The following is a 140457-nucleotide window of genomic DNA, read 5'->3' as shown; positions in this document are numbered from 1 at the left end:
AATAGACCTTACATGTGCTTATTAGAGCATCTCCAGTAGAGTCTCTAAATAGGGACAACCACCGTATAAAATGGGTATAAAACAAATATAGGAACAAAATGAATCTCCAATGAATTGGAAAGTAAGTCCCTAAAATATAGGACTCACCAGATACATAGTGTATATACTCACATATAGGGACTGTATAGGGACAACCTTGAATGAAAAACGGGGTCTACAATCTTAATCAAGGTTCTAAATGACGCTAAGCACTAGTTGGGCGGTGAGCTGGGGCCTAGCGCCTAGGCGGTTTGGCGGGGGCATAGGCGAGCTAGGAATTTGAGTAAATTATTATATATCATATAAATAATGTCTATTTTTACTTAGAAACAAAACCTATACTAGTATTGGATGACATTACATATATATATTTCTTTTATTTATTTATTAAAGTTACTATAAAACATATGCATAATTACATTCTTGTACTTGAAATTTTCAAATATTAAAAACTTAATGTAGGTCTACTAAGTCTAATAAAAAACTAGAAACGAAAAAGCCCATTAACTTTCGTTTGCGCTCACATGTTAGTGATGACGAGTACTACTCAAATACAACAAGGGAAACAAAATATGAATTGAGCTTAAACATCCACGTAGGATTTCACTTAGCTCAACATGAGCATTTTGTCATTTTACAACTTCGGGGAAAGAAATTACAACAAAATTAGGGATTGTTGGAACCAAATTTGAGCACCGCTGTATTTGAACCCAACTTACTTTTTATACCCACATTGTATTTGATTTATTTATCATTATCTCTTTACACCCAACGTTATTCCCGAAACCGTCCTTACTTATCAAAACTAACTCAATCAAACTTCTTTTTACACCTAACTCAATCTACTTAAAAAAATAAAATAAAATAAAGCCTAACCAATCCATCATCTCCATGGAGCAAATCCCCTTCTCTATCTCTTTAAAAACTCCTTTCATCTCCCATGGTTGTCATTTTGCACCCCCATCTACTCCTCTGTAGTCATCCAAACCTCTTCCTCTTCCTTTTCTTCATCATTTGACATCTCTAAATTTCTAGAGCACTAATTAGCTTAATAGTTGGTATGTGTTCAATCGATTGGTTCAATTTTTATGTATTGATTCCTTTTTCTTTTCAATTAAGTGAGCTTCTGGTTAGAGTGTTTAATGAGTTTGGTATGTTTCAATTAAATGAGAATCTTCCAGACTCTATATTCCTACATGTGGTAGAAAAATCGGTACGTCCATGATAACTTTTGGTAGATCAATGAATATTTTTAATCCTTTTTTGGAGTGCTAATAACAATTTTCTATATTTATATACATTTTATTTTAGTTTGGAAGTCGATTTCCTTTTTTTTTTCTTTCTTTATCAAGTTGGAGTATCACTGATTATGACCCTGTGCAAATAGTTGTTGATTCGTTCGAATAATCAACATTATTTCTTACAATGTCTTGGCCATATGAATTACAAAAAGAAAACTGTCATGATACAAGCTAAATAAGAGTAGTACTAATTAGTAAACAACTTGTGCATGATGTTTGCTTATAACCAAGTGGCATGAAGGGACAAATGCATATGTTTTGGTAAAGTCACACAGGCCAATCAACTTGTTGGCAAGTGGCCATTTACCACAGTGGTGAAAAAGTGTTGTGCTCTTGCATGACGGCATGGGTTCGAATTCTGTCGGTGACTAATCTAACATCTAAGTTACTAATGCTATCACTCGACTCAAAAAAAAAAAAAAAAAAAAAATCGAAATGTATGTAGTGGATAAACAGAATCTCAGAATTTACTTAAACTCACATAACAACGATAAATAAAGGCATTATCGCAACTTAGGGCTGGTGAGCAATCCCATTAAAATAGAACTTAATATATACATATTAAAAACAAAAACAAATTGATGCAAAATCTCCCAACGACTAATACTAATCCAAGTCATACATGAAACATACACATTTGTCCCTTCATGCCACTTGGTTATACGCAAACATCATGCATTTGCTAATGTTATTCCAAGTCATGCATGAAACCTACACATTTGTCCCTTCATGCCACTTAATATGCAAACATCATGCACAAGTTATTTACAAATTAGTATTACTACTATTAGCTTGTATCATGACCGTTTTCTTTCTGTTATTTATATGCCAAGACATTGTAAGAAATAATGTTGATTATTCAAAATGAAGCAACAACTAGTTGTACATGGTCATAGTCAGTGATACTCCCAACATGATAAACGAAAAAATAAAGGAAGTTGACTTCCAAACTAAAATAAAATGTATATAAATATAGAAAATTATTATTAACACTCCAAAAATCTCATTTGGCACTAAAAACTTTCTATAATTAGAAAGAGAAATACACTTGTGGGAGTGTAGAATGAGATTTTTGAAATACTAATAACAATTCTCTAAATATGTCTTAACAAATATTGTACGTGGCGTTCACTTAGATTTTTGTGAATAGACTTATAATTTCTGGTATCAAAATACACGGCTATATTTCAAGTCCGAAAACACCAAAATCTATGTAATCAGAATACGAACCAAGCTGCTACATACGGCTCAAATCTTTGGCATTATTGCTACATTGCTCAAGAAATAATCAAATCAATAAAATAATACTTCATTAGAGCACAAATCAAGAAAATTACCTTAAACCACCGCTTTCGGAGCTCAGTATCAGCCAGCACGAATCTCATACGGGGACGAACCATTCTTCACCACAAACTTGTCAAGCCAACCGGCATCGAAACTGAATGAAGAAACGTTTGGGCAATCAACCAAAACCCTCCGATTGTCAAACCCATCGATTTGTTTGATATATATAATCGACTATAACTGTTAGTTCGATTTATGTTGAGATCGTATTGGTTATTTGACCTTGCATGATTCTTTTTATTTAATTTAGGGAAAAATTGCACAAATACTACCCGAATTATTAACTGTGTTTGCAAATACTACAAAAACATAAAATCATGCTCATGTTTTAGTGTGAATGTATTATCTCAATTAATTTTTTGTTAAAATTTTAATTAAATATTTCATCTGCGATTCCGCAACACATGTGAGCCATTTTTCAAGGGATTGATCTTGTCACAAAAAAACATATCTAAGGGTGAAAATTCAGTTTACAAAGGTAATGAAACATGTCTTCTACTATTTTGAAGACAAGTTGTAGGGAACAAAATTCTTATAGTTTGGGCAGTGAAGGCTATTGCTCTAAATATACAGCATTAATACATTTCTATATTGGACTGCAACGGCACAATCACTTTTTCTTGCAGCTCAAGACTTGGACTTGGAGCATTGCATTGCGATAGCCGTACGTATGTACGTCCCTTCTTTGCCAATTAATTCGATGTAAATCCATTGGTTCATGCTATCAAGCAATCATCCATGTAATCTGTACTTACATGGCCATGGTGTTTCGATCCAAGACTTTCATTCCAGTTTCCACCTTCAGTCACTGTAGACATCGAAATTTCAGTAAAAACAAATGTTCACCAATGCATTAAAGTTTTGACGTGTCAAGGCATACATGGCATACGCCACGTGTTGTACAAATTGTACACATGGCGTGTGACTCAACAAAATAGGAAGAAATACCCTTGAAGGATTAAACAAGTTTTTCTTCTCATTTTGGGCAATGACAAGGCAAGTACATTTCAATCCATTGAGGATCAAAACAAGTTTTTCTTCTCATGTTGGGCAATGACAAGGCAAGCACACTTCAATCCATTACGGATCAAAGCAAGTTTTTCTCATTTGGGCAATGACAAAGCATACACATTTCAAGTTTAAAATGGTGTTAAGTGGGAAATTAGGCCATAAGTTAGACCACTTCAAGTTTAAAATGGTATTAAGTGGGAAATTAGGCCATAAGTTAGACTACTTCAAGTGTAAAATGGTATTAAGTGGGAAATTAGGCCATAAGTTACACCACTTCAATTTCAATATTGCATTAAGTGGGAAAATTAGGCAATGGTGCTTGGAAAGGAAAAAAATATTTTGTGGTGGTGATTCATTCTCAAAGTCTATAAATAGGCTTCTCCATCAAGGTATCAAGCATCAAGGAATTCACAAATACATTTCTCTACTCCCAAATTGGAAGAGAATTCCCCAAATCCTTGAAGCTTTGAAACTCCAAAGCTTCCAACCATCCAAATTCCCAAGAATTCCGAAGAATCAAGAAAGCTCTCTTCGTTCTTCGTTAAATCATTCTTCAAGATCAAGCCCCGACGGCCCTTGAAGAAAGTGTTCATCGTTCATCCTAAGATCAAGCCCCAACGGCCCCTTGGATCAACAGCACAAACAAATCCACACATCCGATCGTTCTTCAAGACTAAGCCCAAAAGCCCTTGAAGATCTGCTCATCCATCAACCTTCAAGATCAAGCCCAAAAGCCCTTGAAGAAATCCATACACCCATTCTTCAAGATTAAGCCCCGACGGCCCTTGAAGAAAGTGTTCAACTATTCATCCTTAGATCAAGCCCCGACGGCCCTTTGGATCAACAACTCATCCACAAACCTGCACCCTACGAAGATAGAATCAGAGGACCAAATTTGAGAGAGATCGTAACCCCAAAATCATAAACACAAAAATATTATTTTGTACACGTTATTCTTGTTTCTTGTTTCAAGGAATCTTTCGTGTTCACAAATTTGGCACGCCCAGTGGGACATCTCTACCTCTCATCTCTATCCTCAAATCATCGAAAAACGCAAATGGCATCAAGAAAGGATCAAGCTGTTCTTGCAATCAAAGCAAAGAACAAGAACATCATCGCCGCAAGTGGTGATATGTCGGGCATCATAACCCGAAGTAAGGCAAGAGCTCTTTTTGCCGCGGCTTCCGCCCCTGCATTAACTCTGTCAAAGGAACAAGAGCACCTGAGGTACGAGCCTGTGATCACCCTAGCCTCGCTAAGGGCATCAATGGGAGAAAGCCCGAGGAAATACTCAGAGTCCCTACTCTCCGACGCTGATTCAAGCGGCAGTACAACCATGCAAGTCATGACCACTGGAGCAACTTCAATCGAGGAGCAGCTAGCTCAGATGAATGAAGCAATCGCAAAGCTCACACGGACTGTGGAAGAGAAGGACTTGCAGATTGCCGCACTTGTCAACCAATTAGATGCGCTGCCCGACGTGAAAGTCGACCCAAATGTTGGCCTATTAAAGAAAGAAGTCGACGAAGAAGAGGAGCCATCAGCGGAGAAAGTTGAAGAGAAGCCGAAGCTAGACCAAGCAACGACATTCATGGGATCTCTCTCTATCCGGCAGCTACAGGAGATGATCGCAAGCACTATCAAGACACAGTACGAAGGAAGCTCGCATGACTCCGTACTGTACTCAAAGCCTTACTCCAAGAAGATTGATGCTTTGAAGATGCCAAGGGGTTATCAGCCCCTAAAGTTCATGCAGTTTGATGGAAAAGGCAACCCGAAGCAACATGTCGCCCATTTCATTGAAACTTGCAACAATGCTGGGACAAAGGGAGACTACCTCGTCAAACAGTTCGTGCGTTCGCTGAAAAGTAACGCTTTTGACTGGTACACTGACCTCGAACCTGAGTCTATCAACAGTTGGGACCAGCTAGAAAGGGAATTCCTCAACCGTTTCTACAGCACTCGTCGTACTGTAAGCATGCTAGAGCTGACCAGTACGAAACAGTGGATAGATGAACCTGTCGTCGACTACATAAATAGATGGCGCTCCTTAAGTCTGGATTGCAAAGATCGGCTTTCTGAAACCTCTGCCATTGAGATGTGCGTTCAAGGCATGCACTGGGGGTTACATTACATCCTCCAAGGCATAAAACCAAGAACATTCGAAGAGCTAGCAACTCGTTCCCACGACATGGAGCTGAGTATCGCTAATCACGGGAAAAAGGAGCCGATTACTAACTTCAATAAGGATAAAGTATTCGCCCCAAATGTAGACAAGACCGGGAAGAAGCCCGCTAAGGAAGCTTTCACCGTCAACATTACCCCCATCAAGACCTCCTCAGCACCCATCAAGACCTCCTCAGCGCTCATCAAGATCTCCTCCAAGAAGAAAGTGAAGGAGATGAAGACAAGTGAGCCTTCTCGCACCCAAGACAGATACAAGAGCACTTTGAGAGAGTTGGAACAGAAAACGTACCCTTTTCCTGACTCTGACATGGCTGCCATGTTAGATGACTTGCTGGAAAAAAAGGTGATTGAGCTACCCGAATGCAAGCGTCCTGAAGAAATGAATCGCACAAACGATCCTAGGTACTGCAAGTACCATCGTATCGTGAGCCATCCTGTTAGCAAGTGCTTCGTTCTTAAAGAACTCATCATGAAGCTAGCACAACAAGGGCAAATTGAGCTTGACCTTTAGGACACGGCCGCAACGCATACCACTACAATTGCGTTTGGATCGTTTAATCCTGTGCCTCTCCAAACGACACTTGACCGTTCCCGTGAATGCTCAAGATGCACGGCACCTCCTACACAACCATCACTGGAGAGAAGCGACCAAGATGCACATGCTAATGATGAAGAAGGATGAATATTGGTAACCTACAAAAAGACAAGGAAACCAAGACCACGAGTCATACAGCCAAAGGTGGAACAAAGAAGAAATCACCACGGCCGCAACAATGCGAAGCCTAAAAGAAACATAAAGCATAATAAGACAACATATGCTGGGGAACCTACGGAGCAGGAGCCACACATTCCCGTTTCCTTGCGTGAATACTTCCCGAATGACTTTTTCCAACAGTGCACTACTGTGGCCTGTCACATGGTTGAAGTAGAAATAGAAAAGCCCTCAAAAGGCAAAGCTATCGTCACTGAGGTAGAAAAGACCCTCACACCCGAAGAAGGTCTACCAACACACTTTAGCATCGAGGAAGCGCTACCATTGCCAAAAAAGATACGAAGAGCACTAGCAGCAGTCCTGGCAGGTCCCGGCGACCACGAAGTGCGAGGAAGTAACGACGAAGGCTCGAAGCTTCAGCCACATGAATGTGCCACATGTTGTGCCACCCATGACGCAATTAACTTCACTGACGAAGACCTACTGCTGGGATCAAAGCCTCACAACCGTCCTCTCTTCGTCTCAGGGTACGTAAGGGAATACAAAGTCAACCGCATGCTTGTGGATGGTGGGTCGGCCATAAACATCATGCCAAAATCAACAATGACCATAATCGGCATCAAGGTGAATGAACTATCCCTGAGTCGTCTGCTGATCCAGGGTTTTAACCAAGGAGGACAAAGGGCGATGGGCATGATCCGAGTAGAGATGACCATTGGTGAGCACAAATCAAGCACGATATTCCACATGATTGATGCAAGAACTTCCTACAGCTTGCTCTTAGGAAGACCTTGGATCCACGCAAATGGGGTAGTGCCATCCACCCTTCACCAATGCCTAAAATTTTACCGAGAAGGAGTGAAGGTGATTCAAGGTGACACCAAGCCATTCACCGAAGCCGAATCACACTTTGCAGATGCCAAGTTCTACATGGATGAAGAGATGGTACTCGAAACCCTTCCGGAAAAGATCAAATCCACGGGCAGAGCAGCACCTAAAAAGCAGGAGTGGCAAGCCATGCCTAAAAAGCAAAAAGAGCAGGCCGTGCCATCTTCAAGCAAAGACGATGACGAGTTTGCTAAACCTGCAACAACCAAAGGGAGTAGGATGCCGTCAGAAGGACCAAACGCACCCATATTCCGGTATATCCCGATGTCAAGAAGAAAGAATGGTCAATCTCCATTCGAAACTGGAACAAGAAAAGCCGACACACAGTGGCACACGGATAATGTAAAGTTGCTCAAGACGAATGCAGTTTTGCCTCTGACACAGCTAGGGGGTGCTAAGGCCACAAGACTACCACAAGGCTTCATAAAAGCTCTACCAAAGAATGTGGAATCAAGCTTTCTTTCAACCAAGAGAACCGAGGAAGGTTTCGACCCAAACGCCTACAAACTCATGTCAAAGGCCGGGTACGACTTCGCTTCTTCTGAGGCGGCTGGAAAGAAGGTTTCAAACACTGTCAATGACAAAGAACGTAACCTCACCGAAACTCAAAAGAAGTTGAAGGAGCATGGTTACGGAGTTGACAACAACAAAGCCGGACTTGGCTTCACACCAAATGCACCCGTGAAGATTTAAAGCAAAGTGAAGAAAGCTAGTGCTCAACACATCAGCGTGAGCATTGAACAAGACCAAAAAGAGCCTAAACCCGCCCCTCGGACGTCGGTCTTCGATAGGATGAGCCATTCAAGCTCCAGAATTTCAGTGCTTAATCGCATTGGTAATCAAGGCCGAACCTCTGTCTTCAAGAGGCTTAACGCGCCAACATCCCAAAGCTCTGTTTTTGAAAGGTTGTTAAAGCCTAAGAAACAAAGCAACACAACAATCTCTCCTCTGCGACGATCAGCTTCGGAAAGATTTGAAGATAATGAGAAGCCTTTTGGAAAGAGGAAGACAACACAAAAGGAAGAAAAGTTCGATGGGTTAGCAGAAAAAGGCGACGTTCGAAGCTTGATTCCTTCAAGGATGAAGCGCCAAGCAATCCTAGAGGTCGACACAAAAGGACCACTGAAGGTAAGGAGGTGCATCATCGTCCACACTGGCAAATCTTCATGCCAACAAACCCAAGAGAATGGCACTGAAGATGAAATCCCTAAGAAAGATGTCACTTCTGGCTCTTTCGATTCAAAGTCTTCACCTCGACTGTTGGGGGCATGCTCCAAGTCAAGTGAAATTGAAGGATGGACTCATGTCACTCCGAAGAAACTGCACGAGAAACATATGTCTTCTCCACAAGTGCACCAATCGGAAAGGGGTCAAAGCAGCTACCGTCAACCTTTAAAGCTACACGAAAATATTGAGGATGATGAAATTACAACACAAAGATCGTTCATGCGGGATCTTTTCTTCCTCGAAGACGTCTTCAATTACTCGATCAAGGCTCCTTGCTATGAAGATTGTAAGGAATGCAGTTCGAAGATCGCTTCGAAGAAATTGGACAAGCAGCAACCATCTTGCCCACAAGTTTATCAGTCAGAAAGGGGGCAAAACAGCTCTTGTCAACCTCCAGAACAATGTGAAAGTGTTGGAGATAAGGAAATTTCGACACAAAGATCGTCCATCCCCATCACAATGTGCGACCTCTTCCCAGAAGACTTCTTCAATTACTCGGTCAAGGCTCATTCCTATGAAGATTGCGAGGAACGCCTCTCCCAGAACACCAGACAATCCTTATGCCGACAAGCTCGAGAAGACAGCACTGAGGAGGAGATCCAAGATGTTTTCCACATCATGGTACAAGAAGGTAAAGAAGACGAAATCCCCGAGGAAGATGTCACTGCTGCACCACCACAGCTCGAAGATGGGGGGCAAGCCAAGGTCGATGATCTCAAGGAACTCAACTTAGGTACAGGCAAGGAACCAAAGCCTATCTTCGTAAGTGCATTATTAAGTACAGATGAGATAGAGGAGTATTATCAGCTGTTGTCAGAGTACAAAGACGTCTTTGCCTGGACCTACAAAGAAATGCCCGGCCTGGACCCTATCATCGCTGTTCATCATCATGCGGTCAGGCCTGGAACACGACCGATAAAGCAAACTCAAAGACGCTATCGATCTGAGCTTATCCCACAAATCGAGGTCGAGATCGACAAGCTAATCGAAGCAGGCTTTATTCGAGAAGTGCAATACCCCAAATGGATCTCCAACATCGTCATTGTCCTTAAGAAATCAGGAAAATACGTGTTTGCGTAGACTTCCGGGACCTCAACGATGTTTGCCCACAGGACGACTTCCCCTTGCCAATCATTGAAATCATGGTGGATGCAACCACTGGCCATGAGGCATTATCATTCATGGATGGCTCTTCTGGGTACAATCAAATTCGCATGGCCCTCGGAGACGAGGAACTAACAGCCTTTCGTACTCCAAAAGGTATCTACTGCTACAAGGTGATGCCCTTTGGTCTAAAGAACGCTGGAGCTACGTATCAACGCGCAATGCAGAAAATCTTCAATGACATGCTACACAAAAACGTAGAATGTTACGTAGATGATGTGGTGGTTAAGACGAAGAAAAGATCAGACCACTTGAAGGATCTACGAATAGTGTTCGAAAGGTTGCGAAAATACAACCTCAAGATGAACCCGTTAAAGTGTGCGTTTGGCGTCACCTCTGGAAAATTCCTCGGCTTCATCGTCAAGCACCGTGGTATTGAAGTAGACCAATCAAAGATCAAGGCCATTCAAAGCATGCCCGAGCCAAGAAACCTGCACGAGCTGAAAAGTCTACAAGGACGGCTAGCCTTCATCAGACGCTTCATCTCCAACCTCGCAGGGCGTTGTCAACCGTTTAGTCGCCTTATGAAGAAAGATGTTCCATTCGTATGGGACAAAGCATGCCATAATGCTTTTGAAAGCATAAAGAAATATTTGTCAAGTCCACTTGTCTTGGGGGCACCTGTGCCCGGAAAACCACTCATATTGTATATTGCTGCTCAGGAAAGTTCAATCGGAGCACTCTTGGCCCAAGAGAATGAATCCCAAAAAGAAGGAGCACTTTACTACCTCAGTCGAACTCTCACCGGCGCTGAGTTGAACTATTCCCCAATAGAAAAGATGTGCCTCGCTTTGGTGTTTGCCATTCAGAAACTCAGACATTACATGCATGCTTACACCATCCACTTGGTTGCTAAAGCCGACCCTGTCAAATACGTTATGACTAAGCCAGTCTTGACAGGGCGACTCGCTAAATGGGCTTTGCTTCTTAATCAATATGAGATCATCTACGTCCCAGCTAAAGCCGTCAAAGGACAAGCGCTAGCAGACTTCCTTGCCGATCATCCAATCCCGGCTGATTGGAAAATCTCAGACGACTTGCCTGACGAGGAGGTGTTCTACATCGACATCTTCCCAATATGGACGATGTTCTTCGACGGATCCGCACGAGCAGACGGAGCGGGGGCAGGAATAGTATTCATGTCGCCACAAAGGCAAATACTACCTTACTCCTTCCAACTGAATGAGCTATGCTCCAACAATGTTGCTGAGTACCAAGCATTAATCATCGGGCTCCAAATGGCGATCAACATGGAAATCACAGCTCTTGAGGTATATGGCGATTCCAAGCTCATAATCAATCAACTCTTAACTGAATATGAGGTGAGGAAAGATGATCTCGTCCCATACTTCCGGCTAGCGACCCAACTGCTACACAAGTTCGAAGCTGTGACACTAGAACATGTGCCGAGAAAGGAAAATCAAATGGCAGACGCTCTCGCCAATCTAGCTTCGAGTATGACACTAGGAAAAGATGAAGTTGCAGACGTGCCAGTTTGCCAAAGGTGGGTGATTCCCCTCGTTAATGAAATGTCACTAGATGATACAAATGTCATCTCAGTACTTCCAGTCGATGCTGAAGAGTGGAGACAGCCACTGATCGACTACTTAGAGCACGGAAAGCTTCCAGATGATCTCAGACACCGTTCCGAAATACGTCGACGAGCACCTCGCTTCCTTTACTACAAAGGAACACTCTATCGACGCTCTTTTGAAGGAGTGCTCCTGAGATGCCTAGGTGAGGAAGAAGTTAATCTAGCCATGGAAGAAGCACATTCAGGTGTGTGTGGGGCACATCAGTCTGGACCAAAGCTACATTTCCGGCTTAAAAGAATGGGTTACTACTGGCCGAGCATGGTGAAGGACTGCCTGGAACACGCCAAAATGTGCCAAGCCTGCCAATTCCACGCTAACTTCATACATCAACCCCCTGAACCATTACACCCTACAGTTGCTTCATGGCCGTTCGACGCATGGGGATTGGACGTTGTAGGACCAATTACGCCAAAGTCATCTGCAGGGGAAGCTTACATCCTAGCTGCAACAGATTACTTCTCCAAGTGGGCTGAAGCCATCCCTTTAAGGGAAGTAAAAAAGGAAACTGTTGTTCGTTTCATCAAGGAGCATATCATCCACCGATATGGGGTGCCTCGCTACATTATCACTGACAACGGAAAGCAGTTCTCCAACCGACTCGTGGACGAGCTTTGCGACAAATACAAGTTCAAGCAGCACAAGTCTTCCATGTATCATGCTCCGGCCAACGGCCTCGCGGAAGCATTCAACAAGACGCTGTGCAACCTCTTGAAAAAGGTAATCGGCCGAACAAAGAGAGATTGGCATGAAAGAATAAGTGAAGCACTTTGGGCATATAGGACTACACATAGGACTCCTACCCAAGCTACACCTTATTCTCTCGTATATTGCATAGAAGCTGTTCTACCGCTCGAAAGTCAAATTCCCTCACTAATGATGGCTATACAAGAAGGCTTGACTGATGAAGAAAATGCAAAGTTGCGCCTTCAGGAGTTGGAAGCGCTGGATGAGAGAAGGCTCGAAGCTCAACAACACTTGGAATGCTACCAAGCACGGTTATCCAAGGCATTCAACAAAAAAGTCCGCCCAAGGTCTTTCCAAGCTGGAGATCTCGTGCTGGCATTGCGTAGGCCTATCATTACAACTCATAAGACAAAAAGCAAGTTCACATCAAAGTGGGATGGACCCTACGTAATACAAGAGATCTACACCAATGGCGCCTACTTAATCATGGCAGAAGACGGGTTGAAGATCGGCCCCATCAACGGCAGATTTTTGAAGCGCTACTACCCCTAAAACAAACGCACCAAGCTCCTGGCCCGCAAGAGCATAAACTGTGTACGGCAAAATCATCAAAAAAAAAAAAACCATCACTCATTTGAACTGCGTCATGACTTGATCCCTCCTTAACCAAGGGTACGTAGGCAACTTGAAACTTCAAAACTTCAAGTACAGTCACATCATCAAAAAAAAAAAAAAAATAAAAAAATAAAAAAAAGGGAAATAACACATCTTGGTGATGTATATGTTTTATCTGTATTTAGCACAATACACTAAATAAAATAAAGCATGTTCATTGATCTCCGAGAAATTACAAGTGCGTACAAAAAAAAAAAAAAAAAAAAAAAAAAAAAAAAGAGATGGAGCTTTCATAAAGGTTGTTCACGTGAAGCCCCACTACTTGGGAAAACTACAGAAGCGGGAGGCATCAAAGAAGAGGCCTCAATACTTGGTGGAACGCTAGATGAGCTAGGAAAAAGGTGCCTCTGGAAGAAAGCAGCAAGCCTTTGACGGTCACTTTGAATTCGACCACTGGATTCTTGCAGCTCATCAAGCTTCCTCTTCATGCCCGTCGAATAGTTATTTGCAAGCACATGCAAACTTCTATTCTCGTGCTTAAGCTGTTTGATATCTTGCTTAAGAGTTTCCACCTCCGCCATCAATGATTCCACTTGGCGGGATCGAGCAAGTAGGCGTTGGCCCATGTTGGACACAGAGCCTGCGCACTGAACACTGAGAGTTAGGGACTCTTGAACGGCCAACTCATCGGACCGTTCTGAAAGCAACCTACTATCTTTTGGAGTGAGGAAGTTCCTAGCTACTATCGTAGCTGTTGTTGCGTCCTTCATCACAGAATCTTCACCTGTCAAAGGGCCATTAGAAGATAAGAAAGAAGGGCACCATACATTTACCTGACGCGGCGCACTCGGATCAATGCTGAGACTCAAATCTAAGCAAATGTTAGACGGGTTAGCCATTGTCAAAAGGTTAAAAGAGAAAGGTGGATGGAGTAAAATCAGAAAGGGCCGAAGACGATTTTCACAAACGGGCGATCTTCAAAGTGTGCATGTTGGAGGTGATCGATACCTCTATAAAAAGCCAAGGCGACACGACCACCGATTAAAAAGGGTACGTTTTCTGTTCCAACTCTCTCAAGGTGCTCTTGTATCTGTCTTGGGTGCGAGAAGGCTCACTTGTCTTTATCTCTTTCGCTTTCTTCTTGGAGGAGATCTTGATGGGCGCTGAGGAGGTCTTGATGGGCGCTGAGGAGGTCTTAATGGGCGCTGAGGAGGCCTTGATGGGGGTAGTGTTGACGGTGAAAGCTTCCTTAGCGGGTTTCTTCCCGGTCTTGTCTACATTTGGGGCGAATACTTTATCCTTATTGAAGTTAGTAATCGGCTCATTTTTCCCGTGATTAGCGATACTCAGCTCCATGTCGTGGGAACGAGTTGCTAGCTCTTCGAATGTTCTTGGTTTTATGCCTTGGAGGATGTAATGTAACCCCCAGTGCATGCCTTGAACGCACATCTCAATGGCAGAGGTTTCAGAAAGCCGATCTTTGCAATCCAGACTTAAGGAGCGCCATCTATTTATGTAGTTGACGACAGGTTCATCTCTCCACTGTTTCGTACTGGTCAGCTCTAGCATGCTTACAGTACGACGAGTGCTGTAGAAACGGTTGAGGAATTCCCTTTCTAGCTGGTCCCAACTGTTGATAGACTCAGGTTCGAGGTCAGTGTACCAGTCAAAAGCGTTACTTTTCAGCGAACGCACGAACTGTTTGACGAGGTAGTCTCCCTCTGTCCCAGCATTGTTGCAAGTTTCAATGAAATGGGCGACATGTTGCTTCGGGTTGCCTTTTCCATCGAACTGCATGAATTTTGGGGGCTGATAACCCCTTGGCATCTTCAAAGCATCAATCTTCTTGGAGTAAGGCTTTGAGTACAGTACGGAGTCATGCGAGCTTCCTTCGTACTGTGTCTTGACAGTGCTTGCGATCATCTCCTGTAGCTGCTGGATAAAGAGAGATCCCATGAATGCCGTTGCTTGGTCTAGCTTCGGCTTCTCTTCAACTTTCTCCGCTGGTGGCTCCTCTTCTTCGTCGTCTTCTTTCTTTAATAGGCCAATATTTGGGTCGACTTTCACGTCGGGCAGCGCATCTAGTTGGTTGACAAGTGCGGCAATCTGCAAGTCCTTCTCTTCCACAGTCCATGTGAGCTTTGCGATTGCTTCATTCATCTGAGCTAGCTGCTCCTCGATTGAAGTTGCTCCAGTGGTCATGACTTGCATGGTTGTATTGCCGCTCGAATCAGCGTCGGAGAGTAGGGACTCTGAGTATTTCCTCGGGCTTTCCCCCCTTGATGCCTTTAGCGAGGCCAGGGTGATCACAGGCTCGTACTTCAGGTGCTCTTGTTCCTTTGACAGAGTTAATGCAGGGGCGGAAGCCGCAGCAAAAAGAGCTCTTGCCTTACTTCGGGTTATGATGCCCGAAATATCACCACTTGCGGCGATGATGTTCTTGTTCTTTGCTTTGATTGCAGGAACAACTTGATTCTTTCTTGATGCCATTTGCGTTTTTCGATGATTGGAGGATAGAGATGAGAGGTAGAGAATGTCCCACTGGGCGTGCCAAATCTGTAAACACGGAAAATTCCTGAAACAAGAAACAAGAATACGTGTACAAAATATATTTTTTTGTGTTTAATGACTTTGGGGTTACAATCTCTTTGTAATTTGATCCTCTGATTCTATCTTCGTAGGGTGTAGGTTTGTGGATGAGCTGTTGATCCAAAGGGCCGTCGGGGCTTGATCTAGGGATGAACAGTTGATGAACGGATCTTCGAGGGCTTTTGGGCTTGATCTTGAAGACTGGGTGTATGGATTTCTTCAAGGGCTTTTGGGCTTGATCTTGAAGGTTGATGGATGAGCGGATCTTCAAGGGCTTTTGGGCTTAATCTTGAAGAACGATTGGATGTGTGGATTTGTTGAGGTTGTTGATCCAAAGGGCCGTTGGGGCTTGATCTTAGGACGAACGGATGATGAACGCTTTCTTCAAGGGGCCGTCGGGGCTTGATCTTAAGTTGGCGGAAGTTCTTCAAGGGCCGTTGGGGCTTGACCTTGAAGGAGGGTTTGACGAAGAACGAAGAGTGTTTTCTTGATCCTTCGGGATTTGCTTGAGAGCTTTAGAGTTTCAAGGCTTCAAGGTTTTGGTGTGATGTAAATTCCCTTCTTTTTTTCTCTTCTTCCTTCAAATGAATACCTTGGCTTCCTATTTATAGAATTCCAAAACTTGATTTTTGGATTTAAATAATCAGATGAAATAAATCATTTCTGCCAGGTATTGACACGTGTCCTATTTGATGACTTTTCCAATTTATTTCGATTTTTCGTTGAGTCACACGCTACATGTAAAATTTATGTGACACGTGAGCATTGAAATTTTAACTATTGGTCAACATTCATTTCACCGAAATTTCGATGTCTACAAATGCCCCCACTTCAAGGCGCGTCGTTGACATGTGCTTGTCACGTGTAGAAGATGCGTTTTGAAGTCCCTTAATGTAGATGTCAACCCAAGGGCCGTCGGGGCTTGATCTTGAATTGGGCTGGAAATTTCTTCAAGGGCCATCGAGGCTTGATCTTGAGTTCGACTGGAAGATTTTCTGGTTTCCCCCAATCGTTGATTTTCCACAGGCTTAATCTTGAACTGGGCTGGAGATTCTTCAAGGGCCATTGAGGCTTGATCTTGAGTTCGACTAGAGGATTTTCTGGTTTCCTCCAATCGTTGATTTTCCTTTGTGCTACTCTTGAACTGGGCAGCAGGATTCTTTTGGTCTGCCCCGAAGGTCTGAGCTTACTCCTTTTTTTCTGTTTCTTTGTTCAATCTCTCCAATTCATATTGAAGAGGGTTAGAGGATAGCTCAGCATATGCAGTTGTTGCTTGTCTCCACATGCCTCAATGTATCATTTTCACTTGCCTTACTTGCTCCCCTTTGCAGAAGTGGTCCCTTCTCTGGAAGTGTATCAACCGTTGAAGATGACTACTCGAGAGCAACGCTAGGTAAGCCACCAGGGAATAGATTCCAGGCAATCGGTTCCAGATCGGAAGACTGACTCCAAGTGCCGGCTGATTGCTTCTTTCACTTTGCCATGCGAGTAAGAACAAGGACAAAGGAAAAGACAGGGAAAAAGCATGATATGAGATACCTTTGCTTTCAAAGAAGCAGCGAATGAATCAGCACATATATTTGTTGTGCTTGTCTCCACATGCTTCGATGTATCATTTTCACTTGCCTTACTTGCTCCCTTTGCAGAAGTGGTATTTCCTTATGCAGGTTTGGCATCTTCTCTTGTAGTATTTGTCCTCTGATGCAGGAGTTGAATGCAAACCTTGCATTTGAATGGACCATCACTTCTTGGTGGCAGCGCAAGTTTGAGTGAAGGTTCCGACATATTGCTTTCTTTATCCTTATCCTGGCAGGTGAGAACAAGGGCAAAGGAAAAGACAGGGAAAAAGCATGATATGAGATACCTTTGCTTTCGCCCTTGATGATATGAGATACCTTTGTTTTGGAAGAAGCGGCGAATGAATCAGCACATGTATTTGTTGTGCTTGTTTCCACATGCTTCGATCTACCGTTTCCTCCTGGCTCATCTGTACTCCAGGTATCTGGTATCATCTTTGGGGAAGAAGAAAAAATTGAGTATTTCGAAAGACTTTGCTGGGAGTGCGCCATCAGAGGTGAGGAAGAGTTGGGCATTTTCTTCAGGTCTGCCTTGCCATAAGAGACGAAGGTCGACATATATAGGGATTTCTTAATAGCAAGTGTTGGTCTTGTTCTTTTACCCTTGTCGACAAACGTCTCTTCGATATCTGAACGACGCCTCTTCGATTTTTGAACGACGCCTCTTCGATTTCTGAACGAGCACCACTTTTGACAAAGTTGCATGCGTTTTCTGAAAAGCAGAGAAAGCGTTGCCGAACTTTGCGCTTGTAGGCTAAAGACGTGTAGTTGCGATGATGGCCTCCACGTGTTTTCGACTTTGTCAGATATCTTTTGACAAAGTTGAACGCGTTTTCTGAAAAGCCGCGAACGCGTCGCCGAACTTCACGCAGGAAAATCCGGATTTTTTAATCGGTGGTCGTGTCGCTTGGCTTTTTATAGAGGTATCGATCACCCCAACATACACACTCTGAAGATTGCCCATTCTTGAAAATCGTCTCCAGCTTTTTGAGAATTAACTTCATCCACCCCTTCTCTTTGAACACCTTTGAAAAATGACTAACTCATCGAACCTTTGCTTAGATTTGAGTCTCAGCAGTGATCCGGTTGCACCCCTTCAAGGTAATGTATGGCGCCCTTCTTTTTTATCTTCTAACGGTCCTCTTTCAGGTGAAGACTCCATGATGACGGATGCAACAACAGCTACGATAGTAGCTAGAAACCTTCTCACTCCTAAGGATAGTAGGCTGCTTTCAGGACGGTCCGATGAGTTGGCCGTTCAAGAGTCCCTCGCTCTCAGCGTTCAGTGTGCAGGCTCTGTATCCAACATGGGCCAACGCCTACTTGCTCGCTCCCGTCAGGTTGAATCGTTGATGGCAGAGGTGGAAAGTCTCAAGCAAGAGATCAAGCAGCTGAAGTATGAGAATAGAAGTTTGCACGTGCTTGCAAACAACTATTCGACGGGCATGAAGAGGAAGCTTGATGAGCTGCAAGAGTCTGAAGGTCGGATTCAAAGTGACCGTCAAAGGTTTTCGTCTTTCCTCCAGAGGCACCTTTTTCCTGGGTCTTCCAGCGTTTGGCCAAGTATTGAGGCCTCGAATGCTCTATCTTCGATGCCTCCCGCTCCTGGAGTTTTGCCACATAGTAGGGCTTCACGTGAACAACCTTTGTGAAAGCTCCATCTTTTTTTTTTTTTTTTTTTTTTTTTTTTGTACACACTTGTAATTTCTCGGAGATCAATGGACATGCTTTATTTTATTCAGTGTATTATGCTAAATACAAATAAAACATATATATCACCAAGATGTGTTATTTCCCTCTTTATTTTGAGATCCACTTTTGCAAGTGGTGCCGTGCACCACCTTCTCCTTATTTTCTTCTTTGCAATAATTATGTCACCCTCCTTTTTTTTTTTTTTTTTTAAATGATGCCGTGCACCATCCCATAACCCTTTTTTTTTTTTTTTTCACCTTCATCATTACTTCCCAACATCATCATTGCTTCCCTTTTGTTTTGTTTTTTTTTTATTTTTTATTTTTTTTATATTTTTATATGATGCCGTGCACCATCCCATAACCTCTTTTTTTTTTTTTTTTTTTTTTTTTTTTCCACCTTCATCATTACTTCCCAACATCATCATTGCTTCCCTTTTGTTTTTTTTTTTTTTTTTTTTATATATATTTTTATATGATGCCGTGCACCATCCCATAATTTTTTTTTTTTTTTTACCTTCATCATTACTTCCCAACATCATCATTGCTTCCCTTTTGTTTTTTTGTTTTTATTTATTATTTATTATTTATTATTTTTTTATTTTTTTTATTATTTTCTTTTCTTTACTTTCGGTGGTGCTGAGCCACCAAGATTCCACCCTTTCTTCTTCTTTCTAGACTGGCGTGTCCCCTTTTTTTTTTTAATAATAATATTTTTTTTATATATATATTCCCCACATGGTGCAGGGAGGAAATGCAGAGGAGCTTGGAGTAGTAGGAGGTAAGAGACGGAGAGTTTGAAGATGGGAAGGAGAGGAAGTAATTACTTAGCAAGTTTCTTTGCACAGCCTTTGCTCTGTAAGGTTTAATCCAGCTGAAGACGATTTTGATATGTACATATATATATATATATATATATATATTGATTTTGACATGCACTTATATATATATATATATATAGGTGATTGTCTCATAGTTGTGCGTATAAAATATGTAACGTGTGCACCCCATTGATGATTTCCTTGTTGTGATGATATGATTTCCTTGTTGTGATGATTTTTTTTTTTTCTTTTTTTTTGGGAAGACAAAGCAGGATGCTAGGGCCCTCATGAAGTTTCCAAATGTGTGGTAGCTGGTGGCAGAGCGGGCAGGACTGCGGGTGTACATATGCTTTGTTGATTTTGGTGTGCTGCTTTTGTTGGTGTGCTGCTCAAGTTTTGTGGCTGATTTTGCTTTGTTGCGGTCATGGTATTTTTCAAATGTTTTAAGAGCAACACCATCACCATTCTCGCGAAGGAAAGTGATTCGCAAGATAGGGGAACAACGCTGAAGATTTACGCCCCACTGACTGGCCTTAAGGCGCTTGCTTTTCCTACAAAAGACAACTCCATGCATATTAAGTCATGGTCTTCTGAAGTATCTTGGAAGGTGGCAGACTTTGTTCGATCAAATACGGAGAAGAAGGCGTGCACACTGGGGATTCTTATCTTGAACCCTTCGCACCATGCTCGTGACAATCATCCGGCTTCGTTTAAGCTTCTTAGAGATCACATCCGCAGCGGAGCTATGGCTTGGAATGATGTCTTGTCGACTACCGGAGAAGCTGTTTTTGCTGAGTCTTATTGGGAGTGGCTTGAAGATGTCTTGGGCCGATCTAAACATGTGTTTACTAGCATGGGCCTTTACCATGCCGTGTATGCATCTTTGTTTAGTTATGATCTCCATCATTCTGTCCTTCAGGCGTTCTTCGAGCATTGGTGTTCAGCGACTAACACGCTTCATACAGCTCAAGGAGAGATGTTAATTTCACTTTGGGATCTCCACAAGATAGGGGGATTGCCAATCCAAGGTAAGTTTTATGACGAGGTCGTTCCTAGTGCAGAGGAACTTTCTCTCTGCAATAACCAAGGATTGCCTGCGAGTTGTCGCTGCTTATTTTGGGCATATCACAAACTTTCCCAAGATGCTCGAGGTAAATCAGGCGTGAAGATTTCTTCCTGGATCCGCTTCTGGTATTGGGAGGACACAAGGTACAAGAAGTCCTCGAAGAGAAGAAGTTGCAACAAAACCACTAAACCAAAGGGAGACCCATATCCGTCTGGTGCCATTGGTTCAGCTAGGCACCGTTCCCCTGCCGAGTTGAGAGCGTTTGAGGACCTTGGCATAGCATCAGAGCATGTGGAAGAATCTTACCTAGCTGCTTTCTTAGCTTGTTGGCTTTGTAAGTTTGTTTTTCCAATCGGCGACGTCAACCTTGTTCGTCCTGGGGTTTTCAAAGTTGCTAGCAAGATGGCTGCAGGTGAATCTTTCAGTCTTGCTATCCCAATTTTGGCCAATATTTATAACGGCTTGAGTGTTGTTTCGAACTCGGCAAACACTGAAGATCGTGCTGCGGTTATTCCCTACCACTATGTGTATGGTTGGTTGGGTGAGTACTTTAGCACTCATTTTTTTTCTTCAACTCTAAACAAGTCAGGGCCTTTGATGACGAAGTATTCTGGCGTGCTTTCTTCGAAGAGCCTCGATGATTCCCAGGCGCAAGCACTGTTTAGAAGTTGCGAAGGCTTAAAGATGGACTATCTAGCGCGAGTTGGCTCGGTGCGGCGAGGCATCTTGGACGATTCGCATCTTCGCTTCTCAGACTTATCTTACCTTATAAGTCTTCGCTCAGGGTATGTTTCTTTGCGGCAAGAAGATCGATGCATTGTTCAGCCGTATAGTCCCCACCGTTTCAGCAGGCAATTTGGTTTTGTCCAACATGTGCCAGGCAAGCTGAAGGAAAAAAACCAATTAGACTCCTTGCAAGCCGTGTATATGCATTGGGAGTCTTGTACCCGTGCATGTACAAATGCTTCTATCACCCTGCCGGCCAAAGACGAGTTCAAGAGTAGTCCAGTAACCCGTGCTTACGTAAGTTGGTGGTCAAAGGTATATTATGAGAATTCGGGGATGGCAAGTGGTACCAATTCTTCTCATTCACACCTTAATGTATTGAAGGAGGGGTGTTCTGTGGTTCCTACACAACTGATATCTTTTGATTGCGCGAGTGCTGCTACTTTGCAAGATAGACCAGTGGTTTTAGTCCCTCAATGCCCACGCTTGTCTTCTCAAAATCTGGATGTATCTGAAGAGGCTGGTGATGAAGTTGATTCGCACGAAGATGGACTTGTTTTGCGGCAGGGTCAACAAGTTTTAAACAAGCGACGTCTTGAAGGCGCTCAGGCCGATAGCGATGTCAATTTTCGTCATAAGAAGAAAGAAGTGTTTAGGCTCCCTCAACTCGATGGTAGTGTGTCGTTTGAGAAAGACGTATGCATCTTCTTCTCTCTTATGACTTCTTCTGCTTTCATTGTTCTAGCTTTTGTTTCTAACAGCTTTCTCTGTTTTCTTTAGGTTGGGCCTTCTTGTTCTTTTGACTTGGCGACCACAGGTATTTATTCTTATACGGAGATGCTATTTGGAGGCGACCTACCCACAGGCGAGGAGATTGGGGATCCACCTGGTACATAGCTTATCCCAAGTTCGTCAAGTTTCCCAAGTTTGCCGTGTGTAGGTGGAGGCATGCAAGATCCCGTCATGCATTCTACACCTTTGCCAGCTAGCTCTGAGATCTCTCTGAGAGGGCCAAACCTTAGTGGTACTGAGCAGCTTATTCATCGCATCAATCTTCGTGCGGCAATGGATATCAAGAGCCATATTGAGAGGAGGATTTCGAAATGCCCGTTGGAGGACCTTGCGTTGCTTAAAGAGGACTTATCGAAACTTATTTCTGCAATTGACAATCTTAACATTGATTCTTCATCCTTGAAGATCAAAATTGCCGAAATTATGGCCGCCTCAACTGAGTATTCTTCCTTGCGTGTTATTTCCTCGAAGAAGTTGAGTCCAGATGTTAGAGCTCACCAACTTGCTGCAATAGACTTGTCACTAACCCAAGCCCGGTCTTCTCAGCAAACTGCTTCGGGAGATTATCATTCTACAAAGACTTCTTTAGCTTCCTTCCGGGTACGTCTAGATACGTTGATGCGAGAACAAGAACAGCTTGGCATCGAGGCATCAAAACTTGAAAGTGTTCTCGGGGAGCAGGGAGCTACACTTTCTCAATGCCAAGAGGAGATTTCACGCCTAGAACAAGAGAAAGACATGGCTATGGAGTTGCCCATCCTGTCTCTCACTGAGGTAGAGACTTTGAAGGCTTTGGAAGGCTTGCTTGAAGACCGCCTCCTTAGTTTTAAGGACATAGTTTTCGAGTAGTGTCTTCTGCCCTTTTTCTTTTGTAATCAGACTTTTTCCTTCAAAAAATAAAAATAAAATGTTTGCATTCTTGAATTTGCTCTTTATTCTTCAAAGCGTTTTTTTTTTTTTTTTTTTTTTTTTTGAGATGTGACTGTACTTGAAGTTTTGAAGTTTCAAGTTGCCTACGTACCCTTGGTTGATGAGGGATCAAGTCATGACGTAGTTCAAATGAGTGATGGTTTTTTTTTGATGATTTTGCCGTACACAGTTTATGCTCTTGCGGGCCAGGAGCGTGGTGCGTTTTCTTTAGGGGTAGTAGCGCTTTAAAAATCTGCCGTTGATAGGGCCGATCTTCAACCCGTCTTCTGCCATGATTAAGTAGGCGCTATTGGTGTAGATCTCTTGTATTACGTAGGGTCCATCCCACTTTGATGTGAACTTGCTTTTTGTCTTATGAGTTGTAATGATAGGCCTACGCAATGCCAGCACGAGATCTCCGGCTTCGAAAGACCTTGGGCGGACTTTTTTGTTGAATGCCTTGGATAACCGTGCTTGGTAGCATTCCAAGTGTTGTTGAGCTTCGAGCCTTCTCTCATCCAACGCTTCCAACTCCTGAAGGCGCAACTTTGCATTTTCTTCATCAGTCAATCCTTCTTGTATAGCCATCCTTAGTGAGGGGATTTGACTTTCAAGCGGTAGAACAGCTTCTACGCCATATACGAGAGAATAAGGTGTAGCTTGGGTAGGAGTCCTATGTGTAGTCCTATATGCCCAAAGTGCTTCACTTATTCTTTCATGCCAGTCTCTCTTTGTTCGGCCGATTACCTTTTTCAGGAGGTTGCACAGCGTCTTGTTGAATGCTTCCGCGAGGCCGTTGGCCGGAGCATGATACATGGAAGACTTGTGCTGCTTGAACTTGTATTTGTCGCAAAGCTCGTCCACGAGTCGGTTGGAGAATTGCTTTCCGTTGTCAGTGATAATGTAGCGAGGCACCCCATATCGGTGGATGATATGCTCCTTGATGAAACGAACAACAGTTTCCTTTTTTACTTCCCTTAAAGGTATGGCTTCAGCCCACTTGGAGAAGTAATCTGTTGCAGCTAGGATGTAAGCTTCCCCTGCAGATGACTTTGGCGTAATTGGTCCTACAACGTCCAATCCCCATGCATCGAACGGCCATGAAGCAACTGTAGGGTGTAATGGTTTAGGCGGTTGATGTATGAAGTTGGCATGGAATTGGCAAGCTTAGCACCTTTTGGCGTGTTCCAGGCAGTCCTTCACCATGCTCGGCCAGTAGTAACCCATTCTTTTAAGCTGGAAATGTAGCTTTGGTCTAGATTGATGTGCCCCACACACACCTGAATGTGCTTCTTCCATGGCTTGATTAACTTCTTCCTCACCTAGGCATCTCAGGAGCAGTCCTTCAAAAGAGCGTCGGTAGAGTGTTCCTTTGTAGTAAAGGAAGCGAGGTGCTCGTCGACGTATTTCGGAACGGTGTCTAAGATCATCTGGAAGCTTTCCGTGCTCTAAGTAGTCGATCAGCGGCTGTCTCCACTCTTCAGCATCAACTGGAAGTACTGAGATGACATTTGTATCATCTAGCGACATTTCATTAACGAGCGGAATCACCCATCTTTGGCAAACTGGCACGTCTGCAACTTCATCTTTTCCTAGTGTCATACTTGAGGCTAGATTGGCGAGAGCGTCTGCCATTTGATTTTCCTTTCTTGGCACATGTTCTAGTGTCACAGCTTCGAACTTTTGTAGCAGTTGGGTCGCTAGCCGGAAGTATGGGACGAGATCATCTTTCCTCACCTCATATTCAGTTAAGAGTTGATTGATTATGAGCTTGGAATCGCCATATACCTCAAGAGCTGTGATTTCCATGTTGATCGCCATTTGGAGCCCGATGATCAATGCTTGGTACTCAGCAACATTGTTGGAGCATAGCTCATTCAGTTGGAAGGAGTAAGGTAGTATGTGCCTTTGTGGTGACATGAATACTACACCTGCCCCCGCTCCGTCTGCTCGTGCGGATCCGTCGAAGAACATCGTCCATGTCGGGAAGATGTCGATGTAGAACACCTCCTCGTCAGGCAAGTCATCTGAGATTTTCCAATCAGCCGGGATTGGATAATCGGCAAGGAAGTCTGCTAGCGCTTGTCCCTTGACGGCTTTAGCTGGGACGTAGATGATCTCATATTGATTAAGAAGCAAAGCCCATTTAGCGAGTCGCCCTGTCAAGACTGGCTTAGTCATAACGTATTTGACAGGGTCGGCTTTAGCAACCAAGTGGATGGTGTAAGCATGCATGTAATGTCTGAGTTTCTGAATGGCAAACACCAAAGCGAGACACATCTTTTCTATTGGGGAATAGTTCAACTCAGCGCCAGTGAGAGTTCGACTGAGGTAGTAAAGTGCTCCTTCTTTTTGGGATTCATTCTCTTGCGCCAAGAGTGCTCCGATTGAACTTTCCTGAGCAGCAATATACAATATGAGTGGTTTCCCAGGCACAGGTGCCCCCAGGACAGGTGGACTTGACAAATATTTTTTTATGCTTTCAAAAGCATTATGGCATGCTTTGTCCCATACGAATGGAACATCTTTCTTCATAAGGCGACTAAATGGTTGACAACGCCCCGCGAGGTTGGAGATGAAACGTCTGATGAAGGCTAGCCGTCCTTGTAGACTTTTAGCTCATGCAGGTTTCTTGGCTCGGGCATGCTTTGAATGGCCTTGATCTTTGATTGGTCTACTTCAATACCACGGTGCTTGACGATGAAGCCGAGGAATTTTCCAGAGGTGACGCCAAACTCACACTTTAACGGGTTCATCTTGAGGTTGTATTTTCGCAGCCTTTCGAACACTATTCGCAGATCCTTCAAGTGGTCTGATCTTTTCTTCGTCTTAACCACCACATCATCTACGTAACATTCTACGTTTTTGTGTAGCATGTCATTGAAGATTTTCTGCATTGCGCGTTGATACGTAGCTCCAGCGTTCTTTAGACCAAAGGGCATCACCTTGTAGCAGTAGATACCTTTTGGAGTACGAAAGGCTGTTAGTTCCTCATCTTCGAGGGCCATGCGAATTTGATTGTACCCAGAAGAGCCATCCATGAATGATAATGCCTCATGGCCAGTGGTTGCATCCACCATGATTTCAATGATTAGCAAGGGGAAGTCATCCTTTAGGCAAGCATCGTTGAGGTCCCGGAAGTCTACGCAAACACGTATTTGTCCTGATTTCTTAAGGACAATGACTATGTTGGAGATCCACTTGGGGTATTGCACTTCTCGAATAAAGCCTGCTTCGATTAGCTTGTCGATCTCGACCTCGATTTGTGGGATAAGCTCAGATCGATAGCGTCTTTGAGTTTGCTTTATCGGTCGTGTTCCAGGCCTGACCGCAAGATGATGAACAGCGATGATAGGGTCCAGGCCGGGCATTTCTTTGTAGGTCCAGGCAAAGACGTCTTTGTACTCTAACAACAGCTGATAATACTCCTCTATCTCATCTGTACTTAATAATGCACTTACGAAGATAGGCTTTGGTTCCTTGCTTGTACCTAAGTTGAGTTCCTTGAGATCATCGATCGTGGCTTGCCCCCCATCTTCGAGCTGTGGTGGTGCAGCAGTGACATCTTCCTCGGGGATTTTGTCTTCTTTACCTTCTTGAACCGTGATGTGGAAAACATTTTGGATCTCTTCTTCAGTGCTATCTTCTCGAGCTTGTTGGCATAAGGATTGTCTGGTGTTCTGGGAGAGGCGTTCCTCGCAATCTTCATAGGAATGAGCCTTGACTGAGTAATTGAAGAAGTCTTCTGGGAAGAGGTCGCACATTGTGATGGGGATGGACGATCTTTGTGTCGAAATTTCATTATCTCCAACGCTTTCACATTGTTCTGGAGGTTGACAGGAGCTGTTTTGCCCCCTTTTCGACTGATAAACTTGTGGCCAAGATGGTTGTTGCTTGTCCAATTTCTTCGAAGCGATCTTCGAAATGCATTCCTCACAATTTTCATAGCAAGGAGCCTTGATCGAGGAATTGAAGACGTCTTCGAGGAAGAAAAGATCCCGCATGAACGATCTTTGTGTTGTAATTTCGTCATCCTCAACATTTTCATGTAGCTTTGAAGGTTGACGGTAGCTGCTTTGCCCCCTTTCCGATTGGTGAACTTGTGGACAAGACATATGTTTCTCGTGCACTTTCTTCGGAGTGACATGAATACATCCTTCATCTTCACTTGACTTGACTGACATGGTTTTGGAGCATGCCCCCAGCGGTTGAGGTGAAGACTTTGAGTCGAAAGAGCCAGAAGTGACATCTTTCTTAGGGATTTCATCTTCAGTGCCGTTCTCTTGGGTTTGTTGGCATGAAGATTTGCCAGTGTGGATGATGATGCGCCTTCTTACCTTCAGCGGTCCTTTTGTGTCAACCTCTAGGATTGCTTGGCGCTTCATCCTTGAAGGAATCAAGCTTCGAACGTCGTCCTTTTCTCCTAACCCATCGAGCTTTTCTCCCTTTGGTGTTCTCTTCCTCTTTCCAAAAGGCTTCTCATTATCTTCAAATCTTTCTGAAGCTGATCGTCGCAGAGGAGAGATAACTGTGTTGCTTTGTTTCTTAAGCTTTAACAACCTTTCAAAAACAGAGCTTTGGGATGTCGGCGCGTTAAGCCTCTTGAAGACAGAGGTTCGGTCTTGACCACCAATGCGATTAAGCACTGAAGTTCTGGAGCTTGAATGACTCATCCTATCGAAGACCAACGTCCGAGGGGAGGGTTTAGGCTCTTCTTGGTCTTGTTCAATGCTCATGCTGACATATTGAGTGCTAGTGTTTTTCGCTTGGTTTGAAATCATCACAGGTGCATTTGGTGTGAAACCAAGTCCGGCTTTATTGTTGTCAACTCCGTAACCATGCTCCTTCAACTTCTTTTGAGTTTTGGTGAGGTTACGTTCTTCGTCATTGACAGTGTTTGAAACCTTCTTTCCAGCCACCGGAGAAGAAACGAAGTCGTACCCGGCCTTTGACATGAGTTTGTAGGCGTTAGGGTCGAAACCTTCCTCGGTCCTCTTGGTTGGAAGAAAGCTTGATTCCACCTTCTTTGGTAGAGCTTTTATAAAGCCTTGTGGTAGTCTTGCGGCCTTAGCACCCCCTAGCTGTGTCAGAGGCAAAACTGCATTCGTCTTGAGCAACTTCACGTTATCCGTGTGCCACTGTGTGTCGGCTTTTCTAGTTTCGAATGGAGATTGACCATTCTTTCTTCTTGACATCGGGATATACCGGAATATGGGTGCGTTCGGTCCTTCTGACGGCATCCTACTCCCTTTGGTTGTTGCAGGTTTAGCAAACTCGTCATTGTCTTTGCTTGAAGATGGCACGGCCTGCTCTTTTTGTTTTTTAGGCATGACTTGCCACTCCTGCTTTTTAAGTGCTGCTCTGCCCGTGGATTTGATCTCTTCCGGAAGGGCTTCGGGTACCATCTCTTCATCCATGTAGAACTTGGCATCTGCAAAGTGTGATTCGGCTTCGGTGAATGGTTTGGTGTCACCTTGGATCACCTTCACTCATTTTCGGTAAAATTTTAGGCATTGGTGAAGGGTGGACGGCACTACACCATTTGCGTGGATCCAAGGTCTTCCTAAGAGCAAGCTGTAAGAAGTCCTTGCATCAATCACGTGGAATATCGTGCTTGATTTGAGCTCACCCATGGTCATCTCTACTCGGATCATGTCTATCGCCCTTTGTCCTCCTTGGTTAAAACCCTGGATCAGCAGACGGCTCAGGGATAGTTCATTCACCTTGATGCCGATTATGGTCATTGTTGATTTTGGCATGATGTTTATGGCCGACCCACCATCCACAAGCATGCGGTTGACTTTGTATTCCCTTATGTACCCGGAGACGAAGAGAGGACGGTTGTGAGGCTTTGATCCCAACAGTAGGTCTTCGTCAGTGAAGTTAATTACGTCATAGGTGGCACAACATGTGGCACATTCATGTGGCTGAAGCTTCGAGCCTTCGTCGTTACTTTCTTGCACTTCGTGGTCGTCAGGACCTGCCAAGACTGCTGCTAGTGCTCTTCGCATCTTTTTTGGCAATGGTAACGCTTCCTTGATGCTAAAGTGTGTTGGCAGACCTTCTCCAGGTGTAAGGGTCTTTTCAACCTCAGTGGCGATAGCTTTGCCTTTTGAGGGCTTTTCTATTTCTACTTCAACTATGTGACAGGCCACAGTAGTGCACTGTTGGCAAAAGTCATTCGGGAAGTATTCATGCAAGGAAACGGGAATGCGTGGCTCCTGCTCTGTAGGTTCCCCAGCATATGTTGTCTTATCATGCTTTATGTTTCTTTTGGGCTTCGCATTGTTGCGGCCGTGGTGATTTCTTCTTTGTTCCACATTTGGCTGTATGACTCGTGGTCTTGGTTTCCTTGTCTTTTTGTAGGTTACCAATATCCATCCTTCTTCATCATCAGCATGTGCATCTTGGTCGCTTCTCTCCAGTGATGGTTGTGTAGGAGGTGCCGTGCAACTTGAGCATTCACGGGAATGGTCAGGTGTTGTTTGGAGAGGCACAGGATTAAACGATCCAAACGCAATTGTAATGGTATGCGTTGCGGCCGTGTCCTCAAGGTCGAGCTCAATTTGCCCTTGTTGTGCTAGCTTCATGATGAGTTCTTTAAGAACGAAGCACTTGCCAACAGGATGGCTCACAATACGATGGTACTTGCAGTACCTAGGATCGTTTGTGCGATTCATTTCTTCAGGACGCTTGCATTCGGGTAGCTCAATCACCTTTTTTTCCAGCAAGTCATCTAACATGACAGCCATGTCAGAGTCAGGAAAAGGGTACGTTTTCTGTTCCAACTCTCTCAAGGTGCTCTTGTATCTGTCTTGGGTGCGAGAAGGCTCACTTGTCTTTATCTCTTTCGCTTTCTTCTTGGAGGAGATCTTGATGGGCGCTGAGGAGGTCTTGATGGGCGCTGAAGAGGTCTTAATGGGCGCTGAGGAGGCCTTGATGGGGGTAGTGTTGACGGTGAAAGCTTCCTTAGCGGGCTTCTTCCCGGTCTTGTCTACATTTGGGGCGAATACTTTATCCTTATTGAAGTTAGTGATCGGCTCATTTTTCCCGTGATTAGCGATACTCAGCTCCATGTCGTGGGAACGAGTTGCTAGCTCTTCGAATGTTCTTGGTTTTATGCCTTGGAGGATGTAATGTAACCCCCAGTGCATGCCTTGAACGCACATCTCAATGGCAGAGGTTTCAGAAAGCCGATCTTTGCAATCCAGACTTAAGGAGCGCCATCTATTTATGTAGTTGACGACAGGTTCATCTCTCCACTGTTTCGTACTGGTCAGCTCTAGCATGCTTACAGTACGACGAGTGCTGTAGAAACGGTTGAGGAATTCCCTTTCTAGCTGGTCCCAACTGTTGATAGACTCAGGTTCGAGGTCAGTGTACCAGTCAAAAGCGTTACTTTTCAGCGAACGCACGAACTGTTTGACGAGGTAGTCTCCCTCTGTCCCAGCATTGTTGCAAGTTTCAATGAAATGGGCGACATGTTGCTTCGGGTTGCCTTTTCCATCGAACTGCATGAATTTTGGGGGCTGATAACCCCTTGGCATTTTCAAAGCATCAATCTTCTTGGAGTAAGGCTTTGAGTACAGTACGGAGTCATGCGAGCTTCCTTCGTACTGTGTCTTGACAGTGCTTGCGATCATCTCCTGTAGCTGCTGGATAGAGAGAGATCCCATGAATGCCGTTGCTTGGTCTAGCTTCGGCTTCTCTTCAACTTTCTCCGCTGGTGGCTCCTCTTCTTCGTCATCTTCTTTCTTTAATAGGCCAATATTTGGGTCGACTTTCACGTCGGGCAGCGCATCTAGTTAGTTGACAAGTGTGGCAATCTGCAAGTCCTTCTCTTCCACAGTCCGTGTGAGCTTTGCGATTGCTTCATTCATCTGAGCTAGCTGCTCCTCGATTGAAGTTGCTCCAGTGGTCATGACTTGCATGGTTGTACTGCCGCTCGAATCAGCGTCGGAGAGTAAGGACTCTGAGTATTTCCTCGGGCTTTCCCCCCTTGATGCCTTTAGCGAGGCCAGGGTGATCACAGGCTCGTACTTCAGGTGCTCTTGTTCCTTTGACAGAGTTAATGCAGGGGCGGAAGCCGCAGCAAAAAGAGCTCTTGCCTTACTTCGAGTTATGATGCCCGAAATATCACCACTTACGGCGATGATGTTCTTGTTATTTGCTTTGATTGCAGGAACAGCTTGATTCTTTCTTGATGCCATTTGCGTTTTTCGATGATTGGAGGATAGAGATGAGAGGTAGAGAATGTCCCACTGGGCGTGCCAAATCTGTAAACATGGAAAATTCCTGAAACAAGAAACAAGAATACGTGTACAAAATATATTTTTTTGTGTTTAATGATTTTGGGGTTACAATCTCTTTGTAATTTGATCATCTGATTCTATCTTCGTAGGGTGTAGGTTTGTGGATGAGCTGTTGATCCAAAGGGCCGTCGGGGCTTGATCTAGGGATGAACAGTTGATGAACGGATCTTCGAGGGCTTTTGGGCTTGATCTTGAAGACTGGGTGTATGGATTTCTTCAAGGGCTTTTGGGCTTGATCTTGAAGGTTGATGGATGAGCGGATCTTCAAGGGCTTTTGGGCTTAATCTTGAAGAACGATTGGATGTGTGGATTTGTTGAGGTTGTTGATCCAAAGGGCCGTTGGGGCTTGATCTTAGGACGAACGGATGATGAACGCTTTCTTCAAGGGGCCGTCGGGGCTTGATCTTAAGTTGGCGGAAGTTCTTCAAGGGCCGTTGGGGCTTGACCTTGAAGGAGGGTTTGACGAAGAACGAAGAGTGTTTTCTTGATCCTTCGGGATTTGCTTGAGAGCTTTAGAGTTTCAAGGCTTCAAGGTTTTGGTGTGATGTAAATTACCTTCTTTCTTTCTCTTCTTCCTTCAAATGAATGCCTTGGCTTCCTATTTATAGAATTCCAAAACTTGATTTTTGAATTTAAATAATCAGATGAAATAAATCATTTCTGCCAGGTATTGACACGTGTCCTATTTGATGACTTTTCCAATTTATTTCGATTTTTCGTTGAGTCACACGCTACATGTAAAATTTATGTGACACGTGAGCGTTGAAATTTTAACTATTGGTCAACATTCATTTCACCGAAATTTCGATGTCTACAAGCACCAAAGGAGGAAAGTCCGAAGAAGTACTCCGAGTCCCTACTCTCCGATGACGACTCGAGCGGCAGCACAGCCATGCAAGTCATGACCACCGGAGCAACTTCAATCGAATATGACATGTGTCAACACCTGGTAGAAATGACTTATTTCTTCTGAATATTATATTCAAAATTAGGCCTTGAAAAAGTCTATAAATAGAAGCTAATTTCATTCATTTCACTTCACCAATTAACATCACACCAAAACCTTGAAACTTTGAAACTCTAAAACTCTCAAACAAATCCCGAAGGATTAAGAAAGCCCTCTTTGTTCTTCGTCAAATCCCCCTTCAAGATCAAGCCACGACGGCCCTTGAAGAACTTCCACCAATTCAAGATCAAGCCCCGACGACCCTTGAAGAAAGTGGTCATCATTCATCATCCGTTCATCCTAAGATCAAGCCCTCAACGGCCACTTGGATCAACAACATTAACAAATCCACACATCCATTCTTCAAGGTCAAGCCCAAAAGCCCTTGAAGATCCATTCATCAACTGTTCATCCCTAGACCAAGCCCCGACGACCCTTTAGATCAACAACCCATTCACAAATCTGCACCTTATGAAGATAGAATTAGAGGATCAAATTGTAAAAGAGATTGTAACCCTAAAATTAATACAAAATATTATTTTGTACACATGTTCTTGTTTCATTCATCGCAGGAATATTCGTGTTTACAAATTTGGCACGCCCAATGGGAATATCTCTACCTCTCATCTCTAACTTCAAATCAGCAAAAGGGCACAAATGGGGTCAAGGAAGGTTCAAGCTGTTCCCGTAGCCAAGGTGAGGACAAGAACGTCCTCGCCACAAGTGGTGACACTTCGAGCATCATAACTCGAAGTAAGGCAAGAGCTCTTTCCGCCTTGTCTTCCACCCCTGTATTAACTCTGCCGAAGGAATAAGAGCACCCGAGGCACAAGCCCATGATCACCCTGGTCTCGCTAAGAGCACCAAAGGAGGAAAGTCCGAAGAAGTACTCTGAGTCCCTACTCTCCGATGCCGATTCGAGCGGCAGCACAGCCATGCAAGTTATGATCACCGGAGCAACTTCAATCGAGGAGCAACTAGCTCAAATGAATGAAGCAATCGCAAAACTCACATGGACTGTGGAGGATTAAAGTTGCTGCCTTTGATCTTTGAATGAAAGCCTTGTGCCCACCAAATTTTGCAATGGTCTCACCAATAATTTGCTGGTAAAAAAAAAAAAAAAAGTAACAATTTATTAGCCAATGGCATCCCACACTTTTTCTTATTTTATTTCTTTTAATTTGATGTCGTTCCATAATATATTTGGGAATCAAGAAAAACTATAAATTTTTATGAGTAATGGAAACATAAGCTATATGGTGCACTATTTTATGTGTTATAATAAATGTGGATGACATGATTGAGATGCTAATCTTTCATGGTATATTAATAGAAAAAGTAAATTCACGTATTATAATTTTAGTGAAATTAAAACGTCACGTTGCTATATTCTAGATACAATACTAGAAATTGCTCAGGAAAAACGATCGAGCTAGTGGAGATGGAGCTACCTGGCCCTAGTATGTCTATCTATGGTTTCATCGTTAAAAGCCGTATCAAATAAAGGAAAGTGTTATTCACACACTTATTTTTACCTCTCACACACTCTTGCTAGTTTTTAGTCATTGATCTTTCTCAATTCATCAGATCTAACGATCGAAAATTGAGAATGATATTTGAGAAATAAAAATGAGTGTGTGGATAGCACTACCCTTAATAAAACCAATTAGGTCATACTTATTGAGTCCATAAGATGATCACAAACTTCACCGAGAGGAACTTTCTCTTGTGAATGCTTGAGACTTAAATTTAAATATTAGCTTAGGATTGTGGGTTGGTTGGATATATGAATAGTTGGAGTATCTTTTGGGACATGAATATAGATTAAGCCCAACCGAGTGTGGTCCTAATGATTAGAGAGGCAATTATTGGTTGATTGAAGATATGTTATACATACATACATACATACATACATACATACATACATATATATATCTTTTAGAACCTTAATTAATTACCTGTAAAAATGCATGCTCATACTAGAATACATAATTAATTCGAACATAATATCACTACATATATAATTCCTAGCTTGCGTTTTTTATTCTTGATTAATTATAAGATTGATTAGTCATAAACATGGTGAGTTTGGCCAACTGGTTAAGTTACGTCTCCGCACCTTTACATTGAGTTCAAATCACCATTAGATAGATTATAAGACATGCATTCTAACAGTACCATTTCTTAATACTAGCATCTCGAGCATGTGCTTTTGCACTTAACTCCCTTCACGTAACAATGAAAATTTTGCTCAATTTTTCAGTCGTCTTCTTTCTTTTGTGTCAAATTTTTAGTCGTCTTCATTACCGTTACACAGAAAATGAAGTCGATTTGTGTTTTAGTTACCTATTTGTCACACTTTTGTATTGTAATCAAGCTTGCAGAGGATCCAAAATCGGTTCTTAAAGCATGAAAATAAGTCGGGGGAAAATGTAATATATTGGGTGCAAAGCATTATGGATTAACATGTGTAATATATTGCAGAGGAAAAATAAGATATTGCAGAGGTTCCAAATGGCCGGATTACAAAGCTAAGAAAAAAGCTCTTTCCTTTTGGTTGGATTTTGAATTTCCACGAATTGTGGAAATTGAATTTTGGTTTGGGCGAAGCAGAAATCGGATAGAGGAACAGTGAAGTTGCTGAGCAGATTGTACGCCGTGCACAACATCAACGAGCTTGGGTGAAAGTTGCGAGCATGGCAGCAAGATCTTGGGTAACCTCCCCCCCTAACACTAAGCGTTTTCTTATTGCGGAAGATAACACATTCGGGGAAAGTGTCCGTTGATGTCAGAAACTGAGGACATATATATGCACAGAAAACAATTGCAAATGTTAGAAAAAAAGCCAAAAGGGTTCAATAACTAGTATCCTTTTCCATCTTTCAGTCGATTCCAAGACTCAGTGACAAGCTAAAGAGATTCACTATTTATCAACAAGTCTGAAAACAATAGAATTTAGCCTATCTATGACTATGAGAAGCTTTCCACAAAAAACACTCTTTTGTTTCTATACTATTCAGTTCCACCGTATGGCCAGTTCAATGACAAACTAAAACGCCTTACCCTATCTCCTGTAAACGTCTCCATCGATTCCTAGCCGACCGTCTCACTCACAAATTACACCACCATATCTACGAGTCTGAAAACACCAAAATTAAACCTTTCAGTTCCTAGAAATTCAGTATATAAACCACATAGCCACATAGTAAGACACAATCTCATTAAAAAAACACACGGCTATATTTCGAGTCCCAAAAACGCCAAAAATCTATGCAATGAGAATACCAACCACGCTGCTACGTATGGCTCAAATCTTTGGCATTATTGCTACATTGCTCAAGAAATAATCAAATCAATAAAATAATACTTCATGAGAACACAAATGAAGAGAATTACCTTAAACCACTGCTTTCGGAGCTCAATATCAGCCAGCATGAATCTCGTAAGGCCGAACCATTCTTCACCATAAACTTGTCAAACTGAGATCGATCACTTAACCTTCTTTTACCCACGTATGTCGCCAAGCCAATGGTGCTGCCCATCGCCTAGCCCGCTATGCACTCAGGGTTGCGAGTCCGTGTTTCTGGTTAGATTCCCCGTTGATGTGCTCCTGGAGGATTTGTAATGGACTAAGCATATGCTCCTTTTTGTAAGGTTGTTTTCTATGAAATGAAAGTCTATCGTTTTACTCAAAAAAAAAAAAAAAAAGAAATCAGCGTCGAAACTGAATGAAGAAACGTTTGGCAATCAACCAGAACCATCCGATTGATTCCACGATCATAATCATAACTCTCAGGTTCAATAGGGATGTCCAACACCCATCTTTTCTTGATTGGATTACTGAAGCGGCGAGACTGCTCCCCAAATCCAGTTTTGATCTCTTCCACGTGACGTGTTGGGCATTATGGGGGGCTAGGAATGGGGAAGTACATACCCCTGATGTGTGTGTTGAGAGGGCTAGACAATGGTGGATAGCCTTTGGAAAGGCTAAACATACGCAGAGTTCGACGGCGGGGACCAATAAGAGAGCACTCCTCCTCCTCCGGGACGGCTCAAATTGAATGTAGATGGGGCCTGGAATGAAACCAGGACAAAGGCTGGTTTTGGGGCGATTATTCGAGATGGTAATGGAGACTTTGTGAAGGCAATTTGTGGCAGCTATGAGGATATCTTTTCTCCTCGGCATGCGGAACTAGTGGCTTGTCGGGAAGCTGTGTATTGGACAGTAAACAGGGGGTTATCAAAACTTATGTTTCGAGATGGACTCACTTCAGATTGTGGAGGCTTTAAGGAACCCATCTCTAAACTTGTCCATTGTGGGACAAGTGGTGGAGGACATCAAAGCACTTCTCCATTTAATCACTGAAGCTACTATTACCCATATCGTGGCAATACAAACAATGTTGCTCATTGACTCGCACGGATTGGACTTTTAGTAACCCAAATCTGTGAATGGAATGAGACTCCTCCAAGTGTTATTCATGATCTACTTGTTGAGAATTGTGTAGGGCATTGATTTTAAAAGTTGAACCATGTAATAGTCTTTTTGATGAAATGAAATCTACTATCGTATCTTAAAAAAAAAAAAAAAAAAAAAAAAAAAAAAAAAAAAAAAAAAAAAAAAAAAGCTAGCCTTTGAATGCTTTTGCTATAGATGCTCAACGATCATCAAGCTCACTGCAGCTTGAAGCTCCAACTCAAATATCAAATCCTCAACCTCAGTGAAAATAAGGACCTTATCGACGAAAAATGCATTGTGGAAAATTGGGCCCGCAACTTAATTTCGCACCGGGAGTTCTAATTTCTCAACAAATGGAGAACTGAAAATCGTAATACCTAATTGCTTCGTCCAAATTTACATCTGTTCTAACACTGTCCGTTTATTTTTTTTTAATCTTCGCTTGAAAAATTATCTATGAATTAAGTTGACCATTTCATTCCAACACTCATATTGCATCCGTTAATATCACTTTATAACGTTATTGATCGGTATTGAACTTTCTAATGTTTATGACTTTATATATATACTTGTTAGTTTCTATTGACAAGAATGAAGATTACAATCATCTCCTCTTCTTTCTTCTTCTATCTTTTTGATCCATTATTTTTGAAAGCTTTATTATATTCTTCACTCCCTCCATACCAAAGGAAGGAATCGAATTGTTCACTCGATTCAAGTATTGTGAGTATACGCTTACAAGGATTATAAGTTGTTGTATTCTGGAGATTATGACGATATAACATGCTATACCGGGACATTATCTTAGAGGGACAAAATCAACTTTTATGGATCGCGATTATACGCCTCAACCTAAAATTTTGTTCTAATTAAAGCATCGACGAATAGCGGTTTATACCTTATAAAAGATAAATATTTTATCTTATTTAGCTTATTTTATTTAATAATTATGATGATAAAATTTGATATACTAATATTTATCTTATGTGATTTGTTGTTGGAGAAGTAACTTTCATCTCATCAATATTTTCAACAAAAATATCACTTGGAATGAAACATTTGCCCCATTCGAAATATCATTTAAAAAAAAAAAAATCCTTTTAAAAGAATATGATGAGCAACATTTTAATTGGTAACTGCGGGCATAACGGCGTTAGACTGGAAGTAGAGGTTTGCCTTTCGATGGAAGGACGAAGATGAACGACCTGAACATCAACGTACATCAATTCAAATCACCCAATACAGATCAAGTCGAACCAAAATTCGATCAATTCATCATCCCCAAATGGCTGGAATAGATGAACTTAGAAAAAAGCTCACAACTTTGTCCGATTGCGAAAAGGGCTTCTCCGCCGGCGGCTCTTCCTTGGAGCTCGACCCTTGCGATTCCTACACAGTAAGCACTTTTGGCTTTTTTTTGGCAATCCGAATAATCAAATTTTGAATTTAGGGCTTCTGGAAATTGTGGATATTTGATTTCTGGGTTTTGGGTTGAAGCTATCGGACAGGTGTGTACAACATCAACGAGCTCGGATTGCAGAAATGCACGACCTTGGCGGTGGATGACAGCGCCGAGTAGACCTACCGGTGTGCCACTGAGGATATGATGGTGTTTGGGGCAATTGGCAGCGGCGCCAGCAGCGTTGTGCAGAGAGCTATCCACATTCCCACTTATCGGATTCTAGCGCTAAAGAAGATCAGCATTTTCGAAAAGGTATCGTACGTCGCCTTTTCGGATAATTCTGTTTATGTTACGTCTTTTTTTTTCTTTTTGGGAAATGGGATGATAGTATTGATTAAAAGTAATTATATTGATTTCCTGTGTAAATTCCAAATTTAGGAACTTTATGCTAGCGATTAGTGACCGGAAAGGAAATGCTGCGGAAAAAACCCCAGAAATTTTGAGTGGGGGAATTGAAATAGAGCGTTCTTTGTTGCATGATAGGAGAAAAAGCAACAGCTGCTTGCTGAGATACTGACACCGCACGAAGCACCTTGTTACTAAGGTCTTGCAGAATTTCATGGCGCATTCTATACACCGGATTCTGGTAAATAAGCATAGCTTTAGACTTTAGAGTATATCGATGGAGGATCATTGGCGGATACTGACACGGTTCGTGATACTTGTTGCATCTTTGTACTTTGGTTTAATCGTCATGATTCGTCACTGATTTCTTAAGTGCATTCATTTCCACTACTGGGGGCGTCTCCTTTCATGTTACATTTGACGCATAGATATCAAAAGTGGTCTTTTGGTATTAACAAATCTAGCAATGTAATTACGAGTTTGCGACATTTGTTGGGACGGTCGGTCACTTACATGTCTCCTGAGCGAATTTGAAATGAGAATTATTCCTATCCAGCTCATATTTGGAGACTTGAGCCTTGGTCTTGCTCTCTTTGAGTGTGGTACTGGAGAATTTTCACAGACAGCTAATGAAGGACCTGTCAATCTTATGCTGCAGGTAAATACCTGTCAATCTTATGCTGCATTCATATCCTTACCAATGCCTACATCCGCCGTTGTTTTGCAACTGAGGTTCTGAGGTCTATGGCAGATCTTGGATGATCCATCACCTACACCTTCAAAACACAAATTTTCATCAGAATTCTGCTCGTTTATTGAAGCCTGCCTGCAAAAGGATGCAGATGATCGTATTAGCCACAGATTTCAATCTGGGAGATGGTAGCTTGACATCAACATTGTTTAACTAGTATTCTTCTTCCGCAGATACCTTCACACCCCTTCATGACAAAGTACGAGGATTCCCAACACAGAGGATGAAGGACTTGAGATGCGAGTACTTGACACTTGCATTATCTTTAAACCAACAAAATTGTGCTAAAAACCACTTACAAATGCCGAGTCTAGATATAATCTCTAACAATTTGTGAGTCAAATGTGTGACAGTTCACGTAGTTCAATTGGTCCTAATGATTAGAGAGGCAATTATTGGTTGATGGAAGATACATTATTTATTATCTTGTAGGATGTAAGATTGACTAGTCATAAGTATGGTGAGTTAGGCCAATTGGATAAGGTACGTGTCCAGACCCTTGCACCAAGTTCGAATCACCTTCAAGTTGATTATTAGACATGTATATTGGGTAACGTGATTTCTAGTGCTAACTTCTCTAACGTATGCTTTTGTACTTAACTCCCTTCACGTAACAATGATAATTTTGCTCAATTTTTGTAGTCTTGTTCTTTCTTTGGTGTCAGTGGGATAAGAATCATCATTTACAATCCCTTTTTCTTCTTTTCCCGTCATTTGAAAGTCTTCATATCCATTTCCTTTACATAGAAAATGAATTCAATTCGTGTTTAGTTACCTATTTGTCATACTTTTGTATTATAATCAAGCTTGCAGAGGATCCAAATCCGTTCATAAAACATGAAAATAAGTCGAGAAAAATGTAATATATTGCGTGGAAAACATTATGGATTAACATGTGTAATATATTGCAGAGGATCCAAATGGCTGGATTACAAGAGCTAAGAAAAAAGCTCTTTCCTTTTGGTTGGATTTTGAATTTCCACGCATTGTGGAAACTGAATTTTGGTTTGGGCGATCGGATAGAGGAACAGTGAAACTGCTGATCAGATTGTACGCTGTGTGCAACATCAACGAGCTTGGGTGAAAGTTGCGAGCATGGCTGCGAGAACATCTTGGTAACCTCCGCTCCCAACACTAACGTGTTTTATTGCAGAAGATAACACATTTGGGGAAAGTGTCCGTTGATTTCAGAAACCTTGGGCAAAATATATGCACAGCAAACAATTGCGAATGTTATAAGAAGGGATGTACTATCCTCGCACCATGTTTTACTTCTCAACACCCCTTATTAATTTCTGTCATTTGATATTCTTTAATTCATTTAATCTGATGGTCGAAAATTAAGAGGGTGTGTGAGAAGTAAAAATGGATGTGTGGATAGAATACCCATAGAAAAAAAGCCAAAAGGGTTCAATAACTACCATGTTTATCAACAGTCTGAAACAGCAAAGTTTAGCCTATCTATGACTGGCAAAGCTTTACACAAAGAAGACTCTTGTGTTTCTATACTATTCAGTCCCCTGTATTTGGAAGAATAACCATCCATGACCAATTCAATGACACACTAAACCTATCTATAAGTGAGGATCCAGTCATTTCCCTGTGTAGCCAAAACCCTGTAACAATCAGCAGAACTAGCCACGAAAATAAAAAAATAAGAGATTGAGCAATGGAGTTTTTATTATAGGAACCAAACACTTGTATAGCGTGTACAATGCATACAAGCTTTCTTAGAAGTGACAAACATTACTACAACTTACACAATTAATATAAGTAGACACGAAAAAGTCAACGAGAAGGGGAAATTGCATCCAAACAAATAAAATGATAGGAACACCAGCAAGGAAGACGATTGGATAAGTAATCCATGGTTTGTCTTGAAGCATGATGAATAAGGCAGAAGAAAAGGCAACCATCATGGTCGCAATGGAGATGAAGAGTGTGGAAAGGCCTATTATCATTTTTGTGGGTAAGGATTTGAGAAAATCATCTTCAGCATAACGCGATGTAAGGATGTCTAGAAACATCAACACTGATGTTGCGGAAGAAAAGAGCGAAATTGCATCTGAAACTATAAAAACCATAAATAGTTTTTGGTTTAAGAATATGGGAAATCCTGTTTCTTGGTTGTTTCCACCAGGAACTGTAAATGCTGCAGCAAACATAATTGTAATAATGAGGGCACTGACAACTGTACAAGAACTTGATGTTCCCTTCATCCACTTTTCTCCTTCCTTGTGCAATTTATCGTGGCTCTTGGTAAATAGTTTAGAGGGTGTCAAACCATCTTTATTTTTAGTTGTGGTTCCCGAGGGTTGGAAATCAACACTCTCTACCTCCTGCATTTCATTGAACAAAAAATTATGCACCGTAGTGATATTAGTTGATCATGTTCTTTCAGTAATTAGAAAAGAAAAAAAATGATGCATCATTTGATACATGGATACAGTTTGAGCTTAAACATATAATGAGGTAGAATTTATATTATTCTTGGACGGCATTGTCATGTATCAGTGAGAAAGAAGTTAAATTTCAAAGTATTAAGTGACACAATTTGAATTTCATGGGATTAAGTATTCGGAATGAATTTCAGGGGTCATAGATGTAATTATGCCTACAAGAATAATATGAAAGGAAACAATTCTAACCTTGTACCATTGCCTTTCTCTCTGCATTTGCAAGGCTGCACCTGCAATGCAATCAAGCTTTGCCAATGGAGATAACATCCCCGCACAATGTAGGATGCCGTTTTGGGAATTATCTACAAAAGTCGTAATGAGATTTCTTTGACGAACCCCGTATATAAGGCTATAAACTTTTTCTTGACGGCATTCAACAGCATGCTGAAATATGTTCTTCTTGTCTCCATTCGTTCTGAATAACAGTTCTGGTCTGGCTTTACATAAAGAAGTAACGACCTCAACAATCCCGTTTTCAATAGCTGCGAATATTGTATCAGATACACAGCTCTCTCTCATTTCTTCATTAGTAAAGTTTTTTATCACGTCACACATGCAGTCCAAAATTTGACGTGATCGAACATGGATCAATTTCAACTCACGAATGTGGTTGATTCCTACGTTGACATTCAAAACAATGTAACTCACAACTCACAACCACATTTTTACGAAATAAAAAGATAGAATAAATAAATTAGGGAATTGTTATTAGCATTCCAAAATTCTCATTCTACACTCCATACTTTTTACATTAAGAAAGAAAACTAAACTTGTGAGGAATGTAGAATAAGATTTTTAGAATGCCAATAACACTTCCCATAAAGTATTAGTTTAGAGAAAAGGAAAATGCAAGCTGATTTTCATACACAAATTTTAATTTCTCACAAACTTCTCTTAATTTATACTCATCAGATTTGATATATCAAATGAAATCAACAAAATAAATTCAAGACAGGTGTGTTAGAAGTTAACTATATGTTATCATTTTCCATAAAAAAAAATAAATGATTAATATCCACGTACCCAAAAACTCTAAAAGCCTCGATGGAAGTCCTTGTAGTAAACCCAAGACTGCAACACAAATATAAAATCAGATTTTGCTGCCAAAATTTCTTTATATGCTGATTACATGATATATGGCAATATGCATGAAATATACTTGGAAGAGTTCAAATTCCCAAGTTTAAAGACCCAAATCCATGTATCTTGGTGGTTCAAGATGTTAGAGAACAATTTAAAAAATAAATAATAACAGAATTTAAAATAATTGATTCTTTATTTATGAAATATACTACAAAATGAAACAATAAACAAACAATTGCATAAAATAGAATGCAATTCTTATTTATTTTAAGGAAATCTTATATGAAACCCAACAACAGCTTAATACCCAGTCACCATAGATTTTGGAAGCTTGCCCATTCGAACTGCAATTTCCAAATCCAATCAATACAAATCCTCGAAATATTTAATCCCAATAAAAATTTGGTCCCAAATTCAAATGGATGAATCTTTATATAAATTTGATTCCAATAAATCAATAATAAAAAATAAAATAAAAAAGTGATTTTCACCCACCCTTTATAGTTTTTCACACTTCTCTTTATTTATAGTCATCGAATTGAATAAATCAAACAAAATCAAGGATCAAAGTTAAATAAAGGTGTGTAATTAAAATGCTTAAAAGAGTACGTGAAAATCACCTCCCTTTATTTATAGTTTTTCACACACCTCTCTTTATTTATTCTAGTAAATTTCTTGATTAAATATATCATTTTCAATTTTTTTAAAACTAATTTTTTTCTTTATAATTTCTTTTTTTTTTTAAATCTAAGCATTAAAATTATAAATAAATAAACTGTTACAAGTTCCCACCCAGCCTAACCCCACAGACCCGCCCACCCGCGCCACCACTTTCGGTATGTCTTCAAAGTTCCACCAAGCCAATCTTCTTTCTTCGGTTGCCATGGCGAATCTGCCATGTCTCCGCCCTCCGCCCTCTCCCTCCCCCTCCCCCTCACCCATCCCCCCTCCCTCCTTCTTGTTCCACTGTGACAACAGCCGAAGACCACTACGACGGCTGCCCTTGCAGCCATGAAACCAAAACCCAATTTCAAAAAAACCAAATTCGAAATTCAAAAGCAATTCGAATTAGAATCGATTGGTTAAAAGGGAAGGAAGAATCTCACTCTTTGGTGACGGCGATGATGTTGTCAACGAACCGTTGAATCATCTCATGACAGTACAATCAAATTTTGATTTTTGTAATCGGGTTTCAGAACAATTAAATTAAATTTCTGGAAAATTCGAATTTCGAAACTACAGAATACAAAAAAAAAAAAAAAAAAAAAAAAAAAAAAAGGGAGGGAAAAAGCAAAATCCGAGCAGCAATTGGGAAGAAAAATCGAGAAAAAAATTTAGGGGCCTCCTTCAAACCTGGCATCAATTTTGACAAATCTGCGCAGAGCGTTCATGATTTGCATACGATGATGACAGTTGATTTTTTTTAAAATTTTTTTTTTTCCCTTTAGTTTTAAATCATTTTAAAAATTAAAAAATGATTGATTAATTAGGAAGAGCATCCCCTCTGGATCCTCTTTGTAAGATCTGATGCGTCTATCGTTCATCGTACGGTCAGTTTTCATCAGATACTATTCATATTTAATTTCAAATACAATTATTTAAAATAATGAACGATGGACGCACCTGATTCGAAGATCACCGGAATTCCCACAAAGAGGATCCGATTAATTAAATAGTAAACTAGAGTTAAGTTGAAATACACATGTCAATTTTAAAAATTAAAAATGATTCATTAATTAAATAGTAAACTAGAGTTAAGTTGAAACTCGAGCGAAGTTGAAGTACGCATGTCTAGCTACATGGTACATTATTTGCGGGAGGTCTGATCGAGGGGGCCACGTTTTTTTATGATCAATCTTTAGGTGTGGGTGTCCTTCATGTAACGGTTGAAAACTGTCAATATAAGATGTGCACAAACATTAAATATGTACATAAGCAACTCCCTTTATGTGAATTGTGTCATTTTATCATTTTGACCCTATTTTAATTGGGTAAACTAGTTCTCAGTTATTAATTTGATGGCATTTTAGAGATGTTCAAATGTTTTACTATTTTGGTGTGATCCTTTTATATATATACACACACATTAGCACATGGGCACATACAAAATGTGTGAGAAAATTTTTTATTTTTTATTTTTAAATGGAAGGAGAGAGGAATGAGTGATAAAGAACATGGGAGTGGGAAGTTTTTATTTTTTTATTTTTTAATAATTAGAGATATGTTAAGATTTGAGGCTTTGAAAAAAAAACAGCAAAATTTAGTTGTGTAAAATTACATTTCTGCTCCATATTTCTTATTCATGTTTTGTTTTAATTAGAGGGTTAAACTAGTAATTTCATAAGATTTTGGGTGACAATGAGTATTTTATTAATTAGTAGATATATATATATATATATATATATATAGATAGATAATAGATAATACTTTTGTTTTCCTATGTTGTAGTAAGGTGTGTGTGCGCGCACGCCTATATATATAATAATACTTTTGTTTTTTGATTTTCACGTTTGAATTCGGATTAGGCCGTGTTAGTTATCTATTGTATCTTGTAATGTTCGGATAGGCCGACAGCATTTCATTGTATTCCATTCCATTCCATCAACCACATCACCTAACTAATTATTAAAAACAAGGAGATGGATAATTGAAACAATTCCAAAAAAAAAGAACGAGCATAACATATGAAAAGGACTTCAACATATCAAATCGTAGTTAGAGTTTTGAGGTGTAACATACCTCTGTTATTCCTTTGATTACCCTGTTCATTTTCTTGATTTTGAACATTTATACGGAAATCATTGACGGAATGACCAAGCTCTATGCGTATACCTACCAAGAAATAAGATTTCCTCATTCAAAATACTCATTGTAGATATTTTAAAACATATTTTGTGAATGGAAACATACCATTATGGTATATGATTTAAGAAGAGAGTAATGCTAAGGAACTGAATTTTTTAAATCAAATGATGTAGTTATAGATGATTAAATTATTAATTAAACATCGATTAACGTGCTTGTTTCTTATTCGTAACACATCATTTGGTTTGTACATTCGGTTTAAAAATTTGGTCTCCCTAGCATTAAGACCATCTTATTTGAACCACCTTATGAAACCCCTTAAGTGGAAGATGACATTTGTACATGCTACATAAAATGCTGATAAATTTTATGGTAGTAAGAGAAAAGGGAAGATGTTACTAACGATTGTAGATCCACTTTTGCCAGAATTTGAGCGACATCCCACTCGGGAATGCAGAGGACAAATAAGCAAATGCAATTATAGGGGAGATGATGTCTCGAGTACATGTAAATCGTGAGTAACGCTGAAGTAACTCCCATGCAATATCTGTACGTATGCATTTAAACCAATTATTGTATATGTGTGTGTGTATAATGCAGAAAATTTGATTCGGTAGTTTCGTTACCAAATTGTTTGGCATCAAGACAACTTTTAACAAGTCTAGAGCCGTAAATGCCTTCATCTAGCATTAGATCTTGGGGTGGAGTGAGAGAGTAGAGGTACCGAACTATATCCCATTGGTCATTCCGAGCAGCCATGACAATCGGAGTCAATCGGAGGGACTCTACGGCAATACCGAGTAGTTTCTTGTTCTTCGTAAACATGCATTCAACCATCTTGATGTTTTCTCTTGCAGCATAAGCAAGAGCCGTAAAACCACGATCATCTTTGATCTCCAATTGTTCCTCCGTCATCAACTGCACCAGCTCTTCCACAATTTGCTCGTGCCCGAATCTTGTTGCGTTGTGAAGAGCTGTCCCCCATTCATCCGTTGCTGTTATTGCATTGGGGTGTAGGTTAAGTAACCCCTTCGCTTCATCCCAATCACCCCTCCTCACAGCAGCAAACAAAGCTTGATACTCATGCGGGATCTCCCCTGTCAAGGGTACGTATGTAATAATTGTGGCATTTTATATAATATATTGACTAGTTTTTCTTCAATTATCCTGGTGTAACTTAAAATAACTTACTTCTTAAGTACATGACATGTTATGACTTTAACATAGTTTCTATTTATACACAACCATCTCTTCACACCCAACTTTTATCACTAGACACCCAGCACACCCAACAATCTCTAATCCTTGGATTTGATATCAAGGTTTTAAGATTAAAATTTAATTGTGAAACAAGGATTATAGGGAAGAAAATTGAAATTAAAATTTTGGAATAGAAAGATAAAACAAAATAATACATAAGATAGTGATAAACATGTCGAGTCTCGTTCTTTTGGTCTCCCGATGGTCAAGGGTTCATGGTCACTAACCCTTGAGTTTGATATCAAAATTTGAGAATAAAATCTTGAAATCACGTCCATTTATTCTTCATGATTCCACCCTTGATATTAAATTCAGAGTGAGTGACCATGCGTTTCTTACATAGAAGGAAACCAAGAGAACCCTTCATATACATTTAATACTTTAATTTTGATGATCGATACTTGAGTTTTCTGATCTACTCAACTCTGCATGGATACCTGAGTTTTGTGATCCGCTCAACTCTGCTGCCATGCTCAATCTGTCAATTTATCCAAAGGAGATTTTTGCATAGGTAGATGATGATCATGTGTTTATATATGAAAACAAAGAAACAAATAGTGAACACGAAGGATAAGTAATTAACAACTCACAACTTGAATTGAAATGGGGAAGCCTTCAGAAAACTGCTTCAGCTTGAATTGGGGTTCTATAGCATTGGTGCTGCTAAACCTGTATCTAATCTCTATATATAAAGCCAACACTAAAGTGAATAGTGTTTTTGGGGTCACAAGCTTCACCAAAATAAATGGACAAAAATGCCCCCAAAACAAAAAAGTTCAAAAGCAATCTAAATTAATGCACCAAATAATGCAGTGGTATTTTCATCATATAAACAATGTTTTTTAATAATTAATTTTTTTTTGTACAATTATTTATTTATTTATTATATTATATAAAAACATTTATGTAAGTCCATCGTAATATGCCGTAATTCAAAAAAATGTATTCTGCATACGTGTGAGCGCGTGCATGAAAGCTAGTATATACTATATAGTCAACGATAACCAAATGATTTTGTCCCCTTTTTTTATACGAAGTTTGTCATGTATTTTATGGATCAACATTCGTAACAAATCAGCAGAATATGCCCGTCCATATTAGCAATGACTTGACAAGTTATGATACTTTCACATTTTTTAATTGTCTTTCCAACAAAAATAAACAATGACAGAACCAACTATACATGGAATATTAACTTTTGACACTTCGGAGTTTAGAAGCCATACTTTTCGTACAAATTAAATTAAAGATCAAAGCAGTAGTATCAAGTAAGCCTAGCCGGGAATTTAGAAGCTATACTTTAAATACAAATTAATTTAAGGATCAAAGCAGTAGTATCAAGTAATAAAATTGCCAGTTTGCCATACTACGTAGAAGTTATCAAGCCCTAAAGTTCAAAACATTCTTTGTCCAGCACTAGATTGGCAAATGAATGCCCAAGGTTGCACTAAGGAATCGCTCTGAAGTTCTTTATAGAACGGTTTTTGTATATTTGGACTGATCCATCCAGCTTAGGACTAATTAGGGATTGCAATGAGTTTTTAGAAAAGTGTTTTCGTTGTGCTTTAAGAATAATCAGTTGTAAAATAAAGGAGATGAGAGTTCTTAAACTATTTTTAAAACTGTTGTGAGCAGTGTAAGAATCTCCTCCTTTTCTTGCCAATCACCCCTCCGTACAGCACCGAACAGAGCTTGATACTCATCTGTCAAGGGTACGCATGTAATTAAATATGGCCTTTTATAAAATTTGTTAACTGCTTTCTTCTTCAATTCTCCTGGAATAACTTAAAATAACTTCTTGAGTACATAGCATGTTATGACTTTAAACTAATTTCATATTAAATTCAAGAGTGAATGACCATGCGCTCTTTACACATAAGGAAACCAAGACAACCTTTTATATAGACTTAATACTTTGATTTTGATGATAGATACCTGGGTTTTCTACTGAGTTGAACTCTGCTGCCATGCTCAATCTGTCAGTTTATCCAAAGGAGATTTTATTATAGGTAGATCATGATCATGTGTTAATAAATGAAAATAAAGAAATAAATAGTGAACCAAGTATATATGGAATCTTAACTTTTGACACTTGGGAGTTTAGAAGCCATACTTTTGCCTACAATTTAATTTAATGATCAAAGCAGCTGTATCAAGTAAGCCTAGCTGGCAGTTTAGAAGACATACTTTGCCTACAAATTAATTTAAGTATCAAGGCAGTAGTATCAAGTAAGCCTAGGTACAGCGCCTACGCTAATAAAAATTGGCACATGCTATATAGAAGTTATCAAGCCCTAAATCGTAAAACATTCTTTGTCCAGCACTAGATTGCCAAATACATGCCCAAGGTTGCGGAAAAGAATACCTGAACCTCTACCTTCTTCTACGTTTCAAAAGCTTCTAAGCGTAAGAATATTCCCATTCGGTTTCAGCTATATTGATCAGAATACTGGTGCGTTTGCTTGGAGTTTAAGGTTCTTTTTTTATGTTTTCATGTGGAGGGGACTGAGCTACTTGCACGGAGTTGGTCATCTTTCATGTTACATTTGACGCATAGATATTAAAAGTGGTCTTTTGGTATTAACAAAGCTAGTAACATAACTACCAGTGTGCGACATTTGTTGGGACAGTCACTTACATATCGCCTGAGCGGATTTGAAATGAGAATTATTCCTATCCAGCTGATATTTGGAGCCTTGGTCAAGCTCTCTTTGAGTGTGGTACTGGAGAATTCCCATGTACAGCTAATGAAGGACCCGTTGCTGCATTCATATCCTTTCCATTGCCTACATCCGCCGTTGTTTTGCAACTAAAGTTCTGAGGTCTATGGCACATCTTGGATGATCCATCACCTACACCTTCAAAACACCAATTTTCAACAGAGTTCTGCTCGTTTATTGAAGCCTGCTTGCAAAAGGATGCAGATGGCTAGGCCAACAGCAGAGCAGGTGATCATATTAGCCACAGATTTCAATCTGGGAGATGGTCGCTTGACATCGACATTGTTTAACTAGTATTCTTCTTCTGCAGATACTTTCACACCTCTTCATCACAGAGTACGAGGCTTCCCAAGTTGACTCAGGAGCATTTGCCCGAAGCGTTTTTGATCCAACACAAAGTATGATGGACTCGGCAGTGTGAGTACTTGACACTTGCATCATCTTTAAACCAACAAAAGTGTGTTTAAAACACTTACAATAAAGAGTCTTGAGAGGTACTTTCGAAACCACAAACTCAAGGAGAGAAACCTAACCCTACACAATGGCATGGCTAATCATCAATTAATCCTGCTTTTTTAAAACGAGTTACCATCCGGGGAGGGCGTTTTCTTTTCAAAACAATTTTGTACGATGTCGTTCAGTTGCAATCTCTTTTTGCTTATGCCAGCAGCCGATGCACAAGCGCAGGATATGTAGTCCTAACAAACGTATAAATTGAAATCTAACACGACCAATTAGTATCCTATTCCCTTGGTCTATCACTCGACGCCAAGATTCATCAACAAGCTAAAGAGACTGCAATCCACTGAACAGGATGTCTACTTTTTCGTTAAATCACAAATACAAAAAATACAAACACAAATCAAGAAAATTACCTTAAACCACAGCTTTCGGAGCTCATACGGGGACGAACCATTCTTCACTGCAAACTTGTCAAACGAACCGGCATTGATACTGAACGAGGAAACGTTTGGGGAATCAACCAAGACCGTCCGATTGATTCGACGATCATAATCATAACCCTCAGGTTCAATGGATATATGTTTAATGCTTTTGCTACAGATCTTCCAGCGATCATCAAGCTCACTGCAGCTTCGAAACTCCAAAACCTCCAAATTGGAGTGACGCAATAAATCCTCCACCGTCCACGCAATCAAATCAAAATCAGTGAAAATCAAGGACATTGTCGACAAAAAGCGCACGGTGGAAAATTGGGCCTAATTCCACACCGTGTGAGTCCTAATTTCTCGACACACCCATTACTCAGAACGGAAAACTGAAAATCGTAATACCTGACTGCCGAGCGCAAAGGCGAGTTACCACGAATTGATCTCAGGAATCGATACAGGAGCAGTATTGACTGTGGTGCGGGAAAGAGAGTCGGAAAGTATGGACGGGATAATCGGAGCGCGAGAGTAGAGCGTGGTCGCCGAACGGCGGCTTGTACGGCCGGAAGTGTTGGCAGATAAAATTCAGGGAGAGAATGCGAGACTAAAGGGTTCACCATTTCCGAGACGAGAGCGGTTCGGACGGAGTATAATGTGGGGAGGAAGAAGAGGATGCGGAGGAGGATCTCGTTGGGGAGATCGTTTAGGTTTCGAATCGTAGTGGCGCCGGCGGTGGTGTTTGGGCCCTTTTCTTAGATTCTTCTAGAATCGGCGGCGGAGCAAACACTTACATAGTTTTCTGTTTTCTTAGAAGTGACAAACATTACATTACTACAGTTACCCAATTAATACATCGCATACACTATAATGTGAATTTATATCCACCGTTTGACTTTCCTATCGTATATTCCTCCGCCATAAGTGGATAAATTTTTCCATGTGATTAAAACGCACGTCTCAGCATGATAGGTGGTGTTTCTTATTAATAACCTATGAACAACTGTAACCTTATAGTATAACAATTTAATACATTTAAATTTTAATAGAAAAATCAAAATAAACAAGACCTGCACTGTTCCCAACCCCTCTCTCACCTCTCTCTCTCCCCAACCCCCTCTCTGAATAAATTCCCCGGATCTTGATGAGATCGAGATTGTCGGATCGGGCGCGCGGCGTGGACGGAGAAGGAAAGAGTTTGCAATTGTTCCATTTCTTGTGCAGGGGAACAAGATTGAGCCGATTGACATTGCTTGCTTGAAGATGAACTTCTGCTGGGAAGGGGATTGATGGAAGGGAAATAGTGTGCCTTTACACTTAGCTAGAATGGCGGTCAAAGAGGAGAAGCCATAGTGTGCCTTCTACACTCAGAGTCCACTCAACCACCTCAGTCCGAGCCGCCATCAAAGACCCATATGAAATTTCTCCACTGAAACACACATGGGTTTGTTCCTCTTTGGAGATTAGAGAGGAAAGTTCATCATTTTCCCAGAATATATCACTTTCCAGGAAAATCAAAGGGAAAGATGATTGCATTTTTGGAAAATCATCACAGTTATCGCTCTCCTCCTCACTACCATTGTCTCCCAAATCTTCCTCAAATCCTTCTTCGCAGAATAATAAAGGATCGAACGCGATTGGAGGGTTTTGGAGCTCTTGGGGTTCTTCTTGCAGAGCCATCTTCTTCGGAGAAGAAGAGAAGAAAAGCTTTGGTCATTACACAAAAAGAACAAGGGAGAGAGAAAGGGTTGAGCTCATGCCCATATCCATCTCTGAGTCTGTTCCTTTCTCTCTCTTTACTTTTTTTAGGAGAGAGAGCACCAAACCCAGCAAGCAGGCGAAAGGGTTTTTATCTCAGAACCCTTCGTTTAAGATTTCGCCGGTAACAATGGGGGGAGAAGAGTCATGAGGAGATGGGGCGTTTTGGGAGACTGGGACTAGAAATTTTGGGAACCGTGCACGTGCTGTTTATTTTGATTTTTTTAATAAAATTTAGATGTATTAAATTGTTATGCTATAAGAATACAGATGTCCATAAGTTATTGGTAAGAAACAACACCTGTTATGCTGAGGTATGTGTTCCAGTCACATGGAAAAATTTCTCTGTAAGTTGACACAAAAATATCAACGAGAAGGGGAAATTGCATCCAAATAAATAAAATGATGGGTACACCAACAAGGAAGATGATTGGATAAGTAATCCATAGTTTGTCTTGAAGCATGATGAATAAGGTAGAGGAAAAGGCAACCATCATGGTCACAATGGAGATGAACAGCATGGAAAGGCTTATTATCATTTTTGTGGGTAAGGATTTGAGGAAATCATCTTCAGCATAACGCGATGTAAGGATATTTAAAAACATAAATATTGAAGTTGCGGAAGAAAAGAGCGAAATTACATTTGAAATTATAAAAATCATAAATAGATTTTCAACGAGGTGATCGTGTCCTTTCAGTAATTAGAAAGGAAAACAAAATACTTCATTTGATGCATGGATATAATGGGATAGAATTTATTTTGTTCTAGGATGGCACCGGCATGGAATAAAGTGAAAAAAAAGGTTAAATTTCAAAGTATTAAGTGACACAATTTGAATTTCATAAGCTTAAGCATTCGGATTGAATTTCAAGGGTCATAGATCTAATTAAGCCTACAAGAATAATGTAAAATAATATTCTAACCTTGTGCCATTGCCTTTCTCTCTGCATTTGCAAGGCTGCACCTAGAGTACGATCAAGCTTTCCCTTTCCCAATGGAGATAACATCCCCACACAATGTAGCATGTCGTTGCTGGAATCAATTGCGTAATTTTACATTTATCATATTTTTCATACGACATCAATCTAAGGATCAAATGAGCAATATCAAGTAAGCCTAGCTGGAGTTAGAAACTATACTTTGCGTACAAATTAATCTAAGGATCAAAGCAGCAGTATCAAGTAAGCCTAGCTGGGACCTGGAAATTTAGAAGCCATATTTTGCCTACAAATTATCCGAAGGATCAAAGGATCAATATCAAGTAAGCCCAGCTGGGAGTTAGAACCCATACTTCGTTTTTGCCTACAAATTATCTGAAAAAGAACGTCGTTACTGGAGAAGAATCAGGTACGAAAACCATTTGTTTTATTCAATTTTCTTTCATACCAGTCGATTGGATTCTTCAATTTTTACTTCGTTTGCTTTGTTTGTCATCTTCTGCTCTGCACTTGTTGCTTTCTGTCAACTTGGGGGTTTAGGGTATTGTTTGGGCCCAAAATAATATTGTTGGGCCAAGTGTAGGTTTATGCTCAGCCCAAAGCTGTTTCAAATATACTATGGGCTACTTGGTGATCTCGGGCCATTCAGCAAGGATGGCTGAGTCCTATCGCAAGAAGGAGTGGTTCGAATGAGCAAAGGGGTCGAAGAAGTCCTAGTGCAATTTGGAGTCTCGACCAACAATGAATATAGCCTCAAAAAAGGGGTAAGTTCAAAGTCCTAATAGGGGTAGGACTGATCGAAGTAGAGTTCGAGCAGAACAAGAAGTCCCAATCCATATATGATTTTGACTCGATCTCAAGAAGGATTTGGTGCTATAAATACAAGACATCATGCAACAATTGGGGGACCTCCAATTCAACACACAATTACCCTGCACAAAACCTCTCAAACATCTTGAGATTTTTTATTTTATTTTTCTCGTCGACACATCTTCAGTCTGGATAAACAGCACTGTGAAGGCAACCGGCGAACACCTTCAGTTTGGATAAACAGCACTATTGCAGTAGAATCAGCCGACCGAGAAACACCTTCAGTTTGGATAAACAGCATTGCGTCGAGGACGACTGGTTACCTATCCAAGTCTCAGTTTAGAAGGTTTTTCGAATCTTTATTGGCAGAGTTCATCTTATTAGCTTTCTCGGCGAAGTAAGGTGTTACGAGTTATGACATTCGGCGTATTGAACGCCGATTGATTTTATGACTGGATACTCACAAGTGAGTTTCAGAGTTCGGCATTCTGACGACCGAACCACATTCACCATCAAGACATACATCACCTTTGAATACTTGTGTTCGTACAGTCTGGTGTCGATTCGACGTGCTTATGCTCTTACGAATATAATCACTGTGACCGAATCCGGCGCCGACGATTTGTGAACTTCGCAGAACTAGCAGCCTTGTCTTCAGACTCGAGAATCCAAAGGCCGAGATTTGTTCCTTCCTCGGCCGCAGTCGTAAGATAAAGAAGTCAACAACGCGCTCAACGCAACATCAACAAATTTTACTCCTCGGCTGACGAGTTGGCACGCCCCGCATTCAACCGAATGTCGTAGTTAGCTTATTAGTTACTCGGCTTGCGCGTCACGTAGGCTTGGTAGTTTTTAGGGTCAACAGGTATCTGTCAAATTTGGGGTTCTGGGCTTCTCTGTTTCTGTCCATTTGGGGCTTTTAGGTTTCTGAAATGTTCAAAATTTTCATCTGATATCTGGTTGTGTTATAATAAATCCAAAATTTTGAAATTCTTGTGAAAATGGAAGGAACCCTGGAAAATTGGTTACCAAATTGATGTATTACTAATTAAACTCACAAGTGGCTAATTAACTGACCTTTCGTAAACAAGAAATTATTTGAAAGGTTAGCGATTTAGTAATTACAAAGCTGAGGAGTCTGCTAATTGACAGTGTTGTACTTGCACCTCTGTGATAGAGCGCAATGGCATTCTAGGAATCATACAGTCAATCCCATCTAGTAAGATAAAGTTCGGTGGTTGTTGTTGTTGTTGTTGTTTATACATACATGAACATTTCCCTTTGTGACAAATTTCTATGTCGACGCATCACGCATGATTAAGTGTAATAGATTCCCTTCAAGTTTCCAGTTACACTATTCCTTTTTATTTGTTAGCAAAACACCACAAAACGATTCCTTGCATAACGTTCCAGAGAAATGCTTCTCTAAGACGAAGCCGAAATTGTTTTCTTTTTACTTTTCTTCATTAATTCTAGCTATGAGGAAGGCAAGAAAACTAAGGAGGCTGCAAGATCATCTAAGAAAAGTAATGAAAATGTTCTGGTACGTCCCCCTGCATCCGCGCAGAAGCGGAGGTGGTTGATGATTCCGTAGAGGATAAACCATCTGTTGATGGTGTTGTAGACGACATCCAAGCTACGGACCATACAAATGTTGGGGCCATCGTCCCCCCTGCATCTGCGCAGAAGCGAAGGGCTGCCTCCTCTAATGAATCAGAGGTGGTTGATGATTCCGTAGAGGATAAACCATCTGTTGATGGTGTTGTAGACGACATCCGGACCATACAAATGTTGGGGCCATCGTCCCCCCTGCATCTGCGCAGAAGCGAAGGGCTGCCTCCTCTAATGAATCAGAGGTGGTTGATGATTCCGTAGAGGATAAACCATCTGTTGATGGTGTTGTAGACGACGTCCAAGCTACGGACCATACAAATGTTGGGGCCATCGTCTTAGTTACAGACGATACAAATGTTGGGGTCGATTCCGAAGTGACAGAGCCTTTTCCAGGAGGACCGACGCATACATCATTGCTAAAGAGTTTTAAGAGTCACGTTGCTGCGGCAGTTTGGAACAATGAGGTATTTTTAGTTTGGGTACATGACAGCATTTTTAGCCACTTACGTGTTCCATGTTTTCAATCTAAATATCGTATTTGAATTTTGTCATAAGGAACGTCGTCCGCTAAGAATGGAAATGGCAGGACAAGCAAAATAATAACACTTATATCAAGTATGTTAGAGAATCATGTTAGTTACCGCTGCTGGAGTGTACATATGTTGTATCAGAACCCTCATCCTACTTCCGCATGAATACTAGTAATCATGAACTGATTATGCCAAAACCATCTTTACATTCTTTCTTTATCAAGATACATGAATTTTTAATTATTCTCTCAATCATATGTCATATTTGTATGCATTGCAGGATTAATCTTGTTGCCTTTGATTTTGTGGCCACTAAATTTTGCAATGTGTATCACCAATAATTTGCTGGTAAAAAAAAAAAAAAAAAGTAACAATACATTAGCCAATGACATTCCACACTTTTTTTTTTTTTTAAATTTTTTTAACAAACAATATTATCTGGGAGAGTGGGTTAAGTACCACAATAGACTTACAGTAATAAGGTTCAAACTCACTTTTAGCGAGAATCCAACTAGAATATCTTTTAATTTGATGACATTCTGTAATGTGTTTGGGAATCAAGAAAAACTAGAATTTTTTATGAGTAATGAAAACACAAGCTACGCCGTGCACTATTTACGTGTTATTATAATAAAGGTGAATAACATGATTGAGATGCCCCTCTTCTAGGGTATATTAATAATAATAAAAAAAATCCAAATCTTATAATTTTAGTGAAATAAGAACGTAACTAGACCGTAATTTAAATCCACTAAAAAAATAGAGTTTTAACGAAAAGTTTACGATACTGTTCACTTTAACAAAAAACCACATTTTTACACTAAAAAGTCAATCATGGTATTATTCACTTTACCCTTTATTTTGTTCTTATTATTAAAACTCAAAGTTTTTAAACTTTTTTTTTTTTAATTTTCCCCTAAAAAAATTGCTCAAGAAAAACGACCGAGCGAGTGGAGATGGACCTACATGGCCGTCGTGTCTATATATATATATATATATATATACATCTATGATTGTCAACATCAAAAGCCATATTTAATAAACCAATTAGGTCATACTTATTGAGTCCATAAGATGATCACAAAATTCACCAAGTGGAAGTTTCTCTTGTGCATGCTCGAGACCGAAAGAATAATATTAGCTTAGGATTGTGGGTTGGTTGGATATTTGACAGTTGGAGCGTATTTTGGAACATGAATATAGATAAAGCCCAACGAAGTGTGGACCTAACGATTAGAGAGGCAATTATTGGTTGATTGAAGATATGCTAAATATATCTTGTAGGAACTTACCTGTAAGCATGCATGCTCATACAAGAATACATAATTAATTATGTGTGGTGTTATCCACACTCATTGTTACTTCTTATACACTTCTTGTTAATTTATATTCATTTTTTGTCAAGTCGCTCGATCTAATAGTCAAAATTGAAAGGGATATGCAAAAAGTAAAAAAATAATGTGGATAACACGATCCTTAATTCAAACATAATGTCGTTACATATATAATTCCAGGCTTGCCCTTTTTTGGTTTGGGCTAAGCAGCAATCGGATAGAAGAACAGCGAACTCGATGAATAGAGTGTACGCCGTGTACAACATCAACGAGTTTTGAAAGATACTTTTGAAAGATAATTTCACATTGCGTGAGTCCTAAGTTCTAAACACATCCATTCCTCAAAACGGAGAATTGAAAATCGTTATACCTGACTGCCATGGTGATTCGATCCAAGAGTTCCATTCCATTTCCAACTTCAATCTCACATTCATAAATATATGATACAAGACCATATTACCAATAGGTTTTATGATAAAACCTCAAATTTCTTCAAATTTCTTCAAGTTTTCCAATTAAATTATATCTTCTGGAGAACAAATAAATAAAAAATTGAACAATGGGGATTTTATTAAAGGAACCAAACACTTAATAGTGTGTCCAATGCATACAAGCTTTCTACACAATTAATATATCGCATACACCGTCAAGAATTTATGTCCTGCGTTTGCATGTCAAGTGTTTGATTTTCCTATCGAATACTCGTTCACAATAAGTAGACTTGAAAATCTTAACGAGCAAAGGAAATTGCATCCAAATAAATAAAGTGACGGGTATATTAGCAAGGAAAATGAATGGATAAGTAAACCATGATTTATCCTGAAACATGATGAATAAGGCAGAAGAAAAGGCAATCATCATGGTGGCGATGGAGATCAAGAGTGAGGAAAGGCCTAGTATCATCTTTGTGGGTAAGGATTTGAGGAAATCATCTTCAGTATAACGCGATGTAAGGATGCCCAAAAATATCAATGCTGAAGTTGAGGAAGAAAAGAGCGAAATAGCATCCGAACCTATAAAAACCATAAATACCTTTCCTTTTAAGAATATGGGAAACCCTGTTACTTGGTTGTTTCCACCAGGAACTGTGAATGCTGCATCAAACATGATTGTAATAATGAGGGCATTGACAACTGTATAAGATTTTGCTGCACTTCTCATCCACTTTTCTCCACCCTCGAGCAACTCCTTGTGTTCCTCGGTAAATAATTGAGGGGGTGTCAAACCATCTTTGTTTAAAGTTGAGGCTCCCGAGAGTGGAACCACAATACTCTCTACCTCCTGCATTTCATTGAACAAAAAATTAGACATCGTAGTGATATGAGGTGATCGTGTTCTTTCAGTAATTATAAAAGGAAAAAAAATGCTTCATTTGATACATGAATAATGAATATAATGAGGTAGAATTTATATTATTCTTATACAGCAATGGCACGGAACAAAGCAAGAAAGAAGTTAAATTTCAAGTTATTAAGTGACATAATTTGAATTTCGTGAGTTTAAGTATGCGGATTGAATTTCAGGGGTCATAAATGTAATTAAGCGAACAAGAATAATAAAAAATAATTCTAACCTTGTACCATTGCCTTTCTCTCTGCATTTGCAAGGCTGCACCTGCAATACCATCAAGCTTTTTGCTTGCTAATGGAGATAACATCCCCGCATAATGTAGTATGCTGTTGTCGGAATTATCTCTCAAAGTCGTAATGAGATTTCTTTTACCAACCCCGTCTATAAGGTTATAAACATTTTCTTGACGGCATTCAACAGCATAATGAAATATGTTCTTTCCGTCATCTAAGCCTCTGAACAATAATTCTGGTCTGGCTTCACAGAGAATTCTAACGATCTCAACAGTCCCATTTTGGACAGCACTGTATACTGCTTCGTACACAAGGCCATCCATCACACATGAAGTACAACATTAATTCTAATTGAACATGGGTCATTTTCAGTTCACGAATGTGGTTGATTCCTGGGTTGACATTCAAAACAATGTTACAACTCACAACCACATTTTTACCAATAAATATATAAATTGATAGTTTCAACAAATGAAAAATAGGAGCTGATTGAATTTGATATGAGAAGTTAATTGTGTGTATAATTTTTCATAAAAAATAAATTAATTAATGTTCACGTACCCAAAAAGTCTGAAAGCGGAAGTCCTTGTAATAAACCGAAGACTGCGACACAAATTTAAAATCAAACTTTGCTTCCAAAATTGTTTATATGCTGATTATATGATATTTGGCAATGGCATAAGCAAATTAGAAAAATTAAATACAAATCTTATTTATATGTTGATTAGATGATATATGGCATAAGACTAGTCTTTTGCACGCACTCGTGCATGCTAGAGACCTTTTTTTTAATCACAGGCTTTACGTGCCCCAAAAGATGTATTGCATATGTTACTTTTCATTATAAATGTTAAGAGAGATTTACAAATGTATTGTACAAACGAAAGGCTTTTTATTTATCACGCACGTTCCAAAATTTTGTAATGGTTTTTTGTGTTCACCGTGCATAGAGGAATAATTCATATGTTATTCATGCAGCCGTCAAAACAGTCAGTTTTCACTGTTAGTGAGTTAAAAAAAGTGTCCTACATAGTTGAGTGCTTGTTGAGGAGGGCTAGTGCAATAGTGAAAATCAAGCTCCCTTCCCACCTTAGAAACCTGTTTAACTATTGACCCAAAAAAAAAAAGCGCCTGTTCAGGATGGGTAGCGCATGTCTCGTCCAACGAGAACAAAAAAGATAAACTGTTAGCCTCTCTGCACGGGTGAATGGCTTTTTCATCGTAACGCGGATTACATGTTTTAAATGCATTTATGCGGGTGAAATGTTTTTTTATTATTTTGTTCCATTACGAGACAAATTATAAACAAAAAAAAGTATGTGATAGCATCTAGTACATACTATAGCCTAGTGATATTCTTCTTTATTTGTAAATAAAAGGTTTTATCTTCGATTTTGAACCATATTATTATGGTTGGCCCAGTGTGAATCTTAGCTCACTTTCTCACCCACTTAATGTAAATAATATTGTTTGTTAAAAAAAATGTGATGATCTCATCGCATAAATTACTAAAATTCAAAAGTTACATTCATTTGTATATGGACTATGTAATTATATTTCTTTAATCAATCGATGCATATTTGTCTTAACAATAAGAATTCATCAAATATTCTGTTTACAAAACCTCGTTAGTCCAAAATTTTAAGCTGTTATTAGATTTAGTTTAGTTTTCTTAATTTTCAATTTTAATTAATTTTTTTTATTTATGCATTTTTACTCAAAAATTTAATTTGAATATTTACATATGAAAATCTAATCATTTTCAATGAAAAATAGTTAAAAAAAAAATTATATGTCATCATATATGATACCTATATATCACCTAACTAGTTACTAAAAACAAGGAGATGGATAATTGAAAAAAGTCAACAAAAAAAAAAAACAAAAAGCGCAAAACATATGGAAAGGACTTCAACATTTCAAACCATAGTTAAGAGTTTTGAGATGCACATACCTGTTCTATTCCTTTGATTGCCTTGTTCATTTTCTTGATCTTGAACATCTATACAAAATTCATTGATGGGAGCATACTCTACGTGTATACCTATCAAGAAATACATCTTCCTCGTTCAAAATACTTCTTGCAGATAGTGTCTATGACATAAGACCAATTATGGTAGTACCCATTTGTATAAGAAAATATTAAGGAGACCATCTTATTTGATGGAAGAAGCATGCTCTATGTATATATACCTACCAAGAAATACGACTTCCTTATTCAAAATACTCCTTGTAGATAGTGTCTTTGACATAAGACCAAATATGGTTGTAATATGATTTAAGAAAAATATTAAGGAGATCATCTTATTTGAACCACCTTATGAAATTCGTGGAAGGTGACATTTGTAATGCCACTCATAGTGTTGACAAATTTGATGTTAGCAAGAGAAAAGGGAAGATATTACTAACATTTATAGATCCACCGTTCCCAGAATTTGAGCGACATCCCACTACGAAATGCAAAGGGCATACTAGAAATTGCAGATAAAGGCAAGTATATTCCGCGGCCTTGAGTACATGCCATGTCTGGGCTACGACTAAGTAAATGCCATCCAATATCTATATGTATGTATGTATTTACACCAATTATTATATATATATGCTATATATATATATACATATAGGGTTTCTCACTTTACTACCCTAAAGTATCATGATTTTTAAAATTTCATACATCAAGTTTTTTTTTTTCATCCCAGTGTCAATACCTAAGGTGAGATTTGTAAGACACTTTCATACTTCTGTTAGGTTTTCCATTAGAACCTCTGTAACGCATGACGTGGCGCCCACGTGGGTTATATTGACATGTGACGCACATTCATTGTCTACGTGGACGCCAAGTCACGCGTTAACTTAGGTTCTGACGAAAAACCTAATAAAAGTTTGAAAGTGTACCACAATCCTCACTTTAGGTATGACACTGAGATGGAAAAAACTTGATGTATGAAAGTTTGAAAACCATGATACTTTAGGGTAGTAAAATGAGAATTACCTATATATATAGGAAAGTGCTATTCACACACTTATTTTTTTACCTCAAATGCACATTTGTTAATTTTTTTGTCATTGATCTTCTTCAATCCATTCGATCTAATCGCCGAAAATTGAGGGAGGTGTAGAAATAAAAATGGATGTGTTGATAGCACTACCCTATATATATAGGAAGCCTTTAAGGGAAGATCCCTATTTTTTTTTTTTTTATAAAAATCGGAATTAGTTGTAGAATCAACACCACATCGAACTTTAACGACCCGAACCATCTATTTTTCAAGTTCCACCTCATAGATCATCCTTGCAAAATATTAGCCAAATTGGAAATATTTAAGATATCTAATCGAGTTCAAAGAAATTAATGAATACTTTGTTATATAAGAAACAATGAAATTTTATCTTGATAATTAAATAGGCAAATGGTTTCTGATTGAATTGAATTTTTGTAAAGATGATCTATGAATCGAGACTTACAAAATAGACGGTTTGAATCGTTGAAATTCAATGTGGAGTGAGTTTCACACTTAATCTCCATTTTTTTTCAAATGGAGATCCATTTGCATAAAAAACCTGTATAATATACACACACACACTGCAGAAAATTTGATTCGGTTAAGAGTAGTTAGGTTACCAAATTGTTTGGCAAAAAGACAAAAGACAAGAAGTTGAGAGCTGTCAGGGCCTTTATCAGCCTCTAGATCTTCGCTAGTGAGAGAGTAGAGGTACCGAACAATATCCCATCGGTCATACATAGCAGCGATGAGAATCGGAATCATTTGGCGGCCCTCTTCGGCAATACGAAGTAGTTTCTTGCTCTTCGTAACCATGCATTTTACCATCTTGAGGTTGTCTCTAGCAGCATAAGCAAGAGCCGTCCAACCATAATCATCTTTAATCTCCAACTGTTCCTCCGTCATCAACTGCACCAGCTCTTCCACTATTTGCTCGTGCCCGAATATTACTGCGTTGTGAAGAGCTGTCCCCAGTGAATCCTTTATTGTTAATGCATTGGGTAGGGAAGGAAACTCATCCGTGCCAGACCATACACCCATCCTTACAGCAGTGAAGAAATCTCGATACTCCCGCCGGATCTCATCTGTAAGGGGAGAAATTTTTCGGTGTGCCGGGAATACCATGACACGTAGTGTTCCCTCACACATTAGGATTTGACATCTTGGATATCCTTCAATTTTATATTTCAATAAATAAATAAAACTAAATCCTAATGTGTGAGGGAACACCACGTGTCATGGTGTTCCCGGCACACCGAAAAATTTCTCCTGTAACGGTACGTATGTAATTAACGTTGACATTTTATACATTATATTAACTACTTTCTTCTTCAATTCTCGTGGAGTAACTTAAAATAACTTACTTCTTAAGTAAATAGCATGTTATGACTTTAATCTAATATCTATTTATACTCAACAATCTCTTCACACCCAACTTTTAACTCGATACGCAATACACCCAACAATCTCTAATATTTGGATTTGATATGGTTTTGAGATTAAAACCTTTATGTAAAACAGGGATTATAGGGAAAAAAAATTAATTTTAATTTTAAATAGAAAGATAAAAGAAAATAATGCACAATATACTGATAAACAGGTTAAGTCTCATTCTCTTGGTCAACTAATCATCAAGAGTTGATGGTCACTACCCCTTGAATTTGATATCAAGGTTCGAGATAAAGCCTTGCAAGCACGTCCATTTATTCATCATGGTTCCACCCTTGATAATTGATCAATAATGAGCGATTATGCATTCCTTACATACAAAGAAAGCAAGAGAACCTTTCATATACATTTAATTCTTTGATTTTGATGATAGATACCTGAGATTTGTTCTTGGTTGTACTCTGGCATGCTCAATCTGTCAATTTATCCAAAGGAAATTTTATTATATGTAGATCATGTGTTTATATATGAATTCAAGGAAAGAAATAGTGAAGCAAGTATAAGAAATAACAACTCACAAGTTTCTTTTTTCTGGGTTGAACTGTGCTTCCAAAGTATCCCAAGCAGCTTTAGCGGTGGTTTTGTCACGGATAGAAGTAAAAGTACGGGGCCCGCAAGAAAGTTGGATTGCATGCAAAGCTTCGGCATTATTCTTCCTCCAAGCCTTAAACTTGGGTTTACCGGTTGTTTCAACAACGTCCCAAAGATCTTTAGAGAGCAGATAGGTTTTGACGTGGACACTCCAATCCTTATAATCGTGCTCTCCATCGAGGATTTGAGGAACAATTATGGTACTAGACGCAGCTGCCATGCTTCTAAATCTGTCAATTTTTCCAAACCAGATTTTATTAGTTAGATCACGATCATGTATGTGTATGAGAAAATAAAGAAAGAAATACTAAGCCAAGTATAAGGAATTAACTACTTACAATTGAAATGGGGAAGCCTTCAGAAAATGCTTCAGCTTGAATTGGTGATCTGTAGCATTGGCGCTGCAACATATATAGATATACTAATATAGTCAAGGATAAGATATCATATTGTGCTGATAATTTCATTTTGCAATCCAGATTCCCCTTTTCAATACGAAGCTGTACTTTATTTTAGGGATTTGTTATTAGTACTCTAAAAATCTTATTTTGTAGTCCAAACTCTCTATAATTAGAAGAAAAAAAATACATTTGTGAGGAAATGATAATTTAGAGTGCTAATAACTATTCCCTTATTTTATTGATGTACGCTTATGGATCGACATGGAACAAATTAATCAGCTGTCCCCGTTTTACAATGTCAAGTCTCGTTATTGCAATCTAACTTTAGAAATACTTGAAAATATTAATCAAAGTAGTAAAAATAAAAAATAAACCTTGTATTTTACAAAGAAAAATATGTTATTACCATTTTTTTTAATAATAGTAAGTTGACATGTTATTATACATTCATTTTTATTAATTGAGTAATGTTATACTTACCATATTTTTCATACTACATGAATCTAAGGATCAAAGGAGCAGTATCAAGTAAGCCTAGCTGGGAGTTAGAAGCCATACTTTGCGTACAAATTAATTTAAGGATCAAAGTAGCAATATCAAGTAAGCCTAGCTGAGACTTGGGAATTTAGAAGCCATGCTTTGACCACAAATTAATCTAAGGATCAAATGAGCAGTATCAAGTAAGCCTAGCCGGGAATTAGAAGTCATACTTGGCGCACAAATTAATTTAAGGATCAAAGAGCATTATCAAGTAAGCCTAGCTGGGACCTAGGAATTTAGAAGTCATACTGTTTGGACCCAAAATTTAGTTTTTAGGGTCAACACATACTTTGCCTACAAATTAATCTAAGGATCAAAGGAGCAGTATCAAGTAAGCCTAGCTGGGAGTTAGAAGCCATACTTGGCGTACAAATTAATTTAAGGATCAAAGCACCAGTATCAAGTAATCTTAGCGGGGACCTGGGAATTTAGAAGCCATACTTTGCCTACAAATTAATCTAAAGATCAAAGGAGCAATATCAAGTAAGCCTAGCTGGGAGTTTGAAGCCACTCTTGGCGTACAAATTAATTTAAGGATCAAAGCAGTAGTATCAAGTAAGCCTAGCTAAGACCTGGGAATTTAGAAACCATACTTTGCCTACAAATTAATCTAAGGATCAAAGGAGTAGCATCAAGTAAGCCTAGTTGGGAGTTAGAAGCCATACTTAGAGTACAAATTAATTTAAGGATCAAATTAGCATCATCAAGTAAGTCTATCAAAATGACAAAAATACGCTCAATAATAAATAATGGTCCAAAATGGTTTGACAAAAAGTGAGGGTACTTTCGTCATTTTATCCTTATTTAATGAAATTTTTTCACAGAATGACCAAAATGATTGACGGTGGACAAACTCAGGACCACTTCTATTGATTTCAAATCTCATAGATCAAAGTTAGTTATGGTAATCTGACGTATCATTTTGGCTAAAAAAAAACCTTTTTATAATTTGTTCAAGTGGCACTAACCTTCCAAAAACATCGAAACAAGGGATTCATTTCCTCTGAGGATCCTGTGTTTTTTGTGATGCTAGAGATATTAAAATTTTAAATTATGTTTTTCTAGACAATATGATGTGGCAGTTGATAATTAGACTCATTTTGAAATCATTAAAATAAGAATCAAACCATCAACCTCCACATCTTTTGATCAACAAAAAAAATTATCTAAAAATTTAATCTCTTTAGCATTTTTTGTATTTTTTTTTTTTTTGTCAAACACGTGCATATTTTTGCATTTACCTTTACCCCACGCCAAAACGCAAAGTTTTGATCTGGTCCGAAAAGTTGTGTCTTCGTCCTCACCTAGAACACAGCGCCGCGCGGAATTCTTTTGCAACGAACATCGTTACCGGAGAAGAATCAGGTGCGAAACCCGTTTGTTCTATTCAATTTTCCTTCACACCTGTCGATTGGGTTCTTCAAATTTTACTTCGTTTGCTTTGTTTATCACCTTCTGCTCTGCACTTGTTGGTTTCTGTCAATTTGGGGGTTCAGGGTTTCTGTCAAATTTGGGGTTCTGGGTTTCTCTGTTTCTGAAAAAGTTCAAAATTTTCATCTGCTGTCTGGTTGTGTTAGAACAACAAAATTTTGAAATTCTTGTGGAATGGAACCGTAGAAAATTGGTTACCAAATTAATGTATTACTAATTACATTCACAAGTGGCTAATTAATTGGCTTTTCTTAAACAAGAAATCATTTGAAAGAGCAACAATCTAGCAATTGCAAAGCTGAGCAGTCTGCTAATTGATTGTGCTATACTTGTACTAGTACAAAACGCAGTGACGTTCTAGGATTCATATAGGCGCTCCAATTTAGTGGGATAAGGCTTGGTGGTTGTTGTTGTTGTTGTTGTTTATACATACATGAACAATTCCCTTTCTGGCAAAATTTCAACGCCGACGTATGATTAAGGGCTGATTTGGTATTACCGTGCTTTGAAAAAAAGCTGATTCTGCTGTGCTGTGAGAATAAGCGGCTGTGAAATAAAGCAGCAGAGTGTTTGGTAAACTTTTTTGTAAAAGTGCTTTTGAAAAAACAAAACAGTATTACAGTGTTTGGTAAACTTTTATGTAAAACAGATGTGAAAAAAAGCCGATTTTTCAAAGCTGGGTTTTGCAGCTTCTTGTTTTTGGCTTTTTTTCACCCAAAACTGTGAAAAAAAGCTGAAGCTGAATGTTTACCAAACACAAAAACAGCTTCCAGCTTTTTTTGATACCAGTTTTTTTTCAGAATCACCTCAGTACCAAACCAGGTCTAAATGTAATGGATTCCTTTCAAGTTTCCAGTTATACTACTCCTTTTATTTGTTAGCAGAACACCACAGAATGATTCCTTGCATATTATTCCACAAAAATGTTATTCCTTGCATATTATTCCACAAAAATGCTTCTATAATACGAAGCCCTCTTTACTTTTCTTAATTAATTCTAGCTATGAAGAAGGCAAGAAAAACTAAGGAGGCTGCAAGATCATCTAAGAAAAGTAATGCTATTGAGAAACATATTCCGGTACATCCCCCTGCATCTGCGCGGAAGTGAAAGGCTGCCTAATGAGGTATTGTTAGTTTGGGTACATAATAGCATTTTTAGCCAGTTACCTGTTCCATGTTTTCAATCTAAATATCGGATTTGATTTTTGTCAAACGGAACGTGGTCCACTAAGGTGCATGTCCAAGTAGAATACATTGAAAGAAGGGAAATGGCAGGACAAGCAAAACAATAACACTTTTAGGAAGTACATTACAGAGTCCTGTTTGTTACCGCTTCTGGAGTGTACATATCGAATTGTTGATAAGATAGTGGTCTCTGCTTTTGTTGAACGCTGGCAGCCGGAGACTAATACCTTTCACCTACCGTTTGGTGAGATGACCATTACTTTAGACGACGTGTCAAACCTCTTAGGTATAAGAAAAGAAGAAAAAAAAAAACTTTATGATTGCATAATATCAAAATTGTATCTTTACGCAGATTAAAATTTTAATAATTTCAGTTTCCTTTTTAGGGGTTCCTATCACGGGCAAGGCAATCTCTTTACAAGCAGAAGATGTCATGAGTAATCATGAACTATTGGTAGAGTTATTAGGGGTTAATGACGAGGAGGCAACCGAGGCTTTGAGCGAGTTCAATGAAGAATATGCGACTCTTTCTTGGTGACGAAAACGTTTTGAAGGTGTGAGTGATACAGACTCAACGGAAGCAAGTAAGTGTGCAGCTAGGGCTTACTTGTTGTACTTGTTGGGATGTACTCTTTTTGTGGACAAAGTGGGACTAGGGTACATGTTACTTATCTAAGACTACTTAGGGATCTTGATGCTGTAAGAGGCTATGCATGGGGTGCTAGTGCACCAGCTTGGTTATATCATCAGTTAGGGCAATCCACTAGATATAAGGTCAAACAAATGAGTGGCTATATGACCTTGTTAGAGACATGGGTGTACGAACACATGCATCTAGTTTGTAGCCCTAATTATGACCAAAATTACTCTGATATTCACCCTCATGCATGTCGTTGGAAGCCACGAACGTCTAGTGGAACCACGACACATGACTTGCAGAAGATGAGGAAAAAGTTGGATTCTTTGACAGCCAACCAGTACGGACATATTGGGCGTTACTGATCAAATATAATTTTTAGTGATACCATTATGTCTAATGCATGTATATATATCTTTTTCAGGTCACCTGGGAACCCTACACATCTCGTAGACAAACACAACCATTTCATGAGATAACATACTTTACTGGGATGTTAAAATGCTTCGATGTTGTTGAGCCCTACTGTCCTGAGAGGGTACTTAGGTACTTTTATTTTTAGTTTTCCCCTAAAAAAATTGCTCAAGAAAAACGACCGAGCGAGTGGAGATGGACCTACATGGCCGTCGTGTCTATATATATAAATATATATATATATACACATCTATGATTGTCAACATCAAAAGCCATATTTAATAAACCAATTAGGTCATACTTATTGAGTCCATAAGATGATCACAAAATTCACCAAGTGGAAGTTTCTCTTGTGCATGCTCGAGACCGAAAGAATAATATTAGCTTAGGATTGTGGGTTGGTTGGATATTTGACAGTTGGACCGTATTTTGGAACACGAATATAGATAAAGCCCAACGAAGTGTGGACCTAACGATTAGAGAGGCAATTATTGGTTGATTGAAGATATGCTAAATATATCTTGTAGGAACTTACCTGTAAGCATGCATGCTCATACAAGAGTACATAATTAATTCTGTGTGGTGTTATCCACACTCATTGTTACTTCTCACACACTTCTTGTTAATTTATATTCCTTTTTTTGTCAAGTCGCTCGATCTAATAGTCAAAATTGAAAGGGATATGCAAAAAGTAAAAAATAATGTGGATAACACGATCCTTAATTCGAACATAATGTCATTACATATATAATTCCAGGCTTGCCCTTTTTTGGTTTGGGCTAAGCATCAATCGGATAGAAGAACAGCGAACTCGTTGAATAGAGTGTACGCCGTGTACAACATCAACGAGTTTTGAAAGATACTTTTGAAAGATAATTTCATATTGCGTGAGTCCTAAGTTCTAAACACATCCATTCCTCAAAACGGAGAATTGAAAATCGTTATACCTGACTGCCATGATGATTCGATCCAAGAGTTCCATTCCATTTCCAACTTCAATCTCACATTCATAAATATATGATACAAGATCATATTACTAATGAGTTTTATGGTGAAACCTCAAATTTCTTCAAGTTTTCCAATTAAATTGTATCTTCTGGAGAACAAATAAAAAAAATTGAACAATGGAGATTTTATTACAGGAACCAAACACTTAATAGTGTGTCCAATGCATACAAGCTTTCTTAGAAGTGATAAACATTACATTACTACAATTACACAATTAATATATCGCATAAACCATCAAGAATTTATGTCCTGCGTTTGTATGTCAAGTGTTTTTTTCCTATCGAATACTCGTTCACAATAAGTAGACTTGAAAATCTTAACGAGCAAAGGAAATTGCATCCAAATAAATAAAGTGACAGGTATATTAGCGAGGAAAATGAATGGATAAGTAAACCATGATTTATCCTGAAACATGATGAATAAGGCAGAAGAAAAGGCAACCATCATGGTGGCGATGGAGATCAAGAGTGAGGAAAGGCCTAGTATCATCTTTGTGGGTAAGGATTTGAGGAAATCATCTTCAGTATAACGCGATGTAAGGATACCCAAAAATATCAATGCTGAAGTTGCGGAAGAAAATAGCGAAATAGCATCTGAACCTATAAAAACCATAAATACCTTTCCTTTTAAGAATATGGGAAACCCTGTTACTTGGTTGTTTCCATCCGGAACCGTGAATGCTGCAGCAAACATGATTGTAATAATGAGGGCATTGACAACTGTATAAGATTTTGCTGCACTTCTCATCCACCTTTCTCCACCCTCGAGCAACTCCTTGTGTTCCTCGGTAAATAATTGAGGGGGTGTCAAACCATCTTTGTTTAAATTTGAGGCTCTCGAGAGTGGAACCACAATACTCTCTACGTCCTGCATTTCATTGAACAAAAAATTATACATCGTAGTGATATGAGGTGATCGTGTTCTTTCAGTAATTATAAAGGAAAAAAAATGCTTCATTTGATACATGAATAATGAATATAATGAGATAGAATTTATATTATTCTTATACGGCAATGGCATGGAACAAAGCGAGAAAGAAGTTAAATTTCAAGGTATTAAATGACACAATTTGAATTTCGTGAGGTTAAGTATGCGGATTGAATTTCAGGGGTCATAAATGTAATTAAGCGTACAAGAATAATAAAAAATAATTCTAACCTTGTACCATTGCCTTTCTCTCTGCATTTGCAAGGCTGCACCTGCAATACCATCAAGCTTTTTGCTTGCTAATGGAGATAACATCCCCGCATAATGTAGTATGCTGTTGTCGGAATTGTCTCTCAAAGTCGTAATGAGATTTCTTTTATCAACCCCGTATATAAGGTTATAAACATTTTCTTGACGGCATTCAACAGCATAATGAAATATGTTCTTTCCATCCTCTAAGCCTCTGAACAATAATTCTGGTCTGGCTTCACAGAGCATTTTAACGATCTCAACAGTCCCATTTTGGACAGCACTGTATACTGCTTCGTACACAAGGCCATCCTTCATTTCTTGATGATTTAAAAGATCTATCACCTCACACATGATGTGCAAAATTAACTCTACTTGAACATGGGTCATTTTCAGTTCACGAATGCGGCTGATTCCTAGGTTGACATTAAACAATGTTACAACTCACAACCACATTTTTACCAATAAATATATAAATCGATAGTTTCAACAAATGAAAAATAGGAGCTGATTGAATTTGATAAATCAACCGACATGATCCAACAAAGATGAGTGAGAAGTTAATTGTGAGTATCATTTTTCATAAAAAATAAATTAATTAATGTCCACGTACCCAAAAACTCTGAAAGCCTCGATGGAAGTCCTTGAAATAAACCGAAGACTGCGACACAAATTTAAAATCAAACTTTGCTTCCAAAATTGTTTATATGCTGATTAGATGATACTTGGCAATGGCATGAGCAAATTAGAAAAATTAAATACAAATCTTATTTATATGCTGATTAGATGATATATGGCAATAAGACTAGCCTTTTGCACGCACTCGTGCATGCTAGAGATCTTTTTTTAATCACAGACTCTAAGTGCCCCAAAATACATATTGCATATGTTGCTTTTCATTATAAATATTAAGAGATATTTACAATGTATTGTACAAACAAAAAACTTTATCATGCATGTTCCAAAAATTTGTAATGTTTTTTTTGTGTTCACTTGACATAGAGTAATGATTTATATGTTATTCATGCAGTCGTCAAAACAACCGTCAGTTTTCACTGTTAGTGAGTTGAAAAAAAGGTCGTACATAGTTGAGTGCTGGTTGAGGAGGGCTAGTGCAATAGTGAAAATCAAGCTCCATTCCCACCTTAGAAACCTATTTAACTATTGACCCAAAAACAAAACAAAAAAAAAAGCGCCTGTTCAGGGTGGGCAGTGCATGTCTCGTCCAATGAGACCAAAAATAGAGAAACTGCTAGTCTCTCTGCACGGTTGAAAGGCTTTTTCATCATAACGCGAATTACATATTTTAAATATATTTAAATGTTTCACTTGTTTTTTGTTCTATTATTTTGTTCCGTTATGAGATAACTTTTAAATACAAAAAGTATGTGATAGCCACCTAGTATATACTACGGTCTAGTGATATTGTTCTTCACTTGTAATTATATTTTCCTTCTTTAATCAATTGATGCAGATTTGTCTTAACAATAAGAATTCATCAAATATTCTGTTTACAAAACCTCATTAGTCCAAAATTTTAAGCTGTTATTAGATTTAGTTTAGTTTTCTTAATTTTCAATTTTAATTAAATTTTTTATTTATGCATTTTTACTCAAAATTTTGATTTGAATATTTACATATGAAAATCTAATCATTTTCAATGAAAAATAGTTAAAAGAAAATTTATATGTCATTATATACGACACCTATATATCACCTAACTAATTACTAAAAACAAGGAGATGGATAATTGAAAAAAGTCCCAAAAAAAAAAAAAGCGCAAAACATATGGAAAGGACTTCAACATATCAAACCATAGTTAGAGTTTTGAGATGTAACATACCTGTTCTATTCCTTTGATTGCCTTGATTGCCTTGTTCATTTTCTTGATCTTGAACATCTATACAAAATTCATTGATGGGAGGAGCATGCTCTATGTGTATACCTATCAAGAAATACGGCTTCCTCATTCAAAATACTCCTTGCAGATAGTGTCCATGACATAAGACCAATTATGATAGTACCCATTGGTATAAGAAAATATTAAGGAGACCATCTTATTTGATGGAACGAGCATGCTCTATGTATATACCTACCAAGAAATACGACTTCCTCATTCAAAATACTCCTTGTATATAGTGTCTTTGACATAAGACCAATTATGGTTGTAATATGATTTAAGAAAAATATTAAGGAGACCATCTTATTTGAACCACTTTATGAAATTCGTGGAAGGTGACATTTGTATATGCCACTCATAGTGTTGACAAATTTGATGTTAGCAAGAGAAAAGGGAAGATATTACTAACAGTTATAGATCCACCGTTGCCAGAATTTGAGCGACATCCCACTAGGAAATGCAGAGGGCATACTAGAAATTGCAGATAAAGGGGAGTATATTCCGCGGCCTCGAGTACATGCCATGGCTGGGCTACACATAAGTAAACGCCATCCAATATCTGTAGGTATATATTTAGACCAATTATTATATATATGCTATATAAATACGTATAGGGTTTCTCATTTTACTATCATGAAGTATTGTGGTTTTTAAAATTTCATACATCAAGTTTTTTGCCTTCCCAATGTCAATAACTAAAGTGAGATTTGTAGGACACTTTCATACTTTTGTTAGGTTTTTCATTAGAACCTCCATTAACTCGTGACATGGCGCCCACGTGGGGTCATATTGACATGTGACGCTCATTCATTATCCACGTGAGCGCCAAGTCACACGTTAACTTAGGTTCTGACGAAAAGCCTAATAAAAGTATTAAAGTGTACCACAATCCTCACTTTAGGTATGACATTGAGATGAAAAAATCTTGATGTATGAAAGTTTGAAAACCACGATACTTTAGGGTAGTAAAATGAGAATTACTCACATATATATATATAGGAAAGTGCTATGCACACACCTATTTTTTACCTCAAATGCACCTTTGTTAATTTTTTGTCATTGATCTTCTTCAGTTCATTCGATCTAACCGCCGAAAATTGAGGGAGGTGTAGAAATAAAAATGGATGTGTTGATAGCACTACCCTATATATATAGGAAGCCTTTAAGGAAGATCCCTATTTTTTTATAAAAATCGGAATTAGTTGTAGGATCCACACCACATCGAACTTTAACGATCCGAACCGTCTATTTTTCAAGTTGCACGTCATAGATCTCCTTGCAAAATATTAGCCAAATCGGAAATATTTAAGACATCTAATCGAGTTCAAAAAACTTAACGAATATTTTGTTATATAAAAAACAATGAAATTTTATCTTGATTATTAAATAGGCAAATGGTTTCGGATTGAATTGAATTTTTGTAAGGATGATCTATGAATCGAGACTTACAAAATAAACGGTTTGGATCATTGAAGTTCAATGTGAAGTGGGTTCCACACCTAATCTCCATTTTTTTCAAAAAATGGAGATCCATTTGCATAAAAGACCTGTATAATATATACACACACAGTGCAGAAAATTTGATTCGGTTAAGAGTAGTTTGGTTACCAAATTGTTTGGCAAAAAGACAAAAGACAAGAAGTTGAGAGCCGTCACGGCCTTTATCAGCCATTAGATCTTCGCTTGGAGTTTGAGAGTAGAGGTACCGAACAATATCCCATCGGTCATACATAGCAGCGATGAGAATCGGAATCATTTGGCGGCCCTCTTCGGCAATACGAAGTAGTTTCTTGCTCTTCGTAACCATGCATTTTACCATCTTGAGGTTGTCTCTAGCAGCATAAGCAAGAGCCGTCCAACCATAACCATCTTTAATCTCCAACTGTTCCTCCGTCATCAACTGCACCAGCTCTTTCACTATTTGCTCGTGCCCGAATATTACTGCGTTGTGAAGAGCTGTCCCCAGTGAATCCTTTATTGTTAATGCATTGGGTAGGGAACGAAACTCATCCATGCCAGACCATTCACCCATCCTTACAACATTGAAGAAATCTCGATACGCCCGCCGGATCTCATCTGTAAGGGTACGTATGTAATTAATGTTGACATTTTATACATTATATTAACTACTTTCTTCTTCAATTCTTGTGGAGTAACTTAAAATAACTTGCTTCTTAAGTAAATAGCATGTTATGACTTTAATCTAATATCTATTTATACTCAACAATCTCTTCACACCCAACTTTTAACTCGATACGCAACACACCCAACAATCTCTAATCTTTGGATTTGATATGGTTTTGAGATTAAAACCTTAATGTGAAACAGGGATTATAGGGAAAAAAAATTAATTTTAATTTTAAATAGAAAGATAAAAGAAAATAATGCACAATATACTGATAAACAGGTTAAGTCTGATTCTCTTGGTCAACTAATCATCAAGAGTTGATGGTCACTACCCCTTGAATTTGATATCAAGGTTTGAGATAAAGCCTTGCAAGCACGTCCATTTATTCATCATGGTTCCACCCTTGATAATTGATCAATAATGAGCGATTATGCATTCCTTACACACAAAGAAAGCAAGAGAACCTTTCATATACATTTAATTCTTTGATTTTGATGATAGATACCTGAGATTTCTTCTCGGTTGTACTCTGCCATGCTCAATCTGTCAATTTATCCAAAGGAAATTTTATTATATGTAGATCATGATCATGTGTTTATATATGAATTCAAGGAAAGAAATAGTGAAGCAAGTATAAGAAATAACAACTCACAAGTTTCTTTTTTCTGGGTTGAACTGTGCTTCCAAAGTATCCCAAGCAGCTTTGGCGGTGGTTTTGTCACGGATAGAAGTAAAAGTACGGGGCCCGCAAGAAAGTTGGATTGCATGCAAAGCTTCGGCATTATTCTTCCTCCAAGCCTTAAACTTGGGTTTACTGGTTGTTTCAACAACGTCCCAAAGATCTTTAGAGAGCAGATAGGTTTTGACGTGGACACTCCAATCCTTATAATCGTGCTCTCCGTCGAGGATTTGAGGAACAATTATGGTACTAGACGCAGCTGCCATGCTTCTAAATCTGTCAATTTTTCCAAACCAGATTTTATTAGTTAGATCACGATCATGTATGTGTATGAGAAAATAAAGAAAGAAATACTAAGCCAAGTATAAGGAATTAACTACTTACAATTGAAATGGGGAAGCCTTCAGAAAATGCTTCAGCTTGAATTGGTGATCTGTAGCATTGGCGCTGCAACATATATAGATATACTAATATAGTCAAGGATAAGATATCATATTGTGCTGATAATTTCATTTTGCAATCCAGATTCCCCTTTTCAATACGAAGTTAGGGATTTATTATTAGTACTCTAAAAATCTCATTTTGTAGTCCAAACTTTCTATAATTAGAGAAAAAAAAATACATTTGTAAAGAAATGATAATTTAAAGTGCTAATAACTATTCTCTTATTTTATTGATGTACGCTTATGGATCGACATGGAACAATTAATCAGCTGTCCCCGTTTTACAATGTCAAGTCTCGTTATTGCAATCTAACTTTAGAAATAGTTGAAAATATTAATCAAAGTAGTAAAAATAAAAAATAAACCTTGTATTTTACAAAGAAAAATATGTTATTACCATTTTTTTTAATAATAGTAAGTTGACATGTTATTATACATTCATTTTTATTAATTGAGTAATGTTATACTTACCATATTTTTCATATCACATGAATCTAAGGTTAAAGGAGCAGTATCAAGTAAGCCTAGTTGGGAGTTAGAAGCCATACTTTGCGTACAAATTAATTTAAGGATCAAAGTAGCAAAATCAAGTAAGCCTAGCTGGGACTTGGGAATTTAGAAGCCATGCTTTGCCCACAAATTAATCTAAGGATCAAATGAGCAGTATCAAGTAAGCCTAGCCAGGAATTAGAAGTCATACCTGGTGCACAAATTAATTTAAGGATCAAAGAGCATTCTCAAGTAAGCCTAGCTGGGACCTAGGAATTTAGAAGTCATACTGTTTGGACCCAAAATTTAGTTTTTAGGGTCAACACATACTTTGCCTACAAATTAAGCTAAGTATCAAAGGAGCAGTATCAAGTAAGCCTAGCTAGGAGTTAGAAGCCATACTAGGCGTACAAATTAATTTAAGGATCAAAGCACCAGTATCAAGTAATCTTAGTGGGGACCTGGGAATTTAGAAGCCATACTTTGCCTACAAATCAATCTAAAGATCAAAGGAGCAATATCAAGTAAGCCTAGCTGGGAGTTTGAAGCCATTCTTGGCGTACAAATTAATTTAAGGATCAAAGTAGTAGTATCAAGTAAGCCTAGCTGGGACCTGGGAATTTAGAAACCATACTTTGCCTACAAATTAATCTAAGGATCAAAGGAGTAGCATCAAGTAAGCCTAGTTGGGAGTTAGAAGCCATACTTAGAGTACAAATTAATTTAAGGATCAAATTAGCATCATCAAGTAAGTCTATCAAAATGACAAAAATACGCTCAATAATAAACAATGGTCCAAAATGATTTGACAAAAAATGAGAGTACTTTCGTCATTTTATCCTTATTTTATGAAATTTTTTCACAGAATGACCAAAATGATTGACGGTGGACAAACTCATGACCACTTCTATTGATTTCAAATCTCATAGATCAAAGTTAGTTATGGTAATCTGAGGTATCATTTTGGCTAAAAAAAACCTTTTTATAATTTGCTCAAGTGGCACTAACCTTCCAAAAACATCGAAACAAGGGATTCATTTCCTCTGAGGATCCTGTGTTTTTTGTGATGCTAGAGATACTAAAATTTTAAATTATGTTTTTCTAGACAATATGATGTGGCAGTTGATAATTAGACTCATTTTTAAATCATTAAAATAAGAATCAAACCATCAACCTCCACATCTTTTGATCAACAAAAAAAAATTATCTAAAAATTTAATCTCTCTAGCATTTTTTTGTACCTTTTTTTTGTCAAACACGTGCATATTTTTATATTTACCTTTACCCCACGCCAAAACGCAAAGTTTTGATCTGGTCCAAAAAGTTGTGTCTTCGTCCTCACCTAGAACATAGCGCGCGGAATTCTTTTGCAACGAACATCGTTACTGGAGAAGAATCAGGTACGAAACCCGTTTGTTCTATTCAATTTTCCTTCACACCTGTCGATTGGGTTCTTCAAATTTTACTTCGTTTGCTTTGTTTATCACCTTCTGCTCTGCACTTGTTGGTTTCTGTCAATTTGGGGGTTTAGGGTTTCTGTCAAATTTGGGGTTCTGGGTTTCTCTGTTTCTGTCCTTTTGGGGCTTTTAGGTTTCTGAAAAAGTTCAAAATTTTCATCTGCTGTCTGGTTGTGTTAGAACAACAAAATTTTGAAATTCTTGTGGAATGGAACCGTAGAAAATTGGTTACCAAATTAATGTATTACTAATTACATTCACAAGTGGCTAATTAATTGGCTTTTCTTAAACAAGAAATCATTTGAAAGAGCAACAATTTAGCAATTGCAAAGCTGAGCAGTCTGCTAATTGATTGTGTTATACTTGTACCAGTACAACAGGCGCTCCAACTTAGTGGGATAAGGCTTGGTTGTTGTTGTTGTTGTTGTTGTTTATACATACATGAACAATTCCCTTTCTGGAAAAATTTCGATGCCGACGTATGATTAAGTGTAATAGATTCCTTTCAAGTTTCCAGTTATACTACTCCTTTTTTTTGTTAGCAGAACACCACAGAATGATTCCTTGCATATTATTCCACAAAAATGTTATTCCTTGCATATTATTCCACAAAAATGCTTCTGTAGTACGAAGCCCTCTTTACTTTTCTTAATTAATTCTAGCTATGAAGAAGGCAAGAAAAACTAAGGAGGCTGCAAGATCATCTAAGAAAAGTAATGCTATTGAGAAACATATTCCGGTACATCCCCCTGCATCTGCGCGAAGTGAAAGGCTGCCTAATGAGGTATTGTTAGTTTGGGTACATAATAGCATTTTTAGCCAGTTACCTGTTCCATGTTTTCAATCTAAATATCGGATTTGATTTTTGTCAAACGGAACGTGGTCCACTAAGGTGCATGTCCAAGTACAATACATTGAAAGAAGGGAAATGGCAGGACAAGCAAAACAATAACACTTTTAGGAAGTACATTACAGAGTCCTGTTTGTTACCGCTTCTGGAGTGTACATATCGAATTGTTGATAAGATAGTGGTCTCTGCTTTTGTTGAGTGCTGGCAGCCGGACACTAGCACCTTTCACCTACCGTTTGTTAAGATGACCATTACTTTAGACGACGTGTCAAACCTCTTAGGTATAAGAAAAGAAAAAAAAAAAAACTTTATGATTGCATAATATCAAAATTGTATCTTTACGCAGATTAAAATTTTACTAATTTCAGTTTCCTTTTTAGGGGTTCCTATCACGGGCAAGGCAATCTCTTTACAAGCAGAAGATGTCATGAGTAATCATGAACTATTGGTAGAGTTATTAGGGGTTAATGACGAGGAGGCAACCGAGGCTTTGAGCGAGTTCAATGAAGAATATGTGACTCTTTCTTGGTTACGAAAACGTTTTGAAGGTGTGAGTGATACAGACTCAACGGAAGCAAGTAAGTGTCCAGCTAGGGCTTACTTGTTGTACTTGTTGGGATGTACTCTTTTTGTGGACAAAAGCGGGACCAGGGTACATGTTACTTATCTAAGACTACTTAGGGATCTTGATGCTGTAAGAGGCTGTGCATGGGGTTCTAGTGCACCAACTTGGTTATATCATCAGTTAGGGCAATCCACTAGATATAAGGTCAAACAAATGAGTGGCTATATGACCTTGTTAGAGACATGGGTGTACGAACACATGCATCTAGTTTGTAGCCCTAATTATGACCAAAATTACTCTGATATTCACCCTCATGCATGTCGTTGGAAGCCACGAACGTCTAGTGGAACCACAACACATGACTTGCAGAAGATGAGGAAAAAGTTGGATTCTTTGACAGCCAACCAGGTATGGACATTTTGGGCGTTACTGATCAAATATAATTTTTAGTGATACCATTATGTCTAATGCATGTATATATATCTTTTTCAGGTCAGCTGGGAACCCTACACATCTCATAGACAAGCACAACCATTTCATGAGATAACATACTTTACTGGGATGTTAAAATGCTTCGATGTTGTTGAGCCCTACTGTCCTGAGAGGGTACTTAGGCAGTTTGGACATGTACAGACAATTCCAAAGGCACTGTGTGTCCTTCCTCGAAGCACAAAAGCAACTCATGCATCAGTTAACAAGGTATTATTTGAATACATTGATGGGATGTGAGATAGGTGGCAGAATCACGTCTTGCATCAAAATAACCGAAGCAGCCCAGTTAGCATTGCATCAGATGTTGTCTCAGGGTACATGAACCGGTACCACAAAGTATCTCGTTCTTATGTCCACAACCCAGCACTTAGTACTTCCTCATTTGACCCACAATGTACCTCTCACACATTATACTATCAGGTAAATATTTCAGTTTGAGTAGAAATTGTTGTCGAAATTGCATTCATGTATTTGGTTATTATTTGTTGCAGGATCGTGTGCAACATATCCTGAACGTCACTAGGCGTGTTGTGGACATGGGGAAGGAGGTTGCATTGAGAGATTTCCCTGATGATGTCTACAATGCAGTTGAGAGCATACAAAACCTTTTAGAGGGTAGAAGTTCGGATGGATGACTATACGCTTCAGCACTCATCAGATTTTTGAAGTAAGCATCTAAAACTGTATTTGGAATCGCACCCAGTTACTTATGGCACAAAAATACAATACAATGAGAGTGATATTTTCATCGTAAAAATCTCTGTATGCGCTTTACATTCCATATAGAAACCTGCACAAAATCAAACCAGAAAAAAATCAAACTTTGAAACTAAGAACGAGATTTTGAGGAAAGAAAGTGTCCGGGAATTTTTTTTTTTTTTTTTTTTGTACTTACGATTGAAATAATCCAAAAGCAGGGTTGATGGATCCAGTTATGAAGCAGTAGACTCAGAGGGAATGTCAGCACTTTGTACAATAAACCCAAGGAAAAACAGAGCCTACAAGTTTAAGGGAGGTATTCCAAAGTAATCACGGATTGTTTTCCTTTTTAGAGAGGAGGGAGGGTTCAGAACAGAAGACGGGCTGTCCGATGCAGCTTCGGGGGTCTTCTCGAAGGTCTTGCTAAAGTCAGGATCCGACACAGATTGTTTCTTCTGTGACGGGGGAGTACTCATTTTGGGCATACTAATCGGATTTAGTGAATTTGTTTCGTCTAATCCTTCATCGGACGGACACAAATTTCCGGAATCCTTTGAGGTATGCATCGTTGATTCACTCATCAGAAGCTTTCTACATTCTGCTCTTGGGATTGCCATGACTCTTCTTCGAACGGTAGATGGTGAGCTTGTGCTTGGGGAGTAAGAGTAACTATTCTGAGAGTCCCAAATGCGAACCTATCGAGATGAAACATAAAAGTGAAAAGTTGAATCTAAAACGTTAAAGAAAATGGCAAATGCATTGTGAAAATTGATGAATGTACAATCTTATATATGAACTGCGACTCTGTCTTGCATACCGTAAAATCATCTGACGACGTCGCCATCTTCCCGACCTCAAACTGGGACCTATTCGAAGTCGGAAAAAGGTTCAGTCTTTTGTCAAGAAATAACGAAAACCAGCAGCATTCGGGTAGGAGTGAAAACATACCAATCTACTGCTGTAACTTCCCTGTCATGGCCTTCCAATACAACGGGATCTTCCTGTTGCTTGTTTACCTGGTTGGCATTGCCAATAGTATCATTCTCGATCCGAGACCAGTAACAATTGATAAACCTATTACCCTACATGTACTCCAGGTCAGCAAACCACTCCAAGTCAGCAATCCACATCCCTGCAGTTCCAATCATCTAAGGGCTGGTTTGGTATTGCTGTGCTTTGAAAAAAAACTGCTTCTGCTGTGCTGTGAGAATAAGCAGCTGTGAAATAAAGCAGCAGAGTGTTTGGTAAACTTTTTTGTAAAAGTGCTTTTGAAAAAAAAAAAGCAGTATTAGAGTGTTTGGTAAACTTTTATGTAAAACAGATGTGAAAAAAAGCCAGTTTTTCAAGGCTAGGTTTTGCAGCTTCTTGTTTTTGGCTTTTTTTCATCCAAAACTGTGAAAAAAAGCTGAAGCTGAGTGTTTACCAAACACAAAAACAGCTCCCAGTTTTTTTTTATAGCAGCTTTTTTCAGAATCACCTCAGTACCAAACCAGGTCTAAGTCCCGCTCATCAAGTCAAACTCATAGTTTGGATAACTCAAGGACTCTTCATCAGATAGACTCTCCTATCTCTTCTTAGACTCTATCAGTTTGTATTTGTAATTTGAATTCACTTGTAATTTGTTATATGTTCATAATACAACAAACTTATCTTGTAATCTCTATATAATGAAGTCAAAACCTCACTCATCATTAACTGAGTTGAGCTTATGCAATCAGTCTTTACAACCCTAGTTTAAACTCTTTCATGGTATCACACATCTAAAGTCTCTCGACAGATGCAATTTTTTTCCCTCTCACATGGCTTCTCAATCTTCATCTCCCATTCCCCTCCTAAATGCCTCCAATTTTCTCACAATCAAACTTGATCGTACCAACTACCCACTCTGGCAAGCCCAAATGCTACCTCTCTTCCGCAGCAGAAACCTAGTTTCATTTGTAGATGGAACCAGTCCATGTCCTCCAGCCTTCCTGAAAGATGCGGATGGCAATATCACTGACACAGTCAACCTTGACTTCGAAACCTGGATACAACAAGATGCCATTGTCATGTCGTGGATCAACTCTTTAGTTCACCCCACCGTTCTCGCTGCTTTAATTAGGAAAACTAGCTCCCATTCTGCCTAGACAACACTACGTGACCGCTATGCTTCTCAGTCAATCGGTTGTCTCCTTCAGCTTCGAAGTGAGTTGATGAATACTCACAGAGGTGATTCTTCCATATCTGAATTCTTGGATAAAATTAATTGTCTCGCAGATACCCTCTCTCTCTCTGGTGCTCTGTTTCAAACTTCGACATCATTGCAATCATTCTTAATAATGTTGGTCCTACTTATAAAAGCACGGTTGCCTCCACCTAAGCTCATGACGAGGCGATTACGTACAATGCTTTGGAAGCACTTCTTCTTGGCGCTGAACGAAGATAGAAAATGCATTCTGCATTCACAGCTGACATCGGACCTACTACCTTTGCTGCAATTCGCAATGGCGGTCGTGCACCTGTTACTTTTCGAGGACGCGGATCCTCCTTTGGGTTTCAAGGTCGCATCAGTCTCAATGGTGGTCGTGGTTCTTCCTCCCGCCCATGCAACTCACCAAGCTCTCATCATGGGCCTTATCAAGGCTCTCAATCTCGCCAACCTGATGGTCTTCTCAGTCATGCTCCCTCTGAGAGTTCTTTTCCTAATGGTCGGATTCAATGCCAAATCTGTAATAGACATGGCCATTCAGCAATCGATTGTTTCAACAGTCTAAACATGTCTTATGAAGGGCGTGTTCCAGCGCCAAAACTTCAAGCATATGTTGCCGGTGTTCCACCTGCATTTGCCAGTGCTCCAACAATCCAGAATTGGCTTTTCGATTCTAGAGCCAATGCCCACATCACAAATGATCCAGCCCAAGTATCCAATCCTCGTCCTTACAATGGCACTGATCAAGTGAATGGTGTAGTCAAAGGAACAGGTTTGAAAATTTCTCATGTTGGTAACACTTGCATTCGTACACCCCAAGCCAATTTTCACCTATCAAACACACTATTTTGCCCTAATGCATCCACAAATGTTATTTCCATTCATTGATTTACCAATGATAACAATTGTTCTCTAACTTTATACCCAAACTCATATCGTGTTCAGGATCTTCACACCGGGAATATGCTTTTCCACAGCTAGAGTAGAAATGGATTCTACCCCTTCTCAACAGTTTCATCATGCAATAAAGGAGTCTCTACATACATAGGTGCTAGCGTGTCCAACTCTATTTGGCACTCTAGATTAGGTCATCCATCTTCTCATGTTTTGAAAAGTTTAATTTCTAGGAATAAGTTGCCTATCAATGGCGTTGTAACCAGTGATTTTTGTCAGTCATGCCCCATGGGCAAGAGTCACAAGTTACATTTTAGTTTGTCTACTTCAAAATCGTCTTTTCCTTTGCAATTGGCTCGTTCGGATGTATGGACTTCTCCTTCTGTTTCAATTAATGGATTTAAATATTATGTCATTTTTATTGATGATTTCTCTCGATATTCATGGTTGTATCCCTTAAAATTGAAATCAGATGTATTTTCTACATTTGTTGATTTTAAGAAATTGGTTGAAAATATGTTTTGACGCTACCATCAAATCCTTTCAAACCGACAGGGGAGGTGAGTATCTTAGTAACAATTTCAAAGCTTTCTTGACTCATCATGGTATTAATCATTGTTTAACATGCCCACATCATCCCGAACAAAATGGAATTTCTGAACGCAAACACCGACATATTGTTGAAACTAGCCTTACTCTTCTTGCACATTCATCGTTACCCACATCTTTTTGGGATGAAGCATTTCATACGGCAAATTATTTGATAAATCATTTACAAGTCTTACATGATGAGTCCCCGTTTCAAAAACTATTTTACAAACCTCGTCAATATGATTTCCTAAAAGTTTTTGGGTGTGCATGTTTCCCATATCTTCGACCATATAATACTAATAAACTTCAATTTAGATCCAAACGTTGTGTTTTTCTTGGCTAAATCAACAAGGTTATAGATGCCTTGACATGTCTACAGGAAAAAAAAAATTTGTCTCGTCATGTTGTCTTTGATGAAACCTCATTTCCATATAAAGAATCCATTTCTAATCTGTCCCTATCATCCCATATTTCCTCAAACAATCTGATATTAGATATAGGTCCCCCCACTCCCATACTGCACACAGTCCTCTACTCCTATCCCACCACAAATTCCTGCCATCAATCCCATCCATCCCAACAACTTCACACCTCTCTCGCCTAACCCTACTTCACCATCTTTACCATCACCTGTCCTTGACTCACCTACCTCTCCTACTTCACCATCTTTACCATCACCTGTCATTGACTCACCTACCTCTCCCTTAGTCTTACATATCCCTAATCCTTCATTTCCTACTATTCCTTTAGGACCCACGAATGCAAGTCATGTTCCTTCTACATCCTCTTCATCTCAGAGGACAATTCAACCTACTCACTCTATGACAACACGTGCTAAGGACGGGATTCACAAACCTAATCCCAAATATGCATTTATTTCTACTGTCACTAATATTGTGATTGAGCCTACTTGTTTTACACAGGCTAACAAATATCCCGAATGGCGACATGCAATGGCAGAAGAGTTTAATGCTCTCTTACGATCGGATCAAACAGCATTCTGATGGTTCCATACAGAGGTATAAGGCTCGACTAGTCGCAAATGGATTTCACCAACAATATGGTATCGATTACAGCGAGACGTTCAGTCCCGTGGTCACTCATGCAACAATTAGACTCATTCTCTCCATTGCCCTTCACTACAATTGGCCTATCAGACAACTTGATGTTCAGAATGCTTTCTTACATGGTTTTTTAGCAGAAGTCGTTTATATGCGACAACCTTCAGGTTTTGTGGATCCTCAGTTTCCATCAAATGTCTGTAGACTGCATAGATCACTATATGGTTTGAAACAAGCACCATGTGCCTGGTTTCAATGTTTTTCCCAACATCTTGAAGACCTTGGGTTTCAGGCAACCATAGCAGATTTTTCGCTGTTCACATTCTTTAATGGATCTGCTGTTATCTACTTGTTGATATATGTCGACGACATCCTTGTTACGGGCAATAATCCATCACATATATCTCGACTCATTCAACTGCTTGACCAAAAGTTTTCTATGAAGGATCTCGGTCATTTGCATTATTTTTTGGGAATGGAAATTACACGGACATCCACTGCCATGTATCTTTGTCAATCTAAGTACATCTTGGACCTTCTAAAAAATATCAATATGTCTGACGCAAAGCCTCTCACCACTCCCGCTGCAACTGGCCCCAAGTTGAGTCTCTATGAAGAAGAACCTTTGTCAGATGGCACTAATTTTCGAAGTATAGTCGGTGGTCTCCAATACCTTCTTTTCATGAGACCTTATATTGTTTTTGTCGTCAATCAGGTCTGCCAATATATGCATTCACCCACCACTGCTCATTGGGCTGCTGTCAAACGCATACTCCGATACTTGAAGGCCACTCATGATCACGACATTGTCAATAAACCTAGTCCTCTCACCCTCACTGCATTTGCCAATGCGGATTATGCTAGCGATCCTGACGATAAGCGCTCCACTGGGGGCTATTGCATTTTCCCTTTAGGAGCTCCAAGAACCAGTAAGGGGTGTCTCGCTCAAGCACTGAGGCCTAGTACAGACAACTGGCCTATACGACAACCACTTTATCTTGGTTCCGCCATATCTTTCGTGACTTGCACCTTTCACTTTCTCTACCAAAGTTATGGTGCGACAATATTAGTGCACTTGCAGTAGCTTCTAATCTTGTTTATCAGGCGAGGATGAGACACGTTGAAGTTGACTACCACTATATCTGAGAAAAGGTAGTTCGCAAAGAAATACAAGTTGGCTATGTTGCCACTGCTGTTGGCTATGTCGCCACTGCTGATCAAATTGCAGACCTTCTCACTAAAGGATTGTCCTCTGCTCGTTTCAGTTATCCCATTTCCAAGCTTCCCGTGCGTCAACACCCGCTTAGCTTGCAGGGGCGTGATAAACCTATTATCCCTACATGTACTCCAGGTCAGCAATCCACATCCCTGCAGTTCAAATCATCTAAGTCCCGCTCATCAAGTCAAACTCATAGTTTGGATAACTCAAGAACTCTTCATCAAATAGACTTTCCTATCTCTTCTTAGACTCTATCAGTTTGTATTTGTAATTTGAATTCACTTGTAATCTGTTATACGTTCATACTGTAACAAACTTATCTTGTAATCTCTATATAATGAAGTCAAAACCTCACTCATCATTAACTGAGCTGTGCTTATGCAATCAGTCTTTACAACCCTAGTTTAAACTCTTTCAACAATAACGCTTTGAAAAACAAATGTTACCTGCCAAGTATTGGCATTTCCATCGCTCGAGCCACTGACTATGTGAGCAGCATCGGGGCTAATAACTTGAAAAGTGTTTTTAAGTTAAAATAAATAGATTCAAGTAGAGTTGTCTCCCTAGCCATTTCTTTTTTTTTTTTTTATTTGTCAAACACTTTCATATTTTTACATTTACTTTTACGCCCCACGCCAAAACGCAAAGTTTTGATCTGGTCCAAAATATTGTCTTGATCCTCACGTGGAACACAGCGCGCGGAATTCTTTTCCCGTGAACGTCGTTACTGGAGAAGAATCAGGTATGAAGTATGAACCCCATTTGTTCTATTCAATTTTCTTTCATACCAGTCGATTGGATTCTTCAATTTTTACTTCGTTTGCCTTCTTTTTTTTATCATCTTCTGCTCTGCACTTGTTGCTTTCTGTCAATTTGGGTGTAAGGGTTTCTGTCAAATTTGAGGTTATTGGTTTCTCCGTTTCTGTCCATTTAGGCTTTTAGGTTTCTGAACCCTAGAAAATTGGTTACCAAATTAATGTATGGATAAATCAGAAAGGCTGCCTCCTCTAATAAATCAGAGGTGGTTGATGATTCCATAGAGGATAAAACATCCGTTGATGGTGTTGTACGACATCCAACCTACGGGCGACACAAATGTTGGGGCCACCGTCTTAGTTACAGACGATACAAATGTTGGGGCCAACATCTCAGCTACAGACGATATAGACGTTGGGGTCAATGCTGAAGTGATAGAGCCTTTTCCAGGAGGGCCGACAGATACATCATTGCTAAAGAGTTTTAAGAGTCACGTTGCTGCGGCAGTTTGGAACAATGAGGTATTTTTAGTTTGGGTACATGACAACATATTTAGGAACTTACCTGCTCCATGTTTTCAATCTAAAAATCGTATTTGAATTTTGTCAAAAGGAACGTGGTCCGCTAAGTTGCATGTCCAAGTGGAATACAGTGAAAGAATGGAAATGGCAGGACAAAATAATCACACTTTTAGGAAGTACATTACAGAGTCATGTGTTGTTACCGCTGCTGGAGTGTACGTATGTAAGCATGTTGTGTCAGAACCCTCATTCGTTATACCTGACTGCCATGGTGATTCGATCCAAGACTTCCATTCCTTTTCCAACTTCAATCACATATTCATAAATATATGATCCAAGACCATATTACCAATGAGTTTTATGGTGAAACTTCAACTTTCTTCAAGTTTTCCAATTAAATTATTTATATCTTCTGGAGAACAAATAAAAAAAATTGAACAATGGGGTTTTTATTATAGGAACCAAACACTTAGTAGTGTGTACAATGCATACAAGCTTTCTTAGAAGTGATAACATTACATTACTACAATTACACAATTAATGTGTCGCATACCCCATGAAGAATTTATATCCAGTGTTTGATTTTCTTATCGAATACTCGTTCACAATAAGTAGACTTGAAAATCTTAACGAGCAGAGGAAACTGCATCCCAACAAATAAAGTGACGGGTATAGTAGCAAGGAAAATGAATGGATAAATAAACAATAATTTATTCTGAAACATGATGAATAGGGCAGAAGAAAAGGCAACCATCATGGTGGTGATGGAGATCAAGAGTGCGGAAAGGCCTAGTATCATCTTTGTGGGTAGAGATTTGAGGAAATCATCTTCAGCAAAACGTGATGTAAGGATGCTCAAAAATATCAATGCTGAAGTTGCAGAAGTACAGAGCGAAATAGCATCCGAACCTATAAAAACCATAAATTCCTTTCCGTTTAAGAATATGGGAAACCCTGTCACTTGATTGTTTCCACCAGGAACAGTATATACTGCAGCAAACATGATTGTAATAATGAGGGCATTGACAACTGTATAAGATTTTGCTGCACTTCTCATCCACTTTTCTCCATCCTCGAGCAATTCCTTGTGTTTCTCGGTAAATAATTGAGGGGGTGTTAAACCATCTTTGTTTAAAGTTGAGGCTCCCGAGAGTGGAACCACAATACTCTCTACCTCCTGCATTTCATTGAACAAAAACTTATACATCGTAGTGATATGAGGTGATCGTGTTCTTTCAGTAATTATAAAGGAAAAAAAAATGCTTCATTTGATACATGAATATAATGAGGTAGAATTTATATTATTCTTAGATGGCAATGGCATGGAACAAAGCAATAAAGAAGTTAAATTTCAGGGTATTAAGTGACACAATTTGCATTTCGTGGGGTTAAGTATGCGGATTGAGTTTCAGGGGTCATACATGTAATTAAGCGTAGAAGAATAATAAAAGATAATTCTAACCTTGTACCATTGCCTTTCTCTCTGCATTTGGAAGGCTGCACCCGCAATACGATCAAGCCTTTTGTTTGCCAATGGAGATAACATCCCGGCATAATGTAGTATGCAGTTGCCGGAATTATCTCTCAAAGTTGTAATGAGATTTCTTTGGCCAACCCCGTATATAAGGCTGTAAACATTCTCTTGACGGCATTCAACAGCATATTGAAATATGTTTTTTCCGTCCTCTAAGCCTCTGAACAATAATTCTGGTCTAGCTTCACATAGAGGCTTAACGACCTCAACAATCCCATTTTGGACAGCACTGTATACTGCTTCATACACAAGGCCATCCCTCATTTTTTCATCAGTCAACGGTTTTATCTCGTCACACATGCAGTTCAAGATTTGACGTGACCGAACATGGGTCAATTTCAGTTCACAAATACGGCTGATTCCTAGGTTGACATTCAAAACAATGTTACAACTCACAACCACATTTTTACCAATAAATAAATAAATTGATAGTTTTGACAAGTGAAAAATAGGAGCTGATTTTTCATACACAAATTTTAATTTATAGCTATCAAATTTGATAAATCAACAGGCATGATCCAACAAAATAAATTAAGATGTGTGAGAAGTTAATTGTGAATATCATTTTCCATAAAAAATAAATAAATTAATTCATGTCCACGTACCAAAAAACTTTGAAAGTCTCGATGGAAGTCCTTGTAATAAACCGAAGGCTGGGACACAAATTTAAAATCAGATTCTGCTGCCAAAACTTCTTTATATGCTGATTATATGATATATGGCATAAGACTAGTCTCTTTGCACGCACACATGCGTGCTAGAGATCTTTTTAAAATTATGGGCTCTACGCGTCCCAAAAAATGTATTGCGTTAGTTGATTTTCATTATAATTTTAAGAGATATTTTTATATGTATTGTGCATACAAAGGACTTTTTATTTATCATGCAAGAACCCAAAATTTGTTATATTTTTTGTTTTCACTTTGCGTGGAGTAATGATTTATATGTTATTCATGCAACCGTGGAAACAACAGTCAGTTTTCGTAGCTAGTAAGTTCAAAAAAAAGGTTCATACATAGTTGAGAGCTTGTTGAGGAGGGCCAGTGCAATAATGAAAATCAAGCTCCCCTCCCACCTTAGAAACCTATTTAACTATTGACCCAAAAAAAAAAAAAGAGTGCGAGCCTATTTTCGCTACTAGTAAGTTGAAAAAAAAAGGGTCAAACATATCATTTGGTACTACGGTATAGTGATATTTTTCTTTATTTATAAGTGAGAGGTTTTAAGTTCGATTTTCGTCAAATGCGAACTTAGACCACATCATTGCTAGCATATTGTGATGTTAAGCTCACCCCCTCACCTTTAGTGTAGATTATATCGTTTATTAAAACAAACAAAAAATCAAACATAATTGAAAAAGGGTCAAACATAATTGAGAGCTTGTTGAAGAGGGCTAGTGCAATGGTGAATATCGTTTGTTAAAACAAACAAAAAATCAAACATAATTGAAAAAGGGTCAAACATAATTGAGAGCTTGTTGGGGAGGGCTAGTGCAATGGTGAAAATCAAGATCCCTTCCCATCTTGGAAACCTATTTAACTATTGACCCGAAAAAAGAGAAACTACTAGCCTCTCTGCACTGAGTGAAATGCTTTTTATTTTTTCATCATAACGGGAATTATATATTCTAAATGCATTTATGTACGTTTATTTTGTTCATTTGTTTTTTCTTTCATTATTTTCTTCCGTTATGAGACAAATTTTCTTTGAACAAATAGTATGAGACAAATTATAAACACAAAAAAAGTATGTGATCATCTTGTTGCATTAATTACTAAAAATTCAAAAGTTACATTCATTTGTATATGGACTATGTAATTACATTCTTTAATCAATCGATGCATATTTATTTATTTATTTTTTTAAACGATCTTATCTACACTACAAGGGTGGAGAATGAACCAAGCCTCATAATGGGTTAATAATAATATGATTCGAATTCACCTTTAGTACTCATTAGTCTAAAATTAGTTGTTATTGGATTTAGTCTAGTTTTTTTATTTTTCAATTAATTGAATTTTTTTATTTATGCATCTTTACTTAATATTTCAATTTGAATATTTACATATGAAAATCTAATTTTATTCAATAAAAATAGTAAAAGAAAATTTATATGTCATCATATATGAGACCTAAATCATAAGTTGATGAAATACATTTGAACCATGATAGAGGTGTATACGAAAATAAATAAATCTTAATCTACCTATCATCCTTGAACATAGTTCAAAGAAATTTCATATTCCATAAATTTATAAATATATATATATATATATGTGAATCCTTTAATAAGAGGGATCCTCATTTTTCTAAAAAAATAGGAACACCCTCTTAACTGTTGAATTTGACTTTAATGAAATTGTGTGGTTGAGATTGTGTGGCTTGTGATTTAATATTGACTACACAATTTCAAAGCCAATCCAACGGTCAAGAGGGTGTCCCCATTTAAAAAAATATATATGGGGATCCCTCTTGTTAAAGGGCCTATATATATATATATATATATATATATATATATATATGCTAATATATATGTTTGACAATAAGAATTCATCAACCACTTAGTACTACGGTCCAGTGGTCCAGTGGTCCAGTGGTATTCCTCTTCACTTGTAAGTGAAAAATCTTATGTTCGATTCTGACCAAAAATGAATTTGAACCACATTATTACTAGTCTATTGTAAAATTTAGAGTAAATAATATCGTTTGTTAAAAAAAAAAAAAAAAACAAGAATTCATCAATCATTCTGTTTACACAACCATCTTCTCCAATATTTCTCATTGGTGTAGAGTATAAGCATAAACTGATAGTAAATGTACACACTACTTTTTCTAGCTATGTGGTACGCTATTGCAGGATGACTAATCCAAGGGACAGTGCTTGGGTGCTGCCTATTCGGTACGCAATTTGCTCACTATATTATGTGGCCCAATAAGATTGTAACACCTGTTCATTTATACTTTCTCAAATCAAAGTGACCAAATACAAACTTTTCCTTTAAACCTGCGACCAAACATAACCTTTCTTCTTCCTCTCTTCTTGCCAACGCCAGATCTCAGCCCCCAGTCCCTTTCTCCTCCGTCAAGCACACACACTCCTTCCTCCAACGTTTCCATCGATTATAGCCCAAATCAAATCTGACCTTATCACCACCAGCCTATCTATGCGGCAAATCTAAGTGCCCTAGTATTTTCTAGACTTATCCTCTGTAACTCAGTTTCCAAATTTAATTGAAGATCATGTTTAATCGAGGGTCAGGTGCTGGTTTGGTCGGATTTGCAGAGGAATGCGTGAGATTTTCAAGGGAAGGCAACCAGGGAGAAGATAGGTTGGAGGGGACAAGGATGGTTCGACGGAGGAGGGAGGTTGGAGGAGGAGGAGTTGGGATGGGATCATGGGATCCAATCAATGGCTTCGAAGTTGCAGATTTGCCATGGCAGGGGTAAAGGAAGGAGAAGGTGGGTGTTTGTTTGTTAACATAGCAAAGAGTTTGAGAAAGAATTAAATAGACAGGTGTTACAATCTTATTCGACCATCTAATATGGTGAGTAAATTGGGTACTGACTAGTCATCACCCAATAATTATGAATTGTGCAGGAGCAACTCCAGTTTTGTGAATTGTGTCATTTTACAATTTTGACTTTATTTTAATTGGGTAATTGTAGTTTTTTACTATCTAGTAATGGCATTTTAGGAATATTCGAATGTTCCACCATTTTGGCGTGCTTTCTCTATATATACAGATTCTTTTCTTGATTTTCACGTAGGAATTCGGATAGGCTGTGTTGGTTGGAAAAGGATCATCGTCGGAGAGATTTCGTGATTAAAATCGTCCATCGTACATCACGATGTATGATGGACGGTTCCGATGGATACTACGATCTTATTATGTTCGGGTAGGCTGACCGCATTTCATTGTCAATTCCATATTTATATCAAACCACACATATCACCTAACTAATTACTAAAAACAAGGAGATGGATAATTGAAAAAAGTCGACAAAAAAAAATGAGCAAAAGATATGAAAAGTTCTTCAACATATCAAATCGTAGTTAGAGTTTTGAGATGTAACATACCTGTGCTGTTCCCTAGATTGCCTTGTTCATTTTCTTGACTTTCAACATTTATATGAAAATCACTCATGGGACCAGCATCTTCTATGCGTATACCTAACAAGAAATACGACTTCCTCGTTCAAAATACTTTTTTGTAGATAGTGTCTTGGACATAATGACCAATTATGGTAGTACCCATTTGTAATAAGATTCAAGAAAAATATTAGGGAGATCACCTTATTTGAACCACCTTATGAGACTCTTTATGTGAAAAGTGACATTTGTACATGACACACATAATGTTGACAAATTTGATGGTAGTAAAAGAAAAGGGAAGATATTACTAACGTTTATAGATCAACGATTGCCAGAATTTGAACGACGTTCCACTCATAAATGCAGAGGGCACACTAGCAATTGCAGACAAAGGGGAGTATCTTCCTTGGCCTCGAGTATATGCCAACAATGGGCTATACTGAAGTAACATCCATGCAAAATCTGTACGTATGTATTTTGACCAATTATCATATATATATATATATATGTATATATAGGGTAATTCTCATTCTACTACCTTGAAGTGTCATGGTTTTTAAATTTTCACATATTAAGTTCCTAGTGTCATACCTAAAATGAGGATTGTGGGACACTTTCATTATTCTGTTAGGCTTTTCGTCAGAATGTAAGTTAACACGTGACGTGGCGCTCGGTGGACTAATTGTGCTCCACATGTAAATATGGCACCACGTCACGTAGTGCTTAGTCATTGTCCATGTAACTTAGGTTCTGACAAAAAATCTAACAGAAGTATAAAAGTGTCCTACAATCCCTACTTTAGGTGTGACACTGAGATGAAAAAAAAAACTTGATGTGTGAAAGTTATATATATATATATATACACACACAGATTGCTTAAGGGGAGGGATCCCCATTTTTTCAAAAAAATGGGGACACGCTCCCCACCGTTAGATTGGTTTTAATGAAATTGTGTGGTTGAGATTAAAACTCAGGCTACACAATCTCAATCACACAATTTCATTAAAGTTAAATCTAACGGTGAGGAGTGTTTCCCCATTTTTTTAGAAAAATGGGGATCCCTCCCCTTAAGCAATCTGTATATATATAAACACACACACACACACACATATATATATGTATATATACATACACACACACATATATATATGTATACACACACACACACACAGAGTGCAGAAAAAATGATTCGGTTAAGAGCGGTTAGGTTACCAATTTGTTTGGCAAAAAGACAAAAGACAATAAGTTGAGAGCCGTAAGAGCCTTCTTCTGGCAGTAGATATAGTGCTGGTGTGAGATCGAAGAGGTACCGAACTATATCCCATCGGTCATGCATAGCTGCGATTAGAATCGGAGTCATTTGGCGGCCCTCTTCGGCAATGCTAATCAGGTTCTCGTTCTTCGTAACAATGCATTTTACCATATTGAGGTTGTCTCTAGCAGCATGAGCAAGAGCCGTCCAACCATCACTAGATTGTTTCTCCAATTCTTCCTCCGTCATCCGCTTCACCAGCTCTTCCACAATTTGCTCCTGCTTGAATATTACTGCGTTGTGAAGAGCTGTCCCCAATGAATCCATTTGCTTTGTTGCATCGCTGTGTCGGCCAAGAAACTCCTCCGTTACCCGCCAATCACCCCTCCTTACAGCAGCGAAGAAAGCTTGATAATCCCGCCGCTGGAAGTCATCTGCAAGGGTACGTATGTAATTAAAATGGCATTTTATACATATATTAACTACTTTCTTCTTCAATTCTCGTGGAGTAACTTAAAATAACTTAATTCTTAAGTACATAGCATGTTATGACTTTAATCTATTTTCTATTTATACACAACAATTTCTTCACACCCAACTTTTATCACTCATACCCAACACACCCAACAATCTCTAATCTTTGGATTTGATATCAAGGTTTTGAGATTAATACCTTTAAGTGAAACAGGGATTATAGGGAAAAAAAATTAAATTTAAAATTTAAATAGAAAGATAAAAGAAAATAATGCACAAAATAGTGATTAATAAGTCAAGTCTCGCTCTCTTGGTCAATTAATCATCAAGAGTTGATGATCACTACTCCTTGAATTTGATATCTTGAGATAAAACCTTGAAAACACGTCCATTCATTCATCATGGTTCCATCCTTAATAATTCATTAAAAATGAGTGAACATGCATTCCTTACATATGAGGAAACCAGGAGAACCTTTCATATACATTTAATACTTTGATTTTGATGATGGATACCTGGGTCTTGTATGTTCAATCTGCCAATTTATCCAAAGGAGATTTTATTATCGGTATCATGATCATGTGTTTATATATGAAAACAAAGAAAGAAATAGTGAAGCAAGTATAAGAAATTAACAACTCACAACTTGCGTTTTTCAGGGTTGAACAGTGCTTTCAAAGTATCCCAAGCAGCTTTGGCGGTGGTTTTGTCACGGATAGAAGGAAAAGTACGCGGCCCGCAAGAAAGTTGGATTGCATGCAAAGCTTTGGCATTATTCTTCCTCTTAAACTTAAAGTCCCCAACGCCTTCCGTTTCAGGGGGTTCACTTTCAACAGCGTCCCAAAGATCTTTAGAGAGCAGATAGGTTTTAACGCGGATACTCCAATCCGTATAATCATGTTCTCCGTCGAGGATTTGAGGAACAATTGTAGTACTAGACGCAGCCGCCATGCTTCTAAATCTGTCAATTTTTCCAAACCAGATTTTATTAGTTAGGTCACGATCATGTATGTGTGTGAGAAAATAAAGAAAGAAATAGTGAACCGAGTATAAGGAATTAACTACTGACAATTGAAATGCGGAAGCCTTCAGAAAATGCTTCAGCTTGAATTGATGATCTATAACATTGGTGCTGCTACACATATATAAATATACTAATAGTCAACGACAAGATATCATATTATGCTGATAAACTGATAATTTGCTCATTTTTAATTAAGGTTATAAAAGACGTTAGGTGCTAGTCGAACGGCAGGATGGGGTCTAGCGCCTAGACAGCTAGGCAGGGCCTAACGCCTAGGCGAACTAGGCGAAATTAAGTAAATTTATTATATTTCCTGTAAATAAGTATCTGTTTATGCTTAAAATATATATAATTGTATCATAAACTACAAAATAGAATGACATATACATTATGAATTATGAGAACATAATGAAAACCTAGGAAACAAGCATATAATGTGTGTGTCTGTGTGTGTGTGTTCATTTCATTTAAGTATTTAACAAGTCTCACAATTTATCAAAAAAATAAAATGCAAAATGAAAATTATCTTCTTTTTTTTCTAAGTGAGTCGACACCTAGGCAGGTCTAGGCGGGCTAGGAGGGTGCCTAGGCGGTCTAAGTGCCTTTTCTTAATTTTCAAACACATACGCATTAATCGGGACAGTGACTAGCCACCTAGCAATTTTTAAATGTTTTTATTACGAAGTTGTCCTTTATTTTAGAGTATTGTTATTGGTACTCCAAAAATCTTATTTTGCATTCCAATTATATTTTTTTTTTTTTGAACAAACGATATTCTCACTAAGGGGGAGGGGATGGGCTTAGTCTCACAATGGGCTAGCAATAATATTGTTCATACTTGCATTTAGTGAGAATCGAACCTAAGACCTCTCACTTACAAGTGAGGAGGAACACTACTAGGCACTAGACCATAGTACTTTATAATTAGAAGAAAAAAAAATACATTTGTGAGAAGATGATAATTTGGAGTGTTAATAATAGTTCCTATATTTGATTGATGTACACTTATGGATCGACAAATTTAGAAATACTTGACAATATTAATCAAAGTAGTAAAAATTAAAAAAAAAAAAAAAAAAAAAAAAACTTTGTCTTTTGCAAGGAAGAATATGTTATTGCCATTTTTTTAATAATAGCAAGTTGACATGTTATGATACTTAATCATTTTTATTAATTAGTAATGTTACACTCACCATATTTTTCATATAACTTTAAGGGTTAATTACAAAAAACTACATCAAGTATGGGTCAAATGACACTTTCATACCTCATCTTTTAAAATTGACAATGTCATACCTCATCTTACGAATTTGTGTCAATGTTATACCTTCCGTTAGCTTGGCCGTTTATTTCTCAGTTAAATGCTGACGTGGCTTGATCCGGGACCCATTTTTATTAAAAAATTAATAAAAAAATTATTAAAAAATTAATAAAAAAATTATTAAAAACAAAAAAAATCATTTAATATTATTTAAATATTAAAATAATAATAAAAAAGTACATAAAAAAAATAAAAAACATCATTTTCCCTCTCCTTTCGTGCATCTCCCCCCCTCTCTCTTCCCCATCATCTTCCTGCAACCCAGCAACCCAGAAAAGAAGAAGGAGAAAGAAGAAGAAGAAGAAGAAGAGAGAAAAAAAAAAAAAAAACCCAAGCCAAACCAAACCCAGTTCATCCCCCGTCCCCCCACCACAAACTCAACCCCCTGCAACCTAGAAAGGAGGAGGAAGAAGAAGGAAACACAAAAAAAAAAAAAAAAAAAAAAAAAAAAAAAAAAAAAAAACCAATGGGAAACCCAGTTCGTCCCTTGCAGAAGAAGATGGAAGAAGAGGGAAGAAGAGGGAAGAAGAAGAAGAGAGAAGGAAAAAAAAAACAGCAGCAAACCCGTCCCCTCCCACCCAACCCCACCCCCCGCCCAACCTAACCCGCAAAAGAAGAAGAAGAAGAAGAAGAAGAAGAAGAGGGAAGCAGAAGAAGAGAGAAGAAAAAAAAAAAAAAAAAAACCCAGTTCGTCCCCCTGCAGAAGAAGAAGAAGAAGAAGAAGAAAAGGGAAGAAGAGGGATAAAGAAGAAGAGAGAAGAAAAAGAAAAAAAAAAAAAAAAAAAAAAAAAAAGCAAACAACAGCAACCCAGTTCGCCCCCCTCACACCCACCCTCTCCCCTCCACACCCATTCCCCTCCACACCCATTCCCCCACCCCCCTCCCCCCCCCCCCTCGCGCCCCGGCCGCCCATTTTCTCCTCGCCCAGGAGAATGGGTTTTTTTTTCTGGGTTTTTTTTTTTTTTTTTTTTTTTGGGGTTGTAGGTAGTGGGTGCGAGGTTGGGTGCAGAGGGTGGGGTGCGAAGGTGGGGATGTTGGGTGCGTGGGTGTGGGGAGAAGAGGGGGTGAGGAGCAAGGAAAACAAATTGGTTTTTTTTTTTTTTTTCTCTTCTGTTTTTCTGGGTTGTAGTTGCAGAAAGGGGAAGAAGATGAAGATGGGAAGAAGGGAGAGGGGGGGGGGGAAGGGACGAATTGACGCTGGTTTTTTTTTTTTTTTTTTTTTTTTAAATAATTTTTCTTTATTATTTTAATATTTAAATAATATTAAATGATTTTTTTTTAAATAATTTTTTTATTAATTTTTTAATAAAAATGGGTCCCGGATCAAGCCACGTCAGCATTTAACTGAGAAATAAACGGCCAAGCTAACGGAAGGTATAACATTGACACAAATTCGTAAGATGAGGTATGACATTGTCAATTTTAAAAGATGAGGTATGAAAGTGTCATTTGACCCATACTTAAGGTAGTTTTTTGTAATTAACTCTAACTTTAATTTAAAGATCAAATGAACAGTATCAAGTAAGCCTAGCTGAGAGTTAGAAGCCATACTTTGCATACAAATTAATTTAAGGATTAAAGCAGCAATATCAAGAAAGCCTAGCTAGGAGTTAGAAGCCATACTTGGCGTACAAATTAATTTAAGGATCAAAGCAACAATATCAAGTAAGCCTAGTGAGGACCTGGAAATTTAGAAGCCATGCTTTGCCTACAAATTAATCTAAGGATCAAATGAGCAGTATCAAGTAAGCCTAGCTGGGAGTTAGAAGCCATACTTGGTGTACAAATTAATTTAAGGATCAAAGCAGCAGTATCAAGTAAGCTTAGCTGGGACCTGGGAATTTAGAAGCCAGACTTTGCCTACAAATTAATCTAGGGATCAAATGAGCAGTATCAAGTAAGCTAGAGTTAAAAGCTATACTTGGCGTACAAATTAATTTAAGGATCAAAGCAACAGTATCAAGTAAGCCTAGCGAGGATCTGGAAATTTAGAAGCCATACTTTGCATACAAATTAATCTAAGGATCAAATGAGCAGTATCAAGTAAGCTTAGTTGGGAGTTAGAAGCCATACTTGGCGTACAAATTAATTTAAGGATCAAAGTAGCAGTATCAAGTAAGCTTAGCTGGGACCTGGGAATTTAGAAGCCAAACTTTGCCTACAAATTAATCTAGGGATCAAATGAGCAGTATCAAGTAAGCAGGAGTTAGAAGCCATCCTTTGCGTACAAATTAATTTAAGGATCCAAGCAGCAGTATCAAGAAAGCCTAGCTGGGACCTGGGAATTTAGAAGCCATACTTTGCCTACAAATTAATCTAAGGATCAAATGAGCAGTATCAAGTAAGCCTAGCTGTGAGTTAGAAGCTATACTTGGCGTACAAATTAATTTAAGAATCAAAGCAGCAGTATCAAGTAAGCTTAGCCGGGACCTGCGAATCTAGAAGCCAGACTTTGCCTACAAATTAATCTAGGGACCAAATGAGCAGTATCAAGTAAGCCGGAGTTAGAAGCCATACTTTGCGTACAAATTAATTTAAGGATCAAAGCAACAATATCAAGAAAGCCTAGTTGGGACCTGGCAATTTAGAAGCCAGACTTTACCTACAAATTAATCTAGGGATCAAATGAGCAATATCAAGTAAGCCTAGCTAGGAGTTAGAAGCCATACTTTGCATACAAATTAATTTAAGGATCAAAGCAGCAATATCAAGTAAGTCTACTAAAATGACAAAAATACGCTCAATAATAAAAATGGGCCAAAATAATTAGACAAAAAATGAGGGTATTGTTGTCATTTTATCCTTATTTAATGGAGATTTTTCATAGAATGATCAAAATGATTGACGGTGGACAAACTCATGACCACTTCTATTGCTTTCAAATCTCTTGAATCAAAGTTAGTTATGCTAACCTGAGGAACCATTTTGATTAAAAAAAAAATATAATTTGCTCAAGTGGGCACTACCCTTCCAAAAACATCGAAAACAAGGGATTCATTTCCTCCAAGGATCTTGTGTTTTTTTTTTTTTTTTTTGTGATGCTAGAGAGATTGAATATTTAGATTATGTTTTCTAGATCATATTATGTGGCGGTTGATAATTGGATTATTTTTTAAATCATTAAAACAGGAGTCAAACCATCAACCACCACATCTGTTAATCAACAAAAAAAAAATTGTCTAAAAATTTAGGATCTGTTTGGTACTCTACTTGAATCTAACTTTTTAAACTCAAAAACAATTTTCACATTTTAGACCTTAGAAACTTGCTTGGTAGAACTATTTAAAAAAACTGAATTCAAGACTAACTCAAAAATATAGTCTATTTTCTAAAAAAACAAAAAGTGAGATTTTAGAGTTTTTAAACTTAAACTCACTCATTTCTTTTCTCTCCCTCCTCCCCTCTCACTCCAAATCTATCTCTCTCTTTTCTTCTTTCTATCTCCCCCTTCTCTTTTTTGGTACATTTTTCGTCTCTCCTCCAATCCGCTCTCTTCATTCTCTCAATTCTTTCTCGCTCGTCTTCCTCTCTATCTCCTCCGATCCTCTCTCTTCTTTCTCTTTCCTCCAATCATGTCTTACTTTCTTTTCTCCACTCTCCTTTTTCTCTTTTGACCTCCTCTTTTTGGGTCTGTTTGTCCAGTTTAAGTTGTAAGATTTAAAATTTTTAAATCTCATACCAAACAAGTTTTTGAGTTTTAAAGAAATGTTTTGAGAAATGATAAAAACTTTCAAATATGATACCAAACAAGCACTTAGTCTCTCTAGCACTTTCTGTATTTTATGGTCAAACACTTGCATATTTTTACATTTACTTTTACCCCACACCAAAACACAAAGTTTTGATCTAGTCCAAAAAGTTATGTCTTGGTCCTCACCTTGAACACAGTGTTGAGCAAAAATTGTACACAATATGTAAACAAATAATTTACTCGACACAATTTCACCCTCGTTCATTTTTTCGAAGAGGGTTTTATTAATTTGAGTTCGACCCATTCTAGGCTACGCGCCTATTAATTACAACCCTTCATTTGGGAAAGGAATACCCTTTGATTCTAATATGAATAAATCGTAACTTGGGATTTGGGTGTTTATTTGATTTTGTGATTGCATCTAGGTAGAGCCCTAGATTACCTATGTACCTTTGTTGAGGGATCAAGTCACTCGTAGTTCCTTGGTATTTGGTACTTGTTTGGATTTGATGCCTTGTGCAGTTTTAGCTCATGCGGGCGAGGACTTTAAGTCATTGGAGCGGTATGCAGCTTCGTGCCATTTAAGTCTTGTTACGGTTTCGTGCCCTTTGATACTTGATATAGCTTCATGCCATTTGAGATTTTGTTGCGGCTTCATGCCTTTTGATATGGCTTTGTGCCATTTGTAGCGGCTTCGTGCTATTTGAAATTTGATGCGGCTTCATGCCATTGATTTTTGATATGGCTTCATGCCTTGTGAATCTTGACGTGGATTCATGTCGTTAAATAAAATTTGATGGTCATTTTTTTTATTTATAAATAATCAATCAAACTTGAAAAAGTGAGTTTGGCTCAATGTATTGAGCCTCTCTTTGTAGAGCCGTTTTCTATGATGGGATTTAATTTTCCATACTTTTTGTCTACACCTTCCTCTGGCACGCTTGTAATTGGGCACAGGTGAGTGATCATGCCTGTTGATTTAGTGATGGGCATTTTAAAGAGTTTTTTTCATGTGGTGAGACTCATCCCACACGGTTTGGGAAAGGTTGATCAACATTCCTTCCTCTGATGCATTTTCTTTGAGGGTCCCACACAAGTGACATTCCCAATTAATTTGAGAACTTTGTTTACAGCAAACTTCTTATTTCTTCCCTTTTCTTTATATATATATATTTATTTTTTTTTTCTTTTGAACTTTCAAAGCAGTTCCAGCGTGTTCCATTGTCCCTATGGCAATCCACTATACTATCCATCTAATGAATAGTAACTGCCCTTAATGAACAGTAATTATTTTTTGCATCTCCACCCCTGCACTCAATAGCCTTGACAATTGGTAATAAAATATTAATATTTTTATTTATTTATAAAATAATACAAAATAATTTTATTTGTAATTTCGGATAAGATTTTTAATCGTTCTCGTTGTACCACATGTCATTATCCCAAAAGACAATAGCAATAAAATATTAATATTTTTTTATTTATAAAATAATTCAAAATAATTTTATTCGTAATTTCGAATAAGATTTTTAATCATTCCCGATGCGCCACATGTCATTATCTGAAAAGACAATTATTGGTGATGGATTTCCGATAAAATTTTTAACCAATCACATCGCACCACGTGTCACAATCTGTTTACAATCTTTGAGGATAGATTTCCACTAGATTTTTAACGAATGACAGTATGCCACGTGATATTATCTACAATCTAATCCTTTCTAAATCCTCCATATAATCCACCATCCGTCCGTATAAATCTCACACCAATTTTTTCAAGATCTCTATCATTATTCATAGTTTCTGCTTCCTTATTCACCTAAATTTCTATCATTATTCATAGTTTTTGTTTCCTTCTTACAATGTCTTTGAGAGAAAGATAGGTATGAAGTTGGATTGAAACTTGACAATATATGAAATTAGATTTATAGAAAAGTAAATTTATAAAAGTATGAAATTGAATTCAAACTTGACAATATATGTTGAATTTATAGAAAAGTAAGTATATAAAACTATGAAATTGGATTCAAACTTGACATATATGAAATTGGATTGAAACTTTAAGAAGATATGAAATTGTGGTATAAGGTAGAAGATAATGAGAATGTATTTATATAAAAGTAAAATCAATTTTTTTTTTCGGATTTTTAATTTTTTTTACATTTTTTTTTAAATTTTTATTCACCTAATTAATCTATACAGTTGGATTTAAACCAATTTGAATTCCAACACTCCAGATTGTGCCACATGACACAACGGTAACATTTCTGATTTTTTTAACTGTTTTTTTTTAAGTCTAATAACGTGGACCCTTGATCTCAGATCTAACGGCTAGTATTAAATGAAGTTTTTTTATTTTTTTTTTCCCGTTGGTAATCCAACAGCCCTAAATTTATATCCATTGTAATCCAACGGTCATGGGGAAGCCACGTGGCTCCCCAATGGTAAGATTTTTGAGTGCGTTGCGGGCCCCAATTTCTGATTTTATGTCGGATTACATGCACCCACGCGCGCTTGAAAGAAAAAATAAAAAAAGCGCAGCTGACGTCTCCCTGACGTCAGATGGCCATCAGGCACTCGGGCCAGCACGAATCCACGGCCCGCTTGCTCGGGCCTACTCCAGCTCCATCACCAGCTCCCGCTGGACTTCCTCCTCTTCTTCTCCACGTGAGCAATCTCCATGTGAGAGGTGCAGATTTTATTCACCCCTCCTCCCCTTGCGAGATGGCTTCAAAAATCCTCTTTTTTCTTGGTTGTAATACACGGTGTTCTTCCACCAGAAGCAAAAGGCAGCTCCGCAATATTTGGGCTCCCGTTGATTTCGCAATGTATTTGAAATTCCTTTTGGATTTTTTTTAGCCGTTGAATTCCAAATGTAGATGGGTAAGATTGGTGGAGTTCAAACTCTTTTGAATTGTTCCAATTTATCTTCTTTTCCCTTTAAACCGTAGAGGCTTTTTTTATACAGGTCACAAGCTGTCTTTTCTTTCTGCTGCACCACCTTGCTTGTGCTCCTTCTGTGGACCAAAAATTCGAAGTGAAAAGGAGGAGAAAATAACCGGCAGGTCACCCCATTTTCATTTTCTATGATCCAGGTTTGATTCGGAGTGGGTTGAAACTCTGAACTGCAACTAATTGGTTTAATTATTTCGTGCAGGCGTCACTGGCAACAGTATCCCTTCGATTTGGTTGTTGCTGTGTCCTTTAGGTAATGAGCTTGATTGGGTTGAAAAAACCCTTCTTTTTGTGTAATGGTAGATGATAAGCCTAATTTGATGTTGGTAGCTTCCGTAGTCTAAATTCATTTAGCTTTTTGTTTTTCACTAGTAGCTTTTCGGTATCAGTTTGACTTGGTTTTTGACATGGTTGCTGGACAAACTATTTTGCAGCATTGGGTTTGTTGAAAACAAGTGTTGATCCATGGCTCCAAAGGTGAGAATTGCACTCTGAAATTTGTAGTGACGCACTCATAGTATCTGCCGTATTTTGAATGGGTTTTGATGTATTAGTGTGTAATTATCACTCTCTGGCATTTCTGTTTCCACATAGAGAATTATTTGGCTGGTCTTGACAGTGGGCATTTGGACACCTTTCTTGTGTTCCCATTCATGTTTTGTCTTCGATGCTTGCCATCCTTTCTCATTAACGCTTGTACAAAGCGTTGCTTTTCCCAAAATCTTTTGTGGTTTTGATTTCTCATTAACACATGCACCTATTCTCTCATTGGACCGCAAAGAATGACCTTGCATATAAGACTTGGCTTCCTGTGTCTGCTACCTTAGCTTTACTTTTTGACAGATGTGAATTAGAATGATCCTTTGTCTCTTAACTTTATCCAACATGATAACCACGTGAATGACATTCATGTTATCTAGAAAACTTTTCTTCCTTCTCCTTCTCTGGAGTGATCTTTAAAGTCTAGGACATCATTAATGTACCACCTTCTTGGAGCATATTGTTTTACTTTTGCCAACAAGCTTCTGCACCGTTGGTGATTGAATGAAGAACATGTTGCTGTCAATATTTGGGGTTGAACGAAACTTGGTCTTTCTTTATCCAAATCCATTGCTTTCTGTGACATTGATTGCTCCTTTCTTTCTTGGCATGGACGTCGAACACGGATCTCTTTAGATTTGATCGGAACTTCATGGGGTGGTTTACGCCACCTCGAAGAAATTCATGGGATTTTGGAGATTATTTCTGCTGCTGTCAGTGGGGAGTCTAGATCCTTTTCTTCAATTTTCTTTTAAACGTTGCAATTTTCTTGTATAAATTGAAGATTACAGACTCTAGGTAGTTGATTACACCCTTTTTTTTTTTTTTTTTTCATTTTTTGTCTGCAACACAACATCGACCAAGAGAAATAAATAATTTAATAGAACTTGTTTCATACCTGGTGATGAATGTTCTTCTTTGGATCTTGATTCAAAAGCACGAATGGTTGAACTCCTAGTTCACTTTTCCGGCAGCACTTCGTTGCTTTTGGTATTTTCTCTCAAAGTTTCTGTTATTTTCTGCAGAGTATCCCCTCTCTTTTTCTGTGTTTCTCTCTTGCTGCAGCTAATTACTATTTATAGGCATCCTAGGAAGGCTCTAGAGTTTGTTACGTGGGGGGAGATGGAGGCCATGACCTCCTGCCACTTTCTCTTCACCTCTCCCACCAACTGTGCAGTTTTTCCACGCCTTGCAGAAAAATAGGAGACCCTGTTGCATGTTACTTCCCCCTTTTTAGGAAAAAAATACATATTTTCTTTTCTTTTTCTTTTTATTTTATTTATGGATGTTGATTTGTATGTAAAGCCCATCCTCATTTGTTGGGCTGGATTACATTTTTGCTTTGCCTCGTAGTTTGACCCAACTTGTATGGACTCTATTTTTTTATGTTGTATATTTTTGTTGTTCAACACACAGCGCGCGGAGTTCTATTTCCAGGAACGTCGTTACTGGAGGAGAATCAGGTACGAAACCCATTTGCTCTGTTCAATTTTCTTTCATACCAGTCGATTGGATTCTTCAATTTTTACTTCGTTTGATTTGTTTATCATCTTCAGCTCTGCACTTGTTGCTTTCTGTCAAATTTGGGGTTCTGGGTTTCTCTGTTTCTGTCCACTTGGGGCTTTTAGGTTTCTGAAAAAGTTCAAAATGTTCATCTGCTTACTGGTTGTGTAAGAACAAGTTTAAAATTTTGAAATTCTTGTGGGAATGGAACCGTAGAAAATTGGTTACCAAATTGTATTACTAATTGCATTCACAAGTGGCTAATTAACTGGCTTTTCTTAAACAAGAAATCATTTGAAAGGGCAACAATTTGGCAATTACAAAGCTGAGCAGTCTGCTAATTGATTGTGTTATACTTGTACCAGTGTGACAGAGCGCCTAGCGTTCTAGGATTTATACACCCGACCTTACTTAGACCTGGTTTGGTACTGAGGTGATTCTGAAAAAAGCTGCTATCAAAAAAAGCTGGGAGCTGTTTTTGTGTTTGGTAAACACTCAGCTTCAGCTTTTTTTTCACAGTTTTGGATGAAAAAAAGCCAAAAACAAGAAGCTGCAAAACCTAGCTTTGAAAAACCGGCTTTTTTTCACATCTGTTTTACATAAAAATTTACCAAACACTCTAATACTGCTTTTTTTTTTTCAAAAGCACTTTTACAAAAAAGTTTACCAAACACTCTGCTGCTTTATTTCACAGCTGCTTATTCTCACAGCACAGCAGGAGCAGCTTTTTTTCAAAGCACAGCTATACCAAACCAGCCTTTAGTGAGATAAAGCTTGGTTACTGTTGTTTATACATACATGAACATTTTACTTGCTGACAAAATTTCTACATGGACGCATGATTAAGTGTGATAGGTTCCCTTCAAGTTTCCAGTTATATTATACCTTTTATTTGTTAGCAGAACACCAGAAAATGATTCCTTGTATGTTTTTCCACAAAAATGCTTCTCTAATAGGAAGCCGGAATTGTTCTCTCTTTACTTTTCTTAATTAATTCTAGCTATGAAAAAGCCAAGAAAAACTAAGAAGGCTGCAAGATCATCTAAGAAAAGTAATGCTAATGAGAAAAATATTCCGGTACATCCCCCTGCATCTGCGCGGAAGCGAAAGGCTGCCTCCTCTAATGAATCAGAGGTGGTTAATGATTCCGTAGAGGATAAACCATCTTTTGATGGTGTTGTAGGCAACATCCAAGCTACGGACGACACAAATGTTGGGGCCATCGTCTTAGTTAAAGACGATCCAAATGCTGGGGCCAACGTCTCAGCTACCGACGATATAGATGTTGGGGTCGATGCTAAAGAGTTTTAAGAGTCACGTTGCTGCGGCAGTTTGGAACAATGAGGTATTTTGAGTTTGGGTACATGAAAACATTTTTAGAAACTTACCTGCTCCAGGTTTTCAATCTAAAAATCGTATTTGAATTTTGTCAAAAGGAACGTGGTCCGCTAAGGTGATGTCCAAGTGGAATACAGTGAAAGAATGGTAATGGCAGGACAAGCAAAATAATCACACTTTTAGGAAGTACATTACAGAGTCATGTTTGTTACCGCTGCTGGAGTTGTATCAGAACCCTCATTCGTTATACCTGACTGCCATGGTGATCCGATCCAAGACTTCCATTCCTTTTCCAACTTCAATCACATATTCATAAATATATGATCCAAGACTTCCATTCCTTTCCAACTTCAATCACATATTCATAAATATATGATCCAAAACTTCCATTCCTTTTCCAACTTCAATTACCAATGGGTTTAATGGTGGAACTTCAACTTTCTTCAAGTTTTCCAATTAAATTATTTATATCTTCTGGAGAACAAATAAAAAAAATTGAACAATGGGGTTTTTATTATAGGAACTAGACACTTAGTATTGTGTACAATGCATACAAGCTTTCTTAGAAGTGAAAACATTACATTACTACAATAACACAATTAGTATATCGCATACCCCATCAAGAATTTATATCCAGTGTTTGATTTTCCTATCGAATGCTCGTTCACAATAAGTAGACTTGAAAATTCCAAGGAGAAGGTGAGAGTGCAACCAAATAAAATAAATGACGGGAACACCAGAAAGGACAATGATTGGAGTAATAATCCATGATTTGTCCTGAAGCATGATGAATAGGGCAGAAGAAAAGGCAACCATCATGGTCACAATGGAGATGAAGAGTGTGGAAATGCCTGTTAGCATCTTTGTGGGTAAGTATTTGAGGAAATCATCTTCAGTATAACGTGATATATGGATGCCCAAAAACATCAATGCTGAAGTTGCTGAAGAAAAGAGCGAAATAGCAATCGAAACTATAAAAACCATAAATAGCTTTTTGTTTAAGAATATGGGAAACCCTGTTTCTTGGTTGTTTCCACCAGGAACTGTGAATGCTGCAGCAAACATGATTGTAATAATGAGGGCATTGACAACTGTATAAGAAGTTGCTGTATCTTTCATCCACTTTTCGCCATCCTTGAGTAATTCCTTGTGTTCCTCGGTAAACAATTCATGGGGTGTCAAACCATCCTTGTTTAAAGATGAGGCTCCCGAGAGTGGAACCACGATACTCTCTACCTCCTGCATTTCATTGAACAAAAATTTATACATCGTAGTGATATAAGGTGATCGTGTTCTTTTAGTAATTAGGAAGGAAAAAAAAAATGCTTCATTTAATACATGGATATAATGAGGTAGAATTAATATTATTCTTAGACGGCAACTGCATGGAACAAAGCGAGAAAGAACTTAAATTTCAGGGTATTAAATGACACAATGTGAACTTCGTGAGGTTAAGTATGCGGATTGAATTTCATGGGTCATAAATGTAATTAAGTGTACAAGAACAATAAAAAATAATATTCTAACCTTGTACCATTGCCTTTCTCTCTGCATTTGCAAGGCTGCACCTGCAATACCATCAAGCTTTTTCTGTGCCAATGGAGATAACATCCCGGCATAATGTAGTATGCTGTTGTCGGAATTATCTCTCAAAGTCGTAATGAGATTCCTTTTACAAACCCCGTATATAAGGCTATAAACATTTTCTTGACGGCATTCAACAGCATAATGAAATATGTTCTTTCCGTCCTCTAAGCCTCTGAACAATAATTCTGGTCTGGCTTTACATAGAGATCTAACGAGCTCAACAGTCCCATTTTGGACAGCACTGTATACTGCTTCGTACACAAGGCCATCCCTCATTTCTTGATGATTGAATCGTGTTGTCCGCTCACACATGAAGTTCAAAATTTGACCTGACCGATAATGGGTCAATTTCAGTTCACGAATGCGACTGATTCCTAAGTTGACATTCAAAACAATGTTACAACTCACAACCACATTTTTATCAATAAATAAATAAATCGATAGTTTCAACAAATGAAAAATAGGAGCTAATTGAATTTAATAAATCAACTGACATAATTCAATAAATGTGTGTGAGAAGATAATTATGTGTATCATTTTTCATAAAAAAATAATAATAATAAATTAATGTCCACGTACCAAAAAACTCTGAAAGCCTCGATGGAAGTCCTTGTAACAAACCCAAGACTGCGACACATATTTAAAATCAAACTTTGCTTCCAAAATTTCTTTATTTGGTGATTAGATGATATATGGCAATGGCATAAGCAAATTAGAAAAATTAAATGCAAATCTTATTTATATGATGATTAGATGATATATGGCATAAGACTAGCATCTTTGCACGCACACGTGCCTGCCAGAAATATTTTTTTAATCACAAGCTCTACACTCCCTAAAAGATGTATTGCATTTGTTGCTTTTCATTATAATTTTTAAGAGATATATACAATGTATTATATACAAACGAAAGACTTTTTATTTATCATGCACGTCTCAAAAATTTATCATATTTTTTATGTTCACTTTACATAAAATAAAGATTTATATGTTATTCAAGCAACCATCAAAACAACAGTCAGTTTTCACTGCTAATAAATTAAAAAAAGGATAGTACATAATTGAGTGCTTGTTCAGGAGGGCTAGTGCAATAGTGAAAATCAAGCCCCCTTTCCATCTTAGAAGCCTATTTAACCATTGACCTAAAAAAAAAAAAAAAAGAGAGCCTGTTCAGGGTGGGTGGTGCATAACTCGTCCAATGAGAACAAAAAAGAGAAACTGCTAGCCTCTCTTCACGGGTGAAAGGCTTTTTCATCATAACATATTTTAAATGCATTTATGCACGTGGAATGTTTCACTTGTTTTTTGTTTCATTATTTTCTTCCATTATGAGACAAATTATAACACACAAAAAGTTTGTGATAGTCACTTAGTACGTACTATGGTCTAATGATATTCATCTTTGTTTGTAAATGAGAGGTTTTAGGTTCGATTTTAAACCACATAATTATGGCTGGTCCAGTGTGAGGTTTAGCCCACTTCCTCACCCACTTAATTAATGTAGATAATGTTATTTGTTCAAAAAAAGTATTTGATCATCTCATCACATTAATTACTAAAATTCAAAAGTTACATTTATTTGTATATGGACTATGTACTTATATTTCTTTAATCAATCGATGCATATTTGTTTAACAACAAGAATTCATCAAATATTCTATTTAAAAAACCTCATTAAAAAAATTAAGCTGTTATTAGATTTAGTTTAGTTTTCTTAATTTTCAATTTTAATTAATTTTTTTTATTTATGCATCTATTTACATATGAAAATCTAATCATTTTCTATGAAAAATAGTTAAAAGAAAATTATATGTCAATCATAATACCTATGTATCACCTAATTAATTACTCAAAACAAGGAGATGGATAATTGAAAAAAGTCAACAACAAAAAAAAAAAAATAAATAAATAAAGAAAAAAAAAAGAAAGAGCAAAACATATGAAAAGGACTTCAACATATCATAGTTAAGAGTTTTTAGATGTAGCATACCTGTGCTATTCCTTTGATTGCCTTGTTCATTTTCTTGATTTTGAATACCTATCCAAAAATCACCGAGAGACCAAGCATACCTTATGTGTACACCTATCAAGAAATACGGCTTCCTCATTCCACATACTCGTTGCAGATAGTGTCTATAACATAAGACCAATTATGGTAGTACCCATTGTATAAGAAAATATCAAGGAGATCATCCATCTTATTTGATGGAATGAGCATGCTCTATGTATATACCTACCAGGAAATACGACTTCCTCGTTCAAAATACTCCCTTGAATAAGGAGACCATCTTATTTGAACCACCTTATGAAATTCGTGGAAGGTGACATTTGTACATGCCACACATAATGTTGACAATTTGATGTTAGTAAGAGAAAAAGGAAGATATTACTAACATTTATAGATCCACCGTTGCCAGAATTTGAGCGACATCCCACTAAAGAATGCAGAGGGCACACTAGAAATTGCAGATAAAGGGGAGTGTATTCCGTGGCCTCGAGTACATGCCAAGACTGGGCTGAACGTAAGTAACTCCCATGCAATATCTGTATGTATGTATGTATTAAGACCAATTATTATATATATAAGGCTTTCTCACTTTACTACCTTGAAATATTGTGGTTTTTAAAACTTCATACTTCAAGTTTTTTTCATCCCAGTGTCATACCTAAAGTAAGATTTGTAGGATACTTTCATACTTTTGTTAGGTTTTCCATTAGAACCTCTGTCAACGCATGACGTGGCGCCCACGTGGGGTCATATTGACATGTGGCACCCATTCATTGTCCACATGGGCGCCAAGTCACGTGTTAACTTAGGCATGACGAAAAGCCTAATAAAAGTATGAAAGTGTACCACAATCCTTTAGGTATGACATTGCGATGAAACAAAACTTGATGTATGAAAATTTGAAAACCACGATACTTTAGGGTAATAAAATGAGAATTACCCATATACATAGATATATAGGAAAGTGCTATTCATATATATATATATATATATATATATATATATATATATATATATATATATATATATATACGTACGTACGTACGTATGTATGTATGAAGCCCTTTAAGGAAAGGGAAACCCATTTTTTTTATAAAAATGGGAATTAGTTGTGGGGGTCCACACCATATCGAACTTTAATGATCCGAACCGTCTATTTTTCAAGTTACACCTCATAGATCATCCTTCCAAAATATTAGCCAAATCAAAAATATTTAAGACATCTAATTGGGTTCAAAGAAATTAACGAATAATTTGTTATATAAGAAACAATGAAATTTTATCTTGAAATAGACAAATAATTTCGGATTGAATTGAATTTTTGCAATGATGATTTATGAATCGAGACTTACAAAATAAAAGATTTGGATCCTTGAAATTCGATATAGAGTTGACCCCAAACCTAATCCTCATTTTTCGAAAAAAATGAAAATCCTTTTGCATAAGGGCCTGTATATACACACACATAGTGCAGAAAATTTGATTCGGTTAAGAGTAGTTAGATTACCAAATTGTTTGGCAAAAAGACAAAAGATAAGAAGTTGAGAGTTGTCAGGGCTTGTATCAGCATTTAGATCTTCCCTTGGAGTGTGAGAGTAGAGGAACCTAACTATATCCCATTGGTCATACATAGCAGCGATGAGAATCGGAATCATTTGGCCGCCCTCTTCGGCAATATCAAGTAGTTCCAAATTCTTCGTAACCATGCATTTTACCATCTTGAGGTTGTCTCTAGCAGCATAAGCAAGAGCCGTCCAACCATAATCATCTTTAATCTCCAACTGTTCCTCCGTCATCAACTGCACCAGCTCTTCCACTATTTTCTCGTGCCCGAATATTACTGCGTTGTGAAGAGCTGTCCCCAGTGAATCCATTTGTCTTGTTGCATTGGTGTGTCGGCCAAGAAACTCCTTCGTTGCCGGAAAATCACCCCTTCTTACAGCAGCGAAGAAATCTCGATACTCCAGCAGCCAGATCAAATCTGTAAGGGCAGGTATGTAAATAACATGGCATTTTATACAAGGCATATTTGTCAATTTGTTCTCTAAACTTGTACGGAGCTGCCAATTCTTCTTTTGAATTTTTAATTTGTCTATTACCCCTTGAACTTTATAATTAGCTAATTTTCTCCTTAAACTTTAATTTTAGCTGATTAACACCTTGAACTTTTATAAATAGCCATATTCCCACCTAGGATTAGATTTTAAAAAATTTCATCCAATTTTCCATCCATCTTGATCACGGAAACAACACATGGCAACTGTACAAGGGAAAAAAGGACGAAAAATTAGATGGATGAAAAATTGAATGAAAGTTTTTAAAATCTAACGCTAAGGGAAGAATTGGCTATTTATAAAAGTTCAGGAGCAATTGGCTAAAATTAAAGTTTAAGGGGAAAATTGGCTAATTTAAAAAGTTCAAGAAAGTAATCGGCTAAAATTAAAGTTTATAAGAGAAAATTAGTAATTGCATACAAGTTCAGAGAGCAAATCAATAAATACCTCTTTATACAATATATAACTACTTTCTTCTTCAATTCTCGTGGAGTAACTTAAAATAACTTACTTCTTAAGTACATAGCATGTTATGACTTTAATCTAGTTTCTATTTATACACAACAATCTCTTCACACCCAACTTTTATCACACATACCCAACACACCCAACAATCTCTAATCTTTGGATTTGATATCAAGGTTTTGAGATTAAAACCTTAAAGTGAAACAGGGATTATAGGGAAAAAAAATTAAATTTAAATTTTAAATAGGAAGATAAAACAAAATAATACACAAGATAGTGATAAACAGGTCGAGTCTCGTTCTCTTGATCAACTAATTATCAAGAGTTGAGGGTCACTACCCTTTGAATTTGATATCAAGGTTTGTGATAAAACCTTGAAAGCACATTCATTTATTATTCATCATGGTTCCACCCTTGATAATTGATCAATAATATGTGATCATGCATTCCTTACCCAGGAGGAAACCAAGAGAACCTTTCATATACATTAATACCTTGATTTTGATGAGAGATACCTCGGTCTTGTATGTTCAATCTGTCAATTTATCCAAAGGAGATTTTATTATCGGTATCATGATCATGTGTTTATATATGAAAACAAAGAAAGAAATAGTGAAGCAAGTATAAGAAATTAAAGACTCACAACTTGCTTTCTTCTCGGTTGAACAGTGCTTCCAAAGTATCCCAAGCAGCTTGGGCGGTAGTTTCGTCACGGATAGACGGAAAAGTACGCGGCCCGCAAGAAAGTCGGATTGCATGCAAAGCTTCGGCATTATTCTTCCTCCAAACTTTAAACTTAAAGTCCCCAACGCCTTCCTGTTCAGGGGGTTCACTTTCAACAACGTCCCAAAGATCTTTAGAGAGCAGATAGGTTTTGACGTGAACACTCCAATCCTTATAATCGTGCTTTCCGTCGAGGATTTGAGGAACAATTGCAGTAATAGACGTAGCTGCCATGCTTCTAAATCTGTCAATTTTTCCCAACCAGATTTTATTAGTTAGATCAGAATCATGTATGTATGTGTGAAAACAAAGAAAGAAATAGTGAACCCAGTATAAGGAATTAACTACTTACAATTGAAATGGGGAACCCTTCAGAAAATGCTTCAGCTTTAATTGGTGATATAGCATTGGTGCTGCTACGTATATATAGATATACTAAGGGGATTATATTCACACACCCTAAATTACTACTCTCACACCTTTTTAATTTTTTAATATTTTTCTATTAAGTGTTAGTGGTGTGTAAAAAATATTAAAATATTAAAAAATTAAAAGGATGTGAGAGAAGTAATTTGGGGTGTGTGAATATAATCTCTCATATACTAATAGTCAACGGTAAGATATCATATTATGCTGATAAACTGATAATTTGCTCCCTTTTAATACGAAGTTGTCCTTTATTTTAGGGAATTGTTATTAGCACTCAAAATCTCATTTTGCAATCCAAACTTTCTATAATTTTTTTTTAATACTACTTATATATAGATAGATATACCGTATAGTATTGGTGCTGCTACATATATATAGATATACTGTATAGTAGTCAACGGTGCTGCTACATATATATAGATATACTTTATAGTCAACGGTAAGATATCATATTATGCTGATAAACTGATAATTTGTTCTCCGTTTTAATACGAAGTTATGCTTTATTCTAAGAAATTATTATTAGTAATCCAAAATACTCATTTTGCAATCCAAACTTTTTATAATAAAAAATAAAAAATAAAAAATAAAAAAAAACACGCGCGCGCACACATTTGTGAGGAGATTATAACTTGGAGTGCTAAGTTCCCTTATTTTATTGATGTACGTTTATGGATTGACATGGTAATAAATTAATCAGCTGTCTCCGTTTCACAATGTCATGTCATAGCTGCAATCTAACTTTAGAAATATTAATCAAAGTAGTAAAAAATAAATAAACCTTGTCTTTTGCAAAGAAAATTACGTTATTACCATTTTTTAAGAGTAAATTGTAGCGATGGTCTCTCAACTTTATCAAATTAAAGTAATAGTCCCTTAACTTATTAAAATGTGTAGTTATGGTCATTTTCGTCAACTTTGTCAAATTTTTGTCAAAATAAATTATGTTGGAAAGACTGTTGCTACAAATGGGATCCCTCAACTCATCAAAACGTGTAGTTATGGTCATTTTTATCAACTTTGTCAGAATTTTGTCAAAATGAGTTATGTTGGAATGACCATTGCTATAATTGGGTTAAAGTTGATGGACCATTGCTCCAATTGGATTAAAGTTAAGGAACCATTTATTCAGTTGGATTAAAGTTGAGGGACCAATGATAATGAATTTTTAGTTAAGGGACCATAGCTGAATGTTTTGATGAGTTGAGGGATCAATAGTAATAGATTTTTAGTTAAGGGACCATTGATTCAATTGAGTCAAAATTAGGAGACCATCGTTACAATTTACCTTTTTTTTTAATAATAGCAAGTTGACATGTTATGATACTTATTCATTTTTATTAATAGAGTAATGTTACACTTACCATATTTTTCATACCACATTAATCTAAGGCATCAAGTAAGCCTAGTTGGGACCTGAGAATTTAGAAGCCATACTTTGCCTACAAATTAATCTAAGGATCAAGGAGCAATATCAAGCAAGCCTAGTTGGGAGTTAGAAGCTATACTTGGTGTACAAATTAATTTAAGGATCCAAGAAACAATATCAAGCAAACCTAGATGGGATATGAGACTTTAGAAGCCATACTTTGTTGAAAATTTTTAGATCAACGGACCCCGGGGGCTCCACTCTAACGACACCGATATCATCCCAAACTTTACCACGTGCCCAATCTGTAAGGTGTGCGGTTTTACCACAAAAAGTCTCGGTATTAGTTAAAGTAGGATAATCATATTTAAACCCACCCTTGTTAATTCCCCCCACCGATGTGGGACTGCCAACATGCCTCTCTCACGTGTAACCCCACTTAGTGGTTCACATGTAGAGATCCACACATCGGCAATTGAAACTCAGATGTTGGCTATAATGGAGTTCAGATTTGTTTTCAATCTTTTTCAGGAAGTGTCTCTTAAAAACTCAAAGCTAGCTCTATGTTAAGAGTCCAAACTTGTTTCCAAACCCACACTTCCTAGTGACAAGCCTTTGGCTTGCACGGGGCCGTAACCATGAGTTCTGATACCAAATTGAAATTTTTTTAGATCAACAGGGCCACGAGGTCCACTATAACGACACCGATATTGTTCCCAACTTTACCCACCTGCTCAATCCGTCAGGTATGAAGTTTTACCACAAAATGGCTCAGTATTAATTAGAGTATGGTAATTCTATTTAAAGCCATCCTTGTTGACTTTCCCCACTGATGTGGGATTGCCGACATACTTTGCCTACAAATTAATCTAAGGATTAAATGAGCAGTATCAAGTAAGTTTAGCTGGGAGTTAGAAGCAATACTTGGCATACAAATTAACTTTAAGGATCAAAGCAGCATTATAAAATAAGCCTAGTTGGGACTTTTAGAAGCCATACTTTGCCTAAAAATTAATATGAGGATCAAAGGAGTAGTATCAGGTAAGCTTAGCTGAAAGTTCGAAGCCATACTTGGCGTACAAATTAACTTAAGGATCAAAGCAGCAATATCAAGTAAGTCTAGCTGGGACCTGGGAATTTAGAAGCCATACTTTGCCCACAAATTAATCTAAGGATCAAATGAGCAGTATCAAGTAAGCCTAGTTGGGAGTTAGAAGCCACACTTGGCATGCATATTAATTTAAGGACCAAAGCAGCAGTATCAGGTAAGTCCAGCTGGACCTGGGAATTTAGAAGTCGTACTTTGCCTACAAATTAATCTAAGGATCTGTAACAACCTGTTCCTGGATTTACAGAAGAAAATGGATATTTTTGTATTTTCACTAAGTTAGGGGATACCTTCCTTTTTAAAATTGTTTTTGAACCTTAATTGGTGAGCCCAAGGAGCCCACCCCCTGTTTTGTCCCGGTTCCCTTTCCCTTTTCTTTTTTTTTTTCTGAAAAAGTCTCTCTTCTCTCCTCTCTCTTCTCTTTCTCCTCTGTGATTTCTCCATCCCCCCTCTCGGTACTCTTTCCTTCGACAAGAACACACACACACCCATGCCCACACCTATAGCTCTTTTCTAACCCCGTGGTTGTGTTTTGGACGTCAAACCACGAAGAAACCATCTTGGAGACATTTCCCAGTTTTCCGGCGAGCACCGCCCCTTTCGAGGAAATTTCCGGCCAACCCACGGCGAGTTAGCTGGCGTGCAAGGTATCAATCTCTTCGTCTCGCTGAGTACTACAACTTTCCTTTTTGTTTCACCCAATTTCATTGAGTATTAAAGAAGTTATGCTCATTTGAATCTTACCCAGTTTCCGGCGGACACCCGTGGCTTCCAGGCTGTTTTCCGGCCAACTCCGGCCACAATGACGGGAACCAAGGGTATATTTCGATTCCTTACCTTCGGGGCTTCAATTTGGTATATTGAATGACATGTTTTGGTTGAGTTTTGAGCTCCAACGGAGCTTGGGAATTCTCCGGCCGAAATCCGGCCTTCTCCCTCCTTGGAATCCGGCGAACCACCCAAACCCAAGGCCTTTGGGCCTTTCCTGCCAAACCCAATACCCTTTGTAATTGGGCCTTAAAGCCTTGGTTGCAGCCCAAACCCATTTCCCCTTTTTATTTAGGCCTTGGGCTGTGAGGTTCAAAAACCCAAACCCATTTCATTTTTACCCAAACCCAACCCACTTAAAACCCAAAGCCCAAAACTCTAACCCAAAACCCATTGACCCGTGACCCGGACCCGGTCTGACGGTTGACCCGGTCAACGGTCAACGTTGACTTTGACCTGTCAACGGTTAGCGTTGACTTTGACCGTTGACTTTTTGGGTTTTCGTGCGGGACCCCTCCTAGGCTAATTTCGACGTTCTAAACCCGTTTCCGATGTCCGTTTTCCCAAATTCAGTCGTTTGAGTAGAGTTCAACTAAGTGTACCCTTTATGTGCTTAGGGGCGATTATCTGTGGAGTTTCCTTCTTCGCTAGATGGCGTGACTTTTCGACGGCGAAGTACTGTGAGTGGACCCCTTCTAAAAATGCATGTTTTGATAGTATAAATGTATACATGAAAAGCATGATTTAATGATTATGTTTTATGAAACGTTTTACAAGATAACATGCTTATTGAGGTTAGTTTGAATTATACTATTTTTCCTATAACCCATGGTCTTATAGAATATCTGATGGATGACTTTATACTATGAAGTTGATTTTCAATATATGTATGTTCACTGGTTTTGTACTTACCTAGTGGTCCTTTCCGCTACGGGACGTAGGGATAGATCCGGTCCGTCCCGGGTGACAGTTTGGTGTTGGCATAGGGCCTGGAGTATGTTTTCCTCTGACTGTCTGTCAGAGACGGGGAGCCGGCATGGGGCCTGAAGTGTATTTTCCTCTGACTGTCTGCTCAGAGACGGGGAGCCGGCATCGGGCCTGGAGAGTTGTATCGGACATTCACTAGTGTTTATTATTTATGCGAATTATGATTTGAGACATTGCACGACATGTTAGGTTTCGGAAAACCTATGTTTATCATTATATTTGTGTTTTCATAAAACATGGGGGTTAGTACGTTGATAACTGTTTTATTATATATATATCAACTTGGTCCACTCATGTTTGTTTTGCACCCCCTTCAGGACTTAGAATCGAGGCATACAATCCCGACGTTCAGGCACTTCCGCATCGGCATCTTCGAGTCCTCTCGGTGTAGGACCCACTCCTTTGTTTCATTCAATTTTATTATTATTTTCTTTTAGTGCTCTAGATTAGTGGTGTGCTCTGAACACGGTCCTTATTTGCATTTTCATTATTCTTTTATTTTATAAGTCTTATTTATCCCTTGTTTTCAGCATTTGCACTCAATAAATGGCTTTTGTCACCTTCAGGTGTCGGCCAGCACGTGCCTATCCTGGTATTCGGGGAATATCATGGTCGGGGCGTGTCAGGATCAAAGGAGCAGTATCAGGTAAGTTTAGCTGGGAGTTAGAAGGCATACTTTGCGTACAAATTAACTTAAGGATCAAAGCAGCAGCATCAAGTAAGACTACAAAAATGACAAAAATATGCTTAATAATAAATAATGGGCCAAAATGTTTGACAAAAAATGAGGGTATTTTTATCATTTTATCCTTATTTAATAAAGATTTTTTACGGAATGACCAAAATGAATGCAATTGACAAACTCATGTCCATTTCTATTGATTTCAAATCTCTGGGTCAAAGTTAGTTATGCTAATCTGAGGGATTATTTTAGCTAAAAAAACCATTTTTATAATTTGCTCAAGTGGCACTACCCTTCCAAAAACATCAAAACAAGGGATTCATTTCCTCCGAGGATCCTATGTTTTTTTTTTTTGTGATGCTGGAGAGACTAAATTTTTAGATTATGTTTTTTAGACTATATGATGTGACGGTTGATAATTGAACTCCTTTTTAAATCATTAAAACAAGAGTCAAAATGCAACCACCGCATCTTTTGATCCAACAAAAAAATTATCCAAAACTTTAGTCCCTCTAGCATTTTCTGTATTTTTTTGTCAAACGCTTGCAGATTTTTACATTTACTTTTACCACACGCCAAAACGCAAAAGTATTGATCTGGTCCAAAAACTTGTGTCTTGGTCCTCACCTGAAACACAGCGTGCGGAATTCTTTTGCGATGAACGTCGTTAGTGGAGAAGAATCAGGTACGAAACCCATTTGTTCTATTCAATTTTCTTTCATATCAGTCGTTTGCATTCTTCAAATTTTACTTCGTTTGCTTTGTTTATCATCTTTTGCTCTGCACTTGTTGGTTTCTGTCAATTTGGGGGTTTAGGGTTTCTGTCAAATTTGGGGTTCTGGTTTCTCTGTTTCTGTCCGCTTGGGGCTCTTAGGTTTCCGGAAAAGTTCAAAATTTTCCTCTGCTGTCTGGTTGTGTTAGAACAAGTTCAAAATTTTGAAATTCTTGTGGAATGGAACCGTAGAAAATTGGATACCAAATTAATGCATTACTAATTGCATTCACAAGTGGCTAATTAACTGACTTTTCTTAAACAAGAAATCATTTGAAAGGGCAACAATTTAGCAATTACAAAGTTGAGCAGTCTGCTAATTGGTTGTGTTATAATTGTACCAGTGTGACGGAGCGAACTGGCGTTCTAGGATTCAAACACCCCAACCCCACTTAGTGAGATAAAACTTGGTTGTTATTGTTGTTTATACATACATGAACATTTTACTTGCTGACAAAATTTCTACGTTCGGCGCATAATTAAGTGGAATAGGTTCCTATCAAATTTTCAGTTATATTATACCTTTTATTTGTTAGCAGAACACCAGAAAATAATTACTGGTATGTTCTTCCACAAAAATGCTTCTCCAATAGGAAGCCGGAATTGTTTTATCTGTACTTTTCTTAATTAATTCTAGCTATGAAGAAGGCAAGAAAAACTAAGGAGGCTGCAATCTAAGAAAAGTAATGCTAATGAGAAAAATATTCCGGTACATCCCCCTGCATATGCGCGGAAGCGAAAGGCTGCCTCCTCTAATGAATCAGAGGTGGTTGACGATTCCGTAGAGGATAAACCATCTGTTGATGTTGTCATAGACGACATCCAAGCTACGGACGATACAGATGCTGGGGCCACCGTCTTAGTTACAGACGATACAAATGTTGGGGCCAACATCTCAGCTACAGACAATATAGATGTTGGGGTCGATGCCAGAAGTGACAGAGCCTTTTCCAGGAGGGCCGACAGATACATCATTGCTAAAGAGTTTTAAGAGTGACGTTGCTGCGGCAGTTTGGAACAGTGAGGTATGTTTAGTCTGCGTACATGACAGCGTTTTTAGCCACTTACCTGTTCCATGTTTTCAATCTAAATATCGTATTTGAATTTTGTCGAAAGGAACGTGGTCCGCTAAGAATGAGAATGGCAGGACAAGCAAAATAATAACCCTTTTAGGAAGTACATTACAGAGTCATGTTTGTTACCGCTGCTGGAGTGTACGTAAGTATGTTGTATCAGAACCCTCATTCGTTATACCTGACTGCCACGGTGATTCGATTCAAGACTTCCATTCCTTTTCCAACTTCAATCTCACATTCATAAATATGTGATCCAAGACCATATTACCAATGGGTTTTATGGTGAAATTTCAACTTTCTTCAAGTTTTCTAATTAAATTATTTATATCTTCTGGAGAACAAATTAAAAAAAAATTTGAATAATGGGGTTTTTATTATAGGAACCAAACACTTAGTAGCGTTTATAATGCATACAAGCTTTCTTTGAAGTGAAAACATTACATTACTACAATTACACAATTAGTATATCGCATACCCCATCAAGAATTTATATCCAGTGTCTGATTTTCCTATCGAATGCTCGTTCACAATTAGTAGACCTGAAAATCGTAACGAGCAGAGGAAATTGCATCCAAATAAATAAAGTGACGGGTATAGTAGCAAGGAAAATGAATGGATAAGCAAACCATAACTTATCTTGAAACATGATGAATAGGGCCGAAGAAAAGGCAACCATCATGGTGGCGATGGAGATCAAGAGTGAGAAAAGGCCTAGTATCATCTTTGTGGGTAGGGATTCGAGGAAATCATCTTCAACATAACGCGATGTAAGGATGCCCAAAAATATCAATGCTGAAGTTGCGGAAGAACATAGTGAAATAGCAACCAAACCTATAAAAACCATAAATACCTTTCCGTTTAAGAATATGGGAAATCCTGTTACTTGGTTGTTTCCACTAGGAACTATGAATGCTGCAGCAAACATGATTGTAATAATTAGGGCATTGACAACTGTATAAGAAGTTGATGTATCTTTCATCCACTTTTCTCCATCCTTGAGCAATTCCTTGTGTTTCTCGGTAAACAATTCAGGGGGTGTCAAACCGTCTTTGTTTAAAGATGAGGCTCCCGAGAGTGGAACCACGATACTCTCTACCTCCTGCATTCATTGAACAAAAATTTATACATCGTAGTGATATGAGGTGATCGTGTTCTTTTAGTAATTAGGAAGGAAAAAAAATGCTTCATTTAATACATGGATATAATGAGGTAGAATTAATATTATTCTTAGACGGCAACTGCATGGAACAAAGCGAGAAAGAAGTTAAATTTCAAGGTATTAAGTGACGCAATTTGAACTTCGTGGGGTTAAGTATGCGGATTGAATTTCATGGGTCATAAATGTAATTAAGCGTACAAGAATAATAAAAAATAATATGCTAACCTTGTACCATTGCCTTTCTCTCTGCATTTGCAAGGCTGCACCTGCAATACCATCAAGCTTTTCCTTTGCCAATGGAGATAACATCCCCGCATAATGTAGTATGCTGTTGTCGGAATTATCTCTCAAAGTAGTATTGAGATTTCTTTTACCAACCCCGTATATAAGGCTATAAACATTTTCTTCACAGCATTCAACAACATAATGAAATATGTTCTTTCCGTCCTCTAAGCATCTGAACAATAATTGTGGTATGGCTTCACATAGAGATCTAACAAGCTCAACAGTCCCATTTTGGACAGCACTGTATACTGCTTCGTACACAAGGCCATCCCTCATTTCTTAATGATTTAAATGTTTTATCGCGTCACACATGAAGTTCAAAATTGAACTTAATCCAACATGGGTCAATTTCAGTTCACGAATGCTCTTGACTTCTAGGTTGATATTCAAAATGATGTTACAACTCACAACCACATTTTTACCAATAAATAAATAAATCGATAGTTTCAACAATTGAAAAATAGGAGTTGATAAATCAACCGACATGATTCAACAAAAGTATGTGAGAAGTTAATTGTGTGTATCATTTTTCATAAAAATAAATAATTAATGTCCACATACCAAAAACCTCTGAAAGCCTCGATGGAAGTCCTTGTAATAAACCAAAGAGTGCGACACAAATTTAAAATCAAACTTAGCTTCCAAAATTTCATTATATGCTGATTAGATGATATATGGCACAAGACTAGCTTCTTTGCATGCACACTAAAGACCTTTTTTTAATCATAGGCTCTTCGCTCCCCAAAAGGCATATTGTATTTGTTGCTGTTCATTATAATTTTTAAGAGATATTTGTATTGCACAAACGAAAAACGTTTTTTTTTTATCATGCATCTCAAAAATTTGTCATAATTTTTTGTTCATTTTGTGTGAAGTAATGATTTATATGTTATTCATGTAGTCAAAACAAGTCAGTTTGCATTGCTAGTAAGTTAAAAAAAGGGTCCAACATAATTAAGTGCTTGTAGAGGAGGGTTAGTGCAATAGTGAAAATCAAGCTCCATTCCCACATAGAAACCAAACTATTGACACAAAAAAAAAAAAAAAAAAAAAAATCTTCCCTTTTAATGAAAAGTCATTTTAAAAGTTATAGTTAATTGCACCAAAGAAAGGTATAAATGTGATTTTTCGTTAAAAATGAACAGTACTGAAAGTGTTTTGTAACTTTTGTTAAACTTCCCAAAAAAAAAAAAAAGGGCCTGCTGCTCAGGGTCGGTGGTGCATGTCTCATCCAATGAGAATAAAAAAAGAGAAATTGCTAGCCTCTGTGCATGGGTGAAAGGCTTTTTCATCATAACGCGAATTAGATATTTTAAACGTATTATGTGCGTGGAATGTTTCACTTGTTTTTTGTTTCATTATTTTCTTCCTTTATGAGACAAATTATAAACACAAAATGTATGTGATAGCTATTGAGTACGTACTACGGTTTAGTAATATTCATGTTTACTCGTAAGTAAGAGATCTTAGGTTCGATTTTGAACCACATTATTATGGCTGACCCAATATGAGACTTAACTCACTTCCTACCACTTTGTATGGATAATATTTTTTGCTCAAAAAAAAGCATGTGATCACATCATCTCATTAATTACTAAAATTCAGAAGTTACATTCATTTGTATATGGACTATGTAATTATATTTCTTTAATCAATCGATGCATATTTGTTTTAACAATAAGAATTCATCAAATATTCTGTTTACAAAACCTCATTAGTCCAAAATTTTAAGCTGTTATTAGATTTAGTTTAGTTTCCTTAATTTTCAATTTTAATTAAATTTATTTATTTATGCATCTTTACTCAAAATTTTAATTTGAATATTTACATATGAAAATCCAATATGATACCTAAACATCACCTAACTAATTACTAAAAGCAAGGAGATGGATAATTGAAAAAATAAATAAATAAATAAATAAAGAAAAAAAAAGAAAAAGAAAGAGCAAAACATATGAAAAGGACTTCAACATATCAAACCACAGTTAGAGTTTTGAGATGTAACATACCTGTGCTATTCCTTTTATTGCCTTGTTCATTTTCTTGATTTTGAACATCTATCCAAAAATCATTGATGGAACGAGCATACTCTATGTGTATACCTATCAAGAAATACGGCTTCCTCATTCAAAATACTCCTTGCAGATAGTGTCTATGACATAAGACCAATTATGGTGGTACCCAATTGTATAAGAAAATATTAAGGAGACCATCTTATTTGATGGAACGATCATGCTCTATGTATATACCTACCAAGAAATACGACGTCCTCATTCAAAATACTCCTTGTAGACAGTGTCTTTGACATAAGACCAATTATGGTAGTACCCATTTGTAATATGACTTAAGAAAAATATGAAGGAGACCATCTTGTTTGAACTACCTTCTGGAATTCGTGGAAGGTGACATTTGTACATGCCACACATAATGTTAACAAATTTTACATTAGCAAGAGAAAAGGGAAGATATTACTAACATTTATAGATCATTCATCGCCAGAATTTGAGCAACATCCCACTAGGGAATGCAAAGGGCACAGTAGAAATTGCAGATAAAGGGGAGTATATTCCGTGGCCTTGAGTACATGTCATGCATGGGTTATCCATAAGTAACTCCCATGCAATATTTGTATGTATGTATTTAGACTGATTATATATATACATAGGGTTTCTCACTTTACTACCCTGAAGTATCTTGGTTTTTAAAATTTTTTATATTAATTTTTTTTCATCCTAGTGTTATACCTAAAGTGAGATTTGTGGGACACTTTCATACTTCTGTTAGGTTTTCCATTAGAACCTCCGTTAACGCGTGACGTGACGCCCACGTGGGGTCATAGTGACATCCGGTGCCCATTCATTGTCCACTTGGACGCCAAGTCAGGCGTTAACCTAGGTTATGACGAAAAGCCTAATAAAAGTACGAAAGTGTACCACAATCCTCACTTTAGGTATGACACTGAGATGAAAATAACTTAATGTATGAAAGTTTGAAAACCATGATACTTTAGGGTGGTAAAACAAGAATTACCCATATATATATAGGAAAATGCTATTCACACACCTATTTTTTCCATCTCACGCACCTTTGTGAATTTTTTGTCACTAATTTTTTTTAGTTCATTCGATCTAATTGTCGAAAATTGAGGGTGGTGTAGACATAAAAATGGGTGTGTTGATAGCACTACTCTACACACACACACATTGCAGAAAATTTGATTCGGTTAAGAATGTTTAGGTTACCAAATTGTTTGGCAAAAATACAAAAGACAAGAAGTTGAGAGCCGCCAGGGCCTTTATCAGCCATTCGATCTTCGCTTGGAGCTGGGACACAGAATCAGAACCTTTCTTAATTGTCTGAAGATTGGACTTCATTTGAAAAATACTAGTCTTAGACACAGTAAAGAACTGTTCTTTCAAACAAGTCCAAATATCCTGAGAGCTCTTACTACCAATAGCACAAGACAAAGCAATAGGAGATAAAGTAGCAGTGATCAATTGCATTATAGCCCTATCATGCATTTTCCAGACCACAAATTCATCAGTTTCAACAAAAGTATTAGAGCCTGAGTTTATACTAAAGTCACCATATGGAACTGAATGTTGAGTAGGACAAGGGTGTGAGCCATCAACAAACCCCATAATTCCATTGCTTTCCAACAAAATTTGTAGCTGAAAGTGCCAATTGAGGTAATTGGAGTCATCCAATTTGACATTCACCGAGGTCGAAATGGTGGTAGTGATCAGAGATTGCACAAGTTGAAGTTGTATTGCAGTCACCATGGAAATTACTGCTCAAAAACTTAGTGAGGAATTATAGCAAACAGTTGATATGCAAGAATCAAGTACGCCGGGAAGATGATCGAAGGAATAACACGACCACCCAAGAAACCCTAGAATCTGAATTTCAAAAAAATAAGAGAAATAGAGATATACCGAAGACAAATTTAAGAGTGCGAAGACACATTCGAACCGAGCGGAAATAGAGGAGAAGGATCGAAGATTATGCACAAGCAACAATGCGATTGATACCAAGTTAACCAAGATCAATCTTATGCAGTAAGGAAGAAGAACACATCAGATTTAGAGAGAGTTAGAACTTAGAGAGAGAAAGAATTTTCTTGATATATTTTCATAGTCACCAAGTAATACAAGGTTGAGATATTTATACTCTTACAACCACAAGGCTAACTGCCTTAACTAACAAATCTCCTAATCTAATTACAAGTGACAACATCTTATACATCAATTTCTATACTCTATCAGTGTTTATATATGAAAACAAAGAAAGGAATAGTGAAGCAAGCATAAGAAATTAACAACTCATAACTTCTGTCTCTTTGGGTTGAACTGTGCTTCCAAAGTATCCCAAGCAGCTTTGGCGGTGGTTTTGTCACGGATAGAAGGAAAAGTACGCGGCCCGCAAGAAAGTTGGATTGCATGCAAAGCTTCGACATTATTCTTCCTCCAAGCCTTAAACTCAAAGTCCCAAGCGCCTTCCTGTTCAGGGGGTTCACTTTCAACAATGTCCCAAAGATCTTTAGAGAGCAGATAGGTTTTGACGCGGACACTCCAATCCTTATAATCGTGTTCTCTGTCAAGGATTTGGGGAACAATCAGCTGCCATGCTTCTAAATCTGTCAATTTTTCCAAACCAGATTTTATTATCGGTCTCATGATCATGTGTTTATATATGAAAACAAAGAAAGGAATAGTGAAGCAAGCATAAGAAATTAACAACTCACAACTTCTGTCTTTCTGGGTTGAACTGTGCTTCCAAAGTATCCCAAGCAGCTTTGGTGGTGGTTTTGTCACGGATAGAAGGAAAAGTACGCGGCTCGCAAGAAAGTTGGATTGCATGCAAAGCTTCGGCATTATTCTTCCTCCAAGCCTTAAACTCAAAGTCCCAAGCGCCTTCCTGTTCAGAGGGTTCACTTTCAACAATGTCCCAAAGATCTTTAGAGAACAGATAGGTTTTGATGCGGACACTCCAATCCTTATAATCGTGTTCTCCGTCAAGCATTTGAGGAACAATTGTAGTACTAAACGCAGCTGCCATGCTTCTAAATCTGTCAATTTTTCCAAACAAGATTTTATTATCGGTATCATGATCATGTGTATATATATATGAAAACAAAGAAAGGAATAGTGAAGTAAGCATAAGAAATTAACAACTCACAACTTCTGTTTTTCTGGGTTGAACTGTGCTTCCAAAGTATCCCAAGCAGCTTTGGCGGTGGTTTTGTCACGAATAGAAGGAAAAGTACGCGGCCCGCAAGAAAGTTGGATTGCATGCAAAGCTTGGGAATTATTCTTCCTCCAAGCCTTAAACTCAAAGTCCCAAGTGCCTTCCTGTTCAGGGGGTTCACTTTCAACAACGTCCCAAAGATCTTTAGAGAGCAGATAGGTTTTGACGCGGACACTCCAATCCTTATAATCGTGTTCTCCGTCAAGGATTTGAGGAACAATTGTAGTACTAGACGCAGCTGCCATGCTTCTAAATCTGTCAATTTTTTCAAACAAGATTTTATTATCGGTATCATGATCATGTGTACATATATGAAAACAAAGAAAGGAATAGTGAAGCAAGCATAATAAATTAACTCACAACTTCTGTCTTTCTGGGTTGAACTATGCTTCCAAAGTATCCCAAGCAGCTTTGGCGGTGGTTTTGTCACAGATAGAAGGAAAAGTACGCGGCCCGCAAGAAAGTTGGATTGCATGCAAAGCTTCGGCATTATTCTTCCTCCAAGCCTTAAACTCAAAGTCCCAAGCGCCTTCCTGTTCAGGGGATTCACTTGCAACAACGTCCCAAAGATCTTTAGAGAGCAGATAGGTTCTGACGCAGACACTCCAATCCTTATAATTGTGTTCTCTGTCAAGGATTTGAGGAACAATTGTAGTACTAGACGCAGCTGCCATGCTTCTAAATCTGTCAATTTTTCCAAACAAGATGTTATTATCGGTATCATGATCATGTGTATATGTATGAAAACAAAGAAAGGAATAGTGAAGCAAGCATAAGAAATTAACAACTCACAACTTCTGTCTTACTGGGTTGAATTGTGCTTCCAAAGTATCCCAAGCAGCTTTGGCGGTGGTTTTGTCACGGATAGAAGGAAAAGTACGCGGCCCACAAGAAAGTTGGATTGCATGCAAAGCTTTGGCATTATTCTTCCTCCAAGCCTTAAACTCAAAGTCCCAAGCGCCTTCCTGTTCAGGGGGTTCACTTTCAACAACGTCCCAAAGATCTTTAGAGAGCAAATAGGTTTTGACGCGGACACTCCAATCCTTATAATCGTGTTCTGCATCAAGGATTTGAGGAACAATTGTAGTACTAGACGCAGCTGCCATGCTTCTAAATCTGTCAATTTTTCCAAACCAGATTTTAATATCGGTATCATGATCATGTGTTTATATATGAAAACAAAGAAAGGAATAGTGAAGCAAGCATAAGAAATTAACGACTCACAACTTCTGTCTTTCTGGGTTGAACTGTGCTTCCAAAGTATCCCAAGCAGCTTTGGCGGTGGTTTTGTCGTGGATAGAAGGAAAAGTACGCGGCCCGCAAGAAAGTTGGATTGCATGCAAAGCTTCGGCATTATTCTTCCTCCAAGCCTTAAACTCAAAGTCCCAAACGCCTTCATGTTCAGAGGGTTCACTTTCAACGTCTCAAAGATCTTTAGAAAGCAGATAGGTTTTGACACGGACACTCCAATCCTTATAATCGTGTTCTCCGTCGACAATTTGAGGAACAATTGTAGTACTAGACGCAGCTTCCATGCTTCTAAATCTGTCAAATTTTCCAAACCAGATTTTATTATCGATATCATGATCATGTGTTTATTTATGAAAACAAAGAAAGGAATAGTGAAGCAAGCATAAGAAATTAACAACTCACAACTTCTGTCTTTCTGGGTTGAACTGTGCTTCCAAGGTATCCCAAGCAGCTTTGGCGGTGGTTTTGTCACGGATAGTAGGAAAAGTACGCGGCCCGCAAGAAAGTCGGATTGCATGCAAAGCTTCAGCATTATTCTTCCTCCAAGCCTGCCTTAAACTCAAAGTTCTAAACGCGTTCCTGTTCAAGGGTTCACTTTCAACAACGTCCCAAAGATCTTTAGAGAGCATATAGGTTTTGACGCGGACACTCCAATCCTTATAATCGTGTTATCCGTCGAGGATTTGAGGAACAATTGTAGCACTAGACGCAGCTGCCATGCTTCTATATCTGTCAATTTTTCCAAACCAGATTTTATTAGTTAGATCACGATCATGTATGTGTGAGAGAAAGTAAAGAAAGAAATAGTGAACCAAGTATAAGGAATTAACTACTGACAATTGAAATGAGGAAGCCTTCAGAAAATGACTCAGCTTGAATTGGTGATCTATAGCATTGTTGCTGCTACACACACACACACACTAATAGTCAACGATAAGATATCATATTATGCTGATAAATTGATAAGTTGCTCCTTTTTAATTAAGGTTTTAAAAGACGCTAGGTGCTAGTCGGGCGGTAAGATGGAGCTTACACCTAGACGGCTAGGTGAGGCCTAGCGCCTAGGCAAACTGTGCGAAATTAAGTAAATCTATTATACTTCGTGTAAGTAAGTGTCTGTTTATGCTTAAAAAAAAAAATATATATATATATATATATAAAATTTTATCATAAACTACAAAATAAAATGACATATACATTATGAAGTATGGGAACATAGTGAAAACATGGAGACCAAGCATACAATGTGTGTTCATTCAAGTATTCAACAAGTCTGTTACAATTTATTGAAAAATAAAATAAAATACAAAATGAAAGTTATCTATTTTTATGCAGGTCTAGGCAGTTTAAGTACGATTTCTTAATTTCAAACGTCTAGACATTAATCGGGGCAGTGACTAGCCGCTTAACACCGACGAAGTTGTCCTTTATTTTAGGGCATTGTTATTGGCACTCAAAAAAATCTCATTTTGCATTCCAAACTTTCTATTTTTTGTTTTGTTTGAACAAACGATATTATCTCACTAAGGGGGAGGGGGTGGACTTAGCCTCACAATGTGCTAACAATAATGTTGTTCAAACTTGCTTTTAGTGAGAATCGAACTTAAGACCTCTCACTTACAAGTGAAGAGGAATACCGCTAAACCATAGTACTAAGTGGCTTTCAAAGGAAAAAAAAATTCTATAATTAGAAGAAGAAGAAGAAGAAGAAGAAAAAATACATTTGTGAGATAATAATTTAGAGTGCTAATAACAATTCTCTTATTTTATTGATGTATGCTTATGGATCGACATGGTAACAAATCTAAATTTAGAAAGGGTAGTTGACAATAGTAATCAAAGTAGTAAAAAACAAAAACAAAAACAAAAACAAAAACCTTGTCTTTTGGAAAGAAAAATATGTTATTACCATTTTAAATAATAGCAAGTTATTATGATACTTATTCATTTTTATTAATTGACTAATGTTACACTTATCATATTTTTTATATCACATTAATCTAAAGATCAAAGAGTAGTATCAAGTAAGCCTAGCTGGGAGTTAGAAGTCATACTTGGCGTACAAATTAATTTAAGGATCAAAGTAGCAGTATCAAGTAAGCCTAGCTGGGACCTGGGAATTTAGAAGCCAGACTTTACCTACAAATTAATTTAAGGATCCAATGAGCAGAATCAAGTAAGCCTAGCTGGGAGTTAGAAGCCATACTTGGCGTACAAATTAATTTAAAGATCAAAGCAGCAGTATCAAGTAAGCTTAGCTGGGACCTGGGAATTTAGAAGCCAGACTTTGCCTACAAATTAATCTAAAGATCAAATGAGCAGTATCAAGTAAGTCTAGCTGGGAGTTAGAAGTCATACTTTGCCTACAAATTAATTTAAGGATCAAAGCAGTAATATCAAGTAAGCCTAGTTGGGACCTGGGAATTTAGAAGTCATACTTTGCCTACAAATTAATCTAAGGATCAAAGGAACAATATCAAGTAAGCCTAGCTGGGAGTCAGAAGCCATACTTGGCATACAAAGTAATTTAAGGATCAAAGTAGTAGTATCAAGTAAGCCTAGTGGGAACCTGGGAATTTAGAAGCCATACTTTGCCTACAAATTAATCTAAGGATCGAAGAAGCAAATCAAGTAAGCCTAGTTGGGAGTTAGAAGCCATAGTTGGTGTACAAATTAATTTAAGGATCAAAGCATAGTATCAACTAAGCTTAGTTGGGACTTGGGAATTTAGAAGCCATACTTTGCCTACAAATTAATCTAAGGATCAAATGATCAGTATCAACTAAGCCTAGCTAGGAGTTAGAAGCCATACTTTGCGTACAAATTAATTTAAGGATCAAGGCAACATTATCAAGCAAGTCTACCAAAATGACAAAAATACACTCAATAATAAACAATGGGCCAAAATGATTTGACAAAAAATGAGGGTATTTTTGTCATTTTATCCTTATTTAATAGGGATTTTTCACAGAATGACCAAAATGATTGACGGTGGACAAACTCAGGACCACTTCTATTGATTTCAAATCTCATGGATCAAAGTTAGTTATGCTAATATGAGGGATAATTTTGGCTAAAAAAAACCTTTTTATAATTTTCTCAAATGGCACTACCCTTCCAAAAACATTGAAACAAGGGATTCATTTCCTACGAGGATCTTTCTTATTTATTTATTTTTTTGTTTTTTTTATGCTGGATAGACTAAATTTTTAGATTATGTTTTCTTAACCATATGATGTGGCCGTTAATAATTGGACTCCTTTTTAAATCATTAAAACAAGAGTGAAACCATCAACCACCACATCTTTTGATCATCAAAAAAATTGTCTAAAAATTTAGTCTCCCTAGCATTTCTGTATTTTTTTGTCAAACACTTGCATATTTTTACATTTACTTTTACCCCACGCCAAAACTCAAAGTTTTGATCTAGTCCAAAAACTTGGATGAGGATTCTCGCCGGACCCTCTTCGTAGGGACACTAGGGGTTCTCACATCAAGATTGTTTATCGTATATCGTGCGATCAGTTTTCATAAAGTACTATTTTTGTTTAATTTTAAATAAAATAATCAAAATAATTTTTAACCGCACAATGTACGATAAATTATTAAGATGTGCAGATTCCTATGATCCCCACAATTTGGATACATAGTTACTGGAGAAGAATTAGGTACGAAATCCATTTGGTCTATTGAATTTTCTTTCATACCAGTCATTTGGATTCTTCAAATTTTACTTTGTTTACTTTGTTTATCATCTTCAGGTCTGCACTTGTTGGTTTCTGTCAATTTGGGGTTTCTATCGAATTTGAGGTTCTGGGTTTCTCTGCTTCTGTCCGTTTAGGGCTTTTAGGTTTCTGAAAAAGTTCAAAACTTTCATCTGCTGTCTGGTTGTGTTAGAACAAGTTCAAAATTTTGAAATTCTTGCGGAATGGAACCGTGGAAAATTGGTTACCAAATTAATGTATTACTAATTAGGGTAAATGACAAAAAACTACCTCAATTATTGGTGTCACAACACTTTCATACCTCCTCTTTTAAAATTGACAATGTCATACCTCATCTTACGAATTTGTGCCAATGTCAGACCTCGGTCAATTTTTCTGTTAATTTCTTTTTTAAATGCTGACGTGGTCAGAAACAGGACTCACTCACTAATTCAACTGGATTAAAAAATAATTAAATATTAAAAAATTAAAATAAAATTATTTTTTTATATAAAATTGTGGGATCCACCCTTTCTCTATCCTCTCTCTCCCTCACCTCTCTCTTCTCTCTCTCTCTAGACACCTGCATCCTCAAAACTCTTCCCACTCGTCCCCCTTCCCTAACCTTCTTCCCCCTCATCCTTTCTTCCCTTCGCTCCCCGTCTTCCCCAAACTCAAAACCAGAACCACCCAACCTAGATCCCACCCCGCTCTCGTCTTCCCCAAACAGTTTAGACCACACCCAGATTCGACAATCCATTGACCCGGTGTACACTGTCCCGTCATTCAACACCGCCAGCGCGTTCACGGCGTCCTCGTGCATCTTAACCGACTCAACGCAGCATCCACCCTTTCTCTCTCCTTTCTCTTTTCTCTTTCTCTGGACATCTGCATCCCCAAAATCCTTCCCACCCGTCCCCCATCCCCAACCTTCCTCCCCCTCACCCTTTCTTCCCCCCGTTCCCCGTCTTCCCCAAAATCAAAACCAGAACCACCCAACCCAGATCCCACCCCACTCATGTCTCATCTGTCTTCCCAGAACGGTTTGGACCACACCCAGATCCGACAATCCGCCGACCGGTGTTCAGCGTCCCGTCATTCTACACCGCCACGCGTTCACGGCGTCCTCGTGCACCTTGACTGACTCGACGCAACAGAGATTCGAGTCCCGCCAAATCTTCAGGCTCTTGTCCCAGGAGACTAAGTAAATTAGGGCGTTGTTGACGGCAATGCCGATGACAACGTCGGTGTGTTGGATCTAAAGGCATTTCTCGTGGCCCGATGCGGCGTAGAAGAGGTTGTGGTTGATGGTGAGGTAGGTGATTAAGAGGGAGGGGCAGCGGGGCTAGAGAGTGTGAAGCAGAGGTGGGAGACAGAGAGGTTGAGGGGGTCTGGAGGGGAGAGTTTCTGGATGGAGAGGATATATGGCAGTGTCTGGAAGGAAAGTTTGCGCAAAGAAGATGGGAGCGGGGGGAAAAAAGGGTGAAGGGGAGGAAGGTTGAGGGGGGGACGGGTGGGAAGGGTGGGAAGGGTTTTGGGGATGCAGGTGTCCAAAGAGAAGAAAGATAGGCGAGAGAGAGAAGAGAGAGAGGGTGGATCCCACAATTTTATATAAAAAATTAATTTTATTTTTAATTTTTTAATATTTAATTATTAAAAATATATTTAATTATTTTTTAATCCAGTTGGATTAGTGAGTGGGTCCTGTTTCTGGTCACGTCAGCATTTAACAAAGAAATTAGCAGAAAAACTGACGGAGGTCTGACATTGGCACAAATTAGTAAGATGAGGTATGACATTGTCAATTTTAAAAGATGGGGTATGAAAGTGTCGTTCGACCCATAGTTGATGTAGTTTTTCGTAATTTACCCTACTAATTACATTCATATGTGGCTAATTAACTGGCTTTTCTTGAATAAGAAATCATTTGAAAGGGCAATAATTTAGCAATTACAAGGCTGAGTAGTCTGCTAATTGATTGTGTTATACTTGTACAAGTACAGAGCGTAATGACGTTGTAGGATTCATATAGTTGACTCAACTTAGTGGGATAAGATTTGGTTGTTATTGTTGTTTATACATCCACTAGCCCTTTGGCACACGCATATGCTTGTGATAATTGACTTTTTATTTGTTACGTTTATGTATTAGTATATTTTTGGTCAAATATATTAGTATTAATTAAATTGTTTTGGTCAAGTAACTACTCACGTAATGGATGCTTTGTTTGTAATTTTCAAAATGATTTAGTTTACCATTTTACCCTCATTAATTAAATTGTTGTTTTGAAATTCTTAATTAGGGAGGGTCATTTCTTGCCATTTTGAATGTTTCACCTTTTTTACCTTCTCACTTTATATATATATATATATATATATATATATATATAGAATAATTAAATTGTTTTGTTTTGAAATTCTTAATTAGGGTAGGGCATTTCTTGCCATTTTGAATGTTTCACCTTTTTTACCTTCTCACTTTATATATATACTAGCCTTCATGCACACGCTCACGCGCGTGTAGAAAATATTTTTTGAATCACGGCGTGCTACTCGCGACTTATATGTTTTAAATGTATTTATATGCGTAAATTGACAAAAGGAAAGTCAAATATTTGAAGCAAATGACTAATTTTATATCATGCTAGAAGAAATCCCTTATAAACTAATTAAAGCAGTTGAATTCACATAATAAAATCGGTCATATAGAATTTACATTAAGAATAGAGAAAATAATAATTAACAAACAATTCATTGAATCATATTATTGTTAGTCTATTGTGAGGCTAAGCCCACCCCCTCCCACTTAATGTAGATGATATTGTTTATTTAAAAAAAAAATCATTTGACAATTAATATAATCACATTATTATCCGTATGCGAAAGATCTTTTTAATAACCGGCATTACATGCCTCTTAAGATGTTTTAAACGTTTTTAAAAATAGAGAAAATAATATTTAATAAATAACTGATTGAATCACATTATTGCTAACCCATTGTGAGGTTAAGCCTACCCCCTAGCCCTTAGTGTAGATAATATCGTTTGTTAAAAAAAAAAAAAAAAAAAAAAAAAACAATCATTTGATAATTTATTTAATCACATTGTTATCCGCGTGCGAAAAACTTTTCTCATAACTGGCATTACACGCCTCTTAAGATGTTTTGAACATGTTTAAAAATAAAAAAATTAAATCACATTATTGATAGCTTATTACTATTAGGCCATGTTTGGCAGATCGGATAAAGAATCGGATAGGATTAGTTATACGGACTCGGGTGTTTAGCGTTCACTCGTACTAAATAAGCGTCGAATTAATTTAACCGATCGACTTATTTAACACGGTATACGCCCGCTTAATAAAACCAACCAAAACGCCCGGATTATTTAGTCGGTTTCACTCTCCTCTCTCGCGAACTCGGCCCTCTCTCTCTCGCTTCTCTCGGCATCGTTGTCCTCCCCGTTGCCTTCTATCGGCATTGTCGTCCTCCCCGTCGCCTTCTCTCACCATCGCCGTCCTCCCTGTCGCCTTCTGTTGCACCGCTTTCTCTCGCCATCTCTGCTCTTCTAGTGCTAGTCGCCTTCCTCGTCGTCCTCTCCTTGTGGCCTTCCTCATCACCTACTCGTCGTCCTCCCCTACAACTGGGTCTTGCAAAGAAACATGGTGCGGCGGAGAGATGATTTCAGTTTGGGATTTTTCTGCAACTGGCTATTTGAATTTATTTGGGATTTTTCTGCAGTCGGGGAAGAAGAATATGGGAGAGAAAGGGAGGGAGTTTGGGGGGGGTGTAGCGGAGAAAGCTGGGGAACAATTATTTGCGATTCTTCTGCAGTCAGGGAAGAACAAGGGAAAGAGAGGGAGGGTGTTTGGGGGTGCGGAGAGATCTAGGAACAAAAAAATGATTTCACTTTTTTTTTTTAATTTTATTTTAAGTTTGATTCCTCCTATCCAGTATAATACCAAACACAGTATAAATAATACGGTCATTAGTCCGATATTGCACCAAACGCCCGACTAATTTAGTCAGTACTATCCAGTGGCTATTTATCCTGTCTGACAGAAATAGTCAGTACAGTCCGAGCTGCCAAACGAGGCCTTAAAATGATGAAAATGCCCTTACCTTATTTGATGTATTATTTTGAAATGCCTTTGAAGTTTTTTGTTTTGGGAACATTTTTGTCCAAATATTTTTGTTGAAGCATGGTGACATCAAATCACTATTCACCTTTTTCATTCTCTTTATATATAATAGATATAGATGAACATTTCACTTTCTGACAAAATTTCTACATCCACGCATGATTAAGTGTAATAGATTCCTTTCAAGTTTCCAGTTATACTATTCCTTTTATTTGTTAGCAGAACACCACAAAATGATTCCTTGCTTATTCCACAAAAATGCTTCTCTAATGCGAAGCCGCAATTGTTTTCTCTTTACTTTTCTTCATTAATTTTAGCTATGAAGAAGGCAAGAAAAACTAAGGAAGCTGCAAGATGATCTATAAGAAAAGTAATGCTAATGAGAAAAATGTTCCCGTATGTCCCCTTCATCTGCGCAGAATCGAAAGGCTTCTCCTCTAATGAATCAGAGGTGGTTGATGATTCTGTAGAGGATAAACCATCTGTTGATGTTGTTGTAGACGACATCCAAGCTGCGGACGATACAAATGTTGGGACCATCATCTTAGTTATAGACGATACAAATGTTGGGGCCAGCGTCTCAGCTACAGACGATGTTGGGGTCAATGCCGAAGTGACAAGGCCTTTTCCAGGAGGGCGCACAGATACATCGTTGCTGAAGAGTTGTATGAGTCACGTTGCTGCTGCAGTTTGGAATAATGAGGTATTAGTTTTGGTACATAAACCGCCGTTTGGTGAGATGACCATGACTTTAGACGACGTTTCAAACCTCATAGGTATAAGAAGAGAAGAAAAGAAATACTTTATGATTGCATATATATCAAAGCTGTACCTTTCTGTAGATTAAAATTTTACTGACTTTAAATTTCCTTTTTAGGGGTTCCTGTCAAAGGCAAGGCGATATCTTTACTAGCAGATGAAGTCATGAGTAATCATGAACTATTGGTATAGTTATTAGAGCAGTTCCACCGAAGGTGGAATAGCCCAGTACCCTGTCCAAAAGTGAGGCCAGCACCCTATTAAAGTGCTCCAGCCCGCAAAACAGTCTGGCACCCAGCCCAAGCTAGGCAACAGACCAGCCTATTTTGGACAGACCCAGAGAGCGGCCTATTTGGCTGGCGCGTGCAGCACACTCGTGACTGGGCGCGAGTAGGAGACAAGGGTGCAGGCGGCGAGGCCCGCTTGTCAGCCCACTTGTATTCATCCGGATTAGAGCGATGTGGCCCTCCTCAGTGTCGTTGGATTTCCAACGGCTAGTTTTTGTAGACTGTTGGATTTCCAACGGTAAAAAAATTTTAAATTTGACTTTTAAAATGGACCGTCCGATCACAGATCAACGGTCCACGTTTTTTTCACCAAAAAAAAAAAAAAAAAAAAAAAAAGGCCCAACGGTTAGAATTTTGACCGTTGGCCACGTAGCAGCTCGTTGGCTGTTGGATTTGAATATTTTTCAAATCCAATGGTCCAGATTAATTAACAACATTAAATTTTATTAAAAATTATGATTTTTTTTTTTAAATACAGAAAAAATTTTAAAAATTGATTTTTTTTTTTCTATAAATACCTAACCCTCATCTTCCACCTTACACCACATTTCAATATTTTCTACACTTTCTACATTTGAATATTTTGTACACTTTGAGAGAAAAAAATGACTTCGTGGAAGCTCATTGAAGACGTTACGTTGTGTGAATGTTGGGTTCACACTACTCATGACCCGATTAGAGAACGAGATGATTAGAGAAGCACTTCATTGAGAGAATGAGATGCTTAGAGAATAAAGGATGGCTCAAGCAGATCGTGACACTATGAACAAGTCTCTAGTAGGACTGTCTCCGAATTCAAAATATTTTTGGACATTGGAAAAAAGAGATGTCATGCGAATGAGGCATGCAAGAGATACCGAAACAAGTCGAGAGGGTTCTAGCTACAGAAATCCTAGCAACGAAGATCCTAGCACCATATATCCTAACTCCACAGACTTTGTATAATTTCGTATTTATTTGTAGTACTTTATTTAATTTTTTATGTAATTTGTTATGTAATTTGTTATTATTTTTAGAACTTTATTTAATTTCTTATGTAATTTCTTATTTATTTTTGGACTGATTGATCGATCTTATGGCTAGTTTTGGATTGTTATGTTTTAAAAAAAAAAAAAAATTGCTTCCATTGTACTTTAAAAATAACCGACTGTAAAATAAAGCAGATGAATGTTTGATAAATTGTATTTTTTACAAGTGTCGTGAGTATGAAAAAATAATGTAATCATTTGGTAAATTTTAATGTAAAAGTGATATAATTGTATATAATGATAAAAATGAAAATGGCAATGCGAGTGGTGGTGACGACTATGGTGGTGGTGGCAGTGGGGATGATGGTAGCAACAATGGTAAGGTTATGTTGGTAGTGCTAGTAGTGGTGTGTGGTGGTTGGGAGTGTAGAGGTAACAATGGTGGTAGGGTGGCAGTAACAGCGTTGGTGGCGGTGGCGGCAACAATGGTGGTGGTGGCGGCGGTAGTGGTTGTGGTTGGGGTTGTTGCGGTAGTTATGGGTGTGCTGGTGACTGTGGTGGTGGTGGTGGAAGCAATTGTGGTGGTAATGGCGGTAATGGCGATGTGGTGTAAGGTTAGTGTTTGTAGTTAAAGGTTGTGGCGGTCATTTTTTTTTTAAGGGATAAAATGTGTGTAGAAGGATAAATAATGTCAATTTATATAACTAATGAGGGTATTACAGAAATTGAAAATACTCATTAAAGGCTCAACTCAGCTTTTTATGAAAATAGCTTTCAAAAGCTGATGTCAATAAGTCATTGCTTTTAAAATAAGCAAGATATTTTAGTTTTACCAACCACTTTTTTATTGGTTAACTTTAAATGAATCAGTTTTCGGTAAAAAAAAAAACAATATTAAACGGGGCTTTAAAGGTCTGCTTAGTGCAACAAAGTTTTGCTTAGTGCACCAAAGTTTTGCTTAGTTCACCAAAGTTTACCATGTTGGCTTTCTTTGTAGATGAGTGCAGCATAACCTTGACTAACATTCATGAAATTATGGCTTTTTAACACTACTAAATCCTTAAATTATGGCTCTCCTTTCTCTCCTTCCTATCACTCCCCTCCCTCATCTAGCCTTCCCCGTTGGCTCCTTTCCTGCCGTTCACTC

At 38.1% G+C, this 140457-nt stretch overlaps 11 protein-coding genes, 9 long non-coding RNA genes and 1 pseudogene across 45 annotated transcripts; 12 read left to right on the top strand and 9 right to left on the bottom strand.

The window, feature by feature from the left end:
* Positions 1–19869: 19869 nt before the first annotated feature.
* Positions 19870–22320, top strand: LOC148689222 (uncharacterized). The gene is made up of 2 exons (XM_088689413.1): positions 19870–21933; positions 22018–22320. The coding sequence occupies exons 1-2, from the start codon at positions 19870–19872 to the stop codon at positions 22132–22134; spliced, it is 2181 nt and encodes a 726-aa protein (XP_088545539.1). The 3' UTR covers positions 22135–22320.
* Positions 22321–34674: 12354 nt separating this feature from the next.
* LOC148689221 (uncharacterized) lies at positions 34675–35573 on the bottom strand. Its single transcript, XR_015958412.1, has 3 exons — positions 35486–35573; positions 35260–35335; positions 34675–34991 (listed from the first exon to the last, which is right to left on the bottom strand). It is a non-coding gene; the product is annotated as an uncharacterized LOC148689221 (long non-coding RNA).
* A 2195-nt stretch (positions 35574–37768) lies between these two features.
* Positions 37769–39854, top strand: LOC148689220 (uncharacterized). Of its 2 annotated transcripts, none has more exons than XR_015958405.1 (3): positions 37769–38051; positions 38153–38369; positions 38496–39854. It is a non-coding gene; the product is annotated as an uncharacterized LOC148689220 (long non-coding RNA). The 2 variants fall into 2 exon arrangements; XR_015958406.1 differs by having other exon boundaries at positions 37775–38051; positions 38153–38374.
* Positions 39855–40875: 1021 nt separating this feature from the next.
* LOC137709342 (uncharacterized) lies at positions 40876–51320 on the bottom strand. Of its 10 annotated transcripts, none has more exons than XM_088688973.1 (12): positions 50833–50963; positions 50416–50757; positions 49459–50074; positions 48756–48796; positions 47411–47502; positions 47258–47298; positions 46187–46657; positions 45964–46107; positions 45495–45587; positions 42696–42743; positions 41862–42289; positions 40876–41552 (listed from the first exon to the last, which is right to left on the bottom strand). In XM_088688973.1, exons 6-12 carry the CDS (start codon positions 47289–47291, stop codon positions 40944–40946), a joined length of 1827 nt encoding a protein of 608 aa, XP_088545099.1. In that variant the 5' UTR covers positions 47292–47298; positions 47411–47502; positions 48756–48796; positions 49459–50074; positions 50416–50757; positions 50833–50963; the 3' UTR covers positions 40876–40943. The 10 variants fall into 10 exon arrangements, 8 of the variants coding, with proteins under 8 accessions (XP_088545099.1, XP_088545100.1, XP_088545101.1 ...); XM_088688974.1 differs by having other exon boundaries at positions 49459–49981; XM_088688975.1 differs by having other exon boundaries at positions 49459–49678.
* A 2195-nt stretch (positions 51321–53515) lies between these two features.
* LOC148689217 (uncharacterized) lies at positions 53516–68116 on the top strand. Its single transcript, XR_015958407.1, has 3 exons — positions 53516–53530; positions 67408–67530; positions 67978–68116. It is a non-coding gene; the product is annotated as an uncharacterized LOC148689217 (long non-coding RNA).
* On the top strand, positions 55722–56327 carry LOC148689219 (uncharacterized). The gene is made up of 2 exons (XR_015958410.1): positions 55722–56009; positions 56101–56327. It is a non-coding gene; the product is annotated as an uncharacterized LOC148689219 (long non-coding RNA).
* LOC148689218 (uncharacterized) lies at positions 57959–59379 on the bottom strand. Its single transcript, XM_088688978.1, has 2 exons — positions 58983–59379; positions 57959–58690 (listed from the first exon to the last, which is right to left on the bottom strand). The coding sequence occupies exons 1-2, from the start codon at positions 59313–59315 to the stop codon at positions 58064–58066; spliced, it is 960 nt and encodes a 319-aa protein (XP_088545104.1). The 5' UTR covers positions 59316–59379; the 3' UTR covers positions 57959–58063.
* LOC137709289 (uncharacterized) lies at positions 59546–64505 on the bottom strand. Its single transcript, XM_088689381.1, has 7 exons — positions 64373–64505; positions 63962–64264; positions 63821–63858; positions 62615–63079; positions 61402–61551; positions 60947–61036; positions 59546–59595 (listed from the first exon to the last, which is right to left on the bottom strand). Exons 2-7 carry the CDS (start codon positions 64252–64254, stop codon positions 59546–59548), a joined length of 1086 nt encoding a protein of 361 aa, XP_088545507.1. The 5' UTR covers positions 64255–64264; positions 64373–64505.
* A 9-nt stretch (positions 68117–68125) lies between the features above and the next one.
* On the top strand, positions 68126–69246 carry LOC148689216 (uncharacterized). Its single transcript, XR_015958409.1, has 2 exons — positions 68126–68568; positions 68653–69246. It is a non-coding gene; the product is annotated as an uncharacterized LOC148689216 (long non-coding RNA).
* Positions 69247–69759: 513 nt separating this feature from the next.
* On the bottom strand, positions 69760–75799 carry LOC148689215 (uncharacterized). The gene is made up of 8 exons (XM_088688959.1): positions 75507–75799; positions 75360–75397; positions 74335–74802; positions 73136–73285; positions 72670–72771; positions 71440–71487; positions 70809–71242; positions 69760–70517 (listed from the first exon to the last, which is right to left on the bottom strand). Exons 1-8 carry the CDS (start codon positions 75797–75799, stop codon positions 69885–69887), a joined length of 2166 nt encoding a protein of 721 aa, XP_088545085.1. The 3' UTR covers positions 69760–69884.
* On the top strand, positions 74683–76180 carry LOC148689214 (uncharacterized). Its single transcript, XR_015958411.1, has 2 exons — positions 74683–74810; positions 75544–76180. It is a non-coding gene; the product is annotated as an uncharacterized LOC148689214 (long non-coding RNA).
* Positions 76181–77710: 1530 nt separating this feature from the next.
* Positions 77711–86754, top strand: LOC137749476 (protein MAIN-LIKE 1). 12 transcript variants are annotated; one of them, XR_015958402.1, is made up of 7 exons: positions 77711–77865; positions 78585–78706; positions 79153–79745; positions 79830–80223; positions 80321–80496; positions 80747–81643; positions 86614–86754. XR_015958402.1 is itself a non-coding variant. In XM_088688958.1 (5 exons), exons 1-3 carry the CDS (start codon positions 78819–78821, stop codon positions 79856–79858), a joined length of 462 nt encoding a protein of 153 aa, XP_088545084.1. In that variant the 5' UTR covers positions 78713–78818; the 3' UTR covers positions 79859–80249; positions 80321–80496; positions 80744–81304. The 12 variants fall into 12 exon arrangements, 4 of the variants coding, with proteins under 4 accessions (XP_088545084.1, XP_088545083.1, XP_088545082.1 ...); XR_015958400.1 differs by having other exon boundaries at positions 80744–81643; XR_015958398.1 differs by having other exon boundaries at positions 79830–80249.
* Positions 86755–87346: 592 nt separating this feature from the next.
* On the top strand, positions 87347–88110 carry LOC148689213 (uncharacterized). The gene is made up of 2 exons (XR_015958220.1): positions 87347–87758; positions 87850–88110. It is a non-coding gene; the product is annotated as an uncharacterized LOC148689213 (long non-coding RNA).
* Positions 88111–88191: 81 nt separating this feature from the next.
* Positions 88192–96307, bottom strand: LOC137749389 (uncharacterized). Of its 2 annotated transcripts, XM_088688672.1 has the most exons (9): positions 96181–96307; positions 95755–96072; positions 95627–95646; positions 94598–95071; positions 93698–93847; positions 93371–93463; positions 89898–89945; positions 89221–89654; positions 88192–88935 (listed from the first exon to the last, which is right to left on the bottom strand). In XM_088688672.1, the coding sequence occupies exons 1-9, from the start codon at positions 96252–96254 to the stop codon at positions 88324–88326; spliced, it is 2223 nt and encodes a 740-aa protein (XP_088544798.1). In that variant the 5' UTR covers positions 96255–96307; the 3' UTR covers positions 88192–88323. The 2 variants fall into 2 exon arrangements, with proteins under 2 accessions (XP_088544798.1, XP_068345581.2); XM_068489480.2 differs by lacking the exon at positions 89898–89945 and having other exon boundaries at positions 95755–96223.
* Positions 92268–92998, top strand: LOC148689212 (uncharacterized). Its single transcript, XR_015958221.1, has 2 exons — positions 92268–92621; positions 92659–92998. It is a non-coding gene; the product is annotated as an uncharacterized LOC148689212 (long non-coding RNA).
* Positions 96308–103901: 7594 nt separating the features above from the next.
* Positions 103902–105798, top strand: LOC137749479 (uncharacterized). 2 transcript variants are annotated; one of them, XR_015958479.1, is made up of 5 exons: positions 103902–104030; positions 104116–104212; positions 104305–104355; positions 104537–104579; positions 105668–105798. It is a non-coding gene; the product is annotated as an uncharacterized LOC137749479 (long non-coding RNA). The 2 variants fall into 2 exon arrangements; XR_011070216.2 differs by lacking the exon at positions 105668–105798 and having other exon boundaries at positions 104537–104662.
* Positions 105799–106044: 246 nt separating this feature from the next.
* LOC148689211 (uncharacterized) lies at positions 106045–107717 on the top strand. The gene is made up of 3 exons (XM_088689252.1): positions 106045–106105; positions 107146–107490; positions 107582–107717. Exon 2 carries the CDS (start codon positions 107148–107150, stop codon positions 107454–107456), a length of 309 nt encoding a protein of 102 aa, XP_088545378.1. The 5' UTR covers positions 106045–106105; positions 107146–107147; the 3' UTR covers positions 107457–107490; positions 107582–107717.
* Positions 107718–107978: 261 nt separating this feature from the next.
* LOC148689210 (uncharacterized) lies at positions 107979–114638 on the bottom strand. Of its 2 annotated transcripts, XM_088689248.1 has the most exons (8): positions 114241–114638; positions 114092–114132; positions 112586–113059; positions 111465–111614; positions 111061–111153; positions 109650–109697; positions 109011–109444; positions 107979–108722 (listed from the first exon to the last, which is right to left on the bottom strand). In XM_088689248.1, the coding sequence occupies exons 1-8, from the start codon at positions 114552–114554 to the stop codon at positions 108111–108113; spliced, it is 2166 nt and encodes a 721-aa protein (XP_088545374.1). In that variant the 5' UTR covers positions 114555–114638; the 3' UTR covers positions 107979–108110. The 2 variants fall into 2 exon arrangements, with proteins under 2 accessions (XP_088545374.1, XP_088545375.1); XM_088689249.1 differs by lacking the exons at positions 114092–114132; positions 114241–114638 and having other exon boundaries at positions 112586–113231.
* Positions 114639–120043: 5405 nt separating this feature from the next.
* LOC148689209 (uncharacterized) lies at positions 120044–121808 on the top strand (annotated as a pseudogene). Its single transcript, XR_015958102.1, has 2 exons — positions 120044–120348; positions 120780–121808. The product of XR_015958102.1 is annotated as an uncharacterized LOC148689209 (transcript).
* Positions 120209–123329, bottom strand: LOC137707641 (uncharacterized). Its single transcript, XM_068446555.2, has 2 exons — positions 122896–123329; positions 120209–122610 (listed from the first exon to the last, which is right to left on the bottom strand). The coding sequence occupies exons 1-2, from the start codon at positions 123229–123231 to the stop codon at positions 121999–122001; spliced, it is 948 nt and encodes a 315-aa protein (XP_068302656.2). The 5' UTR covers positions 123232–123329; the 3' UTR covers positions 120209–121998.
* Positions 123330–127054: 3725 nt separating this feature from the next.
* LOC148689208 (uncharacterized) lies at positions 127055–130353 on the bottom strand. The gene is made up of 7 exons (XM_088688404.1): positions 129856–130353; positions 129427–129747; positions 128995–129318; positions 128563–128886; positions 128134–128457; positions 127700–128023; positions 127055–127591 (listed from the first exon to the last, which is right to left on the bottom strand). The coding sequence occupies exons 4-7, from the start codon at positions 128690–128692 to the stop codon at positions 127278–127280; spliced, it is 1092 nt and encodes a 363-aa protein (XP_088544530.1). The 5' UTR covers positions 128693–128886; positions 128995–129318; positions 129427–129747; positions 129856–130353; the 3' UTR covers positions 127055–127277.
* Positions 130354–140457: the final 10104 nt, after the last annotated feature.

The sequence above is a fragment of the Pyrus communis genome, chromosome 17 (assembly GCF_041283825.1).
Source record: "Pyrus communis isolate YQ-2024b chromosome 17, ASM4128382v1, whole genome shotgun sequence".
NCBI lineage: Eukaryota > Viridiplantae > Streptophyta > Magnoliopsida > Rosales > Rosaceae > Pyrus > Pyrus communis.
The sequence above is the reverse complement of the archived record's forward strand: the minus strand, read 5'-3'. Positions and strand labels throughout refer to the sequence as shown.

Excerpts from the sequence above, each read along its gene's own strand:
- LOC137707641 (XM_068446555.2), bottom strand. The coding sequence starts at position 123,231 with ATGAGGGATGGCCTTGTGTACGAAGCAGTATACAGTGCTGTCCAAAAT. Across the intron at positions 122,611-122,895 it reads GAGAAAGGCAATGGTACAAG|GAGGTAGAGAGTATCGTGGT; the intron begins GTTAGCATATTA and ends CAATGAATGCAG.
- LOC137749389 (XM_088688672.1), bottom strand. The coding sequence starts at position 96,254 with ATGTGTAGCAGCACCAATGTTATAGATCATCAATTCAAGCTGAAGCAT. Across the intron at positions 93,848-94,597 it reads TCTTTTTGCCAAACAAATTG|ATTTTGCATGGATGTTACTT; the intron begins GTAACCTAACCG and ends ACATACGTACAG. Across the intron at positions 89,655-89,897 it reads GAGACTTTCAAAGTTTTTTG|GAATCAGCCGTATTTGTGAA; the intron begins GTACGTGGACAT and ends ATGTCAACCTAG.
- LOC137709342 (XM_088688969.1), bottom strand. The coding sequence starts at position 47,291 with ATGGCAGCAGAGTTGAGCGGATCACAAAACTCAG. Across the intron at positions 46,108-46,186 it reads TCTTGATGCCAAACAATTTG|ATATTGCATGGGAGTTACTT; the intron begins GTAACGAAACTA and ends GCATACGTACAG. Across the intron at positions 42,290-42,695 it reads GAGGCTTTTAGAGTTTTTGG|GAATCAACCACATTCGTGAG; the intron begins GTACGTGGATAT and ends ATGTCAACGTAG.
- LOC148689208 (XM_088688404.1), bottom strand. The coding sequence starts at position 128,692 with ATGCCGAAGCTTTGCATGCAATCCAACTTTCTTGCGGGCCGCGTACTT. Across the intron at positions 128,458-128,562 it reads AACCCAGAAAGACAGAAGTT|ATTTAGAAGCATGGCAGCTG; the intron begins GTGAGTTAATTT and ends AAAAATTGACAG. Across the intron at positions 127,592-127,699 it reads AACCCAGAAAGACAGAAGTT|ATTTAGAAGCATGGCAGCTG; the intron begins GTGAGTTGTTAA and ends AAAAATTGACAG.
- LOC148689218 (XM_088688978.1), bottom strand. The coding sequence starts at position 59,315 with ATGGATGGCCTTGTGTACGAAGCAGTATACAGTGCTGTCCAAAATGGG. Across the intron at positions 58,691-58,982 it reads GAGAAAGGCAATGGTACAAG|GAGGTAGAGAGTATTGTGGT; the intron begins GTTAGAATTATT and ends AATGAAATGCAG.
- LOC137749476 (XM_088688957.1), top strand. The coding sequence starts at position 78,819 with ATGTCCAAGTACAATACATTGAAAGAAGGGAAATGGCAGGACAAGCAA. Across the intron at positions 79,054-79,152 it reads CGACGTGTCAAACCTCTTAG|GGGTTCCTATCACGGGCAAG; the intron begins GTATAAGAAAAG and ends TTTCCTTTTTAG. Across the intron at positions 79,746-79,829 it reads ATTCTTTGACAGCCAACCAG|GTCAGCTGGGAACCCTACAC; the intron begins GTATGGACATTT and ends TATCTTTTTCAG.
- LOC148689211 (XM_088689252.1), top strand. The coding sequence starts at position 107,148 with ATGAAAAAGCCAAGAAAAACTAAGAAGGCTGCAAGATCATCTAAGAAA.
- LOC148689222 (XM_088689413.1), top strand. The coding sequence starts at position 19,870 with ATGGTATTTTTCAAATGTTTTAAGAGCAACACCATCACCATTCTCGCG. Across the intron at positions 21,934-22,017 it reads GTGTGTCGTTTGAGAAAGAC|GTTGGGCCTTCTTGTTCTTT; the intron begins GTATGCATCTTC and ends TGTTTTCTTTAG.
- LOC148689210 (XM_088689248.1), bottom strand. The coding sequence starts at position 114,554 with ATGGCAGCTACGTCTATTACTGCAATTGTTCCTCAAATCCTCGACGGA. Across the intron at positions 111,154-111,464 it reads GCAACGGTGGATCTATAAAT|GTGTACACATAAGGTATGCT; the intron begins GTTAGTAATATC and ends ATTTCTTGATAG. Across the intron at positions 109,698-111,060 it reads CAATCAAAGGAATAGCACAG|TCTTGGGTTTGTTACAAGGA; the intron begins GTATGCTACATC and ends TATGTGTCGCAG.
- LOC137709289 (XM_088689381.1), bottom strand. The coding sequence starts at position 64,254 with ATGGCAGCTGCGTCTAGTACCATAATTGTTCCTCAAATCCTCGATGGA. Across the intron at positions 61,552-62,614 it reads TCTTTTTGCCAAACAATTTG|ATATTGGATGGCATTTACTT; the intron begins GTAACCTAACTA and ends ACATACATATAG. Across the intron at positions 59,596-60,946 it reads CAATCAAAGGAATAGAACAG|TCTTCGGTTTATTACAAGGA; the intron begins GTATGTGCATCT and ends TTTGTGTCGCAG.
- LOC148689215 (XM_088688959.1), bottom strand. The coding sequence starts at position 75,799 with ATGGCAGCTGCGTCTAGTACCATAATTGTTCCTCAAATCCTCGACGGA. Across the intron at positions 74,803-75,359 it reads CAACCGAGAAGAAATCTCAG|ATGAGATCCGGCGGGCGTAT; the intron begins GTATCTATCATC and ends GTACCCTTACAG. Across the intron at positions 70,518-70,808 it reads GAGAAAGGCAATGGTACAAG|GACGTAGAGAGTATTGTGGT; the intron begins GTTAGAATTATT and ends AATGAAATGCAG.